General features: G+C 43.6%; 1 protein-coding gene across 4 annotated transcripts; it reads right to left on the bottom strand.

Annotated features, from left to right (window-relative positions):
* Positions 1 to 2,594: 2,594 nt before the first annotated feature.
* ACSL1 (acyl-CoA synthetase long chain family member 1) lies at positions 2,595 to 65,170 on the bottom strand. 4 transcript variants are annotated; one of them, XM_083170287.1, is made up of 21 exons: positions 65,019 to 65,170; positions 46,181 to 46,394; positions 32,789 to 32,903; positions 30,833 to 30,897; positions 28,692 to 28,793; positions 24,032 to 24,131; positions 22,108 to 22,286; positions 20,615 to 20,647; positions 20,417 to 20,468; positions 18,846 to 18,919; positions 16,127 to 16,204; positions 12,950 to 13,084; positions 12,708 to 12,842; positions 11,436 to 11,531; positions 10,665 to 10,737; positions 9,644 to 9,732; positions 9,438 to 9,554; positions 7,786 to 7,929; positions 7,094 to 7,195; positions 5,063 to 5,134; positions 2,595 to 3,812 (listed from the first exon to the last, which is right to left on the bottom strand). In XM_083170287.1, exons 2-21 carry the CDS (start codon positions 46,373 to 46,375, stop codon positions 3,672 to 3,674), a joined length of 2,097 nt encoding a protein of 698 aa, XP_083026413.1. In that variant the 5' UTR covers positions 46,376 to 46,394; positions 65,019 to 65,170; the 3' UTR covers positions 2,595 to 3,671. The 4 variants fall into 4 exon arrangements, with proteins under 4 accessions (XP_083026413.1, XP_083026424.1, XP_083026434.1 ...); XM_083170298.1 differs by lacking the exon at positions 65,019 to 65,170 and adding an exon at positions 51,157 to 51,311; XM_083170308.1 differs by lacking the exon at positions 65,019 to 65,170 and adding an exon at positions 51,125 to 51,148.
* Positions 65,171 to 121,896: the final 56,726 nt, after the last annotated feature.

Here is a 121,896-nt window from a genome sequence, read left to right as displayed (position 1 = left end):
TCACAACAGCTGGAGGGCCATAGTTTGGACATTCCTGGTCTAGATGGACATTTACAGATAGCGCCGGGCTTGTCGTTGCTGGGGATGGCGGAGGACTCGCCACCCGCCATCCCCCGCCCCTCGCCATCTGTATGTCGGAAGGGGACGCGCGTGCACGAGGTGCACGCGCGTCCCGTTCCGACGGTGCCTTTCCCCGGGTCCCCGCCGGCTTCCCCGGGTCCCCGCCGGTCCACACCGCCACCCCGCAGCCCCCCGCAGCCCTGCCCGTCTCCCTGAAGCTGGAGACGGGCAGGACTGCACCCGCCTCGCCGCCCGGCTATTGAGACGCTCGTGCGTGGGAGACGCACCAGCGTCTCATTCAGCCAGAGCGCCAGATTGCTGGCGGATCGCCAGGGACACGGTCCTGGCGCTCCGCCAGCAATAATAAGGCCAGCTCCATCTGTATTCTGCCCGTAGATGGTCAAATTCGGAGCAATCACTGATGTCATGTGATGTCAGCCACCCACCACAGGCAGGCATCGCCACACCTGCATTCATCAAAGTAAGCCCAGCGTTTCTATGGGTGCACACCCACCGCTATTGTGGGCACGCCCATGAAATGCTGGAAGGCATTCGCTCCCAGGGTTTGCACATGCGCAAACATCGATTTCCTTGGCCAACCACTGTGCCTACGACCCTTTACATTGCTCTTTTTTTTATTCTTCAAAAGATCTTAAACAACACACCTTGTCCCTTATTCTGGTTCACTTGCAAAGGCAAATACCTTCTCAAATGGACAAAACCCTGTGCACTGCAAGGGAGCAGTGCAGAGAGAATAAGATTTTGGGTGAGTTATTTGGTTTCTGTGCAGGGAAAATACTGGCTGCTTTATTTTTACCTGGGATCCTGGTATTTTGGCCTAAAATAGGCGGGATTTGAATCCGAAGATTGAAGCTCTTAATCCCGGGATTACTACGGCAATGCAAAATTAACCTATTTTTTTTTTTAAAGCTAGGCAGCACTGAGCACCTTAAATAGCTCAGATGTGCTGCACTGCTGCTATTACTGACACCCCCCCCCCCCCACGTCGAGTAACAGCCATGCCTATGTTAAAGACATGGATTGAGTCTGGGAACCACTGGAGTAGTGTTTAAGCGATAACACCATAAAGAAAAAGAACCACAAATTAATCAATCAGCCAAAGAGAAAAAAAAAAACATATCAGAGTGTATGCATTATTGATAAAGTGCCCATATTCCTACAGTTTATCCTGATTACCTCATATTGTGGGCAGTCCTACGCAGATTTAGCGTGAAGCTGTAGCAAATCAGTTACAAACAAAAATGTAATGTATACGGTGCTGTAATGGGGTATATTCAATGCGGGAAGCTAGCCCCTGAAGTCGAGTGCTGATAGCTCGCCGTCAGAGTATTCAAGGGCTTCCCCTTCACTCACCGTTTCCACCTTGCCTGTTCCCTGAGGTAAGGTGGAAACGGCTCGCCACAAAATGCAGCGGGATCATTTCATTTGCAGCAGACCTCGCCGTTTAAGGGAAGCTTTGCATTTTTTGCAAAACATTGAATATGGCATATAGACGGCGAGGATGGGTTTTCACAAAAAAAAAAAAAAGCCATCCTCGCTGTACAAGCCTCCCTCGCACCGATTATACCTCACAGTGTTCAAAGGTTGGGAAGCATTGCTCAAAGTTCTAGAACCCCCCCCCCCCCCCCCCCCCCCCAAAATGCATACACAAACCTGTACCTGCAGCACCTTACCCTTCTCATACAGGTTTCAAATGTGGCTAAGATTACTATTGGAGGACATGGTCTGAATAACCTTTAAAAATAAATTGCAATACACTAAAATTTATTGTCCATATAATACAGATATATACTACTTGAGTGGTTTGGACCATTTGAAAAAATGCATATGCAAGCTTCCCCAACCAAGTGTGTTCTTAAATATGTATAAAATGAGTGAAAAGTACCTTAACACTGCAGTGTTCAAACACTATTACAAAACGGTTAGAACCTTTGCATAAAATAGATATAGGACCATCACAGTATGATTAAGTCAGGACCCCACAAGCAGCTGCATTTTTTCATCCCCCCATCATGTCAAACACACCTACACCATACCTTTACTTTGGATGTGTCTACATCCCAATTCCAGGCCCCTAATTATACATCATAGCATGTCTGTCTGGTCAAGTACATGCATTGCAAAAACACAAGCATGCACACTAAAGAATATGCAACATATTAACTTCAGACTGACCACCCTTGGTGCATAACACTAAATTCGTGGCTCAGCAGGATCAGTGTCACACATTAATGACCTGCACAACTGATTGCAATAGGCATTGCTATGTATACATTCCCATAAGCTTGAGTCTCTCTCTCCCCCCACCCAGAGTATTAGTTTTAGGGCACTTGCACCATCCTTGTGTATGTCACACAAGGATGGTGCAAGTGTCCTAAAACTAATTAGGTAAGGTCGGAGTGTACCGGTAGGTTTTAATACTTCTATAAACACCAGGCCAGAAGCAAGTACTACAAGCTTATTTGGAGGAAATGCAGTTCTAGCATTTCTGTAAGAAAAAAGCAGGACACTACTTCATATAATTATTTATTTTGGCTTCCTTCATTTTTTTTGGAAGGGGCTGAAAAGCGAACCAGGACAGGGACGTTTTTTGGTTTGTACAAGATCAATAGCATTAAGCAAACATTTAAAGTCAATTTTAACAAGTCACATCATTTGGATAAAAATTCAGTCTATCTGTGCAATAACTTTTCTATAAAATGATCCCACCCTAGCATACAGTGCATCAGCATAAATCACAGGTCTTTACATAGTGCAAACCATAATTGTGCTTGTTTATCCAAGTCTGTATGCCTTGCATCTCTATAAAACAAGTGTACAAGGTCACCTCAAAACAAAACAGGCTTAAAATATGTGGTGCTGACAATACGCTTATACCCCCAACCCCAGAAAGGTTTAGCATTCCCTTATATGTAAAACTCACGGGCAGACACATCACCAATAATTGCACTTTAAAGTTTTGACTGGACTGACAGCAAGTTTTACACGAGTCTCCCAGTCCTATAGCAGCTTTTTGATAATATGGACAGACTTTCCATTATACGATTAAAGAACATATTTAAGTGGTGTTTTCATAGATAGAGCATAATCATTGCTCATGTGCATTTAGAAAGAATAGTGGTAAAATATTAATAAACACAACTTTAAAGTACTAATAATTTAATGTGACTATCCCTCCACGTGAGGTTTTAAAAGTTAGAAACCTGTTTCCGCAGTCAGCTGGACTCTGTTTTATCTATTTACAAGTCATTAGAAAAGTGATCTGATTTGAAAAGCAAAACGATGGTGCTTTGGAACGCAGGTATAAGACCTGACCCAAATAGAAGTGTTTTTTACATAAAGATAAATCGGGGGTGGGAGAAATATACAATTTGAGACAGAAGACACAAAAAATCCAGAGGATGACATTAATATGATGTCCAAATGACAATGTGATTTGTAAGGCCTGAAAATTTGAGGTCACAGTACAAAAGATGAAACCACAGGTGACCAATAAGGCATTGTAGAAAGGTCTTCCACTTAATTCCTATGACCAGCCATGTCTCTTTGCTGTTGTGAATAGATAGCAGATGGCAATGACGGTGGGCCGATTATACTTTATTATTGGCATACAGTTCGTCAATTTGTGTCTGGAAGTACTTTCGCAGCTCTGGCCTCTTGGCTTTCAGTGTGGGAGTCAACAAACCGTTCTGGACGGAAAACATTTCTGAGTGCAAAGCAATGTCTTTTACCTGTAACAGAAAGCAGGGAGAACAGGAAACACTTAACTGAGGCTTTGAGATGGACCGTCAAGAAAAATCATCATGCAATACTCTTTAGAATGGCGTACAATCTAACCTCTTAAAACATTACTGATGCAGGTTAGGGGCCAGGGATATGGGGGGGGGTATCCTATTAGCCTTGATAAAAACCTTTTGAACAGGCACAAGTTTAATTTTTTATTATTTCACTTTCCAATAGTTCCTTTTGAGCCCCCCAAACCTTTTTCTTTTTTGTTTGTCTTGCAAAAATATGCAAGTCCGCAAATTTTCCTGAACCCTATGTTTTCTCAGTAGTTATCGCACCTTTTATGCACACTTATTGGGGATTTGACTGAGGTAAAAAAAAAAAAAAAAGTCCCACATAAATACAGGCATTGAAGGAGAAGTGGCGGCACTCGAGACTAATAGGATAGTCCCTGGTGATCCATTCATTCATGGAGATAAAACATAGAACCCAACCAAGATACCAAACCTCTTTCTTAATGGATGGATGAATATATTTGCATGAATTGCAAGCAAATTTCGTACGAGAAGGCACCTAAATATGTTACATTTGAAAAAACATGCCAAAAATTGTAATCTTAGAGATGTGGTGGACCCATTCTTTCAACAGCTGATAATGGGCAATTCTCCTGCCAGAAGAAACAGGAACAGTTTGAATTCAAATCCCATCAACTCCTGACAATTAGTGTTTGTTCTTGGTTTCAATAAAATGATTAAAGCGCAGTATAAAAAGGTGCCCTTGAAGTAGTTTCAACAGCATTTGAATTTCAAACTTTTCCAGCCTTCTTCGCAATTGGAACGGTCTAATGACCAGGAGCAATGGTCTACACCAGGGATGGGGAACCTTTGGCCTTCTAGCTGTTGAACTACACATCCCAGCATGTCCTGCTAGAGTTTTGCTATTTGTCCATGCTAAAACTGTTGCAGGGCATGCTGGGATGTGTAGTTCAACAACAGCTAGAGGGCCAAAGGTTCCCCATCCATGGTCTACGCAAAGAAAAGAGTCGATCGGGGGGGGATCTATAATCTTATTAGCTTTCCTCATGCATTTCCCTAGACAAGAGAGCTATTTAATAAAAAGGCTAAACTACAGACATAAAAGATATTCATGAGCTATTAAAAAGGACCCCCCCCCCCCCCCCCCCCCCAATTCTACCAAAACCCATGGAGGATACCGGTCCATTTAACAAGAACATTACATTACTGGGTTCACTCACTTGTTCAAATGTTTTCAATCCAGATTCCTTTCCAAGTTTTAATAAGTCTTCAAGAATAGCATTTTTAAAGTCCTGTTATAGGAACAAAATTTTTTTAATGTACATAAATTGAAATTAAAGCTAGTTTTAGTGTGTTATATTGGGGCTCTTGTAAAGCAAAACATTATACACAATTATAAAAAGGAGGAGAAAAAGTTTGTCTAGGCACCTGAAAAAATTGGACACCAATAAAATCTAACTTTTACTAATATTCAAATTAAACACTGAGAAATATACAACACATAACATAAAACAAACAAGTGAATAAAGTTTATTCGCTTGTTTGTTTTAGGTTATGTGTTGTATTGTATATGTCGCAGTTTTAATTCTGAATATTAGTAAAAGTTACATTTTATCGGTGTCCAATTTTTTCAGGTGCACCACACCTAGACAAACTTTTTTCTCCTTCTTGTATAGTTCCAAACTTTGTCTGTGGTAGCACACCCCTAACAAATCAAGCAAGCATTAGCATATTATGATCAGAACAGGGGTCCACATGTTTACATATAATTAAACATTGCTGGTCTTGTGCGATTGTTCCACCCACAGAAAGGATTAACCCCTACTTACAGGAGCATAGACCAAAAAAGTTAAGCCCATAAACCCAGCTCTGCCTTTCCTAAGGGGTCTTATTTTAAATGTTTAGCTGCAGGCAGGCCGTAACCCCATCCCAAATATTCTTTAAAAAAAAAAAAAAAGGGTACATATGCTGCATATTGAGTCAGCACCCCAACATTCAGAGTGTACCCGTAGCAGCAATTACTTTTACTAAAGCAGTAGTAGTGACTGCCCACCTGAGAATGCGGGGGGATCGCACTACTGCTGGTTCTGCGAGATACTCTAGTAAAAAGGCAAGTCCTATATAATATAATATTCCACATGCATAACCAGAGAAGAGCAAGCAGACAAGAACATTCCTGGATGTATTAAAACTCAAAACAAGAAATCAGTATCTGTGGGCCAGAAAAAACAAAAGGGCAGAAGTTAGAGGCCTAGCCAAACAAAAGGTGTTCTGGTTCTTTTACATAATTTATACTGGTTAGTGACATGCCTTATAACATCATGTTCTTATCCACTATGGCCTTAGAAAAAAGGATCAGTTATCCATCCACATTCAACTAATCACGGTGGATAGACCATTGTAGAAGGTGCCAATCAGCTTGGAGACAAGTAGGCAGCATAAAGAAATAAATCTCTGCTGCGTTACAATGAGCAAAAATACTGTACGTGAGAAATATTGGCTCCTGGAACATAAGTGAGGAATGAAGAATGTGTGACTTGTGTTTTATATCTCGATTCCAACACTGCATTTAATTATGATTCCACAGAAGAGTAGTGTCTCTTCCATAGGTGTGGGACAAGGAATAGGCATTCCATGGCCACAACAGCAGGCACGTTCCTAATCAACTTCTTCTCAAAGGCCTTTATTCAGATCTGATCGCAGTACAAATTTGTTCAGAAAATGGGCAAAACCATGTGCACTGCAGGTGGGGCAGATGTAACATGTATAGAGAGAGTTAGATTTGTGTGAATTATTTTGTTTCTGTGCAGGGTAAATACTGGCTGCATTATTTTTACACTGGAGAGCCCAGAGACTTCATTCAGTATGAGACATATTGCCAATACCATAAGTATTGTGGATATCACTGAATAGGACAGACCTTTTTCTAACCAGACCACAATAGTGGTAAATCAATATAATATGCCAGATCACATTGGGTCCTCCCGTTCTACCCACCATATGGAGTGAAAGCAGAAACGGTTAGCAAGATTATCCTGCCAGGATAACCCAGATTATAGGGCCACACAAGTTCCAACAAAGCCTCAGTACCAACTGAATTAAGCAACACTACAGCAGAAACCAAACACGTCCAGGAGAAGGAAAGCCATGTACACACTCTGCGGCAGTGGCACCCACATCAACTGCCCCCAAATGCTTTGAACCAAGTTAATGCTTACTTAAAAAAAAAAAAAAAAAAACACATAACATACCTTATTCTTGCACAGCTCCTCATAAGTACCTTCAAATTTCCTCTTTTTTGCCCAATTCAGTACATTTTCAGGATCAGGGATAATAATTCCCACAAGGAAAGCCTGAAAAATACAAATTATTAAAAAAAGCAAAAAATAAATAAAATAAAAAATAAATTATCCATCTATTGCTATATCCTTAGACAAGAGCAGTGGCAGCTGCTACCTTTGTGAAGGTGGGGGCCTGCCAATGGCCATGCTGACTTTTCCAGCGAAAGAGAGCCCCTGCCGCCTGCACAATGGAACTGACAGGTGCAGGGTGCAATGTTGTGCAAACCTGGGCTTCTGTGGGCTGCATCAGCTGCAGCCCACAGGAGCTGGCTAGGGCTGATCATTAGGCAGGGAAAGGCTTCCTACAGGAATCTGGTCTGCAATTAGCTGGGAGCTAGTTTGGCAGTCCCAGAGGAAGGGAACCCCTTGCCAAGGCCCAGAAGCTTATGATATTTTTTTCTAAATATATGCAAGATCTCTGAAGTACCTTCTATTATGTTGTTTTTTCAAATCTTATTACTAATGCCCTTTGGCATGGTTCCGAAATTAATGTAAAATATTCATTCCTCCCCTTTAGATTTGTACCCTGGATGGCCTCTTATAGCCTTAGTTACAGCCCTGTTATTCACGCCATGACTTCACAGTCACGCTAGTCACATTACCTGTAAGCTTTCTCCATAGACAAACACCTGCACCACTGCTTCACTTCTTGTATATACATTTTCAATTTTCTCAGGTGCAATGTATTCACCTTGGGCTAATTTAAATATATGTTTTTTCCGATCTATAATCTTTAAAGTACCATTCTGTAAAGGAGAAGAAAGTTCATAATCCATGCATGTACGGAACATGATTTAGCCAAGCGCCTCCACCCAGACCTATTTTAACTGTAGAGACTACTGGTCATTCTACCTACATGTATCATTCATTCCTTTTAAATTTGCATGAGTTCATAAGAACATACAGTTTATGACATTAATAAACAAGAGAAAGAATCCTTTGTTATACTGTGTTCATTATCATATGGATATGATCGTAAATAAACATAACCTAGTCCTGCTCATGAACTCACAGCGGTAATAGGACCTTAGCAACCTCACTGTGTAGCCAGAGCACCTTCTGACTATTCACCGTTCACTGGAAGAAATGTAAACGGTTCCATCAGTTTTGAAGAGCTGTTGGCACCTGCAGCAGCAGCAGCGGCACACCGCTTTATCAAGCAGAGAAGAGTGGAGGAGTGGCTAAAAGCAATTAATCAGCATCTACCAATAATTTTATAAAATCCAGTTCATAAACTCTTCCTCAAAGCGGATGGGCGCTATGGACAACTTCTACGCACTTTTCTCTACTTGATACATCAGCCCCTTTATTCTGGCTTTGGAATTTTTTTTTTTGTGTGTAGATTTTACACCTTTCAAAATAATTCCTAAAATTATCAGTGGCCACACCACCCACTGGGTGATGGTGGAGTTTCTCAAAACCCATTCGCGTGCATGAAACCCTAATAGTGCGTTTTCCAGATCATCTAATTGGAGCACAGGTGTGTTAATTGACTTACACAATAGCATTGTGTGTTATCAAGCGGTCCTCCGGAGCAATTGCTGGGTACACACCAGGACGACTAGGGCCTGATCCCCTCAATCTAGATCCAATTCCGACCAATTGGATGTAGATTGGGTGCTGATTGGGCCCTTTTCTGACCTGGTGTGGACCGATACCGATCAGATGCGCGGTCCCACGGGTCGGTCGTTATTGAGATCCTACCTGCTGCAGGTAGGATCTCAATGATGACCATACAGCCAGGTGCGGGTCGCCATCGGATCGGACCCGCTCACGGTGCACATCGTGAGCGGGTCGTGCCCCCCCGCGTCACCGTGAGCGGGTCAGACGAGCCACTGACTACCCGCTCACGATGTGCATCGTGAGCGGGTCGTCCTGGTGTGTACCCTACATAAGTTTCAATGAAGGCATAGGGCCTAATTCAGAGTTGATCACTCATTTGATATAAGACACTTTTATATCTGTGTGTGGCGGAGTCTGTATAGGGAACAGAACAGAACTTGTATTGGGAAAAAGTCTGCAGCTGCCGAAGTGCATCACTTATGTACAGATCCAGAGACTCGGTTTCACACAGAAATAAAAGTCCTAGTCGTGCTGCGATCAAGACACATTCCTGTCAAAAATATAAAAAGGCCAGACTCTGGAAGAATCTCCCTCGACCTGGCGTGCCAAGACAGGCTGTGATTGAAGCAAAACTGTATGAGGACACATCTGTTTCTAGAGAGGAAATAAGATATTGCTACAAGTTACTTACCGGCAACCATTTACCAATATCTCCTGTATGCAGCCAGCCATCCTGGTCTAAAGCTTCTGCAGTTTTCTCTTCATCCTTTAAGTACCCTTGGAATACATTTGACCCTTTGACACAAACCTGTTAAGAAAAACTATATATTTTAAACACAGAAGTCCTGGTACTCTGAAGACTTTCACAGTACGTACAAATGGCTTTATTATACTCACCTCACCCTCTCCTTTTGCGGCAAAGTAATTCATGTCCGCTACATCTGTCAGCTTCAAATAATTGCAAGGCATAGGAGCACCAACATGACCTGGAGGTACACAATCACAGTCACTGCAACGGATTTATCAAGAAGGGACAAGCAATTACAACGAGGCAGGTTACGTTTCCCCATCACAGACTTAGAGTGCAGGAAAATAGCATATTAAAACAACTGGACCATATGTGCATGGAGTTTGCAATCCCAACATGAATAGCAAGGTATTTGTTGGATGGAGTAATTTGGGGGAAAAATATTACTGGTCCATTTCCCAGTTCATTATTCACACACTGGGCCTTATTTTGGTTCATTCTTTCTGACAAAATCCTTCTTAGATGGACAAAACCATGTGCACTGCAGGGGGGCAGATGTAACATGTGCAGAGAGAATTAGATTTGGGTGAGTAATTTTGTTTCTGTGCAGGGAAAATACTGACTGCTTTATTTTTACACTGCAATATAGATCTCACTTTGAAGTAAAACCCCACCCAAATCTAACTCTCTCTGCACAAGTAACACCTGCCCCACCTGCAGTGCACATGGTTTTGCCCATCTAAGAAGGATTTTGTCAGAAAGAATGAACCAAAATAAGGCCCACTGTCTCATGACCAGAGGGAGCAGTGTGAGTCTCACACCAACACAAGTTCTCCAATGACCCGATTGTACTTTCAGAATGACTTTTGAAAGTATACTTCTGCATAAAATATGCATTAAGTCACTAATACTAAAAAATAAAAAGGGAGGTAATTTCTGCATGGCTAATCAGATTCAAGCCATGTAAACAAAGACAATACCAAGACTTCATATGAAGCATTTCTGAAAATATGAGGCTGTAAGAAAATCTTCAGGTTTCCAATACCTGTGGCGTACCTGCTGCTGTGGAACTACATACTGCAGCCCTACCAATAGGTAGTGCCAGATAGTACGGAGACATTATGGAGGGAAAAATAAAAAAACGGTTAAATGACAGATCACATTTCCTACCTGCTGTCCAGTCTCCAGGAATACTCAGAGAGCACCCAGCAGTGCATTCAGTCTGCCCGTAGCCTTCATAGAACTGATACAGAAAGACTTTTGTCACTTTAATGAGCATGTTAAACAAAAAAACACCAAAAAGTACATGTCTGAATTTGATACATACATTCTGTATACATTAAATACAATGCAAGTTGCTCACATGAAGTTGTAAAAGACTTATGCCAGTGGTTCTCAAACGGTGTGCCTAAGGCACCCTGGGTTGCCTCGGGTTGGTGGACCAGAACCATTATAAATTAATTATTTATGGTCATAATAAAAAGGCAAGAATCAGTGCTGGTGGTTGCCAATCATAAAATGTGTTCAAAAAAAAGTGAATCCTGTCCCTCACCACATAATTACAATTCTGATACTCTGGGGTGCCGTGATTCAAAAAAAAAAATGTTTTGGAACCACTGTCTTATGCCATAATAGCCTACAGCTACCTCATAGTTTACAAGGTTTACCATCAGCTTTGATTTCTAATCATAAATCAGATTAACCCCTAGATATCCATCACATAATTGAAATGAACAGATTACAAGGCACTGCATTTGTAAAACTGCACTTCGCTGAATTTATAGTTCAAGGATAGGGCTGGAATGCTAAACCTGCCAGCCTATTCTGCTTTATGAGGTGGGTGTGGATTGAACACCTATGGGCAAATTCCACTGAAATGTGCAAACTACTGTATGTAACAAGACAAATCATTTTACTTCCCAGATATAAGTATGTACCCACCTGACAGCCAAGAGCTGCCCGTAAGAATGTTAACACTGTAGGAGAAACTGGGGCTGCTCCCGTTATCATTAGTCGTACCTTTCCTCCGAGGCTCTCCTGCAAGTAAGAAGGAATTAGAGAGAAATTACAATTGCCTGTATATGTGAGTGAGCGTTTTCCAGCAGAACCTTTGTACTGCAGCACAGATGTAATGGTTAGCATAGCTGCCTTGCAGCACTTGCTTTCTCCAGTTTCCTCCCACAATTCCAAAAATGATATATCTCTATATTAATTTGGGGTTACCCCCTGTCATCAGGGACCACAGCAAACATGATCAGGTGTGTGCTGTTGTCCCAGACTATGTTGGGGGGGGAGGGCACACTCCCATCACTGGCTATATGATCGCCAGCTACCATATTGCCAGCGATTTCAGCAAACATCGCTGCCGTGTGTACACGGCTATAGAGAATAATAATTAAACATATATTTTAATTGGCTCCTGACAGACACCAACCCCTGGGGTCATTAGGTCGACTTGGGTCTAGGTCGATAGTCAAAAGGTCGACATGGGGTTTTTCACTGTTTTTTGAGCCGACAGGCGGTATTTCATGCCCTACCATCCACTAGGGCGTGGTGGGAGAAGAAAATAGTGTGCCGAGCGTAGCCGACACATAGCGAGCGATGCACTTTAAACGGTGTCCATGTCGACTGTGTTGCCATTTAGGTAAAAAAAAAAAGTGAAAAACCCCATGTCAACCTATTGACTATCGACCTAGACACTGTCGAACTAATGACCTTTCGACCTAGAACCATGTCAACCTTTCCCCATGGGTGTGTGTGTGTATACACTCAAGTGGTTCTTATCTGCCTTTAAACATTCTGACTGATGCTCTATTGTTCTTTAAAACTTCTAAGCCATGAAATTGGAAAGATGCACCTGGTCTGTGCAAATACATCCGGCCACTTCAGCTGAGTGACAACGCAAAGTTATTACTAAGGGAAGAAAAAAAAGGATATACCCAGTGTAACCGGCTTTAACATATCTATATATACACAGCGTGCCTAATTCCCTGCCACATGCATGGTAAACTGCTGGTGGTGTATGTTTCTTTTACGCCCAGACCTAAATAAACATGAGCCTCACCCTGTAGTATACACTGAATGACTTGTAGTAACCTGAAGAGGTGGGGCACAGAACCAGTGTCAGTATTCCCTCCCTGTCCCCAAGCTCCAACAACACCTACAAGGCAGACTACAGACAAATTATCTTGTGTTTTGGAATTTGGTCCCTACCTGTAGTTTTTGGAATATGAGCTTGTCCCAAATACTATCTTTTCGGATAATTCCACTGCGGAGCTCGGCCTCTTTTCTTTTAGAAGCAAATTCCAGAACCCAACGTTTCAAGGTAGTATTAGCTTGTCCAAAGACCTAGAGGAAAAAAAAAAACACAATAAAAAAAAATACACAACTGAAATGAGCGAGTAGCATGCTTTATATATGTACCTTCAAGAATGCAACACAATTAAGTCACTTACTCGATCAAACATCCTGTTTAACAGGCGAGGAACTACTGGGAAGATGGTAGGTTGCAAAACCTTCAAATCATCCATCAGTAACCGAATATCTCCTTGGAAGAAGCCTATTTTTGCTCCATGGCACAGTGCCACACACTGAAAAAAACATAAAATTGGCATTTTATTTGTGGTTAATAATGACCATAACAACCCCCTACCACAATAGAGGAAGGAACCTTTTTTAATTCACACATCCTATTTCACTGGATACAGTTGCAAGGGATCCAGCCAGTGCCATTAGAGGATTTCAAGTAGAACATTGTGCGGCACAGCTGCAAATGTATGTGTTCTACTGAAATCCAGTCCTCCGGTCATCTTGTCCAACCTAAGAATGCTGCGGCTGGATCCGGTGGATGTGGCACCCCCGCATGTGTGTGGCCAGATGCATTGGCGCCTATGTGCAGGCTACTTTCTGCGGTACTTGTGTATTATAGCGGCACCCCCGATGTTGGTCGTGCAATGTTTTTATCGCATCGTATGCCATACAACCGATGGCATACGATGCGATTTTACACGACTATTCGATTAAAAATTGTACAAGCACCCTAATGGGTGATTTTAAGCACCCACCCCCACTATAAACGTGAACCCGAAGCGTGGCGAGCGCAGCGGTACGGGTCCTACGACCTTTTCATAACCCCACTATCCACTCCGGCTCGGAGTTGATTTTATATAGTGTGGCGAGTGCAGCGAGCCACCGAGCCCGAAGCATGGCGAGCCCCGCGAGGGGACGCGTATACCTGTGAAGTTATGCGCGGGGCTCGGTGGCTCTAAAATCAACTCCACGCCGACGTGGATAGTGGGGGTATGAAAAGGGTCGTAGGACGCGTACCGCTGCGCTCGCCACGCTTCGGGTTCACGTTTATAGTGGGGGGTGGCGTGGGGGTGAATTTAACATTGTAAGCACCCATTAGGGTGCTTATACAATTTATAATCGCATCCCATCGCATTGTATGCCATTGTACAACATTGCGCGATATCGCATGCCTTATGGGATGCGATGGGCGCCGCTATAATACACAAGTACCCTTTCTGCCAAGCTGGTCCCCCTAAAACACTACATGTGGCCAAAGTCCAACAGAAAAGTGTGCAGTAACTATACTACTCAATGTTTTATTGTGCGGAGGAAACATTCCAGTTATACAATCACATAACAGGTAATTCTACTTTACAAAGCATGTTGCAATGTCAAACTACTTCTACTGAACAAGAGAACTGTCAGTGTATACTAAGCACAGTCCATGTGGGAAGAAGCCATTGCATCTCTATAAAGGAGTGGGAGGAAGTACACGGCACACTGACATTCCTCACACAGCTGACTGGATTCATGTGTAAATTAGCCACTGCCCAGCTTTAGGCAGCAGAGTGCCCGCGCTTGGCAACATAACAAGTAAAACGTACAAACTATCAAAGGATTAAGATTCTACAACGTGGAAGCTTTCATCCTTTTTGTTGAATTTTTATTAATTGTCAGAGCAGAAACAGAATCTGGAGAGTTGTGATTTAAGGGCAGATGTCTAAAGATGAACTAAGTTATATGGCCCTTTCCAGAAACCGGTGTATTTTTATGGCCGTTGGACCCCATGCCAGGTTTCATGATATTCTGAAGTAAGATTAGGCGAATACGGTTAGTCTGAAGGTCCAGCAATGGATCAAATTCTTGCTTCCGAGACCAGTGATGCCAAATCCAAGAACACAACCACTGGCCTCTGCTCACCTAGAAAACGGGCAGATTTGCCCATTTCCTCTTCTTCAACACTGACCGCTGCCTTCCCTTACTCACCCCCCCACAAGGCTGCAGAATGTCAAATCATCCTCCATCGCAGCAACTTATATGGTAAGTTTGTTAGCAAATAGGGAAATTCCTCCCCGGAAGGTAGAATGCAATTGCTTTAGTGTCTTTCTGGTCTCAAGAGAGTGCGACGTGGTATGCCAGCAGTGTAGAATAGTTATATTTTACTAGCAGTCTTACTTGTTCCCAGCCAATATGCATTGTACTAGTAATGTACCTCCTGGACTGCTAGTAGTAATAGGGATACTAGGCATATTAACTAGATGTACAATTTCAGGATAAAAGCTATTAAGATAGCATTCAATTGCCAAAATTCACACAGCTGTAGCTAGTCTGCAAAAATATGTATTTATAAAGTCTGGAATGGTTGTGGGTTCAAGCTCTAGAGCAGGAATGGGGAACCTTCGGCCCTCCAGCTGTTTTTGAATTACATATCCCAGCATGCCTTGCTACATCTTTGCTATTGGCCATGCTAAACCGGTTGCAGGGCATGCTGGGATGTGTAGTTCAACAGCTGGAGGACCGAAGGTTCCCATCCCTGATCTAGAGCAATCAGAGTACAGGCAGAGACCCTTCATAGGCAAAAGGAATTGGAATTATTTTGGGACTTCAAGATGCATCCATGAGTGTCAAATCCAAACAACTGTCTGTTGGTGATTTTATGTTTGATGAAAACCTGGCTTTTATGCTTCAGAAATCCAGCGCAGATAAAGCCATTAGTTTGCTGCAGGACAGGAGACCTATGCATTTTCCTTCATCTTCTCACCAGCACATCAGAGAAGCTATACATTCTGCAAGTTCTTGGCACCACCTTAACCCTTTGAGTGCCAACATCTGTGGGAGGTGCAAAATCTTCTGGGGTAGTTGGCAACACCCCATAGAAGGCTATGGGCTTCTTAATACCACCTACGCCGCCCTGAATGACCCCCTTCCCCCCTCACCAGTGTCTGTGCTGCCCGGACCAGTGACCACCACCTCCCTGCACTTTAAATCCTTTTCTGAGTGCAGGGAGGAGAAAGAGCCCGCCAGCAGAAGCAGCACCCGGCCAGGTAAGGGAGGGAGAGGGGAGACGCCGGGACCCGCTACACATCGCCGGCCAAATCGCAAAGGACAGCTCTTAAAGCAAGAGCTGTCCTTGGCCAGAATTATCACATGCGATAGGATAAAGTCAAATTTTCAAAAGTGTAATTATTGCTTCTAAATACTAAATGGAATGACGCTCAAACTGCTGCTATGTAACACAAAACGCACAAGAACTACATTTACATGGAAAAATTACTACATCACTCTTACGAGAGGTATAAAACTACTAGAATATCCCCTTATGGTCTACATATAGGTCTTACCTGAACCATTCTTTCAAACATGTGTGCCAGAGGCAAATAGGAAATGTGTGTATCACTGGGGCTGAGTGTCATTAAGCTCTGGAAAATATGACAAAAATTCCTGAACACATGAAAAACATGCATTGTGCCTACCTCCACAACTCTCTCAAACATATGCGCCAAGGGTAAGAAAGAGATGAGAACATCTTGCGTAGAGGGAATCGCCAGATCCTGGACACCAGAAGGAAGAGACAGCACAACAATTTTCGCAAACCAATTTGAATCACAAGATGTTAGAGTTCATTAGTTGATTTCCATGCAATGATTCAACAAGTAAACACATAACTTAACAGAAGTGACAGACTTTTAAAGCAGCTGACAGCGCTAATCTCAGAGCTCAGCGGCGCTTCCCGGCAAGAGGGAGCGCAGGCAGTGGCACTCCCGAGGATTTTCCGGGTTTGCCAGACTGGGCACTGGCGCAAAGCCTGGAAAACTCTCGGGAGTGCCAGCGAAGGGGTTAAATTACATAAACATTATCTAGGTTTCTCGTTTTAGTTAGCTTGCTTTTAACATTTATATTTTTTATTTAAAGGTTATTGCAACCTTTAAGTGTGAAATGAGAAACACAGGTGAATACTTATAAACAGAGACCTTGCTAATCACATGAAACAGAAATCTATTGTCCATCTGATTAGGCGTCTGATGTAGATTTTATTTTTCTATCGTTTAAAGCACTTTAGTCCTAAAACAGCTTTTCAGAATAATTCTTCCTTGCATGTTAATGATCAATTTAGGAGAGAAAGTTCCAATTTGACTGCTTCATACGGACACAAAACTTTGGAAATATTCCTGTTATGGATCAGGAGACTGGGTGGTATCTCACGGAACAGATGACTGGTAAACATTGCGCTTGTGCATGTACAATGAATAGGTGCTGGCAGGAAGGGGATTGGGTGTAATGTATAGTCTAGGAGCTTTAAATACTATAGTTCTGGTGCGCCAAAGTTTGGTAAGTATGAGAAGGCATCTAGGCTTTCCCAAAAGATCCATGAACACCAAAATTGTTCTGCATTTTAATTTACCAAAATCCAGGTACGTGCTTCTGACCGCGAACTGGTCTCTGAGGGGAACCTGGGAAATGATCGGAAGCTACATTATTGCCCTTAATTGCCCTCGCATTAATAGATTATCACCTACACCTATCTTTCTTCTATTCCTCTTTATATTCTGTTCAAACATTATCTCTTCTCATTTGACCCGTGTTCTTGCATTTGTTCTATTTCTTAATGTTGTGGACTTCCCTCGTACTCCAATGCCTCTTACATTTTGGAAGTGGTTTAGTAAAATGATCACCCATATTGTTCTTATGAATGGTCTGCTGTGCAGGGAGATTGCCAAATAAAATCTGAGGCTCAAATAAAAGTTTGGTGCTGCTTTAAAAGTCATCAACTTAAAACAGGTTATTAAGATTAAGGCAGAAGCAGTGTTAAGCCCCGTACACACTAGAATCTGAGGCTCAAATAAAAGTTTGGTGCTTCTTTAAAAGTCATCAACTTAAAACAGGTTATTGAGATTAAGGCAGAAGCAGTGTTAAGCCCCGTACACACTAGACGACTAGGGGCACCGGCGAAAGTGTTAACTATATCGGCGGTGCAGCTAGCCAAATAACAAAGTGCTGCTGCTTACCAATATTGTGCATTGATGTCAGCGGGCCTGCGGATGTGCATTCAATCACTGACTATATAGGTCAGATTGAGCTGCATGCACAGATGAGAGGGGTGGGGTGTTAACGATGTGCAGGAGTGTGCATAGTTAACGACAGCATACACTCAGAAAGGCCCTTCTGAGTGATATAAAAAAAAAACAACTAGTGTGTACAGGGCTTTATTGCGAGAAGAGAAGTCCTTATGTAAAATGCAGGATTGGAGAAGAGAAACCACCTTAATAAAGTAAGCAATATACAGCAATTTTCCTTAACCACGTAATACAAAATACAATACCAAATCTCACATTAACTCATTATCTTAAGAGAAAAACAATTTCTCTTTGCAATGGATTTGGTACATTTTTTTCCCCCCTCTTAAAAAGCTGCTGTTTAAAGGAGTAAGATCAGAACAAACACTCCCATAAATTAGTTCTGTTAGGCCGATTTCTCTATATTAACTAGGAAAGAGCAGCAACAAATGTGGCTTCCTACACCGATCTAGCATACAGTATTACAATTACGGCAATACGTAAATCTGTTAAAATGGAGAAAATCAGACTCAATGGAGAAAAAAAAAAATACATCCTGCTTTGTTCTGCTCTAGATTTATCAAGGAAGAAAAAAACTACTACTACAAAAAGATTGAAGGGTCAAAAGCCTCCATTATCCAACATCGCTAACTACTTTACTTCTGTAGAGAAATACTGGTGTTCTATCCATTATAGAGTTTTGCCATTCGTAACACCGGTTGGTCAATCTATTTGTTGCAGACCAAGGTCTAAGTTCAGTAGCTCACAACAGATGGATTTTGCAGTGAGCCACAAAGCAGTGCGCCATCTATCCTGTTCTACACGGTCATTTTGCACATTGTCTGAGAGGATGCACTTTCCTACAATAGTTTAGTATCTAGAGGGAATTGGTTAACTAAATCAAAGGTGCATTTACACTGACCAGCATGCATCTGTATACCTTGGCACAGAAGTACAAATAGAAATTAGTCAGGCACCTGGGACACAACCATTGTAATATAGTTACCTCTGTTACTTTAAGAAAAGCAGCAGTGTTGCTAACAATATTCTTGTGAGATAGTTTTGCACCCTTTGGGTTACCTATTGGGAGAAAATAATAATAATAAATGATTAAATGTATAGCGAGTACTTTGCCCATGATTTAGGCTTTGCATGTAATGCGGTAGCAATTCCAGCAATTAGAAGTATATGCATATATACACCCATGTAGGGTGGCCAATCCCGGGATCGGCGGGATCCCGGGATTTGGCCCTAAAAATGCCGGGATTTGAATCCCGGGATTGGATCTTCCAATCCCGGGATTGCGGGATTGTCCTGCGCAAATCTAATGTCGGGCAGCGCTGAGACCAGCTCAGACGCTGCCCGGCTTCTCCCAAACCCCGGCGCGCTGCTCTGCGGCTGCGTGCAGCGTGACCTGATGTCAGAGGTCACGCTGCGCAGCCTGTCTGCGGCTCCGTGCCCGCCCACCGCCCGGTACCCGTGCCGCCTTCACTGCCGCCCGGCTACTCCAAGTCCGCCTCCAGTCCACCGCTGCATGGCTCCTGCACATCTGCAGGCCTCCAGACCACCCGCACACGGCCCCCAATGAGAAGCCGGCCTCTGAACATCACTGCCCTGCTCCCGCAGCAATGGCCGGGTGAGTTAGACTGGGTTTGGGGGGGGGGGGGGGGGGACTAAAGTTTGTCATTCTATTGACGGGTATCCCGGGATTAGGCATTTTTCAATCCCGAATCCCGGGATTGAAAAATAGCCCCGGGATTGGCATCCCTACACCCATGTATCTATGCAACTGCACAGCCATCAACCCTATTTATTACATTTGTACTGGACTCATTCCAGAACAGGTGGGCCAACTGAAACGTACAGCGCCAAAGAGTCTATGCGAGCAGGTTACGCTTCTACTTGAAAATGCCCCATTACCACCCAGCAACTCAGCTGCATATGAAAATTAACAGACATGCCGAGAGAGTGAATAAATGTGTAATATTTTGTCATCTTTAAGGACTTACATACCTTAAGAGTTGGGAAGACAGTGTGGTATAGTTGGGTTAGCTTTATAAAAACAGTATCCATGGTCAAAAACAACCCTCTACTGTACATTGCAGGAGAACAGAACTGGTTTCAGTAGCAATATTAAACAATTTTTATTGTACAATTACATTGTTGTGATGTAGTTGGCACTTCAGTGTTCAGGATGCCAGCAGACGAAAGACTGGCACCGGAATCCCATACCAACCCAATTTTCCATGCGTTCTAGATCATGTAATTTATAGACTAGATATTAAAATTTACAGTATCCAGGTGTACAGAGTGGTTAATTATTAACCACTCTGCCAATGGCTACCCCACAATCTAAAAAAACATGGGTAACACTGCTGCTTTGATCAAAGCTGAACCACTGGCCTCTGGACAATCATGACCATATTCAGTACATTTTATTTTGATCTACAAAAACATTTTCCTGAGAGCATTTATGCCAATAGTCTCAAACATTAAGGGCATTTCATAATGTGGTATTTTAGCTCCCCAATTATGTGGCTTTAAAAGAAAATAAATAAATAAAAAGAAAAAAGTTACCAGTTGTCCCACTAGTGAAGCACACCACTGCCAGATCATCTGGCGCTGGAGGCTGGAAGAAATAAAAAAAATTCAGAAAATTACACACAAAAATCATTTAAAAGCAAAACCGTTTCCAATAATAATAATGCACAAACTACCATTTCTAAATACTTTTTGCAAGTTTAGGAAGTATTTATGGCACTTCGTTATACTTACTTTTGGTTTTTCATGATGGTTCTTTCCCTCTACCTGCATTGTGAAAAAATAAATTAAATAAATTATATAAAAAAAGCATTAAATATTGAGTCATGTGTGTCAAGACACATACTATGGCTATCAGCAGATAAAGATTAATTAGTACATAGGGCAGGGGTTCCCAATCTTTTTTGAATCACGGCACCCTAGAGCATCAGAATTTTTCCAGGGCACCCCTAGGCCCCCAAAAATGCAGAAAAATAAATATAAAATGAAGTAGACTGTGTTTATTTGTTATTTTTAGGTTCCATTATGTGGTAAAGGCCAGAATGTGCTTCTGTTTGTACACCTATTTTATTATTGGCAGTCACCAGCTCTGGTTTTTCCATAAATAATTGATCATAAATAATTTGAATTGGTCCTGGACCACCAACCCGTGGCACCCCTGCAAGTGTCCCACGGCACCCCAGGGAGCCACGGCGCACAGTTTGGGAACCACTGACATAGGGGCATTTTTGATTCCTGAGTATTCAATTGCAGGCGATTCTCCTGTTTTCAAGTCCTTTTGCACAGATGCAGCTTCACTTTTTTTTTGGCGAAAACTGATTAGTAATTCGCGGATCCACATGGTTTTTCGACTTTGCCAGATTTCTCGCCTACTCAAAAGTTGGCACTTTACAGAACAGAATTGGTTGAATAGAAATTCAAATTGAAAGTGCCAATTTCTACCCCAGCTGAAAAATGTTACACCAATTGTATAACCCCCTCCCCATAATCTGCCTATATGAAAGCCAGTCCTATTAGTTCATATTAACAATGACATCTGACAATCCAGTCATTGGGGAAATTGCAGTATATTGCCTTGCCAATCTTGACCAAAAATAGTCGCCAACAGGAAATGCCCACCTATAAAAAGCATCCAACCTGCAATTTTTAGGAAATGCAGTGCAGAAGTATGAGGCCTACAAGACTTGACAGAGCTCAGAAGACACCATGGTGCAGTGAAGATACAAGATCATACCGCCTGTATACAAACTATAAATTGGACATCATCCGTACATACTTTTCAGTGACTGTATAAATATTTCCTCACACCTACAGGTGATTGTGCGAGCACAGTTTTGCCTTTGTACTGTAGTGTAGTCGGCAAATACCTTTTCCTCCCTATATTTGTATCTGTCCTTTAAATATGCATTTAGAATTCTAATGATCGAGTGCATACAATAACTAGTTGCCATCAATACTTTAGAGCAGTGGTTCCCAACCCTGGTCCTCAAGTACCCCCAACAGTGCAGGTTTTCCAGGTCACCCGGCAGGTGCACTCATTCAGGCACATTTGAAAAGATCCACAGGTGGAGCTAATTATAGCACTTGTGATTCTGTGAGGAGACCTGCAAAACATGCACTGTTGGGGGTACTTGAGGACCAGGGTTGGGAACCACTGCTTTAGAGCAAAATATAACACAGTAATAGTATTATTACAGTTTGATAAACCAGTGTTCATTACAACTGACCTCCAGATCTCTCATGCTGACTATTTCAACTCCACAAGTCTTGCCTCGCTCCACAAGATCCTCATCAAAGGAATCCATAAGCACAATGGTCTTCAGAATGGGAGTATCTCCCTTTTCAACATTGGACAGCAGTAACTTTGCCTTTTCAGTATTGTCGCAGAACACGAAGGAGATCTCCGCTACAAGTGGTAAAACATATTAAACCAACATGTCATTTGTGTTCGGATACTTACAATCTTTTGTACAGGGAAGCCGTATAGTGAACAAAACATCGGCTAAGTGTTCCACATACTCTTTTGTAAAGGCATATGTTCTACTAGCTGTGGAAGCATACTTTCATATACTGTACAAGAAACTTGTCTGTTGGGAGCAGTTCTAGACAGTCCGTTCCCACTTTTAGAAAAAACAGTATTACATCTGTATACAGAAAATCAGCAAAAGCAGACAATTGGTCCTCAACATGCTGGACCATCTGGCATGCCTGACCGATGCATATTTTTAGATCAGTCTGCTGCATATACCCTGCAATTATCTCTGGTAGATCAGCCAGAAAATCGTATCGTGTATGCCCAGGATAGCCTAAATAGTGTAAAGATTCTCAGGGTGTGTTATAACACACTGACAGTCGGGATTCCGACAGACATTAGTGATGTCGGAATCCCGACTGCGGGGAAGGGGGGTGCGCAACTAAGCCCCACGCTGCACTCGCCAGGATGTGGGCACAGTGACTCACTACGCTCGCTGCCTATTTTATTCTCCCTCTGTGGGGGTCGTGGACCCCCACAAGGGAGAATGGCTGCTGCCTGTCTGTCGGGCTGTTAGCAGTTGGGATTCCAATGTCGTGTAATGACTGTCAGATTTCCGTCTGCCGGTCAGTCATCCGGCACCCGAATTTCAAATGGTCTACAAAAGCTCCCATTGCCTGCAAAGTCTGAGTGCGACAGTAAAGGAAGTTACAAAAAATTTATTATATAAAAATACATTAAATTAGAAATGATCCCGAATCCGGCGTGCGGCCTGCGTAGCATGACTAGGTCATAGGTCACGTTGCACTGCTGTGCCCCCTGCCGCAACCCTCTCCTCGTGCCACTTCAGGAGCAGCTTCGGTTCTTGTTTCCTAGCATGGCGCCCATCGGGTCCTATCGCATACCTTAAGTTAAGGTATGCGATGGGACCCGAACGGACGCGATTTCGGGCTTTTTTTAACCTTTCCCGACAATTAGATAATCGGGTCCATCGCATGCCATTATAATGGCATGCGATGCGACCGACGTGATTTAACATTGTATGCATTGTATTCAATGTTAAATTCCTATATAAAATCGGGTCCATCGTATGCCATTATAATCCACGTCGGCATGGAGTTCATTTTATATAGTGTGGCGAGCGCAGAGAGCCCCGCGAGGGGACGCGTAATACCTGTGAAGTAATGCGCGTCCGCATGCAACCATACAATTTGGTTGCATGTGATGCGATCGACCCGATTTTTTCTGACCCGATGGATACAATTAAAATCGCTGGCGCCGTGCTAGGAAACAAGTACCGCAGCTTCTCTACTGCAACACCAACCCACTGCCTCCACTTGCTCCCCAAGTCAGTTAATATAGGGGACGGGTGTCGGACGCGGTCCCAACAGTCGGGATCCCGACAGGCATTTACCAGACGTCAGGATCCCAACTGTCAAAATGCAGACAGAAAATAGAATAGGTGGCGAGCGCAGTAAGCCCGCATGGGGCTTTGTGGCACTCACCATATGAGTCCGGGCAGTCGGGATCCCGACGTCGGGCTAATGACTGTCACAACCCTATACCACACCCATAGGGGACAGGGGCGGTTTTCTTTAATGGTTATAAATAGATATTGCAGGCCAATCTTTAGATCTCAACCTTATAAAATGAAGCAGAAATAAAAAAAAAAAAAGTACCTTTGTTTATAATGTACGTAATAGCTTCAGCTCCTAGAGTATCATACAGAGGAACAGCTACCATGGAGTAAGTATAGCACGCCAGTTCTGCAATTGTCCACTGCAAACAGAAGAAAGGAGACTGTTACTTATTTAACAATAGTCAACTTTTTATTCACTCTTAAACCCTGTAAACACAGGGCGATATTAGCCAGTATCGGTGGCTAAATGGTGGCCGAGTGACCATATCCCCAGTGTTTCCAGGGCAATATCGCTAGGAGCGCGTTCCTGCAACCAGCCCTGTACTGGTAGTAGGAGCATGTTCCTGCCATTGAGACTTTCCAGTGCTGACTTGTTAGTCAAAAACAGTACATTGTGCGATCATTCAGCGGCCATTTCGCACGGTTTGTTTACACCTTAAAAAACACAACGGAATCTTAGAGCGGGAAGCTACAATCCCGAGCACTTTTACTAGAAATAGTTTTGGCAACAGATTTAAAGAGGAATTAGTAAAAATCACTTTCCCTGCAGACAAAGGTGACCGAGTACCAACAAAAACAAACATATTAAATGGGGTGTGACAACTGTAGCCACACAGTAAGGAAGGCGTATACATGAACTAGATCGCATTGCATAGGTTTTGCAATGCAATGGAATGAGATCTAGTGCAAAAAGTACAATGAGATGTGTGACGGGACTGCGTATCTCATCGCAACTGGCAATTGTACCGTGTGTGGGCACCATAACTAAATAGATTTACCAATACTGTGCCCCCCACCCCCCATGTAATTGTGTGCACTGGTCATAAACCTACTGTACCATGCACAAGACTACATCTTACTACCTGATTCTGAAGTGAATGCACGGTTTTCTTTGTTTTTAGAATTACGTTAGATTGAATTACATGAGTCCTTTGCACAAAAATGCATGTTCAAAAAGTAGAGACACTTAATAAATAACTCCAAATGCGACACATATTTAGAACACGGTTCCTTCTACCTGTATTAAGTACATGGCAGCTCTTATTTGAGTCAGCCATCAGCAAATTGATTCCAAGCTTGGACGGACACACACACACACACACACACACACACACACACACACCTATGACACAGCATTTCCCAGCCTAGAACCAGAGGATTCACAAGGTGTTTGAGAACTTCCAGCAGATGAAAAAAAAATGTCCGCTCCTCCACAGTGGTAGGAGCTGGGTGTGTTATTACCCTCATGGACAATGAGCCAGCACTGCATTCACAGTCTGAGGGCAGCCCAGCATTTCCAGATATGCTGGGCACCCTCCCATAGGGATGTAACCAGGGGGTGTGCTTCCTTTGAGGCCCCCCCTACCATAGTGGAATTAATGGGGTCCCTATGCCGAAACCACCACTGCCAATAAATGTCGGTAGGTATGGGTACAATAGCTTGCAGTACTAAAACTATGCCGATTTATCAGAATCACTTTATTGGTCATGTATACTCTCGTATACTAAAAAATTTTGTGAATACAGTGCAGCTTCAAGCATGGTACGAGAGGGATAACAGGACATACATACTTTGCATCAGTTGTGCATACAAATGACAATTCACATGTTAGGATTTGCAAGGTTACATAGAGCAGTCAGGTGTTTAGATTAGCAGTATCTTAGAGTACATTGTTCAATAGCTGAATAGCTATTGGGAAGAAGCTTTTTGCGGTTCTTGACGACTTGTCAGGGATGGACCTGAAGCGTCTACCTGATGGGAGAATATCAAACAAAATACAGCCAGGGTGGAGTTTATTCATCACGATCTTCCCAGCTCGCTTCTTGACACTACTTAAGTATTGTTCCCTTACAGGGGGGAGGTCCGTCCCATTAATCTTCTCTGCTGTCCTCACCACTCTTTGCAGGCTTCGTTTGACAGATTCATTGGCCCCTCAATACCAGATTGTAATAGAGGAGCATAGAACGGACTCCACGATAGCAGTGTAAAAGAGCTGCAACAGCTCTTGTGGAATGTTGATTTTTTTTTTTACCATTTATTTTTGTTGTATTCTAGGTTTTCCTTATTTCCAACTAAGGCATGGGTTCCCAAAGTGGGAGGCATTGATTGCTGGCCCAGTGCCAAAGCAAAACTATTTATGGTCAATATAAAAAAAAAAAAAAAAAAAAATATATGCAAAACCAGTGCTGGTGGCAGGCAGTAGAACCGGTAATCAAAATGTACTTTTAGATATTTTTGCTGAATTCTCAATAAAAAGAAACTTTTGGCCTAAAGGTGAATTTAAAAATAAAAATTAAATAATCTAGAGCACAGTGATAATATGAAGTTCATTGGTTCAGAAACTTTCTTCTATGTGAGGGTTTTTTTTTGCAAAGTCAACATTGCATAACTCTGCAAACGGTACATAGCGTTCATTCTAGCACCCGCTATCTTTGTAAACCCATGCAGTTCCTCTTCCCTGCCTGGGGTGTCACGGTCTGCTGTGTTGTTTCTAGCACAGGTCTGGTTTGCATATCAGTGCTGATATACAGACCACACTGCTAGAAGCATGGGTTTTCAAAGATAGCGGGTGCTAGAATGAACACTAGGTACACAAGGTAATAAAACTGCCTAGGTGGGAAAAAATAAAGGACTTAAAAAAGTTATTAGCTTTACCACACGTACTGCATAGTGAAGAGATTTTTTAAATGATTGACATTTTCTTGATTAAAGATTAACAGTTGTTGTAATTAAATCAATAGCAAATAACACAGAAGTGAATCCTACTAAATAGTGGCCTACTGATGAGAGCACTGTTTTTTGCTTCCTCTTTTGGGGACTCTCGTCACAACAGTAATCAGCAAGCACAGAAGCGTTCTACCTATCCTGATCTCTTTTCATCGCTGAAGTTGTTTTGGTGGAATTGCTCACCATGCTCCTAACTCACTGCCCTGCATTTAAGTCCAGATGAAAGTCGAGAGACATACTGTAGTCTAATTTCTAGAAGGTGGTTCACAATCTCATAGTCTAGGCACACACATTGTAACAATATCTGCCTGATCTGTTCCGATTTTGCCAGAACCACCATATAGTTCAGTGTTTATCTGGGACTGCACTGTCCCGTGGGTCGTTAGAGGTCTTCTGGTTGGCCCTGCTGAAGGTCAGCCAGAAGCAATGATTATTGATGCATCCTCCATCACTCAGTCAACCCCAATAGCAAAGGTGTAATGCATTTGCCAATGCAGGGTCCTGTCACCTACAAGATAGGGCCAGCTACAAATCCTTCTGAACATTTTCAGCTCTTCTATTACCAAAGAAGCAATGCACAACAACTTTAAAGACTTCCCAAGTCAAATTCACTATAACCTGAAGCAGGATTTAAGTTGACTAATTTGCAGACCAACAATATCCCAACTTAACTTTAGAAAATGTGACGACATCCCACAAAAAAATAAAATAAATCTAAATGCCCAAATAACCCATCAGTCTATATCTGAGCGAGACCTAATAGCTTTTAATGTCATATTCACTGATTGTATGCTAGAACTATTTTCAAATAGGTAATATTTTCACTGTTGCAAAATGTATTTAAGACAAAAAACGCAACAGACTCTGTTCTAATATTACGATTAAAACTATGGGCAGTATTCAATGTAGAAAATTCGCTGTGCATGGCGAGAGATTTTTTCTCTCGCCATGCACTCGCCGTGTTCCGGAGCCTCCTGCTCCCACTATTCAATGTATTTAAGACTCGCTGCCACTCGCGGCGAGTCTTAACCCCTGCAGCGGACGAGCGTCCGCGGCAGGGAGCTGACAGGGAGCCGTGGGACGGTGGCATCCAGGGAGATTAAAATCTCCCTGGATGCCCCAGAACATATGTGGAGGGTAGGGGGCCCCCCCGGGACCCAGGCAGCACAGGCTGCCCCCCCCCCCTATAGCCAGCGGGGGACCCAGTATTCACTGCACCCGAACGTGCATCGGGTGCAGTGAATATATGAATATCTAATGAGCGGCTCGAGCGCTCCGGCCCCCTGCTGGCTGCACTGTGTAAAAAAAAAAAAAAAAAAAAAAAAAAAAAAAATAAAAAAATTACATTTTTTTTTTGTTTTTAATTAAATATATATTCATGTACTATAAGCACATGAATAAAAATAACATGCCCCTTAACAGAAAAAAAAAACCTGATTTTTTTACACCAAAATTAAAAAAAATAACCCTTTTAGATTAAAAGTTCACATTCCAGCTCTCCATCAAAAGATGGAGAATTTCTACACGGAGAGAGACGGCGAAAATCACTTAGAAAGACGGCGAATATTTCACATTGAATAGGGTGGTTCACTTTTGGAGAGCAAAATGCTCCGTCCAGGGCGAAAAAAAGCAAAAATTCTCCATAAAACACGGAGAATTTTTCTCATTGAATACTGCCCTCAGAATCCTACTTAATAAAAACCCAACATTGCTCCTTCCATTAATAGTCAACTGACAGCCAATAGATGGCATCCGACAGAGCTCCGTTCAGGCGCAGACAAACACACCAAAGTCTACCACCCGTCTCCCAGCAGCACCATCATTTTGAAGGGCTTGTAACTTGTATACTGTAAATGGCATCACAAATACAACACGCAGGCAATAATCCAATAAAAAAAAAAATATACAAATTATTACAAACAGAACAATGAAAAAGGCAAATAAAATAATAAAATGGAAAATAAAATCATACCTCAGGTCGGTTCTGTGCGAAAATGCCAATAAACTGTTCAGAACTTGGTTTACAGCCTCTGTGCAGTAAGGCGGATCCCAGGTACTCGGCCTTGTCTGAAACCTTCACAGAAAAGGAGAGAAAAAAAATTACACAAAGAATACAAAATAACGTAAAGATGTAATGTTTGTTTATAACATTATCTCCCCAATAAATACATTACAATTCTATCAAATACAATAATTAACAAAAAAAAATAATGGGTATTTTACATAACCAAGACAAACCTAAATCGGTTCACACGGTAAAGTAGCAATAGGTCACCAAAAAGGACAAATACAAAAGCAGTCTGGAGATAAAATAACTTTTTTTTTATTTGAGTGAGATCCTCCATACAGCATTGACAAGTACCAAATAGTCCACAGTGTTATAGAGCCCTAAAACTACAAGACCAAGATGCTGATTTAGGAGTATTAAACTAGTTTTATAGGGCAATGTTCCATAAATAGCCTTTTATGGAAGATTACAACATACATTTTCAGGTGTTATGTAATAAGAGTGTACACTATACTATCATCCACAGACTAAGGGCCTTATTCTAGTTCACTCTGACAAAATCCTTCTTAGATGGACAAAACCATGTGCACTGCAGGGTGGCAGATGTAAAATGTGCAGAGAGAATTAGATTTGGGCAAGTTATTTACTTTCTGTGCAGGGAAAATACTGACTGCTTTATTTTTACACTGCAATATAGATCTCACTTTGAAGAAAAACCCCACCCAAATCTAATTCTCTCTGCACAAATTACATCTCCCCCCCCCCCTGCATTGCACATGGTTTTGTCCATCTAAGAAGGATTTTGTCAGAAAGAGTGAACTAGAATAAGGCCCTAAGTCCCTGTACATTTCTAGAAGACTGCAAAACTCCATACAGTATGTATCAGGTTACAAACTTTGCCCCCAAAATTGCTAAAAACTTGTAGATGTTTAGGATCCCACACATCAGCAGTTTCAATTCCCCAACCAGCTGGTACCACCGATTGGATCCAGTGATGATAGATGACCCATTTGAGAAGTTAAACATGTTAAAAAATACCCCACTGGTACTTTTGGCATGTTTAATGTTCCCTATTGCCTGACCAGTCTGTTGGAAAATTGCAGAAATTAAATTGCTGATGTATGGGGACCTACAGTACTGGTCATTCAGCCAATAGGTTACATTTCAATGTTTTTCTATTTTAATTTTTTCATCCTTTGGATGCCTGGTAAGCAAGGATTACACATGTGCAGGACTATGCCCCCTTATGCAGTAAGTACTCCTGGGCTAGGATCTGGCTGAAAGTAAATTATGTAGGCTTTATTTTGTACCCCGTTCCAGTGAGGGGATTTTATTGGAACCGGTGTCCCTGCAACAGAATGGGAATACAATCCAAATGGAAATTTATCTCATTGCTGCAAGATTGCCCAAAAATTATCCAACCCTTTGAGCAACATCTGTGAGATGTTCAAAATACCCGCTAAAAATGCCAGCGTCGCTTACATTTGTTATATAAATGAAAATTGTTGTGGAAGTAAAAAAAGTATATTATATATATATATATATATATATATATATATATATATATATATATATATATATATATATATATATATATATATATATGAATTGCTACAGGTCATTAGGATGAATAAAAAGGTGTGCTCTGCAATTTTTACACCTATTTTAACAAAATCACTTGGCATTCAAAGGGTTAAACATCTCAGGCAATTGCTTGGAAGTATCGAGAACTGCTATTTCTGATATGTTGGCACTTCTATTTCTTAAGCTGTGTACACACGGGGGCTGAAATCGCTGGAAATATTGTCGCAGGCGACCATACTGCCAGTGATGGGAGTGTGCCCGGCGATAAATCACCTGGTGCGCGCTCCCGTTTTCAGCCCCATTCTAATCGCTCTGCGGCTCCCCCGGCAGAGGTTCCCTTTCATCAGCGACCATCTCTGGTCGCTGATGAAAAGGAGAAACTGAGCAATATATTGCTCAGCAATGTATTGCTAGCAATATATAACTGAGCAATATATCTCCCCCGTGTGTACGGGGCTTAAGTGTACAGACTGCCGTGTGTACAAATACTTTTTCAAATCATTACAAAATCAAAATTTTACCTCTTGATAAGAGATCCACTGATATGGCTGATTAGGCTTCCTATGTCCCAAACATGGCCCTCGCTCTAAAATATAAAAAAAAATTAAAAAAAATTACATTTTGTTAATTGATCTGCAACTAGACGTAGTCTGCAACAAACACTCCAATTTGGGAAGCACTAACAGAAGCCAAATTTGAATTAACCCAAATATTTGTATTGTACAGATAACAGTTTCTACGATGGTGCTAGTAAGTCAATTACAGAGCAGACCTATCCATAGTCAGCTATTTTGTGTCTCCTAAGAGACTACAAAAAGAAGCGGTACTTGTTTAGTTTCACGGCGGCAGGCACGCGATGCGATTTTGTACCGGTTCATAACCCCACTATCCACTACGCATTGAGTTGATTTTATATAGTATGGCGAGCGCAGCGAGCCCCGCGGATTACTTTACATGTTCTCTGCGTCCCCTTGCCACACTATATAAAATCAACTCCATGCGTAGTGGATAGTGGGGTTATGAACAGTACAAAATCAAATCCGATCGCACCGCATGCGATATATCTGCCGCCGTGAAACTAAAACAAGTACCAAATAGAGAAGTAGGTTAAATACAAAAATAATTATATATCTATATACACACACACACACACACACACACACACAATACAGCTTCACTATTCATACAATTCCTGCCACCCTATCCCTCTCCAATGTACCAACTGATTTGGATTAAAAATAACTATAATATAAATAAATGACAAAAAAAAAAAAAAGGGATAAGTTCAGACCTAAGGTGTCTTCACGCCTGCAAAAAACCCAAGAGCCTGCTGAGGTTCTGAGACTAAAAATCTCCAATAAGTGCTATAGCCCTGGGCAAGCAGTGGGAAACTGTTAATAATTTAGTCGCTAATTGAATTCACAACATAATGGGGTGTAGCAATACATGATCAACTGAATTTGAAGCACCCAAGGGTAAAGTGCAATTAGTTCAACTATAGAATAGGAAGGTTGTCAAGTTTTTTGGATCCCTCTGTGTAAATAAGAAACTAATTTATCTAAAAAAACTTAATATGTTCTTGAAGATTTATTTGGGAAATAAAAAAATAATAATAATTCAATTAGGGGGGGGGAAGAAAAAAAAGTGGTGTGCAATTGAAATCCAACACTTCTTAGGCCTGGTACACACCAGAACGATCCTGATTGTTAGTAGATTGTTAGCAGATTGTGTGATGCTCGCACGATCTGTTGGGTGCACACAATCTGCTAACGATCTGCATCCAATCTGATCCCAATCCAATCTGAGTCTGTATCCAGTTGAATGGATCTTTTACAGATCCTCACTGCAGCAGGTAGGATTTGTAAAACGACCAAACGACAGCGGGGACGCGCATCGGATTGGAATCGGATCGGAATTGGACCTAAACATGCCCAATCTACATACAATCTGCATCCAATCGGTCGGAATTGGATCCAGATTGATGGAATTGAGCCCTAATCGTTCTGGTGTGTACCCCCCCTTAGACCAGTTTTTAAAAAGGTGTACTGTAAAGAATTCTGTCCTTCGTCATTTATGGGTGAGTCATGGGGTAGAGAAAAACTATCTGCTGTCTGCCTTTGGGGCCTATAGTCCCCACTACTTCACTTAGCCCTGTAATAACTTACTATGGCTAATTTAATTGTATACCGGTCTCCACAACAGGTGGAACACTACTTTTATCCCCTAGCAGTCACTAGTCTAGTCTCAGATGGGACTAATGCTCTAGTGCTTTCAAAGAAATAATAATAAAAAAAAAAATCACACACACACACTTGTAAAAAGGAAAGCCTACATGGTTTTCAAACTGCTCATTGCTTCATATTGTGGCATTTTGCTGAAATACCCAATAGATCTTTAACTGCATTTGTCCCCTTGGCCAGGCATTGCCCAGATGCATTTGTGAAGTAGTAATTACAGCAAGATGAAGGAAGCCTTACTTGATATTCTATTTCCTCTTTGGAAAACATCATAGACTGTTCGGACATCATCGTAGTAGTAGGTCAGCACCTCATCACCATCCATCAAAGTGGATCGGCGAGCACCGTCATGTCCCTGACAAAAATAAATAAAAAATTAAAAATGGTAATTCATTACCAGAACTGCAATTTATATAATGTAATACAACCTGAGCTCATTTCCACAACACTGAAAGAACAAAAGTTTACACAAAGATGCAACAAAAACAAACATTTAAATGCAAACAGTAACTCCAACTTATAGTATAGAGCATGCAGGAGGTAAGTGGGGAAAGAGATGGCCATCCGCTCGTAACCATTAGTACCAATGTTTAGGGGCTGCATTTTGTGTGGTGCAGCAATAAATATTTGAGTGCTTATAGGCAAGGATTAATGTCTTCTATGTGTTCCTGTATAAATGAAATACAAAATCTGGGTTGGACTTTTAGACTTGCTCTTGAAACGGGATACCTAAATGAGCAAGAAAACGCACAACCCCCCCACCCCACATGCAATTAAAAAAAAATTATCCCTGTCAAGCAAACACCCATGTGTCCAATTGCTGGTTATGTTTAAAGTGTGTAGTCAGCTTTTACACCTTAAGTAAAAGGTCCTGGCACTATACTAATGAGCATACAGACCGGCAGGCATTGTATCTAGCAGCCACGGACAGTGCAGATAGCAGGGACATAAGGGGGGGTACACACCAGAACGATTAGGGCTCAATTCCATCAATCTGGATCCAATTCCGACCGATTGGATACAGATTGTATGTAGATTGGGCATGTTTAGGTCCAATTCCGATCCGATTCCAATCCGATGCGCGTCCCCGCTGTCGTTTGGTCGTTTTACAGATCCTACCTGCTGCAGTGAGGATCTGTAAAAGATCCATTCAACTGGATACAGACTCAGATCGGATTGGGATCAGATTGGATGCAGATCGTTAGCAGATTGTGTGGCTCCAACAGATCGTGCGAGCATCACACAATCTGCTAACGATCTACTAACAATCAGGATCGTTCTGGTGTGTACCAGGCCTTAGAAAGCTCTCAATGTACTGGCCACAATATCTGCGCTCCAAACCCGGCGAAGGAGACAGAGACATTTCCCAGTTCCTTACCATGTGAAAGAACCACGTCTGCCCTAGTAGGGCATACACGACCTCATTCAGCTTTGAAAATATCTAGTCGGATCGACATGCTGGGCAATCCGGCAGGGCAATATTTTTGGCCACACTCATGTTACAATTCTCTGGGCGATTAGTCGTATCGTATAATTGGTCAGATCACAGAGTGTATGAGGACATAAGTTTCAAATATCTCAGACTATCCCACCTCAACATTACAGGTATGGTTACATAATACCAACATCACAAGAAATTTTCCACTACTTATTTGTTCCCTTAAGATGGTGAAAGGAGAACTTTCCATTTTAAGAACAGTGTTTTGTCTAGAAGGTTTCACAAGAGTAGATTGTACTCACAGCTTTCTAAATGCAGTAAGTATTCAGTACAACTTTAATCTCCTAGACAATCGATGCCCTTTCCCAGCACCTGTCACATAAGCTCTTAAATACATGTTAAAAAAGAAGAGCAAGACCGCCCCCCCCCCCCCTTCCCAAGAAGAAGCAGTGCACAGGTAGCATTTTACACATCAGTATATCCAACTAGCAGTTCTATGGCAAAAAAATATATAAGAACCCCACACACACGGCACCAGCCTTAAGGACCCCATACACCAAGATGAGATTATACCTCAGCGCATATTATCGAGGGGTTGTAAGATGGATTGTATGCACAAACATGCAATGCGCGGTGCCGTGGGTCGAATGATTGGTCCTCTAATCAAACATGCACCACGTCTGATCAGTTGTGATTGGGATCAGATTGTATGTGCTTTTAAGCACATGGAATTGTTCATTTGACAGCTTGTATGACCGGTGTCATTTGAGTTGCAGTTTAGGCGCATACAAGCGATTGTGAGACAACCGGTAGTATGCAGCAGCTGGATTGTATGACCGATTGTGTGCATGTGTCCAAAAACCACCAATTCATGAGCAGGGGAGTGGAAGGGAAAATCTGGACACAATCATGATTGTGAGCAGGTCATTGTGATGTATGGCCACCTTTACAGTTATCACCTTGGCGAACAAAGCAAAAGATTGAGATTTGTAAATCCCCACATTTACCATCCATATTGCATTAGCCAGGTAGTGAATGTGCCAGAACATTACCAGTAGCAGCGCACTTTTGAACACTATTTTTCTTATATATAGTCAATGAAGGCGGTACTTATATGTTAGTTGGGCGCCCTCTATAGTAAGTATGCTCATACCCCCACTATCCATGCCAGCATGGAGTTGATATAGTTTATATAGTGTGGTGAGCCCCGCAAGGGGACGCGTAAAAGTAAGCAAATTGCTTAGTGGGCACCCAACTAACATAAGTACCATGAAGGCAGTTCCCTGGCTTCTGGATTCAACATAACATACCCAAACACTAGGATTTGCAAGGGGTAAATATACATACTATTGCATTTGGGGTAAAAACTGGCTGCTTTTGCATTCTGCCAACAATTGTTGGACAGCTTTATTTTTACATTGCAATTAAAATTTCACCCGCTGTCTTTGAAAACCCATGCAGTTCCTCTTCCCTGCTTGGGGTGTCGCTGTCTGCTGTAGTGCTTCTAGCACAGTGTGGTCTGTATATCAGCACAGATATGCAAACCAGACCTGTAGCGGGTGCTAGAATGAACACTAGTTTGGACATCCCTTTTACAACTAAAGCCAGCTACTCCTTAGAGAGACGTGTAGTTGGCTGATCTGTCGGGTGACCGGACGCTACAATGGCAAGTGCATACAAAATTGTAGTGTAACAGGGGATGCAGTGCCTTCAGCAGCATGGAATTGCTAGCTAGGTGTCCTGGTTAACCCTGCAACAGGGCCAACCATGGGAATGAGCAAATCACATGCACACACAGAATAATCCAGCCAATCGGTAGTTCAGATTTGGCCAGAAACGACAATCGGGCCTAGACCTGCCTTAAATCTTTCTGCACGTTACATCTGCCCACCTGCAGTACAACATTGTTTTATCAAAGTGCAGAGACACACTACTTGCTCTTATTTTATTGCAAATGCAGAAAAAGACCTTTAGTTCTTTCAATTACCGAGACTTATTCACACTGTAAAACGAAACATCAACGGGGGTCTTTCTATATTTGATGTAGATTCGATCTCAATGCTCTCTCCAGTGTAGTGTAAACTGAATAGAAAAATAGTCTTGACAGGCAAAACTATATAGTACAGATCTGTACTACAGTCAAAATCCAATTAACACTGTAACCAACCCAGATCTAGACCCAGACCGAATAGGGGGTTGAATAGAAGGTGAAATCTCACCGTGTGTGCGCGCACCTTAAAGGAGCCCATACACGCTCCGTTTTAAAGCTCCGTTCTGTACTTTTAAAGTACACATCGTATCGGATCGCATCCCTAGTGCATGCACTGCGATCCGATATGATGTGTACCTAGTACAAAGTATGTGCAGCACATACTTTTTGTACCGTACTATGTGATGCGCGGGAGCGCGCATCGCATAGTACAGAACGGAGCCGTCGAAAACGGTGCGCGTATGGGCTCCTTAAGTCTCGGATGCACTAAGCTTCAAAAGTGATAAAATGGAGAGTGATAAACAGCCAGCCAATCAGCTCCTGCCTGCCATGTCACAGACTGTTTGAAAAATGTCAAACAGGAGCTGATTGGCTGGCCGTTTATCACTCTCCATTTTATCACTTTTGATGCTTAGTGCATCTGGCCCACAACCTCAGTTACCATACCAGCCCACTAAATTGGGACACTCAGGTTCTGTGCCCGAGTAAAACCAGGGGACAGTCAGGCTTGAATCAGCCAGCCATAGCACTTGTGTAATTTCAGAGTGTGTCGGTTTAAAAGAGTATGGAAAGTCTAAATACAGTATGGTGTTATGTAATAAACAGACCTAAGGCCCAATACATCTGGCAGGTCATACTGTACATTCCAGAGAAAATAGGTGCTACTTTTCAGCTTAACTTTAGATCAAGTTGGATAATGTTTTATGAGCAGTTTAATAAGCTGAGCAGTTATTGAATAGGGAGCCAATAGACCAACAAGAGTTTGACCCATTAGTGCTATTCGGGGTTACTACTCAGCGAAAGAAAGAAAGAAAGAAAGAAAGAAAGAAAGAAAGAAAGAAAGAAAGAAAGAAAGAAAGAAAGAAAGAAAGAAAGAAAGAAAGAAAGAAAGAAAGAAAGAAAGAAAGAAAGAAAGAAAGAAAGAAAGAAAGAAAGAAAGAAAGAAAGGAAAAGAAAAGAAAAGAAAGGTTTGAGCTGGTTTAATCAGGTTGTCCAACATTCCTGGACATTACTAAAGGTCAAACCTGGATTGCCTTGAGCATACAGCACAATTTTAGCTCTGTCTCCCAGCATGCTCCAGTGTGCATGGACGAGATCTCGCTACTCACGTAAGACTTCCTGTTCAACCTGGTGCAGGCAACCATTACAGCCAGTAACAGTGCAGTCTGTGGAAAGTACTAGCTGCAGGTTTTGGAATTTTCAGAACTGGTGACCATTCATACATTGCCCCCATCTTAAAAAGAGCAGTGCAGTTAGTGACAGGGGAGCATAGTGCCCCTGTCAAAGCGACCACTTCTGCCGATTCATACATGTTGAAGCTACTTCAGTTCAGACAACGTCCCTTATACCACCTCCCATATAAAGAGGCTTCATACATCTACCCAATCTGTCCCGTTACATATATTGTGGTAACTTGGCCTTTTGTTCAATATGCCTAAATAAAATGGTTTGTCAAATTGTTTTTTTTTTTCAGCATGTGGACAATGTTGTGAAGCCTCAGATCAGCTACGGTAGGCACTTTGACTGTGGCCCTGCTTGTGACCTAGTGATGTCACATGTTGTAACTTGCTTTTCGGAGTCTTCAAAAATGGGAAATAAACAAGCGAACAGCAACATGCTTGTTTTGGGTATGTTCAATAAAGATTAGATACATTTGTATCACTAATTTACATTATTTGTGACGAGGAATGGCACACGGGACAGGGATGCAGTCTGAGTCTTCATTTGTAGCAGGTGACAGCAAATATTTAACAGGGTTAAGGTGCCCATACACGTCACAATTATTGTATACAATATCGCATCTCAAGGTGCCCACAGACGCTACAATTATCGAATGCGTTTTGTACTTTTTAAGCACAAATTGCATCTTATGTACAATTATTGGATGGTGTTTATGTTCCCTGGAGCCCGATATTGTATGTCTAAAAAAGTACGTGCTGCACGTACTTTTTAGACTACATCTGAAATTTAACATTACAAACATGGGTTCATCACATGCATCCAAGTGCACATCTCATAGCAAGCTGGAAGAAAAATTGTATAGAACCATTGTACAGTCAAAAACGCATAGCACAGTACAATTGTAGCGTCTATGGGCACCTTTAGTTTTGCGATGAGATCTAGTACAAAAAGTATGTGCAGCACGTACTTTTTGTACTATATCTCATCGCAAAACTGTGATGCAATATTTTATACAATAATTGTAACGTGTATGGGCACCTTGACAGTAAAGCAGCATACAGGTGTCAGCATAGTTCACCAGTCTTCATAGCTTCCAATGACCCTACCGTAGCCAGGGGCGGATTTCGGGATGACGGCGCCCCTAGGCACAACAATAACGCCGCCCCCACCCCCTGTCTATTATTTTTATTGTTTACTTCTAAGCCCTCATTTGATAATAGCCAATTTAATGGATTTATAAAAAAAGCCACTAACTGTGACATGTTCTTTTATTATGAATACATATTCACTAAGTAGGACAGTTTACAGGGGCAGTATCTGCATGTCCCATCCATTTACACTCTATTTAAGATGGAATATAGTACAGTATAGTGGATATTTTGCAGTTATTGGTACATTTTGGGCTGACAGTACTACCACAGGCATCCAAGTGCCGCCCCCAAACATGTGCCGCCCCTAGGCACGTGCCTCATGTGCCTAATGGGAAATTCGGCTCTGACCGTAGCCTCCACCACTAGCCTACCATCAGGGGCCATTACCCTCTGCTCTGGACACCAATATACCTGAAAGCTACAGATCAGTCAAAGCTATTTGGGAAAAGCTGGGCTGGATTTAATAGTCGTGCTGCTGCTCTAAAACCTGGTCTGAATAGTTATGCCGTCCCTGGCACATACGGCATTTTAAGCTGTGCACAAATGTCTGTCATTAATAGGACAATGTGTCTTAAAAAAAGGTAAATGTGATATTCCACTGAGTTTATATAGTTTTTAGAACTTGCAAGGTGTGTGTTTTATTTCCCATCAATACAACACCTTCAAGTAGAGTACCTGTCCCACCTGAATTAACACAGCAAGTTTTTGGATACAGAGGTGTTCCAGCCTCAATACGCCATGCCATGCAGTGCCAAGCAGTCCCATGCTTGCGCCAAGCATCTTATTGACAAGTAAAAGCAAAGTTGACTCAGAAGACTAAGCCGATTAATAAAAAATAATAATAATAATAATAATAATAATAATAATAATCTGCGGATGCTGCATCATAGCACTATGTATATGGAATTTGAGACGCCAATACAAAGATCTACAAGTGAAGCTCGCACAGTCTCACGGGACTTGGGGCCGGATTCAGACCAGATTGTAGACGTGAAGACCAACTGTTTTGTGGGAATGGTACAGAGAATGCAGAGGTGTCCAGAGCCCTAGTTCAAAAATCTCCACCCAGACGCCCTCACCACCCCATCAACCTATGACCAGCGAAAGCCACAACATTAGTAACATTCACAGCATCAGCTTGTTGCAAAGATACAGTGACAAAATGGGGGAGACGGTACAAGTTGATGAGACCATATTGCAGTTTATGCTTGCACTGCTCTATCCATGGTACCAAAAGGTGTGTATTCCCCTCTAAAAACCAAAAGATGAGAAGGTCTTAAAAACATTGATGTACAGAGGTATTTGCAGGACTCCTCTGAAACACATTGCTTGTTTTATTATATGAGGATCAACAGACTTGGGTGACCTGTCTCATACCAGATACCCAGCGAACACAGTCTCCATCATGGCAGCCTGGTCTTCTTAATGTGCGTACACACTGGCTGATGTATCAATGCATTTGCATGCACCCGCCCATTTGGGTTGTCAGTCCCGACAGATCGGGCATGCTGCCCGATCAGTGATCGGCAGATACCGGTTAGTGTGTACCCAGCCTAATTATGGGGCCCAATTAAGTGTCGTGAGTGATCGAACTCATGGTGTATGACAAATAGTGCTCCAGTCATTTCACTTGGACCGTCATGCCTCCCATAAGAGGTGGTAGATGCGAAGACAGTAGAACAATTTAAACATGCTTGGGATAGGCATATGAATATCCTTACAAAGAAATAAGGATCAAAAAGGGTTGAGATTACGTGAAGGGTAAAAAAAGGGGTAGACTAGATGGGCCAAATGGTTCTTATCTGCCATCAAATTCTATGTTTCTATGTCATTATACGCAACAGGTTTTACTAATTCACAACACGTTTCAACACCTGTATGTGTAGTAGGTAGGTGTGTGTGTGTGTGTGTGTGTGTGTGTGTGTATACACACACACACACACACACACACTGCAATAAGTGCTCCTGAACCGCTGGTATTTGCAGACTGTTTGGAATAACTATAGTTACAGACAAAATGGTGAATGATTTACAAAACAAGGAATGTGAAAGTATATGCAACGGGAGCATTACAGTACATTGTGATTATATTAGTCTGTTATTAACCAGGGCACGACAAACTTTGTACTTAGGCTAATGTTAGAACTATAAATCCAGTTACATTCTACTGTTCTTAAGATAAAGCGATTAAAACCATCAAATCCAGAGTACAAAATCTAAATTCACCTAATAGGATTTGCAGGTAATGTACACCATTTTCTAATCAAGTTATAAACATACATAATTCATACTGTAAAGTGCACTAATCCCGTAGGTTTGTTCAGACAGAGCCCAAACTGTTGGCAGAAGAGCCTCTGGCCAGCGAGTGTTTGCATAAACCCCCAGGAGGAATTTATTACACAATGGTAGGTGCTTTCCCATGTAATGCAGCTTTATTAAAAGAATAGCCTCCCATAGAACACTGCCAACCTGCCAGCAGCAGAACCACCTAACCAGGATCTTACTATACACACTGGAGAAAACAATAACATTTTGCAATATTTATTCAGATTCATAACTTATTTATGCATTACCGTGTAAGTGTTACAATAGCTGCTGTTTATATCTGTTTGTGCCTACAAAGCATCATTATCTCCCATTTGTCTGCAAACAGCTATAGAACCATCAAAAAGGTTGTACTCCAACAAGCATGGCAACTAACATTTTACTGCTCCATGCAATGTTCCCCGAGCCACCACTGGGATCATTGTTACATTATAATTCTCCTGTAATAATCTTTTAATAAATCAGGTAAGAATTTTAGATACTTGTTTCCTAGCATGGCACCCACGATATTAAGTTGTATGACATCGCATCGCATGCCATGTGCCCGCATGCGATTTTAAATTGTATAAGCCCCTATACGATTTTAAAATTGTATAAGCGCTTACAATGTTAAATGCACCCCCACAATCAACGCCAACCCGAAGCGTGGCGAGCCCGCGAGGGGCGGCGGTACATGTCCTCCGACCTTTTCATACCCCCACTATCCCCGTCAGCGTGGAGTTGATTTTATATAGCGTGGCGAGCGCAGTGAGCCACCGAGCCCGAAGCGTGGCGAGCCCCACGTATTACTTTACATGTTTTCCGCCTCCGCTCGCCACGCTTCGGCGCTCGGTGGCTCGCCACACTATATAAAATCAACTCCACGCCGACGTGGATAGTGGGGGTATGAAAAGGTCGTAGGATGTGTACCGCTGCGCTCGCCACGCTTCGGGTTGGTGTTGATAGTGGGGGTGGCGTGGGGGTTCTTTTAACATTGTAAGCACCCATTACGGTGCTTATACAATTAATTATCTTATAGGGGGCACATTTAACATTGAAAACACCCATTAGGATGCTTATACAATTTTAAATCGTATACCATTGTAAATGGCATACAATGCGATGGTATACAATTGAATTTTATATTTATTTTTTTGGAAAGTAATCAGCATCAAGTACTCACCTTATCCCCACTAACCACCTTCTATATGGAGCAGCTTAAAAAAAAGTGGTCACTGTTTTGGCGTTGTGGTAGGTGCTTGCGTTTTGTGATAAAACGTTGCTGCAAGTTGTGCGAATTGGCATTTCTAATTGAATTGGTTCAAGTATCACATGCGATCGAGTTTAAACAATTCAAGTTCTGCAACCAAGCACATAATTGAATTCCCATTTTTATACTTTGTTTAACATTTACCAGAAAGTAGACATTTATATTAGATACACAACTCTTGGTTGTGGTTTGATACAAGCAAGCCTTGGTACACATGAAAATACACACGACCGAATGAGTTCAAACATTCAGTGCGTCTGTATATCTAGACTATAGCCAACTTAAACTATTTGTTCGCAACAGTGGCCATTTTCTAACATGTACTTCATGTAGTGTAATACCTATACACAAAAAGGAGGGAGGGGGGGGGGGGTTATAGTGTGAAGTAGTTTAGGTGTCAAGCTATATTCTCGATATTCTTTTAAAACTTAGAATGTTGTTTCAATTGTTGCAACACTAAGAAGAATTTCACTAACGTATCATCCTTTTGGCAGAGATGTATTACAGACAGGACACTACAGGCAGGTGCATAGGTCCCAATTGTCCTTGAGCGCCCGGTGCCTGCCTAAGGTCAGGGAGCTGGGGTGTGAGTTAGGTGCTGCAGAGCAGGGTGGGTTGCGAGGTAAGTGGGCAGAATGAAGCCATTTACATCATTAGGTTGCTGTACATACTAGAGGCCATGTAACCCATTGTTGCAATGAGTCCCACCTCCAAGCCTGTAGTGTAGTAGAATAGTATGTGCTGGGCAGTGGTGTACAAGAGTAATGTGGATTGGGCCATGGTGTATTGCAGAGCGAGGTTGCATACTGAGCGGAGGTTGAACGTGCACGCTGGGTAGTGGTATGTATGAGTAGTATGCATTGGGCAGTGGTGTACCTGTGCAATGGTTTAGGAATTAAGCCCTTTATTTCGTCAGGTGGTGTTGTTTTAGGAATAGTTACACAGCCCAGGGGCCATGCATCCCATGGCTGCAGTGAGAACAGAACAGCAGGTAAATGGAGTTAGGAAAAAGGGGAGTGGGCAATAGCTATGGTGGGCAACATTAACAAGTATAAAGCTGGGTACACATTAGATCAGGGCTGGGCAATTGCGGCCCTCCAGATGTTGATGAACTACACATCCCAGGATGCTTTGCATTCGTTTTGCTATGTGGCCATGCTGAAACTGATGCAAGGCATGCTGGGATGTGTAGTTCATCAACATTTGGAGGGCCGCAATTGCCCAGCCCTGCATTCGATGAAGTGTCGTCCAACCTGGTGGGTCACACAGTGACATATAGGTTGCATCTTCCAGTGTGTACACGCTGTATGGCCTATGATGTGTGCTACCCACCGTTCTCCGTCGCTGCTGCACTGGCCACATTTATTATAGTTTTTACTGTAGGGAGCAGGTATTCTTTTAATAATTTGCATTCAATTCCAGATGGTCTTGAAGGTATTCTTTGGGAATACTAGGGCCCCCGGATGTTTTAATATGGCTCTGCCTTCTGGTCAGTCTTACTGGATCACCCATAATTAGAAATATTGCAATTACATTAGTGTTAAACAGAAGCCCAGCTTCCTGGTTTGGCCCTCACCTGTACACGGGCATTTAAAAAGTTAAGACCTCCACCAAGCACATTCGCTAGAAAACATCCAGGAAAGCAGCTGACACAAGTTGGTTTTTGCTTGTGTTTTAAAGATATACTGTGTCCAGACGAGCCTCAAACCAGTTCAACACTGATATGATCACATCAGTGATCATCATATAAATAATATAGTCATACCACACACACACCAGATAAAGCAGTGAGTGCAGTAGATCAATACTTTATATACAGCATTTTTCTAGATGAAAAGAAGCTGTATCCTGCAATGATTTACTGCATTGTAAGTATTCTTCAGGCTATTAATACTGCATGATCTGAAAGTGAATGTTTTACTTTACACATAGGGTATCAGTTTTCATAATAGAACTTGGGGATACATTGACTGTTTAGGTCATTTCCCATAGCATCAAATGACAGCGCAAGTAGAATCAGACACAGCTGTGGGTAAACGGCTCCACATTTGTAAATCTTGTCAGCAACTTTTAAGAAATCAAGAAGAGGAAGAGGAAATTAGTGAGGGGGTGGGCTACACTGATAACAGGCAGGACTGTGGCGTCATATTGATTTTAGAACACCCAGAATCTGGATGTGATACTGTGGAACACAAGACGGACAAGCAGGTGCATATTAGTGTGTTCTGACTAGATTGCATTCACAGCTTATCCATTAGGTAGGCTCATAGTAGCCCAACACAACAGTTTGAGCAGAGGGGGTCACGAAGTGTTGGGCAGTGCACACTGTACAGAAAGTGACTCCAATGTGCACTTTGTGATTCAAATGCATTCGGCCTACAGTATATAATTAAAAGTGGAAAAGATGTGCAAATCCTTATGTGCCAGCTACTGTGCGTGGAAGACTGCTACTCCTACCGCTTCCCAGAACATGAATGAGCCTGTATACAAAGGGAGCCTGGACCTTCAGCTACAACAGGTAGACATCTTAGAGAATGCTATGGGACAGAGTGGTATGTGTGGAATGCCAGCAAAGACTCTTCAGTCTTCTCAATATGATTGTGTATTGTTGCACAGCCTGTAGGGAAACACAATCATCAAGGTATGGGTCACTGGCTCGACCCAATTGAGGTTGGCATGCAATAGGTCAACCCCTGAAGGTCAACATGGGCACTGTCCAAGTGTACCTGTGCATGCGCTCACCATGCTTCGGGCACGGTGCAGACTATTTTCTTTCTCCCACCACGGCATAGTGGATGGTAGGTCTTGAAATACCGCCTGTCGGCACCCATGTCATGTGAAAAACTCATGTCGCCCTTAATAGTGTCAACCTAATGACCATAAACTAATCGTCAGCTAGAACACTTCACAGTGCAACATACAGTATTCCTACTGCAAAATGCTTAGGTAACGATGTTGTATGGACTACAGAAATGACACCGTGTATAACCACCATTATGGGGGAAATTTACTAAAGTAAATTTGTAAAAAATAGGTGTATTTGTATCCAGAAATACACTTATTTTTGACATTTACTATCCTGAAAATATGACAATTCGTATTCGTATTGATAGCACATCAATACGAATACAAATTGCCGTATTTTCGGGATAGTATATGTCAAAAATAAGTGTATTTCTGGATACAGATACACCTATTTTTTTTACAAATTTCCTTTAGTAAATTTCCCCCTATCTCTCTACTCTTACAGCTTTTTTTCTAAAATGTCAACGTCTATACTATAGGTTAACCCTTTGAATGCCAAGTGAATTTGTCAAAATAGGTGTGAAAATTGCCAAGCAAACATTTTTATCCATCAGAATGACCTGTAATGTTTACCTTATATAGGAAATAGTAATTTTTTTTTTCTACCACAACATTTTTTATTTGCAATAATATAACAAATGTGAGCGACACTGGCATTCTTAGCAGATATTTTGCACATCTCACAGATGTGTGCACTCAAAGGGTTAAAAGGAACCAAACAAGCAGGGATTACTGTGGTGACCAGGAATACAAGCCCCCCCCCCATAGTTATACATTACAAACTGATAAACCCCCCTGAAATCTGCAGCTGCTGCACAAGCAGAACTTGCCAAGCAAACATACAAAGCGTTAACTTTTATGCTGCGGTGTCCTTTGTGTAATCACTATATACCTGGAATTAAATCAAAGAAACTACAAGGTCCTCTTTAAAATCATATAATCCTATTTTACAGTTTAGAGCCAATTTATACATTAAAATGGTTTTATATAATAAGGAGGCACTTTTATTCCAGCAGATTAGGATCTCCCTGCTGCAGACCCAGTGTAGAAAACCAGGCACAACGTTAAGTAGTAAAGTAATTAAGTCCTGCAGCATTTTCTACATAAACGAGTTTTAAAAGCTGATAAACGAGCATGTAACATGGAGGCTGCAGCTGGCACATCTTCACAGACAAGATTATTTCTAAACCAGTTCTCCCACAGATTCTGTACACATAATGGCAGGTGTCTCATCAGCATATGTAGTAAAGGAGGCGTAGAGGAGAGACAGTACCTTTACTTCCACAGACTGCATTGCCAGGTCACACGGAGGCTTCAGCGCTTTAGGTCTTGTGGCGTACCAGTAAGTTGTAAGAGCAGCAAATGCACCAAAGCCCATCAAGGTGTTGGTGGGTAGAGTGCGAACGTACTGCCGGACATCTCCTAGCTCAGGTATCCGGAGGCTCCGAAAAATCTCGTGTGCTTGCATTGTTACTGGTGCTCTAGACCTGTGGGTGGAGCAGAGAAGGGAGGGGAAATGTTATTTATAAAAAGAAAAAAAAAGGTCCAGGAAAATAAAGACTTACAGGTGCAATTAATTGATCACTAATAAAACATAACTTATCATGCTTGAAATTTTACTAACCGTGTCTGTACAAAGAAAAACAAAGGAAGCAAAATAAATATAGATGGTAAAGCTTTGTACACACGAGAGACGGTCGCTGATGAAAAGTAGATACTGGCGGGGGAATCTGCAGGGGGACACAGCTGTTTGCTAGGAAGTCACTGGAGCACTCTCTTCGGCGACAGTCACCCCGTATGCACAGGGATATGTTCGCTCAGCATACAAATATCCCTGGCGATTCTTGCTAAAATCGCACCATGTATGGGGCTTAAGGAAACTAGCCATGTATCTTTCATATAGAGTTAGGGGTAAAATTTACTAAAGCTTCTAAAAATGAAAAACAGGTGATATTGCCTAGAGCAACCATATGCTCACTGTCATTCTCTAGGAGGCAATAGTGAAATTATAGACATAGGCCCTTTTTCAGATCTGCCCGCAGTACAAATTTGTTCCCAAAACGGGCAAAACCATGTGCACTGCAGGTGGGGCAGATGTAACATGTATAGAGAGTTAGATTTGTGTGAGTTATTTTGTTTCTGTGCAGGGTAAGTACTGGCTGCATTATTTTAACACTGCAATTTAGATTTCAGTTTCAACACACCCCACCCAAATCTAAAGGCCCCCATACATTAGTCCGACTTGTCCTAGGGATAAGCCGGACCAGATTTCCCCTGCAGCTCCCCGGGAGGGAGGACACACAATTAGGCACTTGATGTGCAATGTTTTGTATATGTAAATTGCATGGATTTATAATATGCAGTGCCTGGGGAGCTGCAGGAGGGAGCTGTCAGCGGGCAGGGGATGCCGGCTAATAGAAAGCCAGGCAGAGGCTGCGTAGGGAGCCGGGCAGGCGAGAAAGCTATTGCAGTGCCAGTCTGAGCAGGGTGCCGGGAGAAGCAGAGAACTTGGGGGAAAAAAAACGCCCATACAGATGAATAGGAAGCCATTTATTGGTTGAGACCTCTCTCAGCCAATCGCTCATTGGCTGAGAGGTCTCAGCCAATCAATGGCTTCCTATTCCTCTGTATGGGCATTTATGTTTTTCAAGTTCTCTGCTCCTCCCGCCGCTGCCCGGCAGCCAGCGTCTTCTACTGCTCGGCGGCCTGTTCCCGCTGGCACTTCTGAGCGCAACAGCTTCCTCACCTGCCTACGAAGCCTCCCCCTGCTCCCTCCGCCTGGCGCTCTATTAGCCGGCATCCCCCGCCCGCTACACGGCTCCGGGGCTGGGCTGCACATAAGATTTACCAAATGGGGATGTCTAAAAGTGCAATTTGGGCCGATATCATAGCTCGACTCATCTGACTCAGGTGAAATTGTGCCCAAATCGCAAAGTGTATGGGGGCCTTAACTCTCTCTCTGCACATGTTACATCTGCCCCACCTGCAGTGCACATGGTTGTGTCCATTTTGAGAACAAATTTGTACTGAGATCAGATCTGAATAAGGGCCATAATTGGTTGCTATGAGTTTGTTTTGTTTTTTAAGAAGCTTAAGCAAGTTTACCCTGTGTCAGTCACCAAAATCTTTGCCATTAAGTACTGGGTTGGTATGCCTGGCACATTTACAGATTTTGCAATAATCATTAGAAGATTAAAAAAGGCTGTAAAGATGTGCCTACTGTATATAGGCAGCAAGACCCCAGCACTGGATTATGGCTACATTTCCCTTATTCTCCATGGAAACAGATGCGGCCCTATATAGAGGCAGGGCCTGGGTAGCCACTCTCAGATTTTCAACCAGCAAACAGTCTGACAAACGTTTTATGTGTGATTTCAATAGCAGCCTTTGCAATATATCAAATTGAATATAAAAAATAAAATAAAAAATAATAAGCTATAAATAAAAGCCATCTTTAAGCCCCATGACTCAAACAAACTATTCTGGTGACCTCTATGCAATAATCAAGATTTACAAATACTGTATAATATTAAATAAATAAAAAAAAAACACAGATCTGCCTGCCTTCATTTAAAAAGAAACTCCATGTTACCCACATTTTTAAGCATAGACGGTAGCCGACGTGGGCCGCCACCGATATACTAACATATTTTCTGCGGACAGCCGATACTGTGCGTCCACACTTAAAGATTATAAGCCGACAATATTGTTCAGTGACGTCACCGGGGCTCGCTAAACATGCAAGTTGCTTGGCTATATTGCCAAATTGACCTGCATGCTTGGTAGATATAGTTAACGACGCGCGGGAGCGTGCACAGTTAAGGATATTGAGTGTACACACTAGACAATATTGAGAAAGGTATTGTTTAGAAAGCCCTTTCTGAATGATATTTTACTTCATCTTCCAGTGTGTGTGTATATGGCACATGTTACATCATAGCGAGATCTTTCCACCACACTTTGTTAAAAGTTATACCTCAGATATGGCTCCCTTCTCCACCAATCCCAGACCAAATATAAGCACTGTTCTCAAAGTAAGTGCAAAGGTTATTTAAAAAAAAAAAACATGGTGAAGTGTTGAACTCAAAAAGGTAGGTTGTGGGTGTGAGGAGTTAAGGCCCCCATACACTAGGCAATTCACCTGCAATTAAGGTTTTTACGGCAATTGTGACAATAGATTGCAAGAAAAGAGCCCAAATTGCAGGTGAACGATAGCAGGTCTGATGCGATTTGTGGTCCAGCCTGCAAGTCGCACCGTCTGCAGAAGTAACCCCCCCCCCCCCACCACACTTTAATATATTAGATAAATAACTCAATACATCCATACAGCAGCAGTGGCTATAGTGCTCAGACAATGAGGGCAGAGATGCAGCCATTTTTTTCCCACCCATTTCAAATCATTCAGCTCCAACCTCCCATCATACAGAAAGCGGTGCACCCTTACATTTTTAGCATTGGTGCCCATCAAAGAATTGCCATCAATGTAGAATGCCAATGGCATCATCGGTGAACTATTCAATGGCAATCCTTGACGTGCAATATACCCTGTTACCTGTCCTTTACTTGCAACTTTTGGAACTCAGATTAGTGGACAGCTCTATTATTGTGTGGCGATATGAATTCACTATGATCGGTGTATGGCCAGTCATTCACCCAACAGCAGTTAGTGTAACACAGCTGGATGCAACATGTAACAGGGGGCCAAAGATTTGGTTTAGTTTCTCCAGCTGTATTTAAAAAAGGCAATCAAAGGCTCAGGGAGCTTCTTCCTGTCTCCTGGCCAAGAGGCACCTGCATGCTATTGTACAAGCACAAAGGAGGGATGGAGGATGCTACCCTGCTCTGGGCTGTCTGTTCATAGGATTAGTTACCAAGTCCAGCTCCACAAGGCCATCATTACTGGATGAGGAGAGAACATGCACACCTAACAATCCTAAAACTAAATGGCCTGGGCTGGTTGTAACTAAGACACCATGACTATTGCAGGGGGTCAAAGGGTTACTGTCATTAGGTTGACATTACTTTTTTTTTGGAGCAGGCAAGCGATATTTCATGCCTTACCATCCACTACGGCATAGCTGGAGAATAAAATAGTGTGCCGAACTCAGCGAGGCACCATGGCTGAAGCATGAGGAGTGCAGTAGCACACTTTGACGGTGCCCATGTCGAAATTCAGGAAAACAAACAAACAAACAAACAACAAACAAAAACTCATGTCAACCTTTTGACTGTGAACCTTCCGTGTGGACTCAATGAATGTCGACTCAATGACCCATACCGTCAAAGATAACGTGTCACCTGTCCCAGATACTAAGTATCAGGAGTGGTTCCTTAGACCACAGCCCACAATAGGATCATATTAAAAATGTGAGCTATATCTCTATCATCCTGTGGCAAGGCGGCACTCAAAAGGGACTTTGTACAGCAATAATAAAGCTGAGACCACAACCAGCTTGTGTGCTAACAGTTTTGGGATTTTTGTACTTTTAGGAATACTCCGATGAAGGAAGTAAAACTCTAAAAGGGTTAGCACACAAGCCGGTTGTGGTCTCCACTTTATCATTTCTGTACAACAGTGGTGTCAAACTCAGGGTCCTCCCGCTGTTGTGGAACTACACTTCCCAGCATGCCCTGCCACAGTTTTAGCAATACATTATATGAAATCTGTGGCAGGGCATCCCGGGACGTGTAGTTCCACAACAGCTGGAGGGCCAGGAGTTTGACACCTCAGCTGTACGAAGTCCCTTTAAGTGCCGCCTTGCCACAGGATTTCATATTACTCTCTTTTGGATGGTACCTGCCTTACTATTTTCGAGTGCCCGATCCTAGGCATACATACACACACTTTAAACGTATTTTTTAATCATCACATAAAAACGTAATTCAATGATCTATTGTGCAATTCTATATAAACCAATAAAGAACACTACTAGCTGAAGCGGTCTTTGTCCCACAGCGGTTTAAATAGCTTAGAGGACAGTCAGCTGTCAACTTTAGACCCAAAGGAATCTATTTTAAGAGAGTCAATGCTGCAACAGATTACCAAGCACTACTACATGCAACGGCTGGAGATTGGCTTATAAACAGATCACAAGAAACTGAAAGCCCTTCAGGAAACAGATTTGCAAGGACAAATAGTATTCACTTCCTAGCACATCTTAATTTATCATCAGCATAACACCACCCAACCCCCCCCCCCCCCTTAATTATAACTTACTTGTGCCACAAACAGTCTTCTCTTTAACTCACCCCTATGTGCTCTGTTCAGTGCGGGCATGAACACCCTACTGCAGGGGACGTGGACTTGTCAGCTGCTGTCACTGCTGCAGGCAATGACTCTCAGGACAGAAGTCACATGCAAGGACTGCTACTTAATGCCTAGTAGGCAAAAGGTAACAGAGGGGGTAGAAGCCAGTGACCGTCTTATCTGGTGAAAGTCACCCCATATGCAGAGGGTGGCATCTGACACAATGGCGTGAATGTGGAAGAAGAGAAGACGACTGGCAGCGACAGACATTAATTCATGACCCTTACTTCCCACTGAGGAGAGAACATTAACCCTTTACACACACACACACACACACACACAACATGGCCTTAAAGGGCTCTGCAGAAACACCAGTTCATGCCCTTTGGAAGAAATAGGTTAAATTTAAAGACCACATTCTTCTGCTCTATAATAATACTTATATAGCACACAAATGCCAAAGGGCTTTACATAGAATATTTGAACATTCACATCAGTCCCTGCCCCAGTGGAGATTACAATCTATATTCCATACCACATCTACACGCATGCACGAACGCACATTCATTCATTCTGGGGTTAATTCTGTAGGAAGCCAATTAGCCTACCAGTATATTTTTGGATTGTGGGAGGAAACAGGGGGGAGTACCTGTAGGAAACCCACGCAAGTACAGGGAGAATATACAAACTCCACACAGTTAAGGCCAAGATGGGAAACTAACCCATGACCTCAGTGCTGTGAGGCAGCAATGCTAATTATTACATCATACGTGCTGCCTACTCGTTAAAGATTTCTAGTTCTAATTAAATATTTGTAAGTATCCACCGTGGGTTTTGTTTCCATGCATGAAATTAGCAAATTGGATTTTGTGTAACTATATAAACACTAGTATAGAATGTAGTTACTGTAGCTAACAAGTATGAACATTACTACATTCCAAACAAGTACTTTGTCTTTGCTGTACACATGAAGGTCATTGAGAAACAAGGTAAATAACAGAGGCATTCTGTAATTCAATACAACTTCCATAAACATCAATGGTCTTACTTTCTAGGTGCATACCTGTGTTTCAGTGGTATGTACTTGGATATGTGCAAGGTTATATTCTCAATGTGTGTGTGTGTGTGTGTGTGTGTGTGTGTGTGTGTGTGTACACAAAGTGTACCATTTCCATGATGAGGGAGGTGGGCAATTGTGTGTGTCTGTGTGTGTTTGTTTCTCGTGCCGCTTTGGCAGGCCGCAACTTGACTGGTAAATTACATGGGGGGGGGGGGGGGGTTTGACCGATACATTGTGCCTAGGGCTGGCTTCACCTCTAACCTCTAAATATGCCCCTGGTGTTGACAACTAGAATCCTCAACAAGGGTAAAACAAAGCATTTAATGGCTGCAATGTGTTCCCTAGTTCAGCGAATGTAATTTGTTCCAGAGTACACAGTGCAACAGATTAATGCTGAAATTCAAAATAATCAATGCAAAAGTGCACAGAGAACACATCTATTCATGCATTCAAGAGCTGAACATCATCCAGCTGAGATTGGAATGGAACCTTTGGATAGACAGCAGCTAGGTCTACTAGCATTAGATCAACATGACTGTAGGTTGACACAAGCATTAGGTTTACATGGGGAAGGTCGACATGCGGTTTTTCCATGTTTGGTCCCGAATGTCGACATGGACACTGAAACATAGCACCGCGTCGGCTCACCATGCTTCAGGTCGGTGCCTCGCTATGCTAGGCACATTATTCTCTCACCACACCCTAGTGGATGGTAGGGCATGGAATACCTCCTGTCGGCACATATCAGTCACTCCCACCCCAAAAAAGTGAAAAACCCCATATGTCGACCTAATGCTGGTGTCTACCTAATGACCCTGTCAACCTTCCTGCATGTCAACCTAGTGACCGTATCCTGCTGTACAAACGGTATTGTTAATCAGACAAGAGTTCCATGTTTTTATGTTATCCCTCATGCTCATCACAGGAAATGGACATCCCTAGCATGGGATGGGGGGGGGGGTTGTAATCTGCAACACATAGCAGAAACTAAACCCATCTCCTGATCATGCAGCACTCGCCCCACTGACTGAAGAACAACAGAATTCATTGTGAGCTGTACACACACTTCATAAAATAAGCCATTTGTCCCAGCTATCTGGGGAGCTGCTGAGAATTCTAAAGAGGTCATTCACATCATCATCTTGCCCTCCCACAAGTCTACACATACACACGGATCAAAGATTCGGAATGTGAAGCCTTATGAACAGCAAACAAGTGTGTTTGGAAGGTTTAAGGTCATCATCTTGCGGCAGTGCACATTTTATCATTGCATGGAAAGCGAACCCAACATTTGGGTGCCGGGGAGAATAAAAAAAGTAAAGAGGCCACCGATTACATTATAATCCAAAATAATGAAGAACCGAAAGCAAAAATAAAATCTGCATAGAGCAAGACTTCACAAAATGGGACAGTTATGCTTTAGGTTGGTTCCCCAAAATCCTCTTACAAGCTTTTTGGGTACTACCAACTAAAATAATCTTCATGTTTTATTGTACAACTTCTCAATTTAAATTGCTACAGAGTTTAATATAAGCCTATGCGTCAGGATACTTTTGTGCGCTCTCCCGTTTTTAGCCCCCTTATGATCGCTGGTCGGAGCTGGTCCTGCGACCAACCGATTCCCTCTACGGCTTTTCTTTCATCAGCGACCATCTCTGGTCTCTGATGGAAATGGGACACTGAGCAATATATCACTCATTGATATATCGCCCCATGTGTGTGCACCTTTAGCTTCAGACCCATGCACTAATCCAGTGGTTCCCAACCCTGGTCCTCAAGTACCCCCAACAGTGCACGTTTTCCAGGTCACCCGGCAGGTGCACTCATTACTCAGACACATTTTAAAAGATCCACAGGAGCAGCTAATTATGTCACTTGTGATTCTGTGTGGAGACCTGGAAAACGTGCACTGTTGGGGGTACTTGTGGACCAGGGTTGGGAACCACTGCACTAATCCCTAACAAGTAGGGATCAGTGCAGCTGGATCAGATATCCCATGAAGGGAATTCCCTATGGAGCTGTAAGTTAAGGTGGAGGTATAGAAATAAAATGGGTGACTTTTCCACTCTGATTGCTATCAACGCAAGTTCCATCCAAGCAATATTACTGTGTTCTATCATTACATATGGCAGCTACCAGGTCCACATGATTATCTGACAGGGATACGGTCACTAGGTCTACAAGCATTAGGTCGACACCACTAGGTTTTATCAAGCTTTTTTTGGGAAGAAGCAAACAGAATTTCATGTCCTACCATCTACTAGGGTGTGGTGGGAGATTAAAATAGTGTGCCGAGCATAGAGTGACACTGCGTCCGAAGCATGGGGAGTGCAGAGAGCCATGGGAGGGGATGCTACGTTTCAGTGTCGATATTAGTCAAAATGTTGACATGTTTTTTTTCTTTCTAATGTCGACCTTCCCCATGTCGACCTAATGCTTTTAGACCTAGTTGCTGTCTATCCAATGATCCCATTCAGTCTGACATTTCAGCCCTTGAGAATAAAATAATCTAAAGACCACCATACATTGAGGTGATTTGGGCCAATTGCGACCAATCGGCCCGTTAAATTGGACCAAATCGCCTCTCCCTGACATGCCGTCGTGTCCGATGCGCGGTCCCGTGCACATCGGACCCGACCAGGTGGTTGGCCCGGCAGGCCGTCCGACCACCCATTCCTCCAGTTGGCGAGGCAGGCGGTAAGCAGGGACGCATGCGATCCATCACAACGGATCGCATGCGTCCCAGCGGCTCGCAGGGTATCGGGTGTCCGTACACTGCTGAGAGATGTCGCAGGCAGTGTATGGGCACCATAACACGGCAGTTTTATATAAATATTGCTTTGAGAGGGTTAGCTGGTAAACTTCTGTAGAACACCAACGCCACAATTTCAGTTCAGTCTCAATTTAAGGTGTTGTTTTTAAAAAATGTTATTGAATATCCAGTGCCAAAAAAGAAACATAAGCTGGGTACACACTGGGTGATAGATCGTAAATGATAAGCTACACACTGACCCATGTATTGAGCATAAGTTCATTAACGATGCGTCGCCTGTACATGCAGCTCAATCTAAAAATATAGTCAGCGACAGCATGTACATAGTGGGGTGACGTCACTGAACAATATCGTGAATAGAGGGGACCATACACTACTGCGATTCCTTGCAGCAGTGTATGGCCATCCGATCCCCCTTGACCCACAGAATCACATGCAACCCTGTTTGCCACCAGTCAGAGGTCAGAAGTGCAGGCAGGTCTGACCTCTGGCTCAGATCCGCATGAGACCGCACATCGGATCCAATCAGATGTCAAAAACATGCGATTTTGGCCAATTTCACGGCCTAATCCATCGGAATTGGGTGAAGTCTGCCAAAATAGCACTAGTGTATCGGGGCCTTAAGTGTGTACCCTGCTATACAGACCTATTCAGCATATCACCTAACAATATTGAGAGGAATGAAATTGGAACAAATGTATCCATAAATACTGTACTAGCAGTGCAAATTTTAACAGTTTGAGGGGGATGGGAGAGCTAAAGGCGGACATAATCCATAGGGGTGATAGCAGAATAAGATAATCAAGTCTATCAGTAAATGTAGAATAGAAGTTACAGGTTTAGGACAGCTTGATTAACCCATAAGCCCCAAGGAGACTACACTTTCACTAAAAACAGTGTGTATGAAAGCATTCTACCTGGGACGAAATCCAGGGTTTCCAACCCTGCCATTTACCAGGGTCAGCGAGGGAATTTTCTGGATTTTTAAACCCAACATATATATGAAAGGGCCATTCTATATTCCATTTGGTAAAAATACCATACACGATTGCAAATGCAGGAAATTAATTTGGGATGGAGGGGTTCTTACAAAAAGCAGCAAAACTCAAACCGGCCACACATAATAGGATGATAGAATTTATTGACATAGTAAACTCTGGAATAGGTAAAGGAAGTAGAACTGCAAAAGGAGTATTTGGGAGGTCAAATTTAGGCCAACTATGCCGAAATGACAAAACCATAAACCACCCAAGTTAAGGGGGGGGGGGGGGGAATGCATGGATCCCTCCCAGCATGCCCCACAGCTGGCGTCGTCACTCTGCAAATGCTCAGAGGGACTCAGTCTATCGACGGCGCCACATCGCAAAGGACCGCTCCTATCACAAGAGCTGTCTTTTGCGTTACTAATCACGTGTTAGGACATATGCGATTAATATGGATGCAGTAGCCAGCGATGTGTGGCGTGGATGTTAGAACATCCCACCCTTAATGAGCAAGCATTATTAAATGCAGGAACTTATACCAACCCCTGTGACTTCTAGTCATTGAAAGTTATCCCCCCCAGTGCAGCCTTTTATGACCCGCAGGACAAGGTAATAGGCCAGAATACCTCCTCTTGTACATTTCTTTCCCCACACAGGACAGGTGGTTTAAGCCTTTATAAAGCTTCTTAAGCTGTTAAGAACTCCCTGTTCTCCTGAGGCACAGCTAGGAGGTAATCGCTTCTTGTCTGGGATAGCATCATTAATTAGCAGCTCTGTCAAACAAATATTTCAAGTCTGAAAATCACTTTGTATGCTTTACTATAACAAACATACATAGACAATTACATGGCAGAATTTAAATAAATAAACAACCCGGACACATCTTCAATGCATGGAAATGTAATTACTTCCAAAACGCAGCTTCATTTAGACACAAAGCAAAAACTACAAGACTTTTAAAAAATCCAATGCATTTAGCAGCAATGTACATAGGCAGGGTGCTATAACCCACTCCTCGCCAGATGTGGAGCCATATGATCTTACCTAGGAGGCCTTTGGCTGACAGGGGTGATTGCTCATTGGTCAAAGCTAATGGAAAATATACACTAGACCAGTGGTTCCCAAACTTTTTAGAATCACGGCACCCTAGAACATCAAAATATTTTCAAGGCACCCCTAGGCCAAATGCTTCTTATCGAGAAATTCAGAAAAAAAAATATTAAATTAAGGGCACTGTGGTTATATGTCACAGTTATCTGGTGAGGGACAGGATTTGCTCCTGTTTGTCCACATATATTATGATTGGCAGCCACCAGCACTGGTTTTGCCTGGTACATTGACCATAAATATGAATTGATCTTGGTCCACCAACCCAAGGCACCCCTGCAAGTGTCCTAAGGCACCCCAGGGAGTTACCATGGGCGCTGCCGCCCCACGCCCACACTGGTGGGTGCGAACAGGACATCATTAGAATCAGGCCCTTGGTTCCTGACAATGTATAATGAACATCTGGGAAGAGGTCATTGACCAGATTAACCAGTTTCTACATATTCTATGGTGTATTGAAATCATATGTAGAACAATATATGAGCTGGACCTTCTGGAACTGCTCTAGGGATTCCCTTGCCAGCACCAATGATCAGGGACCTAGAACATCACTATGCTAACACTCACCTTAAACATTAACCCCAAATACCCTATCCCTGGTCCTAATAAACTAATCTAACCCTCATTCCAAAGCTCCCCATTACCAACCCCAATATTACACAAACCCACCACCTAAACCTAATAAACTAACCCAACCCTAATACTTGGGAATGACCATTTGGTTCTCATCTGCTGTGAAACTTCATTTCTAGGTCATAACTCCATCCCTGGTGCCATTAACTGCAATGTAACCTCTGTCACCAGACAGCTATCATTGTTACGCATCATTTTTGTCTATACAATGTGATAAGTCAAGCAGCCCATACACGCTGCTATGAGGGCGTGCTGTACTAGCACGGATCACATTGCATTGCATGTGCATCCGTTGTGCATGCAATGTGATGAAACCTAAGTACAAAAGTATGTGCAAGCACATACTTTTTGTACTTAGGTTCCATCAAATTGCATCGCATTGCATGCACAACGGATGCACATGCAATGCAATGCAATGCGATCTGTGCTAGTACAGCACGGAAAGCATGCCCGCATAGCAGCGTGTATGGGCTGCTTTAGTGCTACATTCCTCCTCCCCAAAGTTTTGTGAGAATAAATACATATTTGAGTCCTATTGTGATAAAAGTGCTATATCATTATTATATATAAAAGGTTTAGAACAGTTTGTACAACACTTCTTTATATTGTGTGAAGCAAGCTAAACCCTACCCAACTATCAGCTGATCAGCCAGATAAATGGATACTATACTAGGAGGATGGATTGAAAAGTAATGCCTCTATGGCTATAACTATTTGTTAACAGATTTGAAGACTTTTTTGTACATAACTCAATTTGTCCTCTATGTAATCACTATTAACTTTTTACGTAGTCCCCATCCCATGTGCACCAACATGTGACAAGTCAGGCAAACCCTTTGGAGAAGAAAGCGGATGGTTGTTGACACCAGGACCGAAGGGCAGATTTTACCTCATCGTGGGAGTTGAAGCGTTGACCAACAAGTGTTTTCCGGAAGGATCTGTACCCTATTTTTCAGCACAACAAAGCTTGCCCACACACAAGTTGTGAAACAAAACAGGGGTTGGAGCACCTACAGTTCAAGGAGGTTCTTCTACACCAGACATACAGCCTCGACCTTGCGCCCTGCAACTTTCGCCTCTTCCCAACAATGAAAGAGCACCCTTAAGGGCCAACACTTCAACTCTGACAAGGTGAAAGCTGCCGGTCAGTCCTGGTGTCAACAACATCCCTAACCAGCTTTCTTCTCCGACGCTTTGCCCAACTCGTCAAGTGGGGACTACGTTGGAAAGTTAATAGTGCATTGAATAGAGGATAAATGGAGTTCTCAAGGAAAAATACCGGTACTCTTTACCTAGCACGGCGCCCACGATTTTGATCGTGGGCATCGCAGTTAAAAAAAAAAAGTCGCGGGCATTGAATGCACTAAAAATCGGGTGCGACGCGACCGACGCGATTTCCCATAGGGATCAATGTTAAATTTCTCAATTGACCCGATTTTACTGTTCAATGCCTCAATTGACCCGATTTTTCCATAGGAAACAATGTTAAATGGCCCACAGAGGCCAAATAGCCACCCTGAAGTGTGAAATGGCCCCCACAATTGTTAACGCCACCCCACGATCAACGTCAACCCGAAGCGTGGCGAGCGCAGCGAGCCCGCGAGGGGCGGCGGTACACGTCCTACGACCTTTTCATACCCCCACTATCCACGTCGGCGTGGAGTTGAGAATAGAATAGTGTGGCGAGCGCAGCGAGCCACCGAGCCCAAAGCGTGGCGAGCCCCGCGGATACCTTCACAGGTAAACGCGTCCCTTCGCGGGCTTCACAGGTATCATTGTCCGCTCGCCTCGCTACGCTCGCCACACTTTCTATTCTCAACTCCACGCCGACGTGGATAGTGGGGGTATGAAAAGGTCGTAGGACGCATACCGCTGCGCTCGCCACGCTTCGGGTTCACGTTGATCGTGGGGTATCGTTAACAATTGTGGGGGCCATTTCACACTTTAGGGTGCCTACTTGGCCTCTGTGGGCCATTTAACATTGTTTCCTATGGAAAAATCGGGTCAATTGAGGCATTGAACAGAAAAATCGGGTCAATTGAGACATTTAACATTGTTCCCTATGGGAAATCGCGGGCATCGCGTCGCACCCGATTTTTTAGTGCATTCAATGCCCGCGATGGCCACCGTGCTAGGTAAAGAGTACCATAGCACCAATAAAAATAAAAATAAACAATTTAACAATATACAAGAGATGTGCCTTCAACCTCCCTGCAAAAAAAAAACCTCCGATCCAATGTTATGTCCTGTGCATCGAAAGTCGAATCCAAAGATCGCATGTCACTGCAGTAGCAAAGATTTAATCCGACCCAGGGTGGTGAATGGGATCACATGCGATACATCGTACCCAAAATGTAGGGTGAGCTGCTGATGTATCGCATGTGATGCTAGTGTATGGGGACCTTTAAGCCCCGTACACACGGGGGGAGATCTATTGCTCAGCCATATATTGCTGAGCAATATATGGCTGAGCAATATATTGCTCAGTTTCTCCTTTTCATCAGCGACCAGAGATGGTCGCTGATGAAAAAGAAACTGCCGGGGGGAGCCCGGCAGTGGTAATCAGCTGGTCGCAGGAGCATGTTCCTGCGACCAGCGATCACTACAGGGGTAAAAACGGGAGCGCGCACCCGGCGATATATATCGCTGGTGCACACTCCCATCGTGGGCAATATGGTCGCTTAGCGACCATATTTCCCGCAATATTGTACAAAATCGCCCCCGTGTGTACACAGCTTTAGTCTGATTTGTTTTACATAATTGAAAGTTAGCTTTGAATTCTGCCAATTTACAGGTTAGCAAAATCCTTATAGGCAGGGAGAGAGTTTCCTCACTGCATGAAGCTGGACAGGGAGAACACACTCCTGGGAAATCAGGTTCGAAGTACAAAGTGCTCCCATCTACTAGGACTTTGTAATAGGTTAGCATACAGAAGGTAATAGCGTGTTACAGAGGTTACTGCTCATACCATGTGATCACACAAGCATATTACCTGGTAATCACAGCTTATATCTTAGCACAGTCCCTGCTGTAACTAAAACAAATATTAGATATTTGAGATGCCGTCTGTAAAGTATAACAGTCCCGCTAGATACCTTCATGTAACACTTGGGGCATGCATAGGGGATTTTTGCCTCTTTTCTAAGCGATCTGTCTAGATCACTTAAGTGGCCTACACATGGGGAGATGAGTTCTGAGGACAGATTTCCAGATAAAGAGGAGACAGATAAAGTACAGTACCAGCCAATCCGCTGCTAACTGCAGAGTTACAGGCTAAGGGCGGGATGCACTAAAGGAAAAATACAGTAAAATCAGGATTTTTACCACATTTTGGTATGCAGGAAAACCCGTGCGGCGGGTTTTCACTGTGGCGGCCTATCGTGACCCGATGTTGCTCCCATGGACCCCCGCAGCTCCCCCCTTCACTTGTGTCCGGACAGCCTCCTGCCATACGTCCCCTTACGGGTGCAGGGAGGAGGAGGAGCCGGAGCCCCACAGCAGCAGCAGGTTAGGAGGAGAGCTGCTGGGGACCCACTCACCCACCCGCTAGCTGCTTCGCAAAGGGCAGCACTTATCGCAAGCTCTTATATTACAGCATATGTGTTTAGTCTCACTGCAGAAGCTGGTGGAGGGGGGGCGGTAAAGGGCTGCAAATGTTAGTGCACCTCCCTATATAGAAGATGGGTTGGTGTGATAATATTACCAGGCGCCAGAGATAGAGTTAAAAATATATACAAATGTATTTTGCAAATAACATGGTCAAATTTATATTCTCTAAAAGGATGGGATGAGTTCTTACCCCTAAGGGTATTTCGAGCCAGCAAGAGATGGTAAGTGGCAGGGATGCAGTCCGGAAGTGCACCCTGCAGTGGCCCCAAATACCTTAGCACTTGGTAGGTTCACCCAAAGGAAGTTCAATCAGTCACTGCCGCTGACGCGTTTCAAGCATCAGGTGCTCTTCTTCCAGGGCAAGGTGACTGATATGTACCTCCCTATGGGCGGGATGTACTAACGGGAAAATGCAGTAAAAAAAAAAAACACGTTTTACCGCATTTTCCTATGTACTATTACCTGGCCGTCACTGCAGTGTAGGGTATCGCCACCTTTGGGTGGCGATACCCTATAGAAGCCTATGGGCTTCTTTTAGCCGCCCGCCGCCTCCGCCGAAAAACCTGCTGACCCCCCTCTCCCCCTCCCTCTCTCACCTGGTCCAGGTCCTCCTGGACCCAGAAGGTAACACCTTCCTCTCCCTAGTGACGCAGCCGGACGTACTTCCGGCTGCAGGGGGGAGGAGGAGGCGCCGGGGACAGCTTGCTTAGCTGTCCCCGGCGTGAGGGATGCAGGAGGGGGCAGGAAGGTGACGTAGACCCCCCGCACACCACATTCCAGGTATCGCAGGGGGCCTCAGTCACTGCATCGCGATGCCAGCCGCATATGTTATTACATATGCGGCGGCATCGAGGCGGCCATGTATATTAATACATCCCGCCCTCTATGTTTGAAAATGCCAACCAACCAGCTCCTGTCAATTTTTCACTCTCTTCTAGGGATCTATGTAAGAAAGAAGTAATGTGCCGAAAAAAATACCAACCATCATTTTTCAAACAAAGGGGCAGATTATTATTAATTATTAAGCTTTAAAATTAAAATAAATAAGGAGATAAACATCCATCCAATCAGCTCCTGTCATGTCATAGTCTGTGTTTGATAAATGGTAGTTGGGAGCTGATTGGCTGGACATTTATCATCCATCGCTTTTATCTCTTGTTAAGGCTTAATACATCTGCCACCAAGCCTGTAACATGGCAGTTAGAAGCTGGTTGGTACCTTATCTCTCCAATGGGTCCATTTGTTAAGGTTCGCATTTACAACGCAATCTGGGAGGAATATTACAGCCCAGGATCGCATTATAATATGCTATCCTATCAGCATGATATCATCCCCATACGCAGGGACAGGGCCCCAAAAAGAGCCTGTCCATGTGATGTGCTGAGCCAGGTGCCTGCACATGTGGTTAGCGCTGACCCCCCGCCGTCCGAATTGTCCTAGCGGCAGTGCAATCTGTAGCCCGTAGTCCAGGGACAGGAAGAGCTGCTGTCCGATCTTGATGCGGCAAGCGGTGCAAGAAGGACAATTCTTGTCCAAAACGCGTTGGTAACACCAGATGTTTAACAGGAGGATCCATTACTTACTCCCAACATCGGATCCACCCAACACATGACTTCAGCTCATTCCAGGGGAGGGGAACGCATATCGTTGAGTTTTGTATTGCTCCTACCTGTGGAGGCTGTTTTTCTGCTGTACATTTTTTTTATTATCTTATGGAAATTTTTTTAAGAATAACCCCCCCCCCCCCCCCCCTTTTTTATGGAGAATTGAAGGTGTTGACTTTTCTGGGTGGACTAGAGACCCAGTCAAAAGAAACCTTTATGGAAACATAGGGATATATTCCCAAGTCAGTACATTTCCATATGCGGGATGCTTTTTGATGTGGGAAGATAATTGAAGTAGAACGATAACTTTACGTGAAAAATAGAGATTGCCCCTAAGGTCAGTTGACTATAAAGGATCGCTCAGATTGGATGAAGAAGTGTATCGGAAAACAAAGAAACCTTTATATACATATAGGGACCAACATCTATCTAGTATAGTACATTCCTGGGAGAACACTTGATATTGGTCACGTTTTGATTCAAAACAGCGCTTTCTGGATCACACTGTTTTTGTAGAGGCGGTGCAGGAGGGATCTGAGATTCCTGCTGCGGTCCCTTCTACATACAGTCAGGTGATACTTAATATTTGTAGCTAACCCCAGATAAAAAAAAAAAAAAAAATGATGTTTTCGGGATTTAGCCACAAATATCGAATGATAAATCAAATAGGCCGTAAAGGCTCAACACAGTATCATCAAAGGACTACAAGCTTTTGAGAATGGGACCCCTATCTGCACAGCAAATGTACAAGTCACTTGTAAACATTAAGGGCCAGATGCACTAAGCTTCAAAATAAATAAAAAGGAGAGTGATAAACAGCCAACCAATCAGCTCCTGTCTGACATTTTTCAAACACAGTCTGTGACATGGCAAGTAGGAGCAGATTGGGTAGCTGTTTATCACTTTTGAAGTGTTACACTTGCAGCCTGCCGTAAAGATCTTAGCTAAAAAATAATAATGCAATTACAGTAAAAACTATCTCAGATAAGATTGGAATAATATAAATATATATATATATATATATATATATATATATATATATATTTATTTATTTATTAATAAAACTGTAAGAGCAAGAAATAAAAAGACAGATCCACAAAATAGTGGTCACCTGTTTCTACAGGCAGCTACACAATGTACAGTATATATATTGAACATCTGTCCATCTGCTACAATATGTGAATCCCCAAAAAGCTACAACCCACCTTACCACAAATGACATACCCAGAAGGACCAGTCACCATTTATCCTAAGTAGTAACTCACTACCAAGTTAGCATTGGTCTGATGCAGTGCTGATGGCTCTGAAAGGGGGCGCTAAGTGTACATCATCACAGACAGCATGCCCGCCACCACACTACAGCGTGCACATGGTGGGGTGAGTGTGTAAATACTGTAGAACAGTCACCAATACATTATTGTGTAAATCCAGAAAACAAGCATTACGGCAAAACAAACATTTATATGTATGGTTTCTAATTATGGAACAAAGAACTTAAAAAACACCTGGTTTCAGATTGTAACCAATCAATGTCATTGGTGAAAACTAATGAAGAAATGTACCTTATAATGCCAGGTAAATGATCTTATAAAACAGTCAGCAGCCCTCAATGGTTACCGTGACCAAGAAGAAAGACCAGCCTATGATAGGAAGCGGAACAGCCCGCACATGATTAGGAGTCATTCATTCCACAGTCGCTAACAGCCATAACAGTCATTCCATCATGCTCCAAAGCCAGCGACTCAGAGCAGCAGCAGCAGCAGGGAGCGCTAGTAATTACATGGCTGCACATAGGCATTTACAGCAGTGCTCTGCCCCAGGTTCATGCATCCGGCACTTATTTACATTTTGTATATGCAACATTATGTTAACTCTTTGGCTGCCATTGACTGATGACAGCAAAGGGCAAAATGCATGTGTGGAGGAGGCCACATGTACAGACGCGGACATATATACGACAGCAAGATCCCCGACATGTGTGGCCAGTGCCCAGCAGGCATATTACAGTGAGCCCAGTCTCCGCTTACATGCGAACACTCACATGATTATACCATTAATGCGCCCTGCACTACTGCTACTCCCATGCATCACTCACCTCCTCACCAAGCGCTAAGGACAATGTGTAAGCCGGGCCAGGCTGTGCTATTTATATATACATGGACAGATCTGGGCCGCGGTGTCTGCAGCAGCTACTATGCACCGCCCAGGATTCTGCACTGAGTGAACTCAGTAGTCCCTATGTATCTGCATATGCATCCTCCCCCAGCCTCATCCCGCTCATCTGCATACTCACAGTCCAGCCCACTTTCTCTGTGGCTCCTCCCCTTTTCATGTGGCTCCGCCCATATTTTTGGTCAATCTGTTCTACAATATGGATATTTTTTGTTTTTATATCGTGCTTGTATGCTGTATATTGAATTACTAATACATTGCCAGTATACTCTTTATTTTTAGACAGTGCTAAGAACATACTGATAATATAGATATTTTAGTTCATATGTGATTCTGCAGCCAGGTAATTCCAGAAATAACAAGTTAAAAGCTACAGCATTTTGGGACTGATTCAGACCTAGGGGGTAATTCTGGTTCATTTGTTCGGATGCGTATTCACATCCTTGTGAGTCAACCTAACCTTGCCTTGTGAATGGTGGTACGCCGGCCGGGCCCACCATTCGCAAGGTGCGTTCCTTGGCACTGGCTGCAAATGATGTTTAACATAAACATCCATTTGCAGCGTGCAGGGGAACACCCACATCATTGGACAGCCGGGACCATCCAATGATGTGGAACGTGCACACATATGTAAGGGTGCTCTGAGGCATATGCATGCAGGTTCAGAAGGAAGTGGGCCTCAGCTGACATCCGGTGATGTCACATGTGACAGCCTCATTAGTATGACAACGCCCAGCGTTCTCATGGTGATGCCCATAAAATGCTGGGTGTTCACATATGCTAATGGGGCCGCCCGCCACCACACTCCGCCCACTGTTCTGGATGCATGAACCCAGCGATCTGACTATTCGTAGTGGGTGCACGCACCCTGCGTATGTTAATGCGCAAAAATGCTCATACACAGTAAAAAACATTGGTCCCCGTGTGAACGAAGGCACTTTGCGAACGGACCTGAATAAGGTCCCTGATCCCATGGCTGGGAATTCGCATTGGCTGATGATTATTGACACACCACACATGCGCGAGGCCATGCTGCAATGAAATCCTGCTGCTTTCTATATTTGCATGCCGCTCGTAAGGTGATTGACAGGAACTTGGCATCTGGGGGTGGAAACCGGACGATCAATGGGTGTGCTAAGAAAAACACTAGGGGCCAGATTCTCTAAGCTTCAAAAGTGATAAAATGGAGAGTGATAAACAGCCAGCCAATCAGCTCCTACCTGCCATGCCACAGACTGTGTTTGAAAAATGTCAGGCAGGAGCTGATTGGCTGGCTGTTTATCACTCTCTATTTTATCATTTTTGAAGCTTAGAGAATCTGGCCCCTAGGTGTGATGGAAAAAACTGGGAGTGTCAAAGAAAACGCAGGCGTGACTAAGCATTTTAGGGGAGGGAGTGTGATGTTAGCAACAGGCTGGATATGCCTGTTTCCATGGCAGCCGCTGAGTAAGTCTCTGGCACAATGACTTGTGCCCAGTGTAGTAAGCATTTGATGGCGGGCCTATTACGATGGGTTTTGGACATATTTGCATGGCATGCTAGTGCATGTGTAGCCGCACACATCCATTCACACAGAGATCACATTATTGGGTACTTATGTAATATCTGGGCTCCCGTTTTTCTTATGAGACCGCGTCCCCTCGCGGGGCTCGCTGCGCTCGCCACGCTTCGGGCACGGTGGCTCGCTGCGCTCGCCACACTATATAAAATCAACTCCATGCGTAGTTGGATAGTAGGGGTATGAAAAAATGGGGTGCATTTAACATGGGAGCCCAGATAATACATAAGTACCCATTATTGCTATCAACGGCAAAACTGTGAGTGGCCATCAATGGTCAGAACCCCCCCCCGATGCCATGAAGACCATCAATGGTTTCACCCATTAATGTACATCCTGTTCTATCAGTGAATGATCCGCATGCCAATCACATGTTGGGGGCTCTGGATGTTGGGGGCTCTGTGTCACCACACTTTGCAAAAATAAGTTTAATAACATTTCTGTGCCATCAATGGAGGTAAATCATCTGGTTCTCTCCCATCGACTGGAAAACCATTTAACATCGGTCACAAATCATAGATGATTTTGAATCACCGATGGCTGATGGCTATCCCTATTCTCAGTCAGTGATTGAAAGAGTTGAATTGTCTATTACTTCCAGGGCTGGTGGCAGGGGGCATCGAGGGGAACATGTGTGACGGGCCCCAGCGATCTGAAGGGCCCCAGAGTTTTCATGCCCCGTCTGTATTATTAGTTTTGAGTCTGTGTCTGTGTGCCAGTGGCCCAGCCATCTACAGCCCCTCTATGTGTGGGGCGGCACAGGGTGACTGGGATGGCCCACTGCTGACCCTCATGATCACACTGTGTACCGCACTGCCGCCGGGTCTCTCTATGTGCAGCAGCAGGCCGCAGTCGCTCAACACTCAGACATAGAGTCGACTGTCACCTGCCTGCACTGCGCACTGACAGCCGTTCCCACACGCTACTGTGCATGCATGATACCACTGGTTGGCTGTTCCGTGCTCTGGGACTGCCCTGCCTTCACACCGCAGCAGGCAAGGACTCAGGAGTCACACAGACAGAACATAAAGTGAAGTTTGTAAGTCCCTGACTCAATCAATTTTGAATCGATTAAAATCAACATTTGTTAAATGTACCCCTTATAGCTAGTGGCTGCATCTCCCATGAGCTCAAATCATGAGTGCACATTGAAAACAGAGGGGAGACCATCAGCCACAGAAATGCACTGTGAGAGAGAGAGAGAGAGAGAGAGAGAGAGAGAGAGAGAGAGAGAGAGAGAGAGAGAGAGAGAGTGAGAGTGTGTGTGTGTGTGTGTGTGTGTGTGTGTGTGTGTGTGTGTGTGTGGGGGGGGTAAACAAGGTGTTGTTGTTGTTGTTGTTTGGTACTCAGCTATCTGGGAATCAGATAATATAAATGTGAGAGCCTGAGGCTAAACACTGTTTGCACCAATGAAAGACAATTTATGGGGCAAAAGGCTTTCCATAGCACCAGACAGCTGACATTATCAAATTTGTACATTTACCTCTATCTGCACAATTCTGGTATTCCAGGGTCTTATATTTGGCAATACATCATAGCTGCCTACCCTCCTCACTGAAATAACAGCAATCTCCCCCTCTCCCTCATTAGTCTAGCAATCTCCCTCATTTCACCTAGCCCACATTACACTGTTACATTTTTTGGGGAAAAAGGAATGTGAAACAGATACATTTACACTGAATCCTCAGCACCATTTCCCAGCACTTTACCAGTATAGTAGCTCTTACTAACTGCTTTGGGGCTCATCTACATTTAGATATAAGTCATATTAAAAGACTCCTCTCAGATGTAGCAGTACACAGCCACGCTTCTAGGTGCCACGTTCACAATCTCTTTTCACAATCTCTCCATATATGGAACTAGACACGCACTTTAGGTGGAGCATGACAGCGCCCCTCAATGGGGCGCTGTGCAAAATTCTACTACCAACTATAATCTCCCTGAAACTAGTTTTCAAAATTAGGCAATCAATGCATTACATTTATCGGTACATACAGAGTATGGCTGTGTGGGTTTGGAATTATGTGTGTGTGGAGGGGGCAGAAATAGTGTACAGGGCCCCAAGATTTCTGTTGCCGGCCCTGGTAACTTCAGACTCCTTGCATCATTTTGGGCCTCTGCAATGCTACTGTGCATGCTGAGCACACATGTTGTGGCCATTCTATGGAAGCTTGCTGGGGTCCTGTAATCATTTTCATTGTCTAAATTATATACAATAGGAGTAATCGGGGTGCAATAAATGAAGGAGTAACTCCAATATCCCAGAAAGACTTGATCAACCAAAACAAGTTAAGTGGAAATTGCAGTAATAAATATTAAGGATATCGATGGAGCGCTGTCCATAGATCTAAGGATTTGGTCTTCCCTCTCTTCTTCTCAAACGCACGTGAAGTCGAGCGTGTTGGAGAAAAAGGAGAGAGAACAAAAATGTGTAGGATTGTTTCAAAATTTAAATATAATATAAATAGACTTGGGGGCTCCGTGAAACATACCCCAATCACCAAGATTGGTGTGGTGATACACCCGTAAAGGCTTATTTTGCCTTCACCAAATCCACCCAATGGTGAGGAAAGAATGAAAGACGTACTTTTTCAACTCACATGTGCAAAGCAGGGGTCCCAGAGCAAAATAGTTTGAGAATCCCTTGTGCAGAGTATAATGGAACATATACTCCCTCTGCTAGGGGATACATACAGATGAAAGGCAGTCAGAATACTGACGCTGGCATCTGAAAGGAGGGAATCCCGACAGGGGTCATATAAGTGTACTTTTTTATTTATTGAATTACTGTAGTGCTCCCAAGGTGGCTGCCGCCTTTGTATATGGTGCTTTTACTGCACATGTAAATTAGTTTAAGTCCTCTTAAATAAAAGTGCTATATAAATAAATATTAGTAGTATTATTGGCAACAGATGAAATGGTCCTCTTAAGAAATGTAGTCCTAAACCTTTACAAGCGTTAGATGCCATCTTGAGTCTGTATAAGATATTGCCCATGTATATCGGCACATTCATCTATATGTTGCAGGTAGTGCCATTGGTACTTGTTATGTTTTGTTATGTGATTCTCTTGGAGTTGCTTTACAGAACGTTGGCCATCGGTCCACTACAACAGCTCCCATTTGGTGTATAATCTTATTTTTCTGGAAGACGATTTACAGTCCTTCTTTGGCCATTGACATTTAGGTGGATTAAACTGAATATTGTTTTCTGAGGTTAATATAATCCAGGTAATAGTAAGGAAATAAAATGTATTTTAAGTAATTCCATTTTGTAAAGTTTTACATATTCTACATTTCACATGTTGGCTCCAAAGACAAATGTTCCCCCTGCCAGCACTTTATTCACCTTTGAGAGTGTAGCGTCGTTGACTTAGGCCTCTGTAAAGCACAACACATGGATAGCCACATGCTATGTAAATGGTTGGAGTTTGTGTCTCCTGGATCACCATAGGTTAGCTCCCAGGAACAGTTACACCCAGCGGTGAATTGAAAATGTAATGGTTTCCTAAAAATAAAATAAAAAAATACTAAATTGATTTCATGTACAGTACATATGCAGAACTATATCAACTATAGTCAGGGCCAACAAAAGAGAAAGTGAAGTTGGTACACAATTATCTCTACAATCCCGGTAGACAATATCTGCCACAGTTATCAACACAGTATCCACATGTGGATTGAAAGTGCTGATCCTTAATATTGGACCAATTTCCATCAGGTATAAATGAACACATTTAGTTTAACCTTTAATCCAGATGTATTTATGTGGCACTGTGTATTGATCAAATTCATGTTTATCCAGTAATTACCTCAATAAATCCAGCGGGGAATGGAATTCCCAAACCAGCAGGTATGTGCAGGACCTCTGGCACTGTGATGGATTGCCGGGATGATGGTGACCCCCCCCTTACGCTGACGTCACAGTGGAGTTCAGCGGGTCCCTGGATGTGGGAGGGATCTCCTGGCGGGCAGATATGTAGATGCAAACCCCCTGTCAAAAGCAGGATTTTTAAAGGGGGGGTTTCCAAATGGAATCCAAAATCTCCCACTCTGCAGCGCATTGGAGTAAGTACTAGAGTCTGGGGGAGCGGAAACAGCACTGAAAATTGGTCTTTTTATACAATAGAAACTGTATGGAATACAGTATTGATATTTAACAGTACAGATGGTCTATAGTACAGACTGTTTCAAACATTTAAATAAGATAAGTGGTCAGAAAAAGGTTAAACATACAGTATAATAAATATATACAAAACATAATAGAAAAAGTACTGCACTTTCTAAGCTCACAATCTCCCACTTCCTGGAAATGCTCCTGTCTCTTCCTCCTGGCAACTGCTCTCTGGTTCATTGCGATGTGTGAGGGCTCAGATCCACACATACACTAAATGTGGTAGAAGAAGCATGTACACTAGGCATGTGCAACAGCTCTGCACTGTCCCTTACACTGATGTGGTGGCAGCTCTATTGATCATATTTTATACCAGCTATTGTTGTCACAATTTTATGCACTTCCCAAGAGGAGGGGGGTTTCTGGGCAACCAGAACCCCCCTGCTTTTGCCTATGAAGCCGTACAGCTGACTCCGGGTGCTGGAGTGGATTACAAAGGAATAAGCAGGGAATTGATCCACCTTCAAGTTCACAGCACTAGAACAACATTTCACTGACGTGTATATACAGTTGTGCTTATAAGTTTACATACCCTATAGAGTGTAAGCTTGCGAGCAGGGCCTTCCTACTTCCATGTTGGTTTGTATCTACCCAGTTTGTTTAATCACTGTTGTTTCCAATTGTAAAGTGCAACGGAATATGCTGCTCTATATAAGAAACTGTACATAATAATACCCTAGCAGAATTTGTGATTTTCTGGCCATTTGTCAGAGAATATGAATAATAACTCACAAACTTTTCTTTCACTCATTGTTAATGGTTGGGTGAAGCCATTTAGGGGAAAATTTACTAAGCTGTGAAATACACTTCACAGGTCATCTTGCTATGGGCAACCAATCAGAAGCTACTTCTTATTTATTGACCACCCTCTAGTAGATAGTAGAGAGGATGTGATTGGTTGCCCATAGCAACATGACCTGTGAAGTGTATTTCACATCTTAGTAAATTCCCCCCTTATTGTCAAACAACTTTTGACAGCTTGAAGTCTTTTGTGGTAGTTGTGGACGAGGCTCTTTATTTTCTCAGATGGTAAAGCTGCCCATTCTTCTTGGCAGAAAGCCTCCAGTTCCTGTAAATTTATGGGCTGTCTTGCATGAACTGCACATTTGAGATTTTCCCAGAGTGGCTCAATGATATTGCGGTCAGGAGACTGAGATGGCCACTCCAGAACCTTCACTTTATTCTGCTGTAGCCAATGACAGGTCGACTTGACCTTGTGTTTTGGATCATTGTCATGTTGGAAACGTCCAAGTACGGCTGATGAGTGCAAATTTTCCTCCAGTATTTTCTGATAACATGCTGCATTCATCTTGTCATAAATTTTGACCAAGTTTCCAGTGCCTTTGTAGCTCATACATCCCCAAAACATCAGCGATCCACCTCCGTGTTTTACAGTAGGAATGGTGTACCTTTCATCATAGGCCTTGTTGACTCTTTAAATTTAACATTTATGGTTGTGGCAGTACGGACGGGGTAATAGTTAGCATTACTGCCTCACAGCGCTGAGGTCATGGGTTCAATTCCCACCATGGCTCTAACTGTGCGTCATTTGTATTCTCCCCGTACTCGCGTGGGTTTCCTCCGGGTGCTCCGGTTTCCTCCCACAATCAAAAAATATACTGGTAGGCTAATTGGCTCCAAACAAAATTAACTCTAGAATGTCTGTGTGTGTGCGTGTATATGTGGTAGGGAATATAGATTGTAAGCTCCACTGGGGCAGGGACTGATGTGAATGTTCAAATATTCTCTGTATTCTCTGCTGCGGAATATGTATGCGCTATATAAGAAACTGTTAATAAATAAATAAATAATAAATTGTGGCCAAAAAGTTACATTTTGGTCTCATCACTCAAAATAACTTTGTTCCAGAAGTTTTAACCCCTTCCCGACGAGGCCTATTTTGTTAATTTTTTTTTTTTTTTTCCTCCTTGCGTTCAAATAAGCGTAACTTTTTTAATTTTCCGGCTATATAGACACATGAGGGCTTTTTTTTGCGGGACAAGTTGTACTTTTTAATGGTACCATTTACATATTCTGGGGAATCAGGAAATAATTCAATGTGGGGTAAAAAAAAAAAAAAACGCCATTCCACAATTTTGCGCTGGTTACGGTTTTTTTGGAGTTCATAGTTCGTTTAAAATGATGGGTTATCTTTATTCTATGGGTCGTTACGATTCTGGTGATACCAAACTTATATAGTTTTCGTTACGTTTTAGCACTAAAAAAAAATAGAAAATTTTACGGTTTTTCTAATTTGCGTCGCGTCGCCATGTTCTGCGGCTTATAACTTTTTTATTTTTCCACCTACGGACCTGGGTGAGGGCTCATTTTTTGCGGGCTGAAGTGTACTTTTTAATTAATACCATTATGGGATATGTGCGACTTTCTGATCTCTTTTAGTTACATTTTTTTGGGTAGGCGATGCGACCAAAAAACGTAGTTTTGGCGTTGGGAATTATTTTCCGTTTACGCCTTTAACCGTGCGGGATAACTAATGTTATATTTTAATAGATCGGACTTTTAGGAACGCGGCGATAACAAATATGTGTATTTTTTATTTTTTATTTATTTTTATTTGTGAAATGGGAAAGGGGGGTGATTTGAACTTTTAATATTTTTTTTTTTTTTTTTTTTTTTCACTTTATTTTATTTATTTTTTACTTTTACTACAAGGCCCCCTAGTGTACTTGACCACTAGGGGGCGCAATCGCCTGTACTAGGTTCAGCCATAGAGCTCTATGGCTGAACATAGTGATTTTCAGCACTTCCTATTACATCCTGCCTCAGGCAGGATGTAATAGGTATGCTGACATGGCCAGCACAGGGGTCTACATTAGACCCCTGGCTGCCATGGCAACCGATCGGCACCCTCTGATCTCGCCGCGGGGGGCCCCGATCGGCGCCGGAGGGGGGCGCCCCCCCTCCGATCAGCTATTTAAGCACTGCGGGCGCTTTGCCCGCGGTGCTTAAAGGGTTAAACGGCCACGATCGGTGAACTCGCCGCTCGTGGCCGTGAGAGCAGGTACCTGGCTGTAATATACAGCCATTACCTGCTCTCTTTCAAGCCAGCTCACTCCGTGAGCTGGCTTGATTCCCCCGCAACCGACACATGACGTATATATACGTCATGTGTCGGGAAGGGGTTAATACATGTCTCTGTGCTGTTTGAAGTATTGTAAGCAGGATGCTTTGTGGCATTTGTGTTGTAATTGCTTTCTTCTGGCAACTCGACCATGCCGCCTATTTTTCTCCAAATGCCTCCTTATTGTGCATCTTGAAACAACCACACCACTTTTTTTCAGAGAGTCCTGTATTTCAGCTGAAGTTAGTTGTGGGATTATTTTTGCATCCCAAAAAATTTTCCTGGCAGTTGTGGCTGAAATTTTGTTGGTCTACCTGACCGTGATTTGGTTTCCACAGAATCCCTAATTTTCCACTTCTTAATTAGAGTTTGAACACTGCTGATTGGCATTCTTAATTGCTTGGATATCTTTTCATATCCCTTTCCTGTTTTATACAGTTCAATTACCTTTTCCCGTAGATCCTTTGACAATTATTTTGCTTTCCACATGACACAGAATCCAGACACTTTAGTAGCCATTCAAACTCAACTTGTATGCATGTTATCAGGCCAAAATCTCCATGGTATGTAAACTTTTCATCAGGGTCATTTGGGTGGTTTCTGTTGTCATTATGATTTAAAAAGAGTAAACACAGTTGTTGGACAATAAATGGCTTCACCCAACCACTAACCATGAATGAAATAAATGTCTGTGAGTTATCATTCATATTCTCTGACAAATGGCCAGAAAATCACAAATTCTTACATAGTTACATAGTAGGTAAGGCTGAAAAAAGACTTGCGTCCATCTAGTTCAACCTGGTATAGATATCCATTGCTGATTTGGTTGGTTCTGGTATTTTACAGACAAATTATATTTCTTATTTGTACCCATGGATGTTTTTCTCCAGTAAATGTTTGTCCAACTTTGCCTTGAACGCATTTAATGAGCCAGCCGTTACCACCTCTCTGGGAAGAGAGTTCCAGAGTTTGACTGTTCTGACCGTAAAGAAATTCTTTCTACTAGCTGAATGAAATCTTTTTTCTTCTAATCTATACTCATGCCCTCGCGTCCTAGATTCCTTTCTAGTAGAAAATAGGGTGTGTGACAGTTCCTTATATTGGCCCTTGATATACTTGTACATGTTGAGCATGTCCCCCCTTAAACGTCTCTTTTCTAATGTAAATAGTCCCAAATTGCTTAATCTCTCCCCGTAGCTTAAATTCTCCATTCCCCTAATAAGCTTTGTTGCTCGCCTTTGGACTTTTTCTAATTCTATGATGTCCTTTTTATAGTGTGGGGCCCAGAACTGTACTCCGTACTCTAGGTGAGGTCTCACCAATGCTTTATATAGTGGCATAATTACCCTTGAGTCCCTAGTTTCCATTCCCCTCTTAATACATGCCAGAATTTTGTTGGCCTTTTTTGTAGCTACATTACAATGGGCACTACATCCTAGATTGCTGTCTATTTGGACTCCTAGATCCTTTTCAAGTATGGAATTACCCAGTTCCTCTCCGCTAAGGTTGTAACTTGCACACTGGTTGTGTCTCCCAAGGTGCATAACCTTACATTTATCTACATTGAACCTCATCTTCCATTTTTTTGCCCACTCATCTAGAATTGCAAGATCATTTTGAAGCATGGTGACATCTTCTGGTGATTTGATGACTTTGCTAAGTTTTGTATCGTCCGCAAAGATGGATACATTGCTGAGTAACCCTATCCCAATATCGTTAATAAAAATGTTAAACAAAATGGGCCCCAAAACCGAACCCTGGGGCACGCCACTTAGTACCGGTATCATATCTGATACGGCACCATTCACAACCACTCTTTGTTCTCTATTACATAGCCAATTCCCTACCCATCTGCAGATATTTTCACCCAATCCTAGGTTCTCCATTTTATTAATCAATCTCTTGTGTGGGACAGTATCAAATGCTTTAGCAAAATCTAGGAAAATCACATCTACAGCATTTCCATTATCGAGGTTTTTGCTAACCTCTTCATAGAACCCTAGTAGATTAGTTTGGCATGAACGATTTTTCACGAACCCATGTTGGTTAGTACTGAGTAGAAGGTGATGATCTAAATATTCCTGGATACCATCCCTTAAAAATCCTTCAAATAGTTTACCCACAATTGATGTTAAACTAACGGGTCTGTAATTAGCGGGATCTTCCTTTTTTCCTTTTTTGAATATTGGCACTACCTCTGCTATTCTCCAATCTTTTGGTACTATACCTGACGATAGTGACTTGCTAAAGATATAATGTAGGGGGGTAGCTAGTTCATCCCTTAATTCCATTAATACCCTCGGATGAATCCCATCTGGCCCTGGTGACTTATTTGTTTTGAGTTTGCTTAGCCTCAGTATTAATTCTTTCGGCGTGAAATCCACAATGAGATCTGGCTTATTTGTCCCGTTTGTGGTAAATGTTCGTTCCACAGTCTGCTCTCCCTTAGTAAATACTGATGAGAAGAACTCATTTAACAGTTTTGCTTTTCCCTTGTCCTCAGTAACACTTTTTCCACTAGTATCAGTTAATGGGCCTATGTTTTCCTTAATTAAACGTTTACTATTTATGTATTTAAAAAATTTCTTTGGGTTGTTTTTGCTTTCAGTGGCTATGCACTCTTCATATAATATTTTAGCTGCTTTGATTACCCCTTTACAAGTTTTGTTTGATTCTTTGTATTTTGCGAATGCCTCCTCATTCAAGTTATTTTTATAGAATTTAAAGGCTCTGGTTTTATTGTTGATAGCTGACCTTACTTCTTTGTCCAACCATGGTGGCTTTTTTTTGTTGAATTTACCTTTAGTTACTTTAGGAATGTATTCAATAGTTAGTGAATCAAGCACCTTTTTTAGAGTATCCCACATTTCCTCTGCATTTTTTCCCTCCATAACCGTTTCCCACCCAATTCCTGTTAGGGCTTCCCTAAATAATTCAAAGTTCGCTTTTCTGAAGTTTAGTATTTTTGCAGTTCCTTTTTGATGTAATTTACTGAAGTTGATTTCCAGTGAAACCATATTGTGATCACTATTCCCTAATTGTTCAATTACTTTTGTGTTTGAAACTAAGTCTGTGTTATTTGTTAATACTAAGTCCAAGAGCGCCTCATCACGAGTTGGAGTTTCTACCGTTTGTGTAATAAACTGGTCTTTAAGTAAGCTTAAGAACCCATTGCTTCTTGCTGATTTACCTGTTTCGTTTTCCCAATCAATGTCGGGTAAATTAAAATCCCCCATAATTAATACCTGACCCTGATGGTTTAAAAGAAGAGACTCTTCCCTTTCATTTATATTTGGTGGTCTATAGCATACCCCTATTATAAATTTGTTTTTTGGTTTCTTATTATTGTCGGTTATCTCTGCCCACACTGTCTCCGAGTTGTCGTCTTCCAGGTCTGTGCTCATATTTTTCTCACATGATGTTAAGTTATTATTTACATATAGGCACACACCCCCGCCCCTTCTATTTTCCCTGTCTTTCCTGTAGAGTGTATATCCCTCCATGTTTAATGCCCAGTCATGCGACTCATTACACCATGTTTCTGTAATACCAATGATGTCGTAGTCATCCCTACTGATCACCGTTTCAAGCTCCCCGATTTTACTCACTAAGCTTCTTGCATTAGCCAGTAAGCATTTTAATTTATGTTTATTTTTAGATATGGCTCTAATATTGTGATTAGTTTCACCCCAGGACCCATTTGAATTCTTTACTAGCTTCCTCTTTCCCCTCTCCCCTTCAATAGACTCTCTACAGGCCTCCCCACCATGCACACTGCCTGCCCTCTCCATAGTTCCGGGAATTCTTCCTCTGTCATTCCCTCCTTCCCGTATACTAAGATCATCTGTACCTAAGAACTGTAATGGGGTAACGTGACTGTTACAACATAACATTTTATTACATGACATTCCTGATGCACCCTGAGAGTTACCCCCAATTATACCCTTGTTATGTCCCAGGACTTTATCTATGTCTCAGTCCCCCCCCCCCATCTCCTTCCCCCATATGATTCCTGATCCCAGTCCGGCTTCTCTCCCTGATGGTCCCATAATGTCTTGCTGCCCCCACCCCCCCGTCGCCTAGTTTAAAATCTCCTCCAACCCTCTAACCATCCTTCCCCCCAGCACCGCAGCCCCCTCCTCGTTCAGGTGCAATCCATCACGGCAAAAAAGATGGCGCCTGACCGAGAAGTCCGCCCAGTGTTCCATGAACACGAATCCCTCTTTCCTACACCAATCCTTAAGCCACACATTTACCTCCCTGATCTCCCTCTGCCTCCCTGAGCTAGCGCGTGGCACTGGTAATATTTCCGAGAAAATTACCCTAGATGTCCTCGCCTTTAATTTCTTACCTAATTCCCTATACTCTTTCTTGAGGACATCCCACCTTCCATTGACTTTGTCGTTGGTGCCGATGTGCACCAAGACCGCCGGGTTGCTCCCAGCCCCTCCCAACAATCTGTCGACTCGGTCCGCGATGTGCCGTACCCGAGCACCCGGGAGGCAACAGACCGTGCGGCGATCGCGGTCCTGATAGCAGATTGCCCTGTCTGTTCTCCTAATGATGGAATCCCCTACCACCACTATCTGCCTTGGTACCTCACTAACTGTCATCCCGTTTGAGCTAGAGGGACCTCTCCTCTGGTTGCTAGAGGGAGCCGTCTCCTCCAGCTCCGTCATTTCGTCTCTATCCTCCCCCGAAACTTCGTCCAACCGGGCAAATTTGTTCGGGTGTGATAGATCCGAGATGTCGTTCCTGTCCCTCCTGTCCCTCTTGCTTCCCCTTCTAACCGTGACCCAGCTGGCTACCTGATCCTCCTCCTCTACCAGTGACCCCATCTGCAACTCCTCCACCGTTCTATTAAGGCTTTGCTCAAGATTGGAAATATCCCTCAGTCGCTGAACGGTCCGCTCTAGATCAGTGACCTGGGCTTCCAGGGCGGACGTTCGCTCACATCTCGTGCAGATGTATTCGCACTGGGACTCTTGCTCCAGGTGCGCATACATCTTGCACAACATGCACTGAGTGAGATTCTCAATCAGGGCCCCACCCATTTTATCTACCTCCCTGCGACTAACCCCCTAGTATACAGTAGAGAGTTAAATTACAATGCAATTACACACTACAAGTTAATTTTTATCAAAATATAAGAAAGTTGATACTTATCTGTTCCTGCAGCTGTGTCACTCTCCTGGTGTCCTCACACCTGTATCTGTCCGCTTCCTCTGTAATTTCTTCCAGTTGCACGTTTTCCTCAGTGGCCCACTCTCAGATCATGCAGCACACTATCTGCACTTTGTGGATCCTTTAACAGGTCAGGCACCTGGGCTTCAAGCAAGAAGAAAGAAGAAAAAAAAACAGAAGGGACAGAAGCCTCTTGCAACCTGGTTTAACCCCTTCCTGGATGTAACTCCTTCTTGGATATAACTCTGCACTTATTTAAAAATGGCACTTAGAATAAAAATGGCAGTTCAAAATTCACAAGTTCATTACATTCACTTGCCCCCTGCTGTTCTTATACTGCTGCTACTAATCAGCTACCCACCTGAGCAGATAACCACTCCCACCTTCAGCAAAAGTCTGAGCAGATAACCACTCCCACCTTCAGCAAAAGTCTGAGCAGATAACCACTCCCACCTTCAGCAAAAGTCTGAGCAGATAACCACTCCCACCTTCAGCAAAAGTCTGAGCAGATAACCACTCCCACCTTCAGCAAAAGTCTGAGCAGATAACCACTCCCACCTTCAGCAAAAGTCTACTAAACACACCACTTCTTCTTGGATATAACTCTGCACTTATTTAAAAATGGCACTTAGAATAAAAATGGCAGTTCAAAATTCACAAGTTCATTGTCAAAATTCACAAGTTCACAAATTCTGCTAGGGTATGTAAACTTATGAGCACAACTGTGTATATATGCACACAAAGTGCACAGATAAAAATATAACATAACCTAACAATAATTATTCTGTGTGTTATACAATAGCCAACAATTAGTTTAAACAGGTAACCAAAATTATATCTACTTTTTTAATATTATTTATTATCATCGATAAAAAAAATCACATATCCATAATAAAAGCTGTAATATCCTTTAACTTGTATAGTCCAATATATTGATGCCATTAGAATAATAAGTCTGCACATATAAAAATATAAAAGCAGAATAAAACAAATAATGAAAAATATATAAAGCATAACAATTAGAATTGAGCACAGTCATGGCCCTGTCAGCCGGTGGGCACTTTAGCCGGGCCCTCTCGGCCCATGGCCATTTAATTATCGCCTTTTAGTCAAGCCCTCCAGGCCTGTGGCCCCCCTGAAACCCATATAAGTAGGGCATTAGGACTGTGGCCCCACATGCCAGGCCTAGGCCCTGTAGCCGGGCTCTAGGCCAGTGGCCCAATTATTTGGCCCATGACCCAAGGACATGTTAGCCGGGTTCCCTGCCCAAGAGTAATATTCAGGCACTAGGACTGTGGCTACAGGTAAAGGCAGTAGACCTGGGAGCAGTTTGGAGGTCATGCCCCTTGTTATCAAGATAGATGGATTTGGGCATTAGGCCCAAGTCACCTCATCCTGGCCACATTAGGCGGGTACTAGGCCCGTGTTTATTAATCAGGCCCCTAGACCTGCAAGTGAATAGGGGACATTAGGCTCAGTAGTAAAGAGTTCCCCTTTACTGGCTGCCACCATTCCAGGTATACCCAGCAGAGAGAGCGTGTAGTCTCTCGTGGGTGGTTGGGGTTAGGAGCTGGACAGGCTGTATGGCTGTCAACTCTCCAGTCCCCAAGTAGGAGCAGCAGGAACAGCCAGGAGCATGTGTAAACTTGCCAGCTCTAGCTCGGTAGGGGGTTATAACACCAGAAATTAGGCAGAGATTTGAAAAGACAGTCCGGTTGTAAATTGTGTACACTACACAAACACTTAGTCAGTTCTAGGTCTTTGTGTTATGGTAGTTGTGCCACATTTAGGTGTTGTTATGCTCTTGTCTCCTTACAGAGACCTGTGAGGAGAACCGAGGGTGAAGTACAAGATTGAGGACGGTGAGTGTCACCTTTGTCCGTCCATCTTCGTGTGTTTGTCTCTGCCTTCCTTCTGGGTGGAACGTGGACCTTGCTTCCCGATGAGTGCCAATAGATGATACTTCAGGTTCTGAGGCCATGTGCCGAGGATGACGTTCCCGGAGCCCAAAGCCCCATTGTGTAGAGACGTCACAGGATGGAGGGTGCAATGGTCTGCAATAAGGAAGGTCCAAACTCACTTGATCTCCTTTCTCCTAGGTGATCGTGTCCGGATGCCGGAGTGTTGCTAGGACCATGGTTCGTCACGGCCTGAAGGTGAGAGGGTGTGGCCCCAGGTACATGGTCAGTATACACCTGCATGGCAGCAGGCATCACATCGCACCGCAACCCCCTCACATTATCATAAAGCAAATTCTACTATAACACATGCACTATTCTCATTGTAATTTTACTGGTAGTAAAACTTCTGGCATTCCAAACAGAAAAGTAAAACAATGAATTCACAAGTAAGAAATACTCTCTGGAGTAGAGGTCAGAGAGGCTCTCATCAAGAAGAGGTCAGAGAGACAGACTCCGTAAGAGAGATGACATGTACAAAATACCAGCCAAAGCTTATGGACAATAAACAAGAGCCTGGAGTTTAGTGTGGTCTGTAAACAAGCCATGATCAGTAACAGGAGGTGTATCATAAAGCATACACAGGCTGGATCTAAGTACCAAGGCACAATAACCTGACACTAACGGCTTGAAGCTGCTTATTATACCTTATTTCAGGAAGTCCATGTCAGCTTGATATGTCAGCATGTTTTCCACAATGTTTTCCACATGACTGTGGATTGGGAAGAGAACAGCTCTCCTTTGCGATCTCTACTTGATTCTGAATGAGGCAAGATCATGCCTCTCAATTGTCTTGAGTTTCACAGGATATGGGGCCTTCCTGTCACATACCTCCCAATTCTCCCTGATTACAGCTAGACGTCCCGCTGATTGCAGACTGTGCATACCTCCCAACAATCCCTATTTCAGCGGGACAGACCCGATTACCGGGTCCTGTCCCGCTGTCTCACCCGCGGCCGGAGGTGTCCCGCTGGGGGGGGGGCAGTTCGGAGCGCCCCCCCCCCCCCAATTTGACAGAATAGACGCTGTGCGCATGCGCACAGCGTCTATTCGCGGCCGAAAACGGGGACACGTCTAATTTGCATAAGCCACGCCCCTCATTTGCATAAGCAGCCCCCCCTATTTCTGCAGCCGGAAACTTGGGAGGTATGGACTGTGCCACTGTCCCTCCCGTGTGTCGCAGTTTCCCGCAGTTGGCGGGAGCCCAAGATCACTACTGCTTTGCTATTGCAGAGAAGTGGTCGGTGAATAGATGCTGTGTGCGCGCATGGGGGCTGCCCAGCTGCTATGGGACTGTGGGACTGCTGGGCATGGCCCATTATTGAGAAAAACGGGGACATGTTTCTAGACCATGTACCCTCTGCTTGAGACCACTCCCATTGACCTTTAAGCTCCACCCCCTTTTCCTTTCTGCCATGCCTTTGCATGACAGGTCCCGATTTCCAAAATATAAAAGTTGGGAGGTATGCTGTCACTCACTGCTCTAACAGCGTCTGTTCACGAGAGACAGAGAGATTGGGGGCATGCCAGCAGCTCACATGGCGAGATGTACTAAGCTTGAAAAGTGATAAAATGGAGAGTGATAAACCACCACCCAATCAGCTCTAACCTGTCAATTTTCAAACAGAGTCTGTAACATGGCAGGTAGGTGCTGATTGGCTGGTGGATTATCACTCTCCATTTTATCACTTTTCAAGCTTAGTACATCTGGCCCACAGAGAGCAAACAGGAGGCGTGACTTGGGGTTGTGGCATTTCCGCAATTAATGCCCTGTTTTTTTTTTTTCGGGGCCACACTACTAAGATGAGAGTTCTATTAAAGATGGGATAGGGCACATAGCTACTGATCAGATTGTACTTCTTATTTATTTAGCACCATCTAGAAGAGAATAGAAAGAATATGATTGGTTTCTATGGGCAACAAACCCCTCTTCATTTACCCCTACAAGTGTGGACCAAACTGTTACATAACACAGTGAACTGGTCAGATCACTTTTGGCCAAACTGAAATGAAGCAGCAGACAATGTGGCATTAACAAATGAAGGGTGGTCTGTAAACAGACCATTGTCAGCAGCAGGAGTACAAACATAAAACAGACAGGATTACCAAAGCACATTAATCTTGCATGGAACAAATGTTACAATAACCTGCTGAACATAGCCTGGTGATTCCAGGAAGCCAGTTTACATATGAACTGTGGATATAGGTGGCAGTGACTTTTGTACTCGTCTTACCAAATAACTTACATTTTTTTAGAGCAAAGTTTGTTCTTTACATGCTTAAGGGTAGTGGAAGAATTTCTTGAATCCTGACACTCCGGTATCGGACTCAAGATAGATTGACTGTAGGTTGACAGTCATAAGGTCGACCACTATTGGCCGACAGTCAAAAGGTCGACAGTGTCAAAAGGTTGACAGTTTCAAAAGGTCATCAAGGTCCAAAGGTCGAATTTGAAAAGGTTGACAGGGTCCAAAGGTGGACAGTCAAAAGGTCGACAGGGTCCAAAGGTGGACAGACAGAAGGTCAACAGGGTCAAAAGGTCGACAGCCAAAAGGTCAACATGGTTAAAAGGTCCAAGCCAAAAGTTCGACATGAAAAAGGACGACATGCATTTTTCTAACAAAATTATGAGCCGACATGTGCCGACAGCCGGTATTTCATACCCTACTATCCGCTATGACGTGGAGTGAAAATATAACAGCGTGCCAGCCATAGAGAGGCAGCATGCCTGAAGCATAGCATGTGCAGTGCGCCATGTGAGAGGACGCGGTACACTTTGACGGTGTCCACATCGACCATGTCGACATTCGGGACAAAAAATATATAAAAACCTCATGTCGACCTTTTGACTGTCGACCTATCCATTGACGACAGAATGCTTCTGTCGACCTTCCAACCCTGTCAACCGTAGCCATGTCGACCTATTTCAGGTATCGAGCTAAGCCATGTTGACCTTCTGAGGTCCACCCAATGCATGTCGACCTAATATAGGTCGATCCAATGATCGATACCCATTAGAACAGCGGTTCTCAAACTGTGGGTCCTGACCCCAAAGTGGGTCCCGACCTTATCAGCACCGGGTCACGACTCCATGTTGCTGACCATCAGGCTGATGACTTTTCTAATATCAGTCAGTGATTCAAGAAGTCTGAACAATCTGTTATTTTAGACTCCTCCCATCACTCTGTGCCTCCACAATGCTGCCATGTATGTGCTGTCTGCTGACTACACACATGTGATGTGATGACCTTCTGCAGTCACTTGCTGGGGTCCTGTCATTATTTTTATTGTCTGATGATGTCCCAGAGCAAATAGTTTGAGGACCCCTGCATTAGAAGAGATATAAGCTCTAACTTAAAGAAATTAACAATTCTTTCATGTTAAATCAAATCTTTAAAGTGTAAAACTGTTCAATACAATTTAGGAAGGAGATGACAACAGTGGGGCAGTGATTGAGGCAGAAATGGAATGAAATGAAACCCCTGGCAACAAGAGTGAAACCACTTGCAATGAACTTGGAACCCTGAGCATGAAACCCTTGGCAATAAGCATGAAACCGCTGGCTATGAGCAAGAAAACCTTTGGCAATGACCAAGAAACTCCTGGCAACGAGCATGTAGGTAAAGATTATAATGAACGTAAAAGGGGGAGGCAGAATTTTTTTTTGACAGGTGACACACAATTTCTAGATCAGTGGTCAGGGAACTCGGTCCTCATTACCCCACACAGTGCATGTTTTGCTGGTAACCCAGCAGGTGCACAGGTGTACTAATTACTCACAGACACATTTTATAAGGTCCGCAGGTGGAGTTAATTATTTCACTTGTGATTCTGAGAGGACCTGCAAAACATGCACTGCGTGGGGTGATGAGGACCGAGTTCCCTGACCACTGTTCTAGATGTATCAAGCTTCAAAAATTGATAAAATGGAGTGATTAATAAGCAACCAATCAGCTCCTGTCTGACATTTTTTTAACGCAGTCTGCGACAAGGCAGGTAGGAGCTGATTGGCTGGCTGTTTATCACCCTCCATTTTATTACTTTTTGAAGCTTAAGGTGCCCATACACCTCAGGTTTATTGTCAGATCTGGCTGGTTGGAACAAAAATCTGGTAATTTCTGAATGACCGTTTGTAAGTTTCCAGCATTTCCAAGCAAATGGTCAACTGTCATTTGCTCTCATCCATTACCAGGATTTTGTTCCTACCAGCCAGATCTGAAGATAAATCTGTAGGTGTATGGCCAGCTTTAGTGTATCTAGCCCTTGATCTTTTCAAGTGAGATGGTGGGTTAACTTCAGGGTATTAGGTTGTTTTTGTTGAATCAGCTCAGACCATGCAGAAGAGACAAGTAAAAAACAACCAATGTGAAGAATTGTTTGTGAATTGTGGATCGTTGGTGTAGCACAAATGGAAAGAAGGGTGTACCATACTCAGGGGCCCATTTATCATGGATCGCATTTACAATGCGATCTGGGCGGAATATTACCAGCCACCTCCCCCATAGAAACCTATGGGGGAGGCGGCCGGCGGCGGTACAGGAGGGATCGCAGCAGGGATTGGAGATTCCTGCTGTGGTCCTTCCTACATACATTGCGGTGATACTTAATATTTGCGGCTAACCCCTGAAAACTGGTGTTTTGGGGGATTTAGCCGCAAATATTGAATGATAAATGGAGTAAAACACCTATCTCAGTTTCTTTTCCTTTGTGAAGTTAGTAGGGCCACCATATAGGGCTATCTTGGTGAGTAATGTAAAGATGAAGGATAGGGACAAATCATGTACCGCAATTTACAGCTTTGGGTGTTAATAATAGGCTTGTAGCGGTTTCTTCCACTCTTCCAAAAATAATTCTTGGTATGCGTTTTGTCACCTCATTTTTGGTGGAGACTCCAGGGATCAAAAGGAATTAGGTGCGATTTTTTTAGTTAGAAATCACTTGATTTTTTTAGTAATGGGAATGTGTGATTTTTATTGTAAAACAGCATGAGGTCCCTTCCCCTTGAACATAACCTCCCCGGGCTCTTTGAGGCAGCCCTGGTTTCACAGATCTGGGGTAAAAAGTGATGGATTCCCCCTATATTTAAGAAACCAGCACCGTGCTCTTGGACCGGTCCTGGTTCCAAAAATACCTGGGAATCCCCATATTTTGAAACCAGCACTGGGCTCCAACAGCCAGCGATGTCATGCCACAATCGGAGAACACTTCATATGCAGGGCTCCCGGCTGCCACATGAACACCCTGGATGTTCAACCCTGGATGGGATACCTGGGGGAGGGGGGAGTGTGGACCACCCCAATAAAGAGGTCCCCCCAGGCTTCACCCATCCAGGGTTGGACGCCGGCTGGATGCTGGGCTGATGATTTGGTGTAAAAATTAGATTTCAAGTTTAACATTGTCCCAGCAAGCCTCCCCCGCATGCAGGGACTTGGTGAACCACAAGCATTAAAGGGCCCTCTGGTCCCACAGAATGACCAATGTTACAATAAAATCACACAGATAGTACAGCAAAGCTTTATTACATACATGCATACACACATTCATACATGCAAACAGACATATACTCACCTTGTCACACGCTACCCTGCTGGTCAGTGTTCCAAAGGGTTAAAAAATAAAAACACCCAACTTCACCAAGTCCCTGCATGCAGGAGAGGCTTGCTGGGCCTTATAGTTCTACTACAGAACCCCAGATCTATTTTTCACACATAGTTTAGCTCTTTTTTACACCATCAGCCCGGCTTCCACTGCCTAGGGATGCACACTCTACTATAAGAAGGCACATTGAATTCTATGGGGGGCACAACACAAAGATGTATTACTTTTTTGGGGGGGGGCATAATATTGTGCCTAGGAGCAGGGCCGTCTTAACATTAGTGTGGGCCCCTGGGCAAAGCAATGCACTGGGGCCCTTACCCAATCTCCCCTCCTAGCGGTGGGGGGTGCTATCAGCAGCAGCTTTGATATCCCACGGGTGGCAGGGGGTGCTCTATCTTCCATTCAACATGTAGGACCTGGAGCAATAACTTCTGCTAATTACTCCTTTACTGCACAGGTGGTGGAGGGAGAACACTAACGTGTGGAAGGGGGCACTGAGCTGAATGAAGGGTCCCTTGTAAATGACTTCCAGGGAGGTAGGGGGTGTTTTATACGCAGGAGAGGGTTGGATAATGGAGTGGGCTTAATATTCATCATTTTCCGGTGGAAGGGCAGCTTGTTTGACTGCAGATATCGCCATTATCTGGAAATAGATTTCTTAGCCTTCAATAGTATAAAAACCTAGAGTCCCAACTTTCAGGAGGTGCTAGGAACTTGGGTATCAGAGATCAGAATTGAGCCAGAGCAATCCATTGACAAAAATATAAAACTGTACGCCAGACGTTTGGAGCTGGAGCAGGGCCCGGCTGCTGGAAGGCTGATATCTCTGGTTCTGGGCAAGACAGAGACAAGCCGCTAGTATGCACAGAAAGGGAAGAGTCCCAGGTTTTGGAATATACTCTCAGAAAAACTCTAAGTCAGAGAAAACCTGAGAAATATAACTGGGAATTGCAATTAACAGGTCGGATGTGGACTGCTGTTTTGATGTTGGATATCTCCAGTTCCCCAGGGCTGATTTTCAAAATTCTGGTATCCCTGGAAAAAGGGGATCCTCAGCTATCAGCATATGCTTGGTATGTACACCTGGGGCCCCTGGGCAAGTGCCCATTAAACCCATTTGAAAAGACGGCCCTGCCTAGGAGCAGCCAGACTCCTAAATTCGTTTATGTCTCTAAGTGCTCCAGCCCTGTCAGTGGCGTAACTATGAATTGGGCGCCCCCCCGCCGTTAATGGGGGGCGCACCCCCCGCCCGCAGCCTTACCTGTCTTGCTGGTCCCGTCCCGGCTCCCTTGCTGGCTTCATTCTTCTGCTAGTGAGACGGACCAACACAAAATGTCCGCCCCCATACAGCAGACAGTTTCAGAGAACTGTCTGCTATATGGGGCGGACATTTTATTGTGGTCCGTCTCACTAGCAGAAGAATGAAGCCTGCAAGGGAGCCGGGACGGGACCAGTGAAGTCAGGTAAGGCTGCGGGCGGCGGATTGGCGAGCGGCAGATGGGCAGACGGGAGGGGGCTAACTATAGCACCACAGCCCCCCCGGCGCCCACACATGCACAGCGCCCCCCGCGGCCGCAGGGGCTGCGGTGCTATAGTTACGCCTCTGAGCCCTGTCAGCACATGCTCTCCTGCCACATAAAGCCTTGGGAAACTAGGTTCTTGTATCCACATAATAGGCATATTACATTTCACTGGTCAGTGAATTGTGGACTAGTAAAACATGTAATTAATATTTTTTAAGCCACGGATTTGAGATGCCCTCTGCTTGAGAACATAAGGACAAGAGTCTTATTAATAATGCATTATTTTTCTGATATTAAATTGCACAATATAATACTTTAGAATGTAGCCTAATTGTCCTGGCTGCTAATACACTTCTATACACAATCTGTTTTCACTGTATTTTGAAAATGCAGTAACAATGCAGAATATATGACCATGAACACTATTGTGTAATGAATGTTATATATAAAATGAAATGGTCTTTTTTTTTATCTGTTTAGTTATGCATTCAGACACCCCTGCGCTGAATGGGAAGAAACCAATCCGAGGTGGTCCAGCTTGATCCTGGACAGGATTTAGGGAGTTGGGGTCCTGGTCAGACCTCACGGCAGAATGTGTTGCTCAGAACATTGACCTAGGCAGTGGCGTAACTATAAATTTTGCTCCCCCCTGCCATAAAAGCTTATGGCGCCCCCCCACAGCAATAGGGAATTTATATATATATATATATATATATATATTCAGCTGGCAACAAATAGGCGTCACTCAGGGATTTGGAAATGCAAGGTGTTCTATATGTATACAGTGCAGTCCCCTCTCCCCCCTACCAAAACAGAATAGCCCCCTTCCCCTCATCACATCAACCCACCACCCCCATACACATATCCATACAGTACACATAGCCATATCTTCTTATCAACCAGTGCAGCTCAGTCAGTCTTAAATAAATGTAATGAAAGCAAAGCTTTTTTTGTTAAATAGTGACAGACTGGCTGTAGCTGCAGCTGCTGAACTTGCCGTTGTAGAAGGACACGGCTCCGTGGCTGTGGCTCTACTTCAGTTGCCCTGTCAGGCAAGGAAACTGTGCTGTGGCCGGGTGATGGGCTGAAGGGGAGGGGCCACATGTGATCAAATGGACAGCTCTGTCCAGGGGCCTGCTGTCATCTCTGGCAGCTGCCCCCCTATTTCAAATGCAGCGCTGATTCGTTAGGAAATCAGAGTTCACAGCCCGGGAGCAAATCAGGGCGGCTGCCGGGCAGTGAGCTCTGATTGAGCTCATGAGCCAGCACTGCATTTGAAAGACTCCTGCTGCCGCCGGAGGAGCCCAGTAGCTGCTAAACGCAGCAGCAGTGGAGGGAGATCCTGAGTGTGTGTATATCACTGGAGTGCCCAGCCGCAGAGCACATTGCGCACCGTCAGCCTGGGGCTCCTGCTCCTTGCTGCAGCAGCAGCTTAGCCTGTGCACCCGTTGCCCCACAGACCCCTGTCGCTGCTGCGGCCCCATAGCTACGCCACTGCCCTCCTCCCTGTTGCCCCGATATTTGTGTGCCGCGAAATGTGTGCGAGCGGGTCCGTCCGTGTAGCTGCATGATGTCATGATGTGCCACACCTGCCGTTGGATTAATTTTACGCGAACGGGTGCCTGGGCACTGCCAGGGATGCCGGCATTGTAACGCTATGTGACGTCGGGGCGGGAAGCGCTGCTGATTTGAAAAGACCATCCGGACGCTGATTAGCTTATAGAATTCAACCAGTCAGTGTCCTGCCGGTCTTTTCAAATCAGCAGCGCTTCCTGCCCCGACGGCACATAGCGCTACAAGGCAAGCTGTCCGCCGCTGTCTGGATAATCCTCACTGCTGCACATAAGTGAGGGGGGAGACCTGCGGGCTGCGGCAGCCTAATGTCAGTGACAGGTACCGCTGACACATGACTGGACACAGTAACGGTAGCTATCCTGTGCCGGGCGCCCACAACAGACCCGCTCCCCCAAGCGGCTGCGGGGGCTGCCACACTATAGCTACCCCACTGGACCTAGGGCCTTCCACGGAATGAATGTGGAAGAAAACTTCCCAGAGGGGTAATATTGGATCCCAGAAAACATACTAGGGGGTTCCGGCAAGTAGAACCTCATAGAAAATGCTGGGCAGAGCTTTGACCCAATGAGCCTGTTCTGGGCCTTTCATTGGATGGATTTGGATAAAAATTTCACAACATTAGATCCCAGAAGACATACTAGGGGGTTGGTGTTGGTCGTCGGACCTCATGATAGAATGCGCAGGTCAAAACTATAACCCAGGAAGAAAACTTCAGAGTGGTAACATTGGATCCTACAAGGTATAGGGGGTTTGGCTGAGTAGAACTGCATGGAATACGCTAGGCAAAACTTAGACCCAGTAGCCAGTTCTGGGCCTTCCACTGGATGGACTTGTGTGATGATGCTAATGAACTGTATTAACTGACAGATAGGACCAAAATTCAATGACGCCTTGGAATAGCAACTTTGATAACCAAGGAAAACTTTAATGTCATCTCCCAATGGAAAAGTGATTATAAAACTGAACATAAAGAAAAGCTGGGGATCAGGCCTACTGGTGACACCCCACAAATAACACTGGGTAGTCACCTCATGGGTGTGTTGGAAGAGCTTCTGATACCACTTTCACACCGCACCTCAGACCTGGATGACGTGTCGAGACGCGGTGTGAAAGCACCAAAGCTTATAACCCACACCAACCAACCTGGCAATTTGACCCGGGTTATAAGAGGGGTTAAACCTGGTCACCCTCTGTATACTGGGTGACCTGGTTTTAATACAGGTACCGGCATTGCGATGTAATGTATAAGGTACCAATTATTTTGAATATGTTGACAGTTACATCCAAATCTTTGATAACTTAATAACTTAAAAAGTCATGCTGGGTACACACCAGCACAACTCGTGAGGGGGTCATCCCAGGAACGTACGACCCGCTCACGAGCTGACGGAGCCACCGACCCGCACAGAAAAGGCACCTGATGTGATCGCGATCCGATCACGACCCGCACCCACTACAATGTTCATTTCTCAGATCCTACCTGCTGCAGGTAAAAGACCTAACGACCCGGGGGGCCGCGCATCGGATCGGGATTGCACCAAAACATGGTCAATTTACATACAATCGGTCGAGATTGTATCTAAATTGGCTCATTATGGGCCAAATTGTCCTGGTGTGTACCCCACATTAGACCCTGACACCAGGTAGTTCAGGAAATAAATAAAAATTCTCATTGAAACGTTGGCTTACAAGTGACATGCCTCGCGACGTTTGTCCTGGGTGCCGCCGCTACTTTCTCCTTATACATATTATATATATATATATATATATATATATATATATATATATATATATAATAAGACCAGAAAAACTGGGACTTATTGTACTACCAGGATTGGTATTGTTTACAAAGACTGTCTTTTACCCTTTGCGCACTGTTTTTTCCCGAATATATATATATATATATATATATATATATAAAGAATACCCTGCACTCCAGGCTAATACAGCCAGCAGGTCCGGTGCTTGCAATCCTAAAGGTAATAGGAAGAAATATCCAAACAACTGCAGCATGCACTCATGTCTTGATAAAGGACGTAACAGTCCGAAACGTTGGCAACATAACCTATGGGTTGTGTCTTCATTTCTACCGTACTTTAACGCTGAATATCGTCTGAGTGCATGCTGCAGTTGTTTGGATATATATATATAAATATATATATACACACACACACAATCGGAAAAAAACAGTGCGCAAAGGGTAAAAGAAAGTCTTTGTAAACAATACCAATCCTGGTAGTACAATAAGTTCCAGGGCGGGATTCTCTAACAACCAGCGCAGTATATCGCCGGCACTCGCAGAGTTAATAATCAAATATGCAGTAACATATGCGATTATTAACGCCAAGGCGATGGCCAGCGATGTGCAGCAGGTCCTCCCTCCCTCCCTGCACCCTCAGCCGGCTGTGTGACGGCTCCTTTTCCTCCTCCCTGCACCCGGAAGCTGTGCAGGGAGAAGGAGATCACTGGTCCGGGCAGCACAGCAGGAGGCTGCCCAGACACAGGTGAGGGAGGGCAGAGTGGATTGGCGGGGGGCGGGCGGGGCGGCGGGGGATGCGAAGGGAAGCCCATAGGCTTCCATGGGGTTACTCCATATAGAACTGGAAATGCAGGGTTTTTACGGCATTTTCAGTTTGGTGAATCTCGCCCCCAGTCTTTCTGGAAGGTAATGGTGTTTAGGGCAATTCCACACCTGTGATCAATCAAAGCCCAGCACTTCGCTCATAAGCTGGTAGCTCCACTCAATAAACCCGAAGGTTCTCCTGAATCCAATCAGGTTTTGGTATCTAGAAAGACAATCAGGTTTTGGTATCTAGAAAGACAGTGTGGGCGCTCCAATAGTGCACATTACCATTTTTATATGAAAAGAAGTTTATTGAAAAATGGTACAAGGCAACAGATGGGGTCACGTACCACAAGCGGCGGCTCACAAATTGCCGCGGGCTGACAGCATAAGATTGGCGTTTTAACACCACAATGTATCCAGAGCAGTTCTACTCCGTCGGCTCACAGTCACGTTGACGCTAGGCCACGCCCCTACGCGTTTTTTAATAAACTTCTTTCCATATAAAAATGGTAATGTGCACTATTGGAGCGCCCACACTGTCTTTCTGGATTATATATATATATATAGATATATATAATTACTCAAGCAAATAACCTGTTGGTGTGCCCTTTTTACCAGATAACTGGCTATAGCAGCTCCTCCAAAACTGTCCCCTGTTAGTGGGACAAACAAAATTTGCATAAATTGTGTGGTTATTGCAGAAGGCGCTTATAAATACTGCTTTGTTGTAATTTAGTGTTTAAAAATGATTGAGATGTTCTTATGCCCTTGTTGAGAAATTATATTAAAACATACACTCGACCTTCTGGTTCACAATAAGAAAAACAAAACAATTTATTAAAATACGGTAAACTAAATTTTACAATTTTTTTTTTTTTAAAAGCATTCAGTTTCTCGCAGTATTATACTTTGACAAGATTTCATACCTTCTAGGTTGGTGTCTGACAATTTTGCAATGTAGTTATGAATTCATAAAACGGATGCGTTTCATCTTATGCAAAACTTCATCAGCAGTACCTGATCACTCGCTGACACACTTAGATACACCAATTATCCTTTTAATTGGGATATTGGAATCAATTTGAGGTATAGAGGCTATGGATTATATTTATACCTCCCTCTGCTGCAATCAGTCTGACAGTGGGAAGAAGAACCAGTGCCACAATGAGCCTCTCAATCCTTGCGGTGAATTATAGCAAAGCACAATATCTCAGTGGTCTGTATGTCCTCATACTGTATGTTCTCCTGCAGCAGAGGATGGATAGACACTGTATCAATACAGTGAATATATACTGTGTGTATGTATATATATGTGTATAGGTGTGGCACTCAGTATATATAATAAATCACACTGTACCAACAGATAGTTTCAACGTTTCAATCTTGTTTAGATTTTCGTAAGGATATAAAATATCATACAAAATCAAGCTGAACTTATACCCCCACACACATCCACGTGCATCCAGTCTGGCAGTGCCGGCCGGTACCCGACACGACGCTGAAGCATGACGTCATCGTGGAGCCCCAGGATGCATATCAACATAGTGTATTAAAAAACGGGATGCAGTCAAAATCCCGACGGTCAAAATACTGCCAGCCATTGACCGACTGTCAAAATTCTGACAAGGTCAAAATCCCAACAAGGTCAAAATACCGACATGGTCAAAATACCAACATTTAAAATCCCGACAAGGTCAAAATACTGACATATAGAATGTAGACAGGTGAAAAAGTTAACATGACTTTTGGTCGACAGGTCTCGAGGTCGACATGGGTTTTTTCACTGTATTTTGACCCGACATGTGCCGACAGGCGGTATTTCATACCCTACCATCCACTAGGGTGTGGTGGGAGAATAAAATAGTGTGCCCGAAGCATTGCGAGCGAAGCAAGCGATGCGAGGGGCTGCTGTTGACTTCCAACTGTGTCCATGTCGACTGTGTTGACATTCAGGTAAAAAAACAGTGAAAAAACCCATATCGACCTCGCGACCTGTCGACCGAAAGTCATGTTGACTTTTTCTCCTGTCTACATTCTATGTCGGTATTTTGAACTTATCGGGATTTTAAATGTCGGTATTTTGACCATGTCGATATTTTGACCTTGTCGGGATTTTGACCTTGTCTGGATTTTAAATGTCGGTATTTTGACCATGTCGGGATTTTGACCTTGTCAGGATTTTGACCGTCGGGATTTCATACCGAATCCGTTTAGTAACAGAACATCAACAAATAATATATGCATATGAAACATATATAGTCATACCAATATAATAGCAAAATGAAATGTGAATAAACCAACCAAGATAACTGTTACTTCCGTTGGGATACTATTTACAGAGAGTCTAATTGATTTAATTTCATTGGTTAAATTGCCTATGAATTAATTGCCTATAAGTAATAATGAAATTTAACTACAAAGTTATTATTTAGTATTGTAGGCAAATATTATGGCATTATTCAACATCATCATAAGCAGCAGTTAAGAGGATCAAAACATAGAGGGCAGGATGTATTAAAATACATCGCCGCCCTTCGCGGCCCCCCCCCCCCCCCGCCGCGATGCCACCGCATATGTACTAACATATGCGGCTGGCATCACGATGCGGTGACGGAGGCCCACCGCGATACCTGGAATGTGCTGTCACCTCCCAGCCGGCTCCTGCATCCCTCACGCCGGGGACAGCTATCCAAGCTGTCCCCGGCGCCTCCTCCTCCACCCTGCAGCCGAAGGACGTCCGGCTGCATCACTAGGGGGAGGAGGGGTTTACCTTCCAGGGTCCAGGAGGACCCTTCAGGAAGGTAAGCCAGAGGGGGGGTCGGCGAGGCGGCGGGTTTGCGTCGGCGAAAAGAAGCCCATAGGCTTCTATAGGGTATCGCCACCCAAAGGTGGCGATACCCTTCAGTGCTGTATCATTTTTGATACATTGGAAAATGCGGTAAAACCGGGGTTTTACCGCATTTTCCATTTGATACATCTCGCCCAGAGAGAGATAAAGTTTCATTTAATCCCTTCGGTGCTAATCCATTCAGCCTCACGTTTTAGTAGTAGCAAACCCCTATCACCACCACGTCTTAGTGGTGGAATGTGGTCGATCATTCTATACCTTAAGTTAGCCATAGAATGTTTAGCTTCGGGAAAATGCCGGGCTACTGGTTGGTCACTTTTACCACTAATTAATGCTGCTCGTATAGATGAGGGGTGAGCAGCCATGCGTTCTTTCACTTTTCTTTGGGTTTTGCCGATATAGCTAAGCCCACATGGGCATACAATTTGATAGATTGTGTAAGTACTTTCGCAGGTTAGATGGTGTCTGATTTTATATATAAAACCAGAATGCGGATGTATAAAGGTATACCCAGGAATAAGGTAATTACATGTTGTGCAACCACATTTAAAGCAACCATTTTTCTTGGATTTCAAAAAATGTACATATATATACACACACACACGCATTCTGATGTGGTGGAAAAGTGAGTGGCTGTTCCACAAAAAAAATTATTATTTTAGTAGTGAATGGGTTCGAAGCTCTCTTTCATGATTTTAAATTTAGTCCAATTAGGTCTTAATCTGGCTCTGGTTGTGCAAGCTCAAGTGCTTGCAGCAGGGCCCTCCTACCTCTAAGTCTGTCTGTTGTTACCCAGTTTGTTTTATCACTGTTTACTATTGTAAAGCGCAACGGAATCTGCTGCGCTATTTAAAAAACTGAAAATAAATAAATAAAGTGCAGCAGAACCTTCCATTCGACGACTGCTTTTGTAGAACACAAAAAGGAAGACTAAAGGCCCACAGACACTGGGCGATTTTGAGCTGAAACGTGCGCTATGCAAAAAACGCTCTATCTCCCTGATGCTCTCTTTCCCTGATGCTGTCACTCTCTCTCCCTGATACTCTCGCTCTCCATGACTCTCGCTCCCTGACACTCTCTCCCACTCTCTCCATGATGCTCTCTCCCACTCTCTCCATGATGCTGTCACTCTTTCTGACTCTCTCTTCCAGTCTCTCCCTGATGCTATCACTCTCTCCATTATGCTCTCTCTCCCTGAAATAATTTTTGTCTATTACTCATGTCACTTTTTTCTCCTGCAGCAAGAAGAGGGTGTTCAAGATTTTGCTATGGGGCCCACAAATTATGGGCTCCATAGCATAGTTATGCCCCTGAATACTGCCCCTAGTATTTATTGTTGTTCTCCTTTAATGGAGCACATACATGCTCCAGTTGCCGTGGCAACGCGCTACACCTCTGGCTGCACCAAAAGATACAGTCAAAACTGCCCGTGTCCACCTCTGCACCAGACCTAGGGTCACATGATTTTTTATGTTTTGGTGCTAAGAGATAAACCAGCAAGTTCTCTGTACTGCCTTCCTGGCAAATGAACAGGTGCCTTGTTTTTACTTATCGATGCCGTATTGAATAGGTATGTCCGGATTTACAGCTAGCTGAAAAAAATCTGGACAACATTGAATTTTCCAGAGCATCCAGGAACCTGCTAATGTAGGCATAGACTGATAGATGTTTATATATAGATAGGGAGATAAATAACATCCGTTCATTCCTCTGTCTCCCTGATACTTATCATGCTGACACAGAGGTTTATCATGTGCATTCTAGTAACACAGACATGTGTACTTATTGTAGGTTATCTAGATGTGCCTAAAGTTAGGCACTGAACGTTCAAATTCCATTGTATTGTTGAATTGCAGACCAAGTTTACCAACCTTTTAAATGGGATTGACCAATTTGACAGAAAATGAAATATTCATTAATGTAAAAAAAAAAAAAAAATACCTAACACCATTGACATACTGACAGTGCAACAAATATTTCTCAATAAAAGACAACTTGGAGAATTTTAAAACACTCACTGGAAACAGGATCAACAGTTACATGAATGCGTCTAATTATAATACCTATTGCTAGAGAGGCAAAAGGTGCATGCTTGGAATCCAATGTGTCACTCTCATGCTGGCCACACATCAGACCAACTTTCCTCCAACCATCCAACTAGTTGCTTGGATGGAATAAAAATAGGGTACTGGATGGGAGCAAAGGACAATCGGAAATGTGCTCACAAACCCAGGAAAATGGACAAAAACATTCGGTCAAATACTTTAAACCAAACAGGTTCAACTACAGTACCGTGTCTGAGTGACAGTTTTTGTCCTTTTCCATATTTTGGGAGCAAATTTCTGAATAAAATATTACATTTGCTCCCATCCAGTACCATAGTTGATTGCATCCAAGCAAATAGTTGGATAGTTGGAGGAAAGTTGGTCTGATGTGTGGCCAGCATAACTATCTTGGGTATTGATGTGGATCCAGCATGAGTACAATAGGGCAGTGGTGGTTTATGATTTTTGGGCACCAATGTGACAAATGTTTTTAAGCAATAGTGTGGCTACTGATTTTAGGTGAAAGCTTAATTACACTAATTATTTTTGGTTAAAAAATAATTTGCTACATTATGTGTTTTTATTGCATTTTAATAATATGGTATTTAAGGAAAATTAAAGGAATAAAAAAAAAAAAAGACTTAGATGGGAATCCATTAAGTGCTCCACTAGTGTCCAGTGCCTCCACAGCATAAAACTGAATGGGCTCTCCGGAGTCCTCTTCTACTGTATCTATAGGCTCTGATGTAATAGTCTTCCATGCACAATAGCCTTCTCACTTTGGATGTCTTCTCGCCAACTCAAACTCAATATTTCCAAAACTGAATTACTTATATTCCCGCCAACTAAGAACAGTTACCATCCTGATATCTCCATCACTGTTGACAACTCGACAATCTACCCTACCCAACAAGCTCGTTGCTTAGGGGTCACCCTCGACTCTGACCTGTCCTTTGTTCCCCACATTCAATCTGTCTCCAAATCATGTTACATGCATCTAAAAAACATATCCAAAATACGACCGTATCTCACACAAGACACTACTAAATCTCTTATCCATGCACTCATTATATCCCGCATTGATTATTGCAATAGTCTCCTAACTGGACTTCCCAAGAACAGACTCTCACCACTGCAATCCATTTTAAATGCTGCTGCTAGGCTGATCTTCCTTGCAAGACGCTCATCGTCTGCTGATCCGCTCTGCCAGTCCCTCCATTGGTTGCCTGTATATTACCGTATTCAATATAAAACACTTCTACTTGCATATAAAGCTATTAACCATACTGCACCAGCATATATCTCTGCACTTATCACACAATATCTCCCATCTCGACCACTCCGCTCTGCACAAGATTTGCGTCTCTCATCTGAGCGGATCACTAGCTCCCATTCACTATTACAGGACTTTCATCGGGCTGCTCCCATCCTATGGAATGCCCTTCCATGCACAATTAGACTCTCCGCTAGCCTCCAAACTTTCAAGCGTTCCCTGAAAACTCACCTCTTCAGGCAAGCCTATCATATTTAAGTTCTACATGCATAACCCTCCGAGGCACTTATGTATTATATAGCTTCCCTTCTGGACTTGTAACTTGTTGGGACTGCTATGCTATTACTGGTGCCTGTCCTTGTGTTTCCCTCCTATATCCCTATAGATTGTAAGCTTGCAGCAGGGCCCTCCTACCTCCATGTCTGTCTGTTGTTACCCAGTTTGTTTTATCACTGTTTACTATTGTAAAGCGCAACGGAATCTGTTGCGCTATATAAGAAACTGCAAATAAATAAAATAAATAAATAATGCATTGATGTCTGGCATTTAGGAGGAGCTAAGGGGTGTTATATCCTGGAGGTGGGCTCACATGACCTAAGCAGTCATTTATTGACTGCGATAGTGAATGCGTCTATTATTACCCCCCCCCCCCCACCCAACAGGCAACAGCTGAGTAACCACGACTATGCTCCCCAGGCAGCGGCGGATATACCACAAGGCAAGTTAGGCACCCACCTAGGACCCAGTAAGTCCTGAGGGACACCATCCTGGTCATCCAAAACAGAGCATTGTGCGATTACCATGTGACACCATGATATCACACGTCCGCACTTCCAAAATCCCTTTGATGTTCTTTGATAGGATAAAACATTTTGCAAACACAAAATGGTTTCATCCACTGTATGTGGGCAGTCACTTTACTTTAAATGGTACACAGGTATTAAGCCTATTTCCAAGAGACCTAGAGTCTGATTCAGATTTGTACGCAGTGCTGATGTTTATGCATCTGGGCAATTATCAGTAGACTGTGTACACACCAAGGTACTCTATCGATGCCGTCTGCAATCAGCAACAAACATATAGTGCTATGGATTGTTTGAGGTTGGCTCCAAACTCATCTCTTGCCTAGGGCCCCCTTTGCCCCAGGTTGCATCGCCTTTCCAGCCCACCACTCCTCCACCAGATCCATGTGATACCCTGCTGGGCACCTGCCATCTGTGGCCCCAGCCAGTGCTGATACCATAGTATGACACCAGTCCATGGAGGCAAAGCATGCAGGAGCAGCAGGTCTGCAAGGCATAACTAGGAGGGTCCTGGGCCCTTCTCTCTGGCCAGGCCAAGGACTCCAGTCCAGAAATTACCCCTGATGGCATCACTGTTAAAATACAGTATATGGACTAATTAGGAGCAAGTAAATACAAATACCCATTATGTTCTTTTTTAAACAGCCAATAGCAATATTGTGAGCCTCTAGCCATGCCCCCAGCCCCTCTGACTGCGTAAATAGTAGCTGTGCCACTGTCCCGCTCCGGGGACAGTGGCAGGTGGGGAGTTTGACTGGGGCAGTACACCTGTCAAACTGTAACACAGGTGTCCTAAGGCGAGCTCAGGGAGGACAGAAACCTCCTGTGGAGCAGAAGGGCGGGGAGCGGCTTCCCTGCCCATCTCCGCTTCAGGGAGATGGGCAGGGTGCAAGGGCAGGCTGTGGGCAGCTGGGGCAGAGCCGGGCGGAGGGCTGTACAGCCTCCGATAGGACAGGACATGAAATGCCTTTCCTGCGCGCGTACCCCCTTCTGCCAGAGGATGGCGGCAGGCAGCAATTGGCGATAGAATCACCAGGAGCAGCTCACATGAGAGCTGCTCCATCTGTAGATCCCAATATGTGTTCTTTTTTTTAATAGGCAAGGCCCCCAATATCATATTTGTCATCATTATGGCTGACAGTGCTGGCTAATATTATCCCCTTAACTAACCCCTGATGCACATAGATGTTCACATACCATTTATAATAATGTCATTTAGTACATAGATAGATAGTATATAGATGCACATAGATTTTTACATACCATTTATAATAATGTCATTTAGTATATAGATAGTATATAGATGCACATAGATGTTCACATACCATTTTTAATAATGTCATTTAGTACATAGATAGATAGTATATAGATGCACATAGATTTTTACATACCATTTATAATAATGTCATTTAGTATAATTAATCAATAAAATTAAATAAAATAAATAGTATACTGTAGTATACACGGCCATTATTTCATAACTATCTCTTGCTTCTGCATGCAATGCGGTCACTGCCTTATTGCATCTGATTTGTCAATAGCTTACACAGGGCCGGTGCTAGGGTGTTCGGTGCCCCCCTGCAAACTACAAATTTGCGCCCTCAGCACTTGCCGAAGGCGCACTATGAAAAAAACACATAATGGGTTTAGTAGCAGCAATACCATATCTAGACATTTTGGTGCCCTGTTCCAGAAAATTTATTGGTGCCCCCCCACCAAAACCAGTGATAGTGCGCGGCATAGGCGCGCAGCATAATTTACACCGTAAAGCCTATTACACATTATGCCCCACACCATAGTGCCCATTACACATTGTCACACCATAATTCCTATTACATGTTATAACCCACTGTAATGCCTATTACACATTATGGCACATCGTAATGCCTATTTCATACTATATCACATGTTATAATGCCTATTACATATTATACCACACACCGTAATGCCTATTACATATTATGCCACATAAGTGGTGCTTACCTACATGCTCATTGCCAGGAGTTACATGCTCAAATACAGGGGTACATGCTCTTTGCTTATATGTTAAAGTTAGATAGCAGAACTGGGGCAAGTAGGGGGTTAGGGTCTATATATATATATATATATATATATATATATATATATATATATATATATATATATACACACACTGGAGATGTGGGTGCCAATCACACCTTAGAAAAAGTATTCAAAAATCTTTATGTATATAAAGAGAATTCAAGAGCACATGGCAGCATATTGGGTACTAAAATAGCTTGATACAGGTAAACTTATCTGTAAAGAGTCCACTCATTCATGGTGAAATCCAAAACCTGTAATTCATACTGCAGCCCAGTATAAATGTATAATAAAATATTCAAAATAAAGTGGTAAGGGAAGTAAAACATGTATGTATGTATTCTTTAAAACATACAAGTAGACTAGCCTCCTACACCTGACCTTTTCCCAGAGAAGTAGATGGTCTAGTGGTGTGATGGGAGTTGAATGGGGCATAGTGTCATTACCCTGTACATCCCTGCTCTTCAAGATCTTCCATTGAGCTTAAGTAAAATATTATTATGTATGATTTATTGAAATTGTGGTTACCTACCCCAGGCAGTGAAGAGAAAGCAGGGCTGATCCATGCTGTAGCTGCAGCTCCAGGCGTGTGCTGCGCATGTCACACAGGCAGCGCAAAGCACAGCAACAACTCAACTACCCCAGCGGTGTCCTGGTTATTGCTGACAATCCTGGAACCTGGGCAGACTCGCGATGGGAAAGACCCATTAAGCAATAGGTGATGCGGTACAGTCAGCCCAGCATTGTTGCATGCTTGCGGCACCCCTGTCTGTGTGACATGCGCAGTACAGGAGGCACTGTGACCCTGCAGAAGCTGAGTGGTAGTGCAGGGAGAGGCTGAGCGCCTCTTCAACCCGGCGCCTCCCTGCACCGCAGGAGCCACTGAGTAGGTAGCGCTGGCTCTGAGCTTACAGTGAGCAAAGTATATACATATGTGGTTGTACATTTACATAAATATGATTGTTTGCAAATGGAGAGTTCCTACGAGCTAACCTGAGACAAACCACAATTTCAATAAATCATACATAATAATATTTTACTTAAGCTCAATGGGAGATCTTGAAGAGCAGGGATGTACAGGGTAATGATACTATGCCCCATTCAACTCCCATCAAACCACTAGACCATCTACTTCTCTGGTAAAGGTCAGGTGTAGGAGGCTAGTCTACTTGTATGTTTTAAAGAATACATACATGTTTTACTTCCCTTACCACTTTCTTTTGAATATTTTATTTTACATTTATCGGCATGATGAATAGAATTATACCAGAGATGACCTTTGTAAATGAGAATATATTTCGATGAAACCAATGTCTTGTTGAGCAGATGTGCCACATTTTGCAACAGAGTATTGCAGAATCCCATGTGAACTTCAGACTGGTTATGAAAGCAAGCACAGTTCAGTCACAACAAGATAGCAAGTAGGACAACTGTGGAACTTGCTCAATGGCTCAATAGGTAAAAGGTTCTAATTCAAGATAATTATATTTATCTGGCACAAGTAAAGCCTGCTGTGGGAGGGAGGAGAGTAACTAATGTTTACGCAGGTTACATTATCTGGCCACAAATCTAATTTAGTGGCTGAATATGTAAGTGACTAAGTAAATGGTGACTATAATGAAATGCTGTTAACATGTTAGAGCTGCACATAATTCAGTAATAAGAACTATGTAATATGCATCAGAGATTGAGAAGCAGCATAGTAGAGATAAATAGTAACTAGTAGCTGGAATGTGAATTTCCATAAGTCTAATGCTGAAACAAAAGCATATTTTTACTAGAGATGAGTACCGGAGCTGAAGATTTGGATTTGGATTCGTCGCCCGGATTTGGATTTGGATATGGCTTTATCAAGCGGCAGTGAAAATTTTTGGATTTGGATTTTTTTTCAAAAAAACAAAACGCCCAAATCACATCATTTTTGCATTTTTTTTTTATCTGTAGAGTAGTATTAACCTCAATAACATTAATTTCCAGCCCTTTCCAGACAATTTTGACCAATTTACAGCTCATAGTGTTGTTTTCATTCAATTTAGGTCAAGGTCTGGAGCACGTTAGCTGGTTATTAACACACAGAACTTCTGACAGTATCAGTATGGTGTATTGGGGTGCAGTACTCACAAACAATAAAGAAGAGCAAAATTATTTTTTGGTTTTATTATTATTTTTATGCACAGCTTCTTCTGACAGTATAGTATGGGTGCAGTACACACAAACAATAAAGAGAAATTCTTACTGTTATTTTTTTTGTAATGTGCAGCTTGTATAATGCTGCATGGAGGCCGAACAATCACACACACAGAACTTCTGACAGGAAACTATGGGTGTACACACAACCAATAAAGAAGAGAAAAATTGTTTTACATTTTCACTGTCATTTTTTTTGTAATGTACAGCTTGTGAAACACTGTGTGGAGGCAGAACAATCACACATGGAACATATGGTGTATACTATTGGGGTGCAGTACACACACACACAAAAAAGGCAAAAAAAATTTTTTATTGTATATTTTTTTTTTATGGCCGGGGCTTGTATAAGGGGGGGGGGGGGGGTACACACCAGAACGATTAGGGCTCAATTCCATCAATCTGGATCCAATTCCGACCGATTGGATGCAGATTGTATGTAGATTGGGCATGGTTAGGTCCAATTCCGATCCGATTCCAATCCGATGCGCGTCCCCGCTGTCGTTTGGTCGTTTTACAGATCCTACCTGCTGCAAGTAGGATCTGTAAAAGATCCATTCAACTGGATACAGACTCAGATCGGATTGGGATCAGATTGGATGCAGATCGTTAGCAGATTGTTAGCAGATCGTGTGCTCCAACAGATCATGCGACCATCACACAATCTGCTAACGATCTACTAACAATCAGGATCGTTCTGGTGTGTACCAGGCCTAACACTGTGTGGACCGTGGAGGCAGAGTAATCACACACGGAACTTGTTCTGCCAGTAGTATATGGTGTATTGGATTGCAGTGCAGTACACCACACACCACAATAAAAAAAACAACAACAACTGACTGACAGCCTGCCCAACACACGACCAGTAAAATAGAAGTATATAATCTAACCCAGCACAAACCCCTCTGCAGTCTGCACAGCACAAACCCTCTGCACTGCACAAACCCCTCTGCACTGCACAAAGTAACCCCTCTGCACTGCACAAACCCCTATGCACAGTAAAAACCCCTCTGCACTGCACAACACCCGTCTGCACAGCACAAGCCCCTCTGCACTGCACAAGCACAACACCTCTCTGCACTGCACCCCTCTGCACAACATCCCTCTGCAAGCACAACGCCCCTCCACAACGCCCAGACCCCTGGAAGCGTGACTGTGAAATTGCGCCGAATTCTTGGGCCGCTGAGCCTTTATAGACTTGGCGTCTCGCAAGAATCTGACACGACGTTCAGCAGCACTCGGGTTTTCGAACAAAGCCAGAAACTCGCGAGTGCGGCTCGCGGGCCTTCGATATATATATATATAAATAAATCGAGTGCGGGCACTCCTTGCTTCTGGGGATTTGCAGACAGGTGGCCGACGTTTCGGATTTAATTCCGTTTTCAAGGCCTTGAAAACGGAATTAAATCTGAAACGTCGGCCACCTGTTTGCCTGTGTGAACGTTATTGATCAAGCCCGCGTGAGTGCCGCATCCCCCCAGCTGTCATATATATATATATATACAAAACAAGAAGCGGCACTCGGAGACTAACAGCGTGGTGGAATCCAAGGGATTCATTTTAGTGCACTACCTAGTCTGAAGACGGGGCCGCCGAGCCCCGACACGTTACTGTATTTTCACCTGCACATGGATTAAAATTAATCTCTTGGATTCACCACGCTGTTAGTCTCCGAGTGCCGCTCCTTGTTTTGTCTATATTGGAGGTTGCCATACCTCATTGTGGAAGGCACCGGAGCCAGGTATCAAAGAGCATCCACTTTAAGTCCTGAGTGCCGGGGATCAACTCACATATATAGCATATATATAGCAAACTTGTCGGTCCGGCACTCTACTTTCAGCCAACGAGATACCGTGTGCTCAGCCCATTCAAATTGCATAAAAAACCAGGAGTACTTCAGCATGAAAGCACTAAGGCGGCACCACGGAGTTTGAAGCAAATAAAGAAGTTTATTTAACGTTTCGGGGGAACGTCAGTCCCCGTCGTCAGAACATCAGATAATAAAAATGTTAGCAAGCTCACCTTATATCCCCACCATACGTGACACACAGACGGAGCCGGGCTGCTGGGCGGCACGCTGCACTGGGACGTAACTGTCGCTCCCAGATGATGTCATCACTGTTTGAATAGTCATGAAATGCAAATAGCGTCTCCGCTGTCATAGCAACGCGGCTCCGGCTGTCAAACAGACATAATAAAAAACGGCAATGAATAAAAGATACAACTGTTGCAGTCCGTACACAGCAAGAAAGGACCATATGCAATAGAGAAAACACATCTGGAATAGAAAACATTAGTGCATGATACTGTTCCATACTGTTCCTTAAAACGTGGATTACGCTATTCGCAAATGCAGCGCGTATTACTAGTGACCATTCTTTATTGTTTAATGAATTGGAAATAATTAGAAATAAATTCCTGGTCCGGGGTTGCAATAACTCAGATTTAATAAAAAGCCAACAAAAGGTGTTAAACTTGAATAGACAAAGTCTATTAGAACCCAAAATGAAAACATCAAATGAGGACAAATTCACTTGGGTGACTACGTTTGACACCTCGAGCTCTGTGATCCCCAAAGACACTCGAGCCATTTGGCCCATCATAGCATCTGATGATAAATTACCCGGGCTTCAGAAAAAAAGACCCATGACAGCTTATCGCCGCAATAAAAATCTGCGCGATTTTTTGGTACATGCAGATATAACCAGATACCAAAATCCTCTCCAATCTTTTAAAAAACCAGGTTGCTATCGCTGCCCCTCTTGCATTACCTGTAATTATTTACTTGTTGGTAATTCCTTTGCCACCCCCATTCAGGTAAAAAATATAAAATTAATCATGTATTATAACACTGCTTTCGTTGTATACATGATTATTTGTCCCTGTGGCAAACATTATGTGGGGATGACAACCCGCACGTTTAAGGAGAGAATGGGCCTTCATCGGTCAGCCATCAAAGCGGCTTTGACAGGTAAACCGATGGAGCAACCCGTTGCAGCTCATTTTCGTGAAGCAGATCACCAGCTATCTACTGTTAGATATAAAATTATTGATCATAATCCCCCTCTTCCAAGAGGTGGAGACAGAGCTAATCTCCTGCTTAAACGTGAATCATTTTGATTCACACATTGCAAACAGTATCCCCTAAGGGGCTCAATGAACGCATTTCATGGAACAGTATCCTGCACTAATGTTTTCTATTCCAGATGTGTTTTCTCTATTGCATATGGTCCTTTCTTGCTGTGTACGGACTGCAACAGTTGTATCTTTCATTCATTGCCGTTTTTTATTATGTCTGTTTGACAGCCGGAGCCGCGTTGCTATGACAGCGGAGACGCTATTTGCATTTCATGAATATTCAAACAGTGATGACATCATCTGGGAGCGACAGTTACGTCCCAGTGCAGCGTGCCGCCCAGCAGCCCGGCTCCGTCTGTGTGTCACGTATGGTGGGGATATAAGGTGAGCTTGCTAACGTTTTTATTATCTGATGTTCTGACGACGGTGACTGACGTTCCCCGAAACGTTACATAAACTTCTTTATTTGCTTCAAACTCCGTGGTGCCGCCTTAGTGCTTTCATGCTGAAGTACTCCTGGTTTTTATATATATATATATATATATATATATATATATATTTTCACAATTTTTTGAGAACCTTTTTTCCTTTTTTTGGGGTATTTGTTTTTTTTTGTTTGGGACAGTTTTGTTTCAATACTATGGATTCTGCAATTTCATTGTTTGATGCCTTGTCTGGTGTTAAGGTCCATACACACCGGGCGATTTTGCCCAGCGTGTATGGACAGCGATGATGGTTGTCATCGCTGGGGGGAAAGCCACTCAGTGCATACACACTGCGCGGCTTTCCCCCTGCCCGGGGCTGTCAGCAGGGGGTGGACTGCTTTCCATAGCGCAGCACTATGGAAAGCCTTCCACAAAGCTTCCCATCTGCTGGTAATACCAGCAGATATGCGGCGGCAGGCAACGATGATGCAGGAGCACACTGCATTTTTGCTTAAGTTAAGGAAAAGGAACTGTCTCTACATGGTTTAGCCTTATCGCAATATTATAAAGAGAAAATGCCGAGAGGCTTCCGCATTCGTAATCAGCCAATGATTGGGAGAACCAATATGCATTTCTGAAAACAGTGGTGTTAAATCTTAAATGACTGCCCTTTTAATTATTGCGGTTAGTGATAGAACATGTTAATACAGTTCTTATCCTGTTAGTACAAAAAATCAGTTCTTATGATGGTTCAGGGCTTGAACATTTAAAATCTGACCACAGCAGCGAAGTTGGAGGACGCTATTAATCTTTTTCATTCTGAATTACTAGCATTTAAAAAAGAATAAATACAAAATAGTTAAAGATGATTATAAAGAAATGAGAGTCTATGAGTGGATACAAGGCAGTGCGTCTAAATATTCTTGTAGAGAAAACGGTAGAGCTAGGAGAAGGTAGCCCGCTAGAAATGATAGAAGGTTTTCGGAAATTGATACGCACACTTCGGCCAGTGACTCTGACCAATCACAGACAGGGCCGGTGCCAGGTACGGTAGCTCCCCAGGCAGGGGGAGGGAGCGCCCCACCGCCCACCCGCTGCTCACCTGGTCGGAGGGGTGGGGTGGGGGTGTGATGCGGCCGCAGAGTCGGTCCACGACAGGGGGGGGGGGCTTTGGAGAAGAGCTGCGGCGGGTCGCTCCACCTCTCACCCACACACACGCTCCACACGGTGCGAGCGCCGCTGTGCTCACCTGACTCCATGGGGGGGTGGGGACAGTGCGGGTGGCGCTGCGCTCACCTGACTCCACGGGGGGGGGGGTGCGGGAGCTGCTGCCGCTATCTCTCAACTGGCTCCATGGGGGGGGCTCCCAAGTGCCGCCCTCCAGTGGCCGGCTCCCCAGGCAGCTGCCTAGTGGTGGCGCCGCCCCTGATCACAGAGACAGGTATTCTCAAAGGGCAGCGCGACATGGTCCAGGTTCAAGAAACAGCCCAAAAAAAGGTCTTGCAGATGGGTCGGGACTCGGGACAAGGCATAATGGAGCACAAACAACAAAGCCAAAGGGGCAAAGTGAAACAGTGATCTTCAATCTTTAGAATTATAAACTCAATATCGATGAGTTATTGATTCTATCTAAGGGATTTGGGGGGTCATTATAGTCTAGTTGCGAATTTGCAACCTGTGCATGGGCATAATAACTTATGCGCATGAGCAGGTCTTCACTGCAGGTGCCCTTGGAGACTTGCATAGCAGCGAACTAATGCTTCCTTGCGAGCCAACCAGAATCAGGGACTTTCCTTTGTTAGAACTTTTAAGCAACGTCCCTTTGACTTTGAGGTCGAGCTCTATCGTTTTCATAGATTGTTAAAACTCAAGGATTATTTTGCTAAATATCCGCAGGTTGAAAATAGTGATGTTTCCAAACCTGGCCGTACTTTTTACCCCCCTAATTTGAACCCATATGTATAGAAACCAGTGAAGTGTGACACCCTGCCTTTTATTATAAACCAGAAAATAGTATTTTTCCAATTTAACAAGAGATCAGAACAAGGCTGTACAATCTTTGTAAAATAATGCTACAATAAAAGTAGAGCCCTTGAGACACACTGCCCCAGCTAGAGCCCCTTAGACACACTGCGCCAGCTAGAGCCCTTAAGATCCACTGCACCATTACACCTTGTGCCTCACACCATAATGCCCATTACACATTGTGCCACACACCATAATGCCCAGTACACATTGTGCCATACACCATTATGCTCATTACACATTGTGCCACATACAGTAATGCCCATTAAACACTGCCACACACCGTGATGGCCATTACACATTGTGCCACACACCGTAATGCTCATTACACAGTGGCATAACTAAGTAAGATCACAATACTTTACAGTAGTATAAAAGCTCACATACTCCTGACGAAGTCCCACGTGACGAAACGCGTTGAGGCTGTGTTCCCTTGCTGACCCGACACTGCTGCCGTCTCAGTCTGTCCGTCTTGGTTCCCGGTCCACGTGCAACTGTGCTGTGCCGCTTGGCTCTCTCTGTGGCTGTCTGGTTGATTACACTTAATTATTGGTGACATCATGCTGTTTATCCTTAACCTATGTGTATGTGAGCTTTTATACTAGTTGTAAAGTATTGTGATCTTACTTGTTTATTTGTGCACTTCTCCTATTTGTTTCTCTTCACATGTAATACGTGGTTGGGCACAGGCGAGCCCATACTTAGAGATTGGCTGCACTACACACTGGAACTGATTATTGGACAGATTGATTCCATTCATTGGGAACTGTGCGCAAATTATTTTTGGACAATTTGTATATTATATATATATACACACACACATACCTACATATATGTGTGTATATACATAGTAAGAGACCATAAGAGAGAGGGCAGTGGCAAATATACATGTGGTGACAGAGGTACATACACAGGGTGACAGGGGAAGAGACAGCAACAGAGAGGGATAGTGCCACATATACACTGGATTACAGAGGGGCATACACATGGGGTGACAGAGGGGCATACACACCAGCAACAGAGGGGCATACACACGAGTTTCAGTGGACCAAATTGGAGGCTATCTACAATAGTGTTTTAACAAGCCAGAAATGCCACCACTAATATTCCCATATGTCATTTAAATATGTGGACTCTTATTGATGAACTTTAATACCAGAGCTTTATTTATATACTGTAGCAGATCATAGAACATTATGAGTTATCTGCAGGATCATTGTGTTCTTTGATTAGATACATTTCAGCTACCTATTTGTAACACAGACTGGCAACTTCATTATGTTATTGTGTTTTAAATGTGATTGATGCTAATTATGTCATATTGTATAAGTATTTGATTGCAGACATGTTATGTAATAAATGTTTTATGAATTACAGCCTTTGGGATATTTTAATAATATTCCTGTTGTGTTGCTATAAGTGCACACACACACTTGTATATTTTTCCACATTGTTTAACCCATTTTTTTATTAACCTTTTAAGAAAGGGACCAAAAGCAAACCTTTTTTTTGTCTTATAAACGCCACAAATAATTATTTAGTATATCTTGTTTTGTCAATAAGCCACCTTTCCAAAATAGCAAAGAGCAGGATTCTCTATGTAGGTTATGTAGGTTTGGACAAAATAATCTGCTTTTTTATTGGAAATGTATATATTTTATAATCTTTACTGTCTTGGTTTAAAAGCTTCCTATGTGTAAAATTGGCTGCTGGCATCCTGCATTGAAGAACCTGTGCTTCGGAACCCGCAGCAGGAGTCGGGCGGGAAGTGAAGGTAAGGGAGGGAGATGGATGCACAGCGGAGGCAGTCGGGGGGGGGGTTTGCAGTGAGCAAAATGAGCTGCCTGGGCCCTTCCAGAGGCTGGGGCCTGGGACAGCTGTACCCACAGCACCCCCCTGTCAGCGGCCCTGCAATGAGGTATATTGTATGAAAGGGACTCATATTTTAAGACAGGGTTCCCCAATGTATGCAGGCCGATATGTGGAAGATAGAGCTCAATGTGCCCTTTTCTCCATTAAGTAGCACTGAGCTATATGTTTTGGAATGAAAACATGTCTGATTACGATCCGATGTTGACTATATCGTCAACATCGGAAGGCAAAAAGTAGCGTGTGTACACACTATTAGGCAGGCCCACATCGTCATGCTCTCTCCAACATCGATATGAGATGTTTGAGTGTTTGACATTTTGTTGGGTTCATGGACCTATAGTGCATCACTGCAATGCTCTTCCTTATTCACACACACACACACAAAGCTGTTTTGTTTGCTATAGTAGATGATCTCTTTAGAATCACACTTTGGGGTCAATCCTATTAACCCTGAAGGGTGCGAGTTGTCGTTCAGGTACCATTTTAATGCTGAAAACGGCACCTGAATTAACCCTAACTCACACCCTTCGCAGGGCCGAATTTGGCCCGCCGTAAAGTGCGCCCGGTGTCGTGATTATTCGCAAATTGCGAATCATCTGCACCCTTTGGGGTTAATAGGATTGACCCCTTTGTCTCCTGAAAATTCTTGTGATCCGAATCATAGACAAGTAATAATCTAAAGATTGTAGAGAATAAATGTCTCAACAAAGTCACTTCTCCTGGAATTGCCCCCAGAGCACTGAGACAGAATGAGAGCTTGGGGAACTGCGTGGCATGTGTACAGGAGGCAGTGCAATGTGGCATGTTGTTGACTTGGGTGAGCCAGTGGAGGGCGCAGGAAACCGGAAGCTATGGTTTCAGGTATCGATAATTCATGCACAGGGATGCTATGGAAATAACTTCAGGGTACACAGAGAATTGGCGTGACTGAGGCGTGGAGTCTAAGCCGCAAGTGGTTTTCACCAGTGACCCCTGCTAGGGGATATGGACTTTCCTGCACCTAACAAGCAGGTCACGGCCCTCTGCCCGGGTTTATCTGTGACGGACTGGAGTGGTACTCAGGAAGTTGCAGAGTAATGATGATAATAGGATACTTAAACCATCGATGGTGGATCGATGGCACTGAATGCTGTATAGCAACACTGGAGATAACTGGGATACACAGAAGGATAACTGAAGAAGTAAGACAATGATGCGGCCTAGGATTCGGTCAATGGCATTCGATGGTGCGGCCTGGGAGCCGACCGATGTTATTCAATAGTACGGCCTGGGAGTTGCCCGATGGTATTCAGTGATACAACCTGAGAGCTGTCCAATGTTATTCAGTGATGCTGCCTGGAAGCCGGGAGAAATCATCGGTATGGGGACCGACAGGGTGGCCTTGGACCCAGGGAAGGTAATCAGTATGGGAACCGGAGTCTGTGCTGATAAACCTGGATTGTACTCAGAGGGCTGGATCACACTAGAGATGTAAGTAGTGGAGTCTCTGGCAGCAGTAGAATAACCGGGTAAGCAGGCAGGTAACAGCAGGACACAGGTAACTGGATCTCCGGAGCAAGCCTGGAGCCTTAGGAGCTTACACTAAAAAACTTTCATGGGAATCTGACAAGTTGTTCAAGGCAAGGAGAACTCTGGGAGGCTGGCTTATATCCCCCAGGTGGCTGCTTATTGGCTGCAGCTTGCTGCAGCAGCAGCACCACACAGACCCAGGAAATACAACTGGAATATCTCTGGATTATGTGACTAGGCTGAAGACAGTTGACAGGTCTTGGGGGTGACCATGCCCCTTGGACATTTCGGGGCATGGGTTGACAGATAGCTGAACGGGACTTTTGACACAGAGACATCATGCCAGTCACCGCAGAGCATGCCAGCGGACGATCTTCAGTGCAGAATACACCAACGTGCCAGTAAGTGGCCAGCACAAGCAGTGCAAGAACTGGGGTTCCTGTAGCTTTGGACACTACAATGGGACTTGGGACACTACAATGTGACATAAAAGGAACTTGGAGTACTTTGTAGTATAATGTGTATTAAGGCACTACTATGGGGCATAACCATCGTTTATAAAATTAAATGGTCCACTACTATGAGGCATAATATTAACTAGACCACTTCTATAATGCATAAAATTGACCAGACCACTACTATGATCAGTGGCATAACTAAAATTTGTGCACTCCACCACCACTAAAACCTGTGCACCCCCCTCTCTCATACCTTTACCTCTGCATCTGCTGCCACCGGGACCAGCAGATCCTCCTGTCTGTGGTTCCGGTGCTTCTCCTGTTACATTTAAAATATAACTTGCAAAATGGCCACCGCCTTACAGCAGACAGTTATTTAGGATGCAAGAGGTGGCCATTTTGTGTGCAGTATTTATAATGGAAATAGGTGGAGCGCCGGGACAGCAGACCGGAAGCTCTGCTGGTCCTGGCAAGCCGGCGGCAACAGACTCGGCGGCGGGGGCCCCATTAGCAGCAATAGCTTCCCGTGGCACCCAAACTTACCTAGCGCCTCCAAGCCACGGCGGGGTCTGCGGAGCTATAGTTACGCCACTGACTATGATGCATTAAATTAACAATGCAGTGGTGAGAGGCATCTCTCTAGAAGGGGGACGGGCCACTTCAAAATGATGCTATTTGGATCACAAAGTTCTAGCTATGACCCCCAGTGGGAAGTTTGTGCCCTTAACAGAATTTACATAAAACAAGTAACACAGTTAAAACTTCACCATAGAAAAAATGATAGTTTATAAATAGTCCAGCTATGATCGAGACAAATTTTCAAATTAGAGGCCGTTTCTGCGGATAAAGACGTGAATTCACAGATCCATGGATTGTTTCCAAAAATCAGAAAGAAACGAAAAACATTGAATAGATGGAATGTGAATTTCCATCTATTCTTTGCAGAACTGGATATTTATTTGCTGTTTTTCCATAGAATTGGAACATTGAATAAAGTCCATGCAACTATAATCAGTGACCAGCATTGCTACAGATATTCAGCAACACAAGGGTAAATGTAGCAAGAAAAGGCGGATCCAAAAAGTAAAGCCAGTAAAAAAATCAGCATCCAGAAATCAAGAAACAGGCATAAGGTCAGAGAAATAGACAAACTGTAAATGTAAAACCAGCAATACCTGGCAAGACAAAGCTTGACCTTAAACCACGGTTCACAGTTCGCTTGCGGTGAAAATATTTCTTAAATGCCTGCAAATATCTAAAAAGCACAATTTTTCACACAGATGTAACCTCAATAGGAAAACAAGTAAATAGTGTTTAGGGCAAAATAACCCAATGCACCAATATTATATACAGGTCACACTGACCTAAAAGTAGGTGAGAGGCATTGGCATTTGCTCAGTAGAGATCCAACAAATGGCAAACTAATTCCAAAAAAGCGACCTTCACATAATGAAAAGCCAATAATCTAAAGCACTGCAGCATTCTCTCTCTAATGGACAAAACCATGCTGCCCCACCTGCAGTGCACATGGTTTTGTCCATAAGAGAGAGAGATTTGCTTTCGCAAGTGAATCAGAATCAGACCTTATTTACTAAAAAGTGCACTGCTGTCAATCACTAGAAACCTACTGTAGTATGAAACAAATTATTTCATCGGTACAGGGACTGCATAGGCTGTAGATACATCAAAGAGACCTCCACTAAATACATAGAACAAACGATAGGCAACTGTCCTTCCCCACTCCAGGCCTTCCCCCATCTGTCCACTGTTGGTATCCAGTTGCCTATCCGCCATCTCCTTCTGGATGTCTGAGTGCTCTCTGAAGCTCAACATGGACAAAACCAAGCTCATCATCTTTCCCCCATCCAGAGTTTCCAGCCCCACCAACATCTATATCACTGTTGACAACCTTCACCCCTCTATTCCCCTGCTTGGGCAACACTCTTGACTTCTCCAATTCCGTTGCTTCTCATGGCAATCACTGATTCAACCTTGTCGGTTCCTTCTATGCAACATCGCTTGCATCAGGCCGTTCCTCTCCAAGAGTGCAACTAAATTTATTGGGGGAAATTTACTAAGGCAAATACGCCTTAAAAATTCAAATTTGTATAGTAAAATACAAATTTTTTAGCTGGTTTAAAAAAATCAGGAAACTAACGAAATAGGGCTCCGCTGACTTTTAAAAACCAGCCCCAGGCTCCAGGGCCGGGGCTGGTTCCCAAAATACAGGGGACAAAATGAATATGGTTCCCCCATATTTTAAGAACCAGCCCCAGGCCCAACCAGCCGGCAGGGTAATGCCACAACCAGGGGGAGACTTTTTATACAAGTCCCCCCGGCCAAAGCATTCATCTCTACCGACAGTCAAAAAGATAGATATACTGAGCGCAGCAAACTAAATATAATCCTAGCTGCTGTCTCTAAGGGATACTCAACCCTTAGAAAAACAAGAAAAAAAAACAAATATAAAATAGACAGCGCTATGGGGGTTATTCTAGTCCATTCTTTCTGACAAAATCCTTCTTAGATGGAAAAAACCATGTGCACTGCGGGTGGGGCAGATGTAACTTGTGCAGAGAGAATTAGATTTGGGTGGGGTTTTTCTTCAAAGTGAGATCTATATTGAAGTGTAAAATCATGCAGTCAGTATTTTCCCTGCACAGAAACAAAATAACTCAGCCAAATCTAATTCTCTCTGCACATGTTACATCTGCCCCCCTGCAGTGCACATGGTTTTGTCCATCTAAGAAGGATTTTGTCAGAAAGAATGAACTAGGGGGCGTGGCCTGGACGGGAATGGAGAGAGACGCACTCTAGGGAGCTCCTGCACCATCCCTGCATCTTAAAAGCCTACCCATCGCTCACAAACCCCCTTCATCAACTACCCGCAGTCCCCGGCCCCGGGTGACCTACCCGACCAGCGGTGAGTTGTGCTGCGGAGCCGGGGGGGGGGATAAATCCCTCCCTGCGGGTTGCGGCCTACACTCCACATAAAGCCGCGGCCTCGATTTAGAGGTATACCCGGCGGCTGAGCTCCGTACCCCGGATCGCGGCTTTCGGTGGCGCTCTGACTCCATCAAATCATCGGGGGTCCCCCATCTGGTGCCCCGATCAGCCCCCCCCTCAGCGGCACCCACCTCCTACCAATTGTTGAGGCGCCGAAGCTCCGGGGGACAGAAACTGCACAGTCCCCATCAGTGTGCTGCACACGCGGCGGCCATATTGGAAGCCCTGGGAATCAAGCTCCGGGACAGGAGCTCCTGCGACGCGGCTGGCGGTACCCCCAGCTGCCTTAATACACTACTGGGCATCCCCCTGGACTGGGACAGGGACGGAGAGTGCTGCCTGCCTGGCCCTCTCCACCAGAACCGACGAAAACAGTAAAAAACCAGTGACTAGACAGCGGTCGGCCATCTTGGAGGAGGCAGAGGTGATTCACCTGCTGTCCTCCCTTCTCCTAGCGTGACAGGGGGAATTGGTACATTAACAACAGTCTATCTTCCTGCAGCTGGTTCCTTGCCCTGAGAACCAGATCAAATACCATATCAGTGAGCTATTTCTTTTCCTGCCACCCCAGGAGCTACATTAAGCTAATAATTAAATAAGCCGTATCATCACCATCACCATACAGCAAAACCCTCTGAACCTACCAGACTCCTGTATAAAAGAGACCTCCCGCGCTGGGCCCCTCACCGGGCGTGAACCTGCCTTGGTCCTGTGCGCCACCCCATCCGACACTCTGCTATCAGGCCACATAAAACCATTTAACATCCTGCAATCAAGGGCAATCTCCCACCCCAGAAGCCTTACCCATCCTTACAAGGGGGCCATGTGATTCCTCATTGTATGCCCTAACGCGGGGTTACCGGGCGCCCCACTCGAAACGCTGATGACCTGTTACTCAGATGCACCCATGATATAATTCAACATAGGGAACTGAAGATCTTAGGTTCTCCACCCCTCCTGATCCAGCGGAGTCACTAACCCCCCTCGCTCGCGTAGCTATAAAGTGTGCAATGCCGGCCAGGCGCCAGAAAGACGTGCCAGGGTCATCTAAATCTAGCTTCTTCAAGCTCCCATCCCCAGTGCAGGGGATTACAAGTAAAACCTTGGCCTCATCTCCCCAGCAACAGCTGTCGGCACTTAACGCTTCCTCTGAGTCCACTTCAATACCCCCTGCGCCTATGTCAACTATGGGGGACAATGACCCCTTAACAATAGGAGCCATGAAACAACTGCTGCAAGCCTTCAAAGCAGACTTCTCACAGGAAATCAAAGCAGCTGTCCAATCCTGTCAGCAATCCATCGATGCAGTGGGACAACGAGTTGACCATTTAGAAATCAAAATGGAGGAAGTTGTGAAGTCCCACAATGAGCTGATTGTCTTACATGAAGAGTTACAGCAAGAGAATGCCGCCCTCCGCAGCAAATTAGGCGACATTGAGGACAGATCGCGTAGAAATAATATCAAGATCAGAGGCATTCCAGAATCTGTCACCCCGGACGGCCTGGTTCAATTTGTGACGGACCTGTTCACAAAACTCCTGCCAACAGTGCATATCTCAGACTTTCTTCTTGACCGCATCCATCGCATCCCGAAGGCCAAAAATGCACCACCGGGAGCTCCACGAGACACTCTGATGAGATTCCATTATTACCACATCAAAGAGCGGGTTCTACGAGCAGCAAGATCCACAGGTGATTCCGAAACTATCCTAGGAGAACTACAGATCTTCGGAGACTTTTCTGCTTCCACCTTGGCAATGAGAAGATCCTTTGCATCAATCACGAGATCCCTCAAGAATGCGGATATTCCATACCGCTGGGGCTTCCCAACAAAGTTGATAGTTAGACGCAACGAGACCACTACCATTATTGCTTCTCCGGCAGCCGGGGAAAAATTTTTGGCGGACTGGAACATAGCTACCCCTACGCCTCCTGCCAATAAAGTTGCCCAAGAGTGGTCTACATCTGGACATACTGCATGAACGTAAAGTATACGATATGCAAGGTTCAGTCTATTTTTTCTAGAAATGTGATAGTTGATTATATTCAATTTTAGAGATCCTGTAACCCTCAGTTGGTTTCTCCCCACCTACGGGCTCGGGCTGGGGGGGGGCGTGTGACTCAACCGATACTCGGATAATAATGTCTGGTGAGTCCGGGATGTGGGTCCCCGCCCCCCCATCAGCTAGTGGCTGAACCATAGATCGAGTGTGTCTATTCTGTTAGACTAATGTGTTTACAATTTACTTCTATAACAGTTATTGTTATGATATGTTCTCCAACTCTGTTATTTATGTTTATCCTAGGAGCACACAGCTGTTTAGTAGCCTGGGATCTTCCACATTGCCAGAACTGAATTCAGTTCCCTACACAAGTTTGTTACATTTGTTAATTACATTGGTGTGCAAAGATATATTACTATATGTTATGTACCCATCACCAAGGGCCCCCCCCGGTACAGTCCCGTGTTTAGGCCCACGCCCCAATGTGCCGCCAAACTGGGCGGTCTTCTTTAACACCCATAGGGTGTACTCTTCTATGTATACATTCCCTGTTATGCCTTTCCCTCCCCACTGAAACTTTTGCCCAGCCTCAGCACAATTTGAACCATTCCCCAAAACCCTTCCATATCCACAACACTTGGCATCTATACTGGTACGCTATATTCGGTACTACTCGTATTAGCTATAAAACATTACATCTGGCTTTTTTAAATCTATGGTCGCATATGCACAGTTGTGCACCTGTACTGCGACACATACCTACCTCTATGAATATGCAGTCCCTTGACCCCCCTGTTTTATTCATTTACTTGACATTATCCACCCACCAATATACGGATTTCCATGACCCCGAATAAGCTTAAAATACTATCACTAAACGTAAAAGGCTTAAACTCCCCCAATAAGCGAAGAATGGCACTGACCCACTTCGCCAGACTCAAAGCCCACATAGTTGCAGTCCAGGAGACACATTTTTTAGCTTCAGCGCCTCCTCGCTTCTTTAACAATAAATTCCCAATATGTTTAACAGCCAATGGTCCAAAAAAAAAGGCTGGAGTGGCCCTTCTCTTCTCTCAGACGTGTAGTTTTTCCCTGGAGAAACAAATTACGGACCCGGAAGGCCGATATTTAATTGCTATAGGACACATAGATAACAATCCAATCACGTTCGCTAATGTATATGCCCCCAACACCAAACAAGTCCCATTCATAAGGAAATTCTGTTCGACTCTCCACTCATCATATAAGGGATCCCTGATCATTTTAGGTGACTTCAACTTAGTCTTAGATCCTACTATGGACAGGTCGTCACCCCGCTCTGCCCATGCAACAACCCCCGCGAGAAACCAATCGCAGACATTTCAACGCATATTGTATGAGTTTGGCCTTTATGATGTCTGGAGAGCAAGGAACCCTAATTGTAAAGACTTTACCTTTTACTCAGCGGTCCACAGAACATTTTCTAGGATTGATCTGTCTCTCTCGGACGGGAGGACCCTCCAACAAATCAAAACGGCAGATATATTGCCGATCCCATGGTCAGATCATTCAGCTTTATTGCTCATTTGGGACCTAGGCTTGGCTAGATTGCCCCCCAGACCTTGGCGACTGGCTGGGTACCTCTTGTCCGATGGAGACACCAAATCCATAATAGATAAATCCCTTGCACTGTTCTTAGAAACCAACTCCCCTACTGAGACCTCTCTTCCAATTCACTGGTGTGCTATGAAAGCAGTCCTTAGAGGCACCTTTATTCAGGCAGCAGCTCAACATAGGAAGAAACTAACTAAGAGACGAGAGGAAATTGAAGCTAATCTATTAGACCTAGAAAACAAACTTAAATTAGACCCAACTAATAGATCTACGTACAGGGAGCTCCTCAAGATGAGGGATGAATGGAAAGCTTTATCCATGTCAGAGGTTAGGAGAAATTTGTTTAAGCTAAAACAAAAATTTTATACCCAAGGTGACAGAGCGGGCAGATTGCTAGCTAGAAAATTGAGAGGGAAACAAGCGAAGGAACGTACTAAGCAAGTTACAAATCTGAAGGGATCCACAGTAACAGATCCCCTTGACATAGCCAATGCCTTTGCGGAATACTATTCCTCCCTCTATAATCTGCGCCATGACCCCCTCACCCCCCAACCCAACCCAGAATCGATTGAATCCTTTTTACGCCACATCAACCTTCCCTCTTTAGACCAACCCACACTACACAGTCTTGAGCGTCCCTGGTCTGAGGATGAGATACGCATAGTCATTGATAATCTCCCGGCAGAAAAGGCCCCAGGACCAGATGGCTATATTAATAAATTCTATAAAACTTACCGAGACCGACTAACTCCCCTATTAACCCCCCTTTATAATGAAGCATCAGCACAAGGCTCTTTTCCAGCCGAAATGCTGGAAGCCCGAATTGTTACGTTCCCAAAACCGGGTAAAAATCCCAAAATTCTAACGAACTATCGCCCCATAGCTTTACTAAATACCGATGTTAAAATCTACGCTAAATTAATAGCGAACAGACTAAACCCGATCCTCCCACATCTGATCAATCAGGATCAGGTGGGATTTGTAATGGGGAGACAAGCACCGGACAACACAAGGAGGACTATCCATCTTTTGGATGCCTTCTCCGTGTCAACAGAGCCAGTATTGTTCCTGTCACTGGACGCGGAGAAGGCATTCGACAGGCTCCACTGGGGGTATTTACAGGCCGTCCTGCAGAAGTTCGGAATCGGAAATAGAGCCCTATCCTCAATTATGGCCCTTTACTCCAACCCATCGGCCAAAGTCTTTGTGAACGGCATGCTTTCGTCCACTTTTACGATATCTAATGGCACCCGCCAAGGCTGTCCACTTTCCCCACTAATGTTTGTTCTCGCGATTGAGCCCCTAGCGGAAGCGATCAGATCATCCCCTGAGATCGAAGGCCCATACCTGTTCGGCCGCTCATACAAGATCTGCCTATTCGCGGATGATGTCCTCCTTACCATCGCCAACCCTCCCACTTCCCTAAACGCTCTGCATAAGATTCTACATATGTATACCTCAGTTTCTTACTATAAATTAAATAGCTCCAAAACGGAGGCTCTACCTATAGATATACCAGCAAATGCCTTAGCAGAATTAAAAAGAAACTATGACTACTCTTGGCAGACAGATAGCTTAAAGTATCTAGGTATCCACATAACCCCTAAAGTATCGGATATAATTACAGCTAATTACCTTCCACTACTACATAAATTCTCCCAGATGACAAATGAGTGGTCGCTTCTTGAGACCTCATGGCTTGGCCGAATCTCAGCCCTAAAAATGATTTTACTTCCTAAGCTACTTTATCTTTTTTAGAACTATCCCTATCCTCCTTCCAAAACATTTGCTAACCAAATTTAATACAGCATTCTCAAAATATATTTGGAGAGGTAAAAAACCCAGACTAGCCAGAAGCAAAATGTGCCTTCCTAAATCGAAGGGAGGATTGGCACTCCCAGACCTCCTTTCATACCAAATAGCATGTATTTTAGCCCCACTTAACGCTTGGTTTGTAAATGACGATATAAAACCATGGGTCCTTTTGGAGAAGGGAATCTCCTCCCCGATTGAACTCACTGACATCCTGTGGCTTCCCCCATCGGAATCTCCAAAAGATATCGAACACTCCTCCATACTACTGTCCACCAGACGCTCCTGGCTAACACTGGTATCGACAACACCGGAAATCACTCTCCCTTCCCCCGACCTGTCCTTAACTGGAATAGCCCACATGATCCCAAATTTATCACTGGACCACTGGATTTCCCAGGGCATTCCAACACTGGGAACTATCATCAGAGAGGGTTCCCTGATTCAATTTGGCGATATCCAAGCCTCCTTCTCAGTCTCCACTAAGCACTTTTACAAGTTCCTCCAACTGCGACATTGGTTACAGAGCACAACCCCCCCCCTCACACAAAATAGCACCAATACCTAAATACATTCTTCACAGACTT

Source organism: Crinia signifera, chromosome 1 (genome assembly GCF_055691185.1).
Source record: "Crinia signifera chromosome 1, ASM5569118v1, whole genome shotgun sequence".
NCBI lineage: Eukaryota > Metazoa > Chordata > Amphibia > Anura > Myobatrachidae > Crinia > Crinia signifera.
The sequence above is the reverse complement of the archived record's forward strand: the minus strand, read 5'-3'. Positions and strand labels throughout refer to the sequence as shown.

What these genes read in the sequence shown, in the direction of transcription:
- ACSL1 (XM_083170287.1), bottom strand. Translation starts at nt 46,375, where the DNA reads ATGCAAGCACACGAGATTTTTCGGAGCCTCCGGATACCTGAGCTAGGA. An exon ending in TGCAGTCTGTGGAAGTAAAG is followed by an intron (nt 32,904 to 46,180) that starts GTACTGTCTCTC and finishes TATTTTTGTCAG; the next exon opens with GGACATGACGGTGCTCGCCG. An exon ending in TCATATTCCAAAAACTACAG is followed by an intron (nt 11,532 to 12,707) that starts GTAGGGACCAAA and finishes TCTTACTTGCAG; the next exon opens with GAGAGCCTCGGAGGAAAGGT.